Source organism: Amphiprion ocellaris, chromosome 4 (assembly GCF_022539595.1).
Source record: "Amphiprion ocellaris isolate individual 3 ecotype Okinawa chromosome 4, ASM2253959v1, whole genome shotgun sequence".
Lineage (NCBI taxonomy): Eukaryota > Metazoa > Chordata > Actinopteri > Pomacentridae > Amphiprion > Amphiprion ocellaris.
In genome coordinates this window covers 22,769,570-22,881,300 of record NC_072769.1, presented here as the reverse complement: position 1 = coordinate 22,881,300, position 111,731 = coordinate 22,769,570, and the positions used below count along the sequence as shown (strand labels likewise).

Genomic DNA, 111,731 nt, shown 5'->3' with positions numbered 1-111,731 from the left:
TTTGGGAGCTGGAAGCATAAACACCAGTGATCTGTGGCGTGCTGCAGAGTGTCTTTTATTATTTGGTGGCCTGAAACTTTTAACTGCAGTCTGACACTCGTATATAATTTAATAATTATAGGGAGCTTTAAGGCTGATTATAAATAATGTAATTTATTCATCTTTCATTTGTTAGCAAACCTTTAGCCTGCAGTAGTTTTCTGATATTAACAGACACTCAGTTGCCAATAAATCAGGCACAGCTGCCTAAAACTAACGCTATCAACAGTCATGTAATGTGTTGCTTTAGGTCTTTGTTTAAGGTCATTCAGCTCCTTAAAATAATAATTTTATCCCCTTCAATCTGAAGCTTCATTTAAATTTTAGACAAACAAATTGCCAACCAGTTGACGAACATAGTGAACCATTGAGAGGAACTGGAAGCTTCAAGTGTTTTGTTTTTAAAAATGTCTCGTTTGTCCAGAGATCTTCAGTTTACTGTCACAGAGGAGGAAAGAAACCAAAAAATATTCACATTTAAGGAGCTAAAATCACAGAATTTAGACTGTTATTATCTTTATTAAAAGTATTCTCAAACTACAAGAAACATAATTTACTCAGGATGATCAAAAATATTAAGAATATCCAGAGAACTGGGGTTTTTAAGTAGAAAACATACTGGAAGAGCTTTTAGAGCAGAAATGATGCCCTGGGGCTGCAGGTTTTATGGTTTCTGCATCAACATCAGACTTTATTTTAGGCTTTATTATTTGTCTTTTACCTGTAAAGTGTCTTTGAGTGCCCAGAAAAGCACTATATAAACAAAATTCTTAATGTTGTTATTATTATTATTAATCTGCTATAATGATTTAAATACCTTTTTATAAACTGCCCATCATGAGTTGAACAATGTTATGGGAGTGCAGTACTGAGACTGATTAACCTTTTAGGATGTCCTTTAATGCCTGTGTTTAGTTTTGTTGATTTTATCATCATGTTTCAATCTTTCTAATGTGTTTTTCTAGATTATATTTTCATTCGTTTTCTATTGGGCTCTCCTAACAGGTGGCGCCCTGCAGCATCTCCGCTGGACAAACGGCGTCCGGTCGGGTTTTAAAAGCTGCCTATTTACTGTCTCGTTGGTATGAATGAAACCAGAAGTGTTGCGGTGCGCCCCCCGCGGCCAGAACCCAAAGGTCAGGGAGGGGTCGCCGCCGTCACCAGCACAGAGATGGGAAACTATTATTGGAGCTATTGTGGAGTGGCTATAACTCATGTGAAAGGAAGTCGTCTTGTTGTGTACATGTGTGTGTATCTGCATGTTCTAATGGCAGCACGTTTACACAAATCTATCTATAGACTCCATGTTGTTTATGATTGATTGTGCTGCAATGGCACTTTAAAATCCCATGTATCCTCACTGCTGCAGAGTGAAATACACAGAATAATGAGCTGAGACACCCGATGATGATAGATAACTTAGATTTCCTCTTTCAGACTGTTTTTCTTGATTAATTATGAACATTACAAGCTTTAAATCTCCATGATTTAACGAGAAAAATAAGCATCCAACTCAACAGCAGTAAGAAATCTGCTTATAGAAAATATAATGATTTTATGTGAGTGTTTACATGTGTGCATGCAAGTGTGTGTCCCTGTGCTCTGATGCGGCCTTGTGACCTTCCAGGAAGTAAACAGCGTTTCAGAGGGATGAACTCAGGCTGTTGCTCTCTCCCCGTGTGGCGTCGCCGTCAAAATGACAATCTGTTATTAGGACAGACCGCGTGGCTCCTCCATCACACGCCAACGCTGTAAATAAAAAGCTTCCAGAGCCGAGCTTTGGGCCCAGGCGCCGTGGTTTTTGGACAAGAACTGCCTTCCTCCCGTGATGTTTAGGGACAGTAAACTGCACATAAAAAATAAGGGGAATTTGGGGCCAGCGTGTCTCGCATAAACACACACATACATGTGATGTTATGCACAGATGCACTGCAGACACACACACACACTCACAGCTTCAGCTTTGTCAGCACAGAAGACTTCAAGGTCTCTGAGGCGAAACAAGACACTCACCGCCAACTCCTGTGATAAACTGACACCAACTCTGCTCTCCTTAAACTCTAACTGGTCCTAATTTGTAGTTCCCATTATTACTTTAAAACACTCATGCGGGTTCAACCAAAAAAGCACACATATTTGCTGTTTGTTAGCCAAGGAATGGAAGCTGTTAGCCCAGGAATGGTAGTGACAACCTTGGAGATGCTAGGGACCAGCCACAGAAGGCCAGTTGTTAGCTTTACAATTCCAGTTGCTAGTCTAGGGATGCTAGTTACTAGCCTAGTAATTGTGGGATTGTCTGAATTACAGATAGTGAAGAGTTTGTTATTAGACAAAGTTTGACACTATTACAGATCATGTACAGTCCAGAGTGTAAGTTTTCTCCTACTTTTCAAAGACTGAATGCCTCATGAAGACAAATTAAGACAGATTTCAGTCAAACAGGCCAGACCCATGACCCCAAAATCCATCCTGACACATTTGCTACCTTTAGGAACTTTGCAATATAGAATTCCAAATAAACTGACTTCTCTTTTTCTGTTAATTAGTCTTTACATTTGATTTCTTGTTTTAAGAGTTTATTCAGTGAATAATACAATACATTTTGTGTAGAAATAATGTAACTTGACTTGACTTTGATGTCTATAAAATGCATTGCTTGAGTTTTTTTAATACTTTAAATTTCAGGAATTTAATGTTCAATCTTTTTTAGTGTATGACATCTTTAAATTCTGCTTTGAAGAACCTGTTGGTTCTTCTGCACTGAAAACTGAGTCGCCCTCTAGTGGAGAGAAGCCACAGAACCTGCTGATTCTGGAGGAGATGTTTGGTGTTGCTGTATCTCAGTGTTGAATGCCAAGTTTAGGAGACACACACGTACACACTCAGTCCAGTTCCCATCAGCTGCTGGGTGAGGCTTCGTCAGTTACTCTAAGAAAGTGGCCCTGAAGACCCAAAAATAGGGGCTGACTGTTCCCAGACTTCACCCACTGACAGCAGCCGGCTGGTGAGACAACAATGAGGCTGTTGGTCAGCTGAGGGAGGACCCTGACCGTTGGACTGATCGGGGATACAAGCCTGCATCTGCAGAGCATGGCTGTATGTTCAGGGAATAACTGGTATCTGGTTTGGTTGCACTGCACCGATAACATGACTTAACTGTCAACACTTCACTGTTGACGTAGAACTGAAGAAACCACGTCCCAGAAAACAGGAGCCTTTATAGGAGAGGTGAAGTTTAAACCATAAAGCCTCGTGATGCAGTAGGGATGGACAGCAATGAAGCAGCAGCAGGAACGGAGGAAAAAGAACAAGATAAAATACACTACCATTCAAAAGTTTGGGGTCAGTTAGAAATTTCCTTATTTTTTAGAGAAAAGCAGTTTTTTCAATGAAGATGTCATTAAATGAATCAGAAATACAGTCTAGATCAGGGGTGTCAAACTTATGTTAGTTCAGGGCCACATTCAGCCCAATTTGATCTCAAGTGACCAGTAAAATCAGCATAATAACCCATAAAGAACTTCAGCTCCAATTTTTTCCTTTGTTTTAGCGCAAAAAAATGAACGTTTAGGGAATTATCTTTTTTTTCAAAGCATCATGAACAACCAGAAATTTAAGAAAAATAAGTTACAACTCACAGGTCGCCTATAAAGACACAAAACATTTAGTCACAGGTAGCTGGAACTGAACGATATAGTATTTTACTTTATGATCAAAACAACAAAGAACAACAAAAACAAGACACAAAGTGACAAAAAAATGGACAAGCGAGACAAAAAACAGTGAATAAAGCAAAACACAAAATGATTTTTAAAAAAAAGAAAAAATACAAGTGAGATGGAAAGGAAACAAAATGACAAAAACATAAGACAAATGACAAAAGTCAGACAAAAAACAACAAAACCAGAACAAAATATGACAAAAGCGAGACAAAAGAACAATGAACAATGTAGTATTTTACTTTATGATGAAAACAACTTGTAATGGTCTAGAAATTATTTTAAATTAATAGCTTTACAAATTTACAATTGGGAGTTAATGTAATGTAATGTTAATGTAATCTGTAATTTTTACAATTTACAGAGTCATCCCACAGGCCGGACTGGACCCTCTGGAGGGCCGGTTTTGGCCCGTGGGGCCACATGTTTGACACCCTTGATCTAGACCTTGTTAATGTGGTAAATGAGTATTCTAGCTGGAAACAGCTGATTTTTAATGGAATATCTACATAGAGGTACAGAGGAACATTTCCAGCAACCATCACTCCTGTGTTCTAATGCTACATTGTGTTAGCTAATGGTGTTGAAAGGCTAATTGATGATTAGAAAACCCTTGTGCAGTTATGTTAGCACATGAATAAAAGTGTGTTTTCATGGAAAACATGAAATTGTCTGGTTGACCCCGAACCTTTGAACAGTAGTGTACAAAGAAGAAGACATTAAATTTCCCTGACCAAGCTGTCCTTACCTGTCAGGAGTTTCAAACTGGCAACCTTCAATTAACTTTTTTTTTTTTTTTTTTTTAACCTACGCTCAAGCACCCTCTGCCTCCATCCAGGTAACAACCCATCTCTGTCTTGTCTCCTCTTTCCATCTCGTCTCCTCTTTACTGCCGGGCTGAGGCCTGATGACAGGACAGGCCTCTGGTCAAACAAACAGCAGACACGCTGCTGCTAAAGGCTGTCAGTCAACAGTCTCCGCCCACTTTAACCTCTGACCTTGTGCACCACCACCACCACCATTACCACCTCCTATTCCTCCTCGCAGTCCCAGGTCTTGTTTGTTGATGTGTACGCAGCGACACGGATCACTTCCTGTCAGAGATCGCCCAGACTCAACACAGACAAGAAGGCAGAGGGACTGCAGAGTGTTTAACTACTGAGACATACAACACACACACAAACTGCAGCCCACACTTTTCGTAAGGTCCTGATCCCGGCTTAGCAGTGTAAATTACTGTGCTGACAAGTTGTTGTGCGCACATGTTTGACAGAAGAGGAAATGAGACCTGTAGCTTGCTGACAAACCACACTCCATTAACTGTCAATGGCAAACCATATCCACAGACAGTCCAGGAGGTGATGATCAAACAGGCTTCCAGGGACACTCAGAGGCCCGTGGAGTTTGAGACGTGCCCTTAAAAACATGTTGCTACTAATGTGTCAGTATTATTTACTGTTCACCTTTGGCAGTATCAGTTCAATAGTTTTTAGAAATATATTGCAGAAATTTTAGATTTTGGAAAGTAGAGAGATTAGAAGAATTAAGGGGCAACAAAGATCAGAAGTTTTAGCAAAAGATTCTTAACTGGACCCAGCAGTTGATACTAAATATAACTTAGCTCAGCTTAGTCTAGCTTAATGTAGCGTAACGTAACATAACATAACGGAACTGAATGAAATGGAATGAAACGAAACAGAATGGGGCTGCACAGTAGCGTAGTGGTTAGCACTGTCACCTTGCAGCTAGAAGATCCCCGGTTTGCGTCCCCACCTTCCTGGGATCTTTCTGCATGGAGTTTGCATGTTCTCCCTGTGCATGTGTGGATTTTCTTCAGGTTCCTCCCACAGGCCAAAAACATGCTGAGGGTAATTGGTAACTCTAAATTATCTGCAGGTGTGAATGTGAGTGTGATTGTTTGTCTGTATATGTAGCCCTGTGATAGACTGTTACCTGTCCAGGTGTCTCCTGCCTTCACCCTAAGTCAGCTGGGATAAACTCCAACCCCTCCGCAACCCTAATGAGGATTAAGCGGTGTATAGATAATGGACGGAAACAGAATGGAGCATAACAAAACTTAATTTAACTTCACTCAACATGACTTCATTTAACCCAACTTTCCTCAACTCAGCTTGACTCAACATACACTACCATTCAACATTTTGGGGTCACCCAGACAATTTCATGTTTTCTGTGAAAGACACACTTTTATTCATGTGCTAACATAATTGTTAAAGGGTTTTCTAATCATCAATTAGCCTTTTGACACCATTAGCTAACACAATGTAGCATTAGAACACAGGAGTGATGGTTGCTGGAAATGTTCCTCTGTACCTCTATGTAGATATTCCATTAAAAATCAGCTGTTTCCAGCTAGAATAGTCATTTACCACATTAACAATGTCTAGACTGGATTTCTCATTCATTTAATGTTTTCTTCATTGAAAAAAAATGCTTTTCTTTCAAAAGTAAGGACATTTCTAAGTGACCCCAAACTTTTAAACAGTAGTTTAACTTTATCTGCCCCATTCTATACAGTGAAAACAACATCAATGTCATGAACACCAATATATCATCACTTTTTAAGTCAATACAGCATTTTTTTTCAGCAAACCACTGCTTATTCACTCATTTGCAGTATTTAAATAACACGGTAATTCATTAAAGTTGTATTTATGTGCACTTCATTAGTATGAGTCCAGATGTCACCCTGGTTTTGCTGTATTTGATTTCTTCTGACTCTTGAGGGGAAACTATATCTGCTTAGCTGTTCTCACCAAGAAGTGCAGAGTAAGTAGTGCACAGTGGCCTTTTCAAGCTTTTGTCTTGAAATCCGTTGAGATGAGAATCCCAAAAAGACCTGTTGAGCTGAGGGGAATGCAGATTCACATCATCAGAGTGACACATTTTAGATTCTATTGTCATGTCATTCTGCAATTTAGCCCCAGGACTCTGTTACCCACCACATGGAGTAAGTGGCTGTGTGCTACACTCTAATGGAGGTCTGCAAACCCAACCAGTTAGGCCTCATCTTTAGAGTCTTTTATCTTGTCAAACCAGTTTGAAAATGCTTTAAATAAATCCTGCAGCGGCAGACCTTTACATATAAATGGACATCTTTTACATTCAAGCCAAACGAGTTCACGCAGTACTGATTGAACCTATCAGCAGCAGGTACATGTCTTTGTTTCCGTGATCCAGGTTTAAATGGTAAGAATTTTAGCGATGAATGGTTTGTTTGAGCTGAAGAGGAAACGAACCATAACAATGGAAGCAGAGTAGCTAGGAGCATGGTGGAAAACCCGGGTAGTGTTCAAGAAAGGTTTCTAATGTTCGACATAAAAAAGGAACTTATTGGGGAGGTATATGTCATAAAGCATATATGAGGGGGTTATAAACAAAATAGTCTAACCCACAAAAAATCCAAACCTAGTTTTATAGAATTTCTGAAATATTTTATGGTCTAGATTTTAGTGTCAAAATGGTCTAACCCACAACCTGAATATAGCGTTACACTGGGATGTTAGACCGTTCTGTAAAACACAAAACTTTGAACCCATTTTTCTCAAAAAATGCAGAAAGTGGATTAGACCACCCTGCTTCCAAACCCTTCATATTATCAGTGTCTGTGTAAATACTTGCACTGCCAGAAGGGGTTTAAAGAGTAAGGATTTACTGACTTGGTTCACTGCTGTCTCAGTGGTACCCTTTTAGCCCTCCTATTCCCTTCCCATTTACTAACATCTTTTATCCTTGTGGAGAGACAATAGCTGACTCTGGAGAGTTTGACCAAAAGGACCTGAAAATTGTTGACCCAGAATTTGGACAAACTGATATAAAAATTGTCCACAATCAGTGAACATGTGTCAAAAGGGACTCATAGCCTGCCTAGAATTAATAAACATGTGTCCAGAATGAGTCAGAAATGGATGATAATGACTCAAGTTTTGTCCAGAATAATTGAATTCATCCAGGATGACGAGAAATTTGTCCAACATTAATACAAAAAAATGTCCAAAATGGTGAAGAAATGACCAAAAAAGTCATTCAAACCTCGCTGTTTCCTTTGGACTGTTAGCCTCGGTTAGCAGGTCTTTATGCTAAGCTAAGCTAACGTGATGCTAGAGCTTCATATTTACCTCCAGAAAATTATTATAATTAAAATTGTTCCCCAAGTTTATGTGTCAAGTACTTTATGTCTTTTTATTGACCACGTAAGTCGCCCTTTCAATAAAACAACCCCCACCCACTCCCCTTATGCATCCAGAATAACAGAAATTTCACAAAAAAATCTCACTAACTGATCTAAAATTGGAAACAGTTATCTTTTGGGTGTTTTAATGGCTTTATATTATTTCAAAGTACATATTTTTGTTTTCTATAATATATAATGAAAAACTATTTCTGTTATTAAGAACAGTAACATGTATTAATTCCAGGGTCAATTTGACATTAAACATTGAATGGGTTCTAATGGACCCCAAAGATAATAGGACGGTTTAAAAAAACATCCACTACAACCGATCTCTAGCCAATTGTGAAGTAGGTCTGACATCAAGGGGCAATGGTGAGTCCTTAATGACTTCGCTCTTAATGACTTCTCTCTTGTCCTGGGTGATGCAAAACTCGCAAGCTTGCTCTGCATTCTAAGTCTTTTTACTTTCGTATGTCCTGCAGCCGCCCTTAAAAAGACCACACAGTAAGAATACAGTTGGTGAATACTAATTCCTCTTAATATCGCACCTTAAAACTTTGACAGCTCAGATTTTACCCTTTCGTTTGTACTTTTTCTGGCACACTCTAACGCTGTGGGTCCTGGAACACATCCTTAGTTAGGGAAGTGACACAAAAAAGTAATAATATTATATAATGTAAGGGTAATTTTAACTCTATTTATATAGCACCCTGAAGAACAGCATTCACAAAGTGTTTTGACAGTCAAAACATGATCAAGCAAGACATGAGGCAACAAGGCAGAGCAGTCTATTAAAATAAATAGTAAAAATGATAGTAAGTTAAATGAATAATTAGCTAGATTAGCATGCGTATCAAACAAGGGAACTAGGCAGTTTAAAAATTAAAGAATAAGATGGAGGGTTAAAGTTAAAAAAAACTGAAAAATTACAGAATTAGAGATGACATCACACCAAAGAACCAGGCAGATAAAATTAAAACAAGAGTATAAACTAAACAGGACATAATACAGAATAAAACAATAAAACTAAATAAAGATGAAAGTAAACTATAAAAGTGGGTTTTCAGAAGTGATTTAAAAGAAGTTATTGACTCCAGTGTCTGCATTAGGAGATGATTAACTTCATATAACTGCATCTTGGTCCTAATGTTCCACTTATTCTATATATTAGGTTAGTATTAAAAACAGTGAAGAACCACAAGTCAACTGAGTCACACTGACAGTTTTCTCTTGTCCTCCTCATGCAAACTAAGTCGAAGCATTTTAACTGGAGACGGAGCATCTGTCTTTACATGTAGATGTGCTTGTTTGTACTCCAGAGCGTGTCATCTGTCTTTATGGGGATCTCTGCATGCGTTTGCTTATGTGCAGTGCGTTTGTTATTGTGAATATCTAAATGCATTCTTGTGTGTTCCTTCACATGTGCATCTGAGCTTGTTTAAGTGTGTGTTTGTGTGTGAGCATGAGGAGGCAGATTGTAACACTAAGCAGCTGTCAGAGCAGCGCTGGCTATCGTCTTCCCCGGGGGGTCGGCCTGTCAACTCGTCCCACTGACGGCTCTCCTCTCTCAGCCTCGCCTCGGCTGGCCCGGGGCTGGTTAAGGTGTGTCTATGTGTGTGTGCTCCTGCTAAGGCTTTGGCAAATCTGATAATTACTGACCTGACAATGAATCCCCATGACCCCTCCTCCCCCCACTAACCAACCACTGACTCCTCCGTACCAGACCTCCCCTACAGCTGCCAAACAGCCTCCACAGACTCACAGCTTAATGCAGACGTACAGTGGAGGAAGCACATGAAAGGCCACTGTAGAGGCCTTCTTAACTTTTCCATACACATGTATACACACACACACACACACACACACACACACACACACACCCTGAGAGTTCCCCCCAACTGCCCCCCATTCCTCAGATGTTTCCCACATGAAACACGTACAGGAATGAAAACATGTGGAGCCTGAAAAAAGTTGGAGCGTGTTGCCGGAGGGCTGGGAACAGTGTGACGGTCACCATGCAGGTGCTTTGGCCCCTGCCTGCCCTCGTTAAAGTCACAGCATCACAGGGCCTTGGTGCAGGATAACAGGTGTTGACTGAGAACCTGCAACTGTAGCGGCTTTTGTTTTTCCAGCTGGAGGAAATCAGATTATCTAACTGATGCCTTTCACTAATTAAGGAACCGCTTGTGACGCATGGGTTTTTTTCTTCTACTTTCTTCTTTGGACGAAAGAAATGTATTTTTGAGGCCCTAAAAATACTTGAAAATGCGTGAAAATTTGCAAAAAATTGCTATTTTAAGGGGAATAGACACGTATGTGACAAAATGGTTTATTGGCGCCCCCTGCAATATTATGAAAATTAAGCCCCTGAACCACGTTTCACCTAGAGCTACGAAATTTGGCACATATCTGTAACACATCAGGATGCAGAGAAAAGCCTCTTGCATGAATACCCAAAACCCAACAGGAAGTCGGCCATTTTGAATTATGTGTCATATTTTGGACGGTTTTGGACCAATTTTTGCACATTTTCAAAAGCTATAAACTCAAACAAAGTAACCTTGACAGAGCTCAGATGTACACCTGGGTGATTAAAAGTTATCAAAATGCCCCAAAAAGTCTGAGATCGTGGAAATGGCGGACCCTGGAATTTCGATGTTTCGCCATGAAACAGGAAGTGCTGGATAACTGCCCTGTACATGCTCCAATCTGTTTGAAACGTTACATGTTTTATCAGACTCCAGACCTGATGACATACATAGGTCGATATACATTCACAGTGATAGTGCCACCTGATGGACAGTTCATCAAAAAAGCCATAGGCTGAAATACACTCTCACACCTAGTGGACATGTTTGGGTTTGCTGACCAGCAAGGATGTGAGGACTCAATCAACGCTGCTTGCAGCTTTAATTATTATTATTAGTCTTCCTCCACATATTAAATACAGTATAACTACACTATCAGTCAAAAAATTTGGACACACCTTCTCATTCAGTGCTTTTGATTTATTTGTATTATTTTCTAAATTGTAGATTAATACCAAAGATTAACACTATTCAATTTACAACATAATGCTATATGAATTCTTTCATAGTTTTGATGTCTTCAGTATTAATCTACAATGTATAAAATAATTAAATAAAAACCAATGAATGAGGAGGTGTGTCCAAACTTTTGATTGGTAGTGTATTTATCAGCCCCACCTATTTAACTTGATATATAACCTGCTATTCATGCATAATTTTTGGAATGTTTTGAATGTACTTTGGAGCCTCTCTGTTAGAGGATTGCAACTCCTTATGTGCAATACCGTTCAAAACGTTTGGAGTCACTTAGAAATGTCCTTATTTTTGAAAGAAAAGCAGATTTTTTTTCAATGAAGATAACATTAAATTAATCAGAAATCCAGTTTAGACATTGTTAATGTGGTAAATGACTATTCTAGCTGGAAACGGCTGATTTTTAATGGAATATCTACATAGGGGTACAGAGGAACATTTCCAGCAACCATCACTCCTGTGTTCTAATGCTACATTGTGTTAGTTAATGGTGTTGAAAGGCTAATTGATGATTAGAAAACCTTTGTGCAGTTATGTTAGCACATGAATAAAAGTGAGAGATTTCATGGGAAACATGAAATTGTCTGGGTGACCCCAAACTTTTGAATGATAATGTATGAATTGCTTTACATTTTGTGAGTTAGAATCACTGTGTGTCCTATTTATTTATCAATCTTTTTAATGCTCACGTTTTTTTTTTTTTTAATATCACATTGATTGCACTATGGGGGCTACACAGTGGCTTGGTGGTTAGCACCGTCGCCTTGCAGCTAGAAGATCCCCACTTTACATCCCCGCCTTCCTGGGATCTTTCTGCATGGAGTTTGCATGTTCTCCCTGTGCATGTGTGGGTTTTCTCCAGGTTCTCCGGCTTCCTCCCACAGTCCAAAAACATGCTGAGGTTAGTTGGTGATTCTGAATTGTCTGAAGGTGTGAATGTGAGTGTGATTGTTTGATAGACTGGTGACCTGTCCAGGATGTCCCCTGCCTTCACCCTAAGCCATCTGGGATAGACTCCAGCCCCTAATGAGGATTAAGCAGTGTATAGATAGTGGATGGATGTTTGTACTATCAAGTACTAGTGAGAAATAGCATTTCGTTTCAGTCTGTGTATTTTTGTAAATACCATGACAATAAAGGAATCTATCTATCTATCTATCTATCTATCTATCTATCTATCTATCTATCTATCTATCTATCTATCTATCTATCTATCTATCTATCTATCTATCTATCTATCTATCTATCTATCTATCTATCTATCTATCTATCTATCTAAAATATTAGCAATTTGTTTTTGTTTTTGTGTACGTTCTGTACAAACATTCAGGGTTGCAGGTGATGACGCTTGCACTTGGTGATCCTTTGACTTTACTCTCTGCATCCTTGACCTGCATGATGTAAATTTAATCATCGTTCAAGTTCACAAAATCTATGCAGGCAGCCCAGAGTTTGCGTCTGTGTGGTGATTCTGCTACAAGTGCAATAGTCCACATGCTTGACGGAGCTCTTTATGTCCAGAATACAGACATATGACCTACTATGCATGTACGAAACAGAATTCACAGCTGTCTGCAGATGTTTGTGTGCACGTCTGCAAGGGAATAGAACAGAGCATTAACATGGCTGTATAATGTTGAGGCCGATTCGTGCTTTGCTTGTCGTTGGGTCTGAAAGGGTCACTTAAACTTTGCCTTTTATTCAAGTCCATGAGGTTCTGTCCAGACCCCTCCGTGAAAAGTGACTGTTTTGAGGAGAGGCTGCTGTGTGAGGAGAATAGCAGTTTTCCACACCCACATACTCTTAAATTAATCATTAGAAGTGTTGTAATTAGAGTCGCAGCAGGATTTTGGAGGTGCTTTGATTTGTACATCAATCAGCTGCCCAAACACAGTGGGAAGTTCTAAATTTACCAGAAACCCTGCGCTATGTACGTCTGCTGACCTTGATGCACAGGAATAATCACACGGACACGGGAACATTAATTAATTAACTAAGTTCCTGACATTAAAACGATGTCAGATCACCAGTCACCAGGGATGATTAGCCAACAGTAGTGAAAAATTCAAACGACCTAGCGAGTGCTACAGCTAATATTGACTTTTAGACAGACACCACATTTTTTTTAGCTGGTTAGTTATTAAGTAATTGTATTAGTTGACAATTAACAGAATTTACCAGAAATGTAGGCCAGGGGTGAATGAATAGCTCTTTATATCACTCTGTGTATATGTAAATCATTAGAAAAAAACAAAAAGATTTTTTTCAGTCAAAAAATTACATCAAAATACCCCAAAAATCCTTTCTTTTGATTTCTTCAGACTAAGAAAGGGATATGAATAGAATTTAAGACCATCCAAGAAAAGCCCTGGCATTATTACTAACTATATCTAGTGGTCAGGAGGGCTTTTTTTACTGGGGGGATTTTTTCCTTTGGGGGCATCTTACGTCAGTTTACCCATCTTTGTTGTATATAATTTATATTCTAGCATAAAGTGATATGTATGTGCATCTCTTGTCTGTGCTGAGGGGTGTGGAAACTGTGAATTGGCCTTTGTCTTTGTTGTTTGCTTAGTTTTTTCTATTCTTTCTACTGTTAGAATTGTCTCTGTGAAACAGGGGTGTCAAACATGTGGCATGTGGGCCAAAACCGGCCCTCCAGAGGGTCCAATCCGGCCTGTGAGACGACTTTGTAAAGTGTAAAAATTACAGAGAAGACATTAACTGCAGATTGTCAATTTGCAAAAATTTAAAATAATTCCTAGACCATGACAAGTTGTTTTGATTATAAAGTAAATTATTATATTATAAAGTTTATTCGTTGTTTTTTGTCATTTTGTCTCTTTTTTTTGTCTCGCTTGTGTCGTTTGTCTATTTGCTGTTGCTAATCTTTTGTCTCATTTTTTGTCATTTTTTTTCTCGCTTTTGTCCTTTTGTGTTTCCGTTTTTGTCTCGCTTGTGTTGTTTGTCCATTTTTTTTGCCGCTTCATGTCTCGTTTTTGTAATATTTTGTCTTGTTTTTGTTTCCTTTTTGTCTTTTTTTTGTCTGACTGTTGTCATTTTGATCACAAAGTAAAATAGTACGTTGTTCAGTTCCAGATACCTGTGACTAAATGTGCTGTTCCTTTGTAGATCCTCAGTGATCTGGAAGTTGTAATGTGTAAATGCTAAACTGAAGCATAATGTTTTTGAATTTGAACTTATTTTTCTTAATAAATTTCAGGTTATTCATGATGTTTTGTAATAAGATAATTCCTTAAATATGGACTTTTTTGCACTAAAACAAAGGAAGAATTTGGAATTGTTGTTATTTATAGGTTGCTATGCTGTGATTTTACTGGTCCAGCCCACTTGAGATCAGACTGGGCTGATTGTGGCCCCTGAACTAAAATGAGTTTGACACCCTGCTTCGGTAAAATTTCAAAAAGAAGATTTTTACAGCACGCTACTTCTATTTTTTTCCTAAAAATAGTAAGTATCCCACTACTTCTTTTACCACGTGTGATTAAAGCAGAAAGAGAAAGATGGATATTGATTGTTTTCTAAGGAACATGGTTTGTGATTGTAAAGTAAACTTGACTCAACCAGCAAGTATCACTTGGCACAAACCTGACTGAGATTCCAACTTGTCCTATCAACATTTGGTCTGCAGGTCAATCCCACTCTGCCTCTCACTGCAGTCAAACATCCCTCTTGTTTTTTTTTCTTACATCCCTTGAAAACTATGTTTAGAAGGCCTCTGTCAGCCCTGCAGCCTGCCCTGCAGTGAGCAGGAGAGCAAATGTCCATCATGTCGACAAATTGACTCAATCAGCTTCATCCAGGAGCATTAGCCCTTCGCTCCTTTGAAATCCAACACTGTTGATGGTTCACCGGAGTGTTTTTGGAGAGGCAGCGGAAAAAGAAAAAGAGGAGAAGAGGAGGCCTCATCATCTCTGGTAATGACAGAGTGAGAAGTGGGTTTTCTACTGCTGTCCTCGTTAAAACCATTTTGAGTCGTACACATGAAAAAGAGAAGTTTACCGTTGCTGAATATGGTTGGACATGTTAGAATTGGAGTTTGGTTTGTGGATTTCACAAATGAAAAAAGAAGTAGTTGCTTGTGTGTGTCAAACACTTCAAATCACCAGGACTTTACACGAGCTGAAAGTGGAGGAAATACAGAAATGAAGTTGAGGCCGTTCATCACATGATTCATGTCTAACAGGAGAAAAGGACAAAGAGGTAGAGAAAAGAGAAAAACACATCTGGATGTCTCTACAAAGTTTAATAGTAAAGACTAGGAGACACAGTTTGTGTGTGTGCAAAGATAAATGCTATTATCATTATTATTATTATTATTATTATTATTATTATTATTATTATTATTATTATTATTATTATTATTATTATTATTATTATTATTATTATTATTATTATTATTATTATTATTATTATTATTATTATCGTATGAGTTAAAAATGTCAGTTTCAGTATGCTGTGATGAAAAGTTATAGGACATAATTAAGTACACAGTAAAAATTTGAGGGCTATATATAGCATTGTATTGTATTTTTGCAAGTCAGACAGTTTGAAACTTGTAATCTGCTCAACCCTGTCTTACACATCTGTCTCCTACAATAAATGTGAGCAAAATTCATTTTTCTTGGCAAATGATTAAAACATTTAATTCACCACAATATAAGTAACAGCAGACAATTGTCACTATAGTATGATATAATTATTATATTATATTATATTATATTATATTATATTATATTATATTATATTATATTATATTATATTATATTATATTATATTATATTATATTATATTATATTATATTATATTATATTATATTATACTATATTATATTATATTATATTATATTATATTATATTATATTATATTATATTATATTATATTATATTTAATAACTGGCAGTGAGCATGCTGGTTCAGCTTGAGAACGGGTATATAAACTAATGTCTAACCTGTCAGTGTGATAAAGTACAGTGGGCCGACATGTAAAAACTTCAGTTATGTGTTTTGATGCTGTAGTAAACTGTAAAACCAGGGAGACTTTTAGATTTTGAATGCATGTGAAACTAGCAGAGAGCCTGCAGTAATCGTGACTCTGCACATTCCTCTGAACAGCCACACTGACATCTGGTGGCAGAAGTCCAGCTCTTCCAGTCTGTGGTTCAGTTTTGACACATTGCAATCAGATAGTCATCAGTTCTTCACTCAGACACTCTGATAACATTCTGAGCTTATCTGAAGCTCTCGCTGCTTATCTCTGAATGTTTATGTGGATTATTATATATATATATATATATATATATATATATATATATATATATATATATATATATATATATATATGTATGTATGTATGTATGTATGTATGTATGTATGTATGTATGTATGTATATATATATAGATAGATAGATAGATAGATAGATAGATAGATAGATAGATAGATAGATAGATAGATAGATAGATAGATAGATAGATAGATAGATAGATAGATAGATAGATAGATATAGATAGATAGATAGATAGATAGATAGATTAAGACTGCCAAGCAGCATGAGTTGAACACTTACGTATTCTAAAAGTGTTCAGCTTCAGTCAAATGTAATTCTATACAAAATATTAAAGTAGGTGTACATAGTTACTGTTCTCTGTTCTGAATCACAAAATTTGAGGTATTTTGTCGTTTGGTATTATTATTTGCAGATATTTCTAGTTATGTTAAAAATTAATATTTTTGTATACAAAACCCATTAACAGCTTGTAAAAAATATTTAAATTTTTCATGCAAAATTGAATAAATTGATAGAAATTGTTATTTCCTTTTGTACAAATTGTTTTCATATACACTACCGTTGAAAAGTTTGGGGTCATCCAGACAATTTCATGTTTTCCATGAAAACTCACACTTTCATATAATAATAATTTATCCCTATTGGAATTAGTCATTTACTGCAGGGCTAGCTTAGACAAAACTGAAATGAAGAGCTCCACTTCAGCCAACAACAACGGCAAAATCCTGCCTTTATGCTGATATGTCATAATCATCTAAACTGATAGCTACCAAATTCTAGGGGAGATTTTTTCCTGCATTGCACGTTTACTTTTAAAAAATAAATTCTGTAATTCATAAAAAATTACAATAAATATTAAAAAGTCGAAATATGAAAAAATACTAAATAAATAAACACTATAAATATAAAAACTTAAATAAAAACACAATTAAACGTTGTTGTTTTTAATACTGCGCTGTCGTTGGTTGTTTCTTGGGCACCCTCGGTGTAACGCGTCTTCCTATTGGCCACCGGGCTGACGCCTGTTTTCTGTCAGTCCGGAACCAGCGGGGTGAAGGTGAACCCGGTCCGTCTCTCTCTGCCCATCGCTGGAAACACCCGCTCCCTGTCTCTTCCTCCTGCGCCGCACCGGGATCACCCGCTTATCCGTGAGCCATGTCCGTTTTCAGCGATGTCCCGCAGGCCCCGCCCGTAGCGGTCTTCAAGCTGACCGCCGACTTCAGGGAGGACAGCCACCCGCAGAAGGTGAATCTGGGAGTCGGAGGTAAGAGACAGGAGCTATCGGCTAATGGTAAAGCTAAAGCTAGGTTAGCCTACAGTGGCTATAGGCTAGTCCAGCAGAAACTTCTACCGCCGCCTGTGTTTGCTGTCATCATCTAGCTATCCAGCCTTGTGTATTCGAGCGGTTACGGTGCTCTTCTATCCCACATTAGCAACTCTTTGATTTGACCTTCGAGTTAGCACTGAAGCTAACAAACCGGAGCCTATATTAGCTCGCTTCTGTGCCAACAGTAAACCCACTCCAGTGAGCTCAGATGAACATTACACCTGCTACGTCTCTACCACTGGATGAATTTAACTTCAGAGCCTTGTGTCGTGACTGCTCTCACCTGCCATGAACCCTTCTGTTAAAGAGACCACATGATGTTTATGATTTGTCCAAGTCGCTCATCTGTGTCCTTGAACGCACCATAGTCACTTTATTTAGTGATCTGTGTTGTCATTTTTAACTTGAAGAGGGAACAGTTTATCTTTAATCTCACCAATCCTGCTTGTTTGGAAGCTGACAGCTCATTTTGTGACTATTGATGGGGATAATATCATCTGTGTTTGCTGCATATACTCCTCTGAATCTATCATTAGTGTTGTTAATGTGGTATGACAGCTTTTTCATGGATACAACTGTACAACCACATGTCAGATGACTATTCAGTATTGTTGACTGCAGAGCCCTTAATTATTTTAAGGACCTCTGGTGTAGGTTCAGTGGAATCATGCCCACCAGACTGAACGTAACTGGGCTTGCTGTGGTCATGAAAGAAACTAAAAACTACAGGGTAAAAACTATGACTTATTAAAATCCTGAAGGAGAAGGCATGTTTCCCTATTTGTGGTCTGACTTACTGGATGCACCCTGCCGGTAAAGACCTGCTATTAGGTGTGCATTTTGCAGCGGTCTCCTCCACTTCTGATATCTTTGTGTTACCATTTTCATAATCCCCTTCACTGTGGAAAACGACAACAACAACAACCTCCAAGCAGCAACCGACCATATTGAAAATTTTGAGATTTGGACAGGATTTGGATCATGCAGTAAAGCAGCCCTGCTGGATTTTTTTTCAGTAACTTAGCTATTTTAAGCTCAATTTTCACCTCACACTGCATGAAAATGATCCATCAACAGAATTCCTCTGCATCTAGGGCTGCAGCTATCGATTATTTTAGTAACCCAGTATTCTATCGATTATTCTGGAGATTAATCAAGTAATCAGATTCCGCACTTGGCGTTGCAGCATTAAAAGAGGAAGTACAATGGTATTGTACATATATAGCATAGTACAGGGGTATTCTACTAAAACTCAAAGCCATGGGTACCCACATGTATTTAGTTGGTGATGCAGAAATCCCATAAATATGTTTTTATGTTTGGTTCGTTTAAACTGCTGCTTCTACAGCTGATAGAAAACAAATAAGAAAACTGATCAGTTTATTAGTATTTATTACAGAGAATATTCAATCTTTAACTTTAGTTTCACTTTGGTTTGGTTCAAATTAAAGTGATTTCCTTCATTATGAGACAGTGTCAGACCTGCATGCACTTCAGTACAATATCATGTTTGAATATGTGAAGTTTGGTAGTTTTATTGTGCAGCTGTCTGTTATCAATAATCAGCTGCATTGATCGGAAAAATAAATACATTAACGCACGTTTAACAGTTTTCTACCAGCATTCCTCTCATTCCGTCATAAATGTTTATGTTCCTCATTTGTTCTCCATTAAACAACCTGTTTGCGATTGTTCATTTTGTGCAGAAAACGAGTCAAATGATCGTTAAACGCTCCCGTTTGTGTGACAAGTTTGAAGCAGAAAATCTGAGTTAACAAAGAAAGTTGAAAACCACTTTCACACCTGTTAATTCTGAAGTTTTAGTTTTTGTTGACTCACACAAAAAGTCTGATTGTATCAAACTGTCTTCATAGTTCAGCTCCGATCTGATAAATGCTGTTAACACTAGAAAAACTGCACCGATTATAACAGAAGCATCCGGTCAAATTTAATTTATAATAGATCCTGGTCCGTCACGGATGAAGTCTGGATCCAGACTAGTTAGTGACCTGGCGTCAAGTATGTAGTGGATTAAACGAAGCCTCCATTCAGAGAATTTTGCCTCGAGGAGTATTTAGTAATCAAATTAATCAAATAACTTGAGGAATCATTTCAGCCCTAAATGTCAGTGTTGTATTAACTGAAAAACTCCTGCTACCAAGTCAGTGTGTTGAGTTAGTCCAGTTCAGCTAAAAGAAGACAAGTCTAATAAGCCTACAGATTTAGTCAGCTCAATCAATAATGACATACTCTATTAGGTTTTGTTAAAAGTTAGATGTCTGTACAGGTGAGCAACCCACACAAGAATTAAAATTCTAAATGCCTTCAAGCATTTATTATTGTGTAAATCTGGAAAGAAACATCATCTTTTCAGTTAACAGGCTGTTTGTACTGCGGTGACAGAAATGCCTTTAATTCTTTTTTTAAGTTTTACTTCTTCATCTTCCTTTTCATTGTTTAGGTGATCTGACCACTGCCTACTGGGTTATTAAAGTTCACCTTGTCTCGTGAACCTTTCAGCCCATTGCCAAAACATACCTACAATACGTGCGCAAAACCAGTTTACCCAGAAAATATTAGCAGTTAAGAAACCAATTTTGAAAGCTTCGCCTACAGTGTTCGTACACAGCCAGCAGGGATAGCTTTAGCTTTAAGATGTCTGTTTTATTGGGCATTCATGAGTACGTACTTACTGAGTGAGGTTCATTCTTGTTGTATGTTGAACTAGAAACAAACAGGTCAGTTACCAGCAAACATTAGTTACCTGCATGCCTCAACTGTTAAATATCCTACACTGGAATTGTTCTTTCTTCACTCCTTAACCATTTAGCAAACACACTAAATTGTTTCAAGTGATAGTAAGTGTTCGTCCAGAAGATCCACTGAATCCAAACCACCAAATGTACTTGTCTGACCTTTACAGTCAGTTTGCCCTTTGATTCATGGTGACCGTCTGTAGCTGCAGTGAAGGCCTGATATTTGATACAGCTCTGCTCAGGTTCCAGAGCAGCATTAGTGAGTTCTTAAGAAGTCAGATATGTGTGACATTTTAGCTTAGCCTGGCTGCTAATGGAACCTTCAGTGAGTGTCGGTTATTACATGTGATTAAATTCCAGTTTTGTTCCTCACTTTATTGTTTCTCTTCAGTGTTACTCTTTCAGGCTGTGAGGTTGTATTGTTGCCGCTGGTTCATTACGGCATACCCTGAAATAAACCTCAAATACTTGAGCCATTAGAGATGGTGCCTAGCATGGGTCAACATGAACATATACACTATGAAAAATGTAGCAAATTGAGGTCCAAAAACAGTAGCATAGTGGGATTTTTTTCCTATTGTGTCAGTAGTAAAGCCAATATTTCTCTCTCTCGGTATATTGGAAAAAGGAGCTTGTATGTTTTGCATGAAGTGAAATCCAGATGTGAGTAATATTCTGTGTTGCTTTAGTCTCTGCTTTAGTCTGTGGCTGCTTGAATAAATGTCATCTTGCTTTGTGTCCCTTCCAGCTTACCGTACTGACGACTGCCAGCCCTGGGTGCTGCCGGTGGTGAAGAAGGTGGAGCGGCTGATTGTGGAGGACGAAAGCCTGAACCACGAATACCTGCCAATCCTCGGCCTGCCGGAGTTCCGCTCTGCGTCCTCCAAGGTCGCCCTGGGAGACGACAGCGCCGCCATCAAGGACAACAGGGTGAGACGAACGCACACAGAGTTATATGCAAAAGTTTGGTGAACAAAAAGCATGTTTTGTTGATTTTCTTTTTTTTAACAAGTGAAAACAGGTAAATGCCACCCTGTGCTGCAAGCACATCCAACATTTGTTCAATGTTATTTTACTTTTTGTCTCATTAATTTAAAAACAATGTATTTTCAAAATGTGCAAAAGTTTAGATCCTTCACTTATCAAGTCTCAAAGCTGCTCCTCCAAGCAACAGACCAAGACTACATCCGTGCTGAAATGTTTTCACTGTTCAACAAAAAAGGCCTTTGCTTATACTCTGATTACATGTGTTCTCTTACTGCTGATACTCTGATTACATGTGTTCTCTTACTGGCCATTAAAGCTGCGATATGTTTGATAAATGAGCCTTTTTGTCTTCTTAATAAGGCTCAAGTCCTTGTGTGCAAGTACACAATACTATGGTACGTTCTTTATTTGTTCACAATTACAGCTTTTCTCAGCTGAAAATGCTGCCTTTGCAGAGTAATCTCATCTGTTTTTGAAGTACATTTGGATTGACAAACAAATGAGTTTTTGTCCTTCCATGTGTCATCTGTTGGTTAAAATGTGAAATTTGTAAACAAAACCTAGTATTTCCTGTAGTTTGGCTGTTTTTAAATGGCACACTTTTATACCCACAATGCATTTCATAATGCAATGAGGATCATACTTAGCTGATGAGCATCATAAAATCAATCGGAGACTAAAAATGAAAAGCTTTTATTTAATATTTTTCATGTCAGCTGTAGGTTGTGTTATTTCACCTGTTAAATCATGGTCCAGCTACTTCAGCAGAACATTTCTCTGCAACTTTTCACGTGTATCCTTGCCAGTGTTCCCTGAATAGTTCTCAACAGAACTCGGTTAAATACTGCATTTCAGATATTTAATGGTACCAGGGTGGGTATTCGTACCTCGGACTGAATAATAAGACAATGTGTTTTTGTGAGGGGCCTTTTATGGCCCTTAAAGAACCGATTCAAGTGTGCTAAATGTTTATTTCTTGTCTTTTCTGCCGTTTTTATTTCTTATGTAAATAAGGTGTGTAGGCATCTATGCTTAGTATGTTTTATAGACAGATTAAATAAATGGCGTGATTACATAGATTAGATTGATTGATTCATCTTCCATATTACAGGCCTGATTCTCCTCATCTCTCTTTACTCCTGCTTCACTGCTGCTGTTTTGTGTCTCAGGTTGGAGGTGTCCAGGCTCTGGGGGGGACGGGAGCATTGAGGATCGGGGCAGAGTTTCTGCGACGGTGGTACAACGGCGTCAACAACACAGCCACACCTGTATACGTCTCAGCACCCACCTGGGGTTAGTAAACAGCTGAGAGCTGCTGCATTATGGGAACAAAGTTAGCAGAAACATTCTAAGTCTTTGCTGCAGCCTTAAAATAAACTGTAATGTTCTGTTCTCCCACAGTTTTTTAATCTGGTAGTTGAAAGGTTTTGGCTGTTTCAGGATGAAGCAGATGGTGTTGGTAATGACTGTTGTTCAGATTTATTAAACATCAGCTGAGTGATGTTCCTCTTTCTGCCAGAAAACCACAATGCTGTGTTTGCTGATGCTGGCTTCAAAGATATCCGCCCCTACCACTACTGGGATGCTGCTAAGAGGGGTCTGGACTTCACCGGATTCCAGGATGACCTGGAGGTGAGGAGAGACTAATGTTAGTGAGTGCAAGTTTGCTCATGTGAGACTGAATCTTCCCCGGGTGGTGCAGCCTGTAAGAAACTGTAAAACTCAGATAGCTGCTGGAATTCTGTGGCTGTAACAGGAGTGTTGTTGGAGCCTGTTTTGTTACTGAATCCTGATCAGTCCTGGGACTTTTGTAGTTTTTAATCCTGTTTTCCTCACACATGAGTGATGTTTGTCACATGCTGCTGATTAACAGCCTCACACAGCTGCCAAAATCCTGTTGTGTAACTGCATTTTCAAGTTAATTAATGACCTTTGAAGGTAGAGCTTTTCATTTTATGTTAAATCAAAAAAAATTTACAGCACATTGACCATTTGTATATCATATTTTCTTCAAGGATTCAGTGTTTTTCCTGAACATTATTCTTTGTCAGCCCTCCCAGACCTTTAGAAGAAAGCAGTAAGACGGTCAGACTGTTGTTTAGTTACAAGGACCCAAAAGGCAATGAAGAAAGGGGGAAGAAAAAGATCAGATCATGATAATTAAAAGTGATGAAAGATTGTTTGGAAGCATGCCTCAGTCCTTTATGATGTTCTCTCTCTCCACAGAAAGCTCCAGAACACTCCATCTTTGTCCTTCATGCCTGTGCACACAACCCTACCGGCACCGACCCGACCCAGGAGGAGTGGAAGAAGATCGCAGAGATCATGAAGGTAAACGGGTGGTGTCAGCAGATTCATTTGTGGCCAGAGAGGGAAATGTTTTTCAACTGAACTCTATTTTGAGGGTATTCTTTTATTATTCTGCCAAGTATGTGGTGCCTCGGCAGAGTCTGTCAGTCTTTTAGCAACATTACTCAAAAACAGAATAACTGATTTGGATGAAATTTCAGGGAAGGTCAGACATGGACCAAGTGATTATATTTTGGCAGTGATGCGGCTTATAGTCTGGATCCGCAGATTTCTTAAAGATTTCTGTATCATTGGGAGATAGCGGCACAGCGTCACTGTAATGGTACGTGTCCACAGGATCCGTCACTTTCCTGCATCCCTTTCATTGTCTATGTGAAATGCACCGCATTGTATGCTGGTTCCGTTGCAGCGTGGTTCTAGCTGCGATCCGGTGCGTCTCCTCAGAGCTCATTTGCATAAAGTAGACTTCTGTCTTATGCAAATTTGGTGTGGCGAATGGAGGTCTAACACATCATGAGACTTTTGTCAAACATCTAAACTAGCCGTCGTTGAACTAAAACGAGGACAGATTCAGCTACTGCACAGGTTATTCTTCACCTCAAATGCTTTCAGAAATACTTTCCGCTGAACAGTTTTTTTTTTTTTTTTTTTGGATAATAAAAGAGAAAGTTTGCAACTGAGCCGCCATGTTGGTCTGATGCATCTGCCGGTCTGAAGCTGAAGGCGTTGTCATGTGACCACGTAGTGGCCCGCTAGTGACCCGCCCACCAAGCAGGCCATATTCAGATGTGACATGTTTACATGCAAGAAAAATGGATCCAGTGGACACGTACCGTAACTATGACAACAGGCGAACACGACATCGCTGTCTGCTGATGATCACATGATGTCTATCCTACTATAAATCCACCACTGTGGACTTATCAGGACTTATCTGTCGGAAATCATACAAGGAACAATTAATTAAATTGTGGGGGTGTTTCTGAGTCCCATCAATTCCCACTGCTTGCTACATATTTAGGTCACACGATTCGGTATCCATACATAATGTACACATGCATAACACACACCGGTGCTCAGCACAAGGTCATTTTTTATTAAAGGTTTCATCCGTTGGAAATGATACGACTGAGCAGCCTTGGCGGAGTATTGTGCTCTCTGAGTGCTTTTCTTGTTTTTTCTCATTTGTTTATCTTTATCTACTGTTTTTCTCTTTTTCTTCTCTAGAGGAGGAATCTGTTTGTGTTCTTCGACTCCGCTTATCAGGGTTTTGCCTCCGGCAGTCTGGATAAAGACGCCTGGGCCATCCGGTTCTTTGTCTCAGAGGGCTTCGAGCTCTTTGTAGCTCAGTCCTTCTCCAAAAACTTTGGCCTGTACAGTGAGTACACATGATGCACTACATATTTATATAGTCCTGTGGAAGTGAACCCATTTTATTCACACAGTAGGTTGCAATGCTTTTAGTGTTGATGTGAACTGTTTTCTCTTGTCAGATGAGAGAGTGGGGAACCTGACAGTGGTAGCCCAGGACAGCGAGAACCTGACCCGAATCCTTTCCCAGATGGAGAAGATTGTCAGGACAACCTGGTCCAACCCACCTTCTCAGGGAGCACGCATTGTCAGCAAGACCCTCAACTGCCCCGAGCTGTTTGCAGAATGGTACGCTGTCAACAGTCAGCAGCTCTGGCTCCACATAACTGTCACAAAAATGATTCTGCATTGGAGTGAATAAACCAGACGGCATGTTGTATTTCTGACAATGTCATATGGGGGAATGAACAGTCTTGGCGGAGTACTGCTCTCTCTGAGTGCGTTTCTTGTTAGCTAGGGAGACGATTTGAAAGTCTCATTATACTACTCATTATTTCTGGAGCTTTTAGCTGTTTATTACAGTCTTTGTCAGCTGATCTTTATTCTAATTTCCTGTCTTGTGCTCTTCCCCTCTGTCACTCTGTAGGAAGGCTAATGTAAAGACCATGGCAGACCGGGTCCTGCTGATGAGGGATCAGTTGAAGTCCAAGCTGCAAGCTCTGGGCACCCCAGGGACCTGGGACCACATCACTCAGCAGATTGGGATGTTCAGCTTCACCGGCCTGAACCGTGAGTGGAAAACACACAGAAAACATACAAGCACATCCAGCTACTCTCAGGGAAATACTGGGATTATCAATTTGTTTTCATAATCTCTGTCAGTTATGACAATATCGTACTGACAGAAGTAACTTTGGACTTCAAGAAAGAAGCCAACTTGAATACGAAGTATTATTTAAGAGTGAGTGTGATTGTTTGTCTCTATATGTAGCTCTTTGATAGATTGGTGACCTGTTCAGGGAGTCCCCTGCCTTCACCCTAATGGTACGTGTCCACTGGATTCGTTTTTCCCATATGTAAATGCGCAGCATCTGAATATGGCCTGCTTTGTGGGCGGGGTCACTAGGACTGGACCCGAATATCGGAATATTCAGTCCAGACAGTGGTATCTGGATATTGATTTTGAGATCCGAATATCCCCCCCTCCCCGTCGGATGATGTTGCGCGATTGGTGCTCGCCCATCGTGTCCCCCGTCGGACGTTACTATAGGAACCGATCCTAATATCCCCCCCCGTCGGATGTTACGGAGCAGACCGAATATTCGGATATTCATCATTAATAGGGCCCGAATATCCGGAGGGCAGAAACTGCGACTCGGGCCAGCCCTACTGGTCACATGAAAGTGCTTTCAGCTTCAGTCCAGTAGATGCATCAGACCAACATGGCGGCTCGGTCGCAAACTTTCTCTTTTATTCCGAAAAAACACTTCCACGAAAAGTATGTCTGAAAGCATTTGAGGCGAGAAACAACTGGTGCAGTTGCTGAATCTGTGCTCGTTTTAGCTCAAGGACGGCTAGTTTAGACGTCTGACGGAAGTTTTGCGATGCATCGGATCGCTGCACTCTGCATCGAATTTGCACAAAGTAGAAGTCGGGTCTACTTTATGAAAATGAGCTGCGGGGAGAGGCACTGGATCACAGCTAGACACAGGCTGCAACAAAACCAGCATGCAACGCAATGCGTTTCACACAGACAATGAATGGGTTGCAGGAAATTGACGGATCTAGTGGACATGTACCCTAAGTCAGATGGGATAGACTCCCGCCCCCCCGACCCTGATGAGGATTAAGCGGCGTACAGATAATGGATGGATGGATATAATGGACTATTTCATAAATGAAGTTTGCTCACTGAAATGTAAAGGAAAGCTCCAGAAAATGCAGGTTAATGGATAGATCTGTTCTTCTCCTGCACACTTCATGACCGACACTGTGTTGTCGTTTGTGCTGCAGCCAAACAGGTGGAGTTCATGATCAAAGAGAAACACGTGTACCTGATGGCCAGCGGTCGCATCAACATGTGCGGTCTGACCTCCAAGAACATCGACTATGTCGCTCAGTCCATCCACGATGCCGTCACCACAATCCAGTAAAGGCTGCTCCTGTCCACCCGCTTCCCTCCTCCTGTATGCCACAGGAAGTACCATCATGTCTGCCCCCCCCCCTCCCCCCCGTGCCCCGCCTCTGCTTATCCTGTCCTCTGATTGGTTAAACAGCTGCAGGGATTTTGCAGTTGAACCAATGGGAGGACAGGTGTGTTTCTGTTCTCAAATGAAGGTATAAACATGTGGGAGGTGCAATGCTTTTTGAAAGACTTGAATGCACACAGCCAGGCCTCGCTGCTGGCAGAGCTCCATAACCTGATGTGTACAAGTTAAAATGTCTTTTATCCAGGTCCCATCATTTGTGAACTGACCAATTTTATCTCAACCAAATCATTTCTGGTTTTAAAATTCACATTTCAGATTTTAGGAAATGTTAGACGGGAGGATTCTGAATGAAATTATTATGCTTCCTCAACTATCGTAGTGTTGAACAAAAGGCAGTGCAGGTAAACTGATGTAAATAGATGTAATCACTATTAGAGGTCCTACTATTTCCATGCGTACTGATTTGCAGCTTCATTTCAGGTCTTTGACAAATCACTACAATAGATCAGGATTACAACCAACAATTAGCTGGTACCGTAATCTGTGTCACACTGTATGTTATTGTTGAGTTTATGACTACTAAAAGGCACAACTCAAGACATTTGTTGTGTTAAAGCCTAACGAAGGGCATTAAGAGTTCAACGGTTATCTTCTCTGTCGTGACCAGGTAATTGGTCACTCACTGGTGATGTTTTAAGTGTTGCCTTGTCAAATGTGTTGCAGCCTACAAGATTATAGAGCTAGTTTAGCCACCAAGCTAACAAATTCACTCTGTGTGCCATCAGTGAACAAAAATCACCTCTCCTATGTGTTATTTTCTCACCCTACAGTGCCCTTATTGTGTTACACAAAGCCTCTGTGAAGTCGGTTGCTGTAAGGAGCCTTTCTGATCAGACCTCAGAGCCTGTTGTTTGCCACACTGCCCATTCAGTGGTGTCGTTTGTAACGGTACACAACGATACGTGTGCTCATACTGAAATAAATTATAAACCACAGCAACTGTGTTTTTTTTTCTCTCTTTCTCTTAACTCTCCATGAAGCAGCACAATTTTGCAAATGTTTACATTTCTAAAGGCAGTAGATACAGAATTTGGCAAAAAGATCTGCAATTGTACATTTGAAAGTTGATTTTCTTTATTTTGAGCTCATAAAGACCAGAGAGCTCCTTCTCTGTCACTAACCATCTGACTAGCTGACTAGCTGAAAGCTGCGGTTTATATTGAGTTCAACTACAACAGTTAAAGCAGCTTAAAGTCCTTTTTGGTCATTGATTCATCCCCTCGAAGCTCAAACTTACATATTTAGACAGGTTTTTCTTCATTGTAAGAAAATAAAAGATGTAACTCTGCACATCTCTGAACCCAGCTCTCCTCACCTGTAGTTCGAGCACACCAGCTCACCTACAGCTCTGCTAAAACATTGTAAAGCGACTCTGCACAGTGGCACGTTGTAATATTGGAGTAATTTAGTCACATGTTTGAACCAGGGCTGCACAGTGACGTGGTGGTTAGTTCTGTCGCCTTGCAGCAAGAAGATCCCCGGTTTGCATCCCGGCCTGGACTTGGGGTCTTTCTGCATGGAGTTTGCATGTTCTCACTGTGCATGTGTGGATTTTCTCCAGGTTCTCCAGCTTCCTCTCACAGTCCAAAAACATGCTGAGGTTAAATGGTGATTCTAAATTGTCCGTAGGTATGAATGTGAGTGTGATTGTTTGTCTCTATATGTAGCCCTGTGATAGACTGGTGACCTGTCCAGGTGTCTCCTGCCTTCACCCTCAGTCAGCTGGGATAGACTCCAGCCCCCCGTCCCCCTAATGAGGATTAAGCGGTGTATAGATGATGGATGGATGGAAACAGAATGGAACATAACAAAACCTAATTTAACTTCACTCAATGTAACTTCATTTAACCCAACTTTCCTCTACTCAGCTTAACTTTTTTGCCCCATTAGATGCAGTGAAAACAACTTCAGTGTCATGAACACCAATCTATCATCACTTTTTAAGTCAGTACAGTGTTTTTTTTTTCCCAGCAAACCGCTGCTTATTTACTCATTTGCAGTATTTAAATAACACGGTAATCCATTGGAGTTGTGTTTATTTGCACTTCATTAATATGAGTCCAGATGTCACCCTGGTTTTGCCATGTTTGATCTCTTCTGACTCTTGAGGGGAAACTATATCTGCTTAGCTGTGCTCACCAACTAGTGCACAGCGGCTTCTTCAAGGCTTTGAAGCTTTTTGTTTGAACCAGAAACTGAAACCGAAGCAGAATAATGAATAATGGTGATGGTTCCTTATGTTTGTTGCCTTTGAATCTGTTAGCAGTATACTACAGTACAAAGGTGCTTTGGCTGCCTTTTTTCTAGAGTACAAAAACACCATATGGCCATGTTAATAACACGGAAAAAACATAATATTTGCTAGAGGGGATATTAAGCCACAGTGCTTGAGCTGAATCACAGCTAAACAGCAGCAGAACCAAGTGTCATCATGTAGCACAGAGGGAGTGGGCATGTTAGTGTGATCTGCAGTGTCTCCACTGAGTGAACAATTAATCATTACAATGTGGACTGGTGATGTGTCTTTCCTGCAGGTGCAGCACCTTGTAGGGGTGAATTAATTAACAGCTGTGTTACATTTGTCAGATAATCAGTAACTTCTGGCATCACAGTTCTTTGAGGGATGAATGACTCCTTCAGACTAAACCACAAGGGAAGATTAATCTGCATCTTCTCAGGACACAGGTACGGATATTGTGACTTTGACCAGATAGCAGGTTTAAATTTTAAATGGCAGCTAAGCCACTCGGAGGCAGAAAAACGTAGCTGAGAATAAAAAAATAACAATAGCAGTTATATTTTTCTTTTTTTCTTCACTACAACCCCAGATTTAATTTAAACCATTTTTTCTCTCACACTCCATATTATGTGTTTAGATGTTCAATACTTTTCCTGCATTTTTTCTATGACTTCTGTGATATTTTTTCTTTATAGCTTAGCTCCAGCTGCATATCCAAAAAAAAAAAAAAAAAAAAAATGCTCAGACAACCATTTACCTACATCAACATATCAATGTGTATCATGGATCTGTTAGGACCTCAGATTAAAACAAAGAAAGACTTTCATAACTGATTGTACTGGGATGAATGAGTGTCTTCTCCTGTTGCAATCATTAGACACTGTGTGGACGCTGGATATTCACACACTGTGGGCCTTTACTGAAAATACGACGTGAGTTCAACTTACAGATGACTAGGTGGACAATATTTTGTATTTTTGTCTATAAATCCAGCGAACACGCCAAAGCCAGCAATGTGTTTGTGGTGCTTTACTGATTTTTGGAAAACAAGGGAGTTCTACAAGATGGTTAAAGTGTGTCAGGGTTGATTACCAAGTGTTTAAAGTGCTCAGATTTCTCTTTTTTGAAGGTAAATGTGCAGAATTGTCAGCAAAATTTACTCTAAAAGTTAAAATACTCATTTGGAAATGTCCCTTTTACATGCTCTATTTTGAAGCTCATCAAAAGTGTTGGTCCTCAAAGTAAATACTGACTAGAATGATCACATAAATATAGTAAAAACTGCAAAATACTTTCCAAAGTACTTGTTAGTGGGATTAATTCATTGGGGAAAATGTAGAATGATGACAGTAGACTGTTCAGTTCGTTGTGGAATTTTGTATTTCTGTATATTTTGATGCAAAATACCATCACATAGTCGCGTTCTATTTTACAAGTACTACGTTGTCATACTTCCAGAAACACTTTGTTCATACATCTCTGCTGCACAGGTCTGTCCATTACAAAACACAGCAAAACAAACTTTCACTGAGCACCAGACAGCAGAAAAAGTGAAAATACAGAAGTGATAAAGAGACATCCTGATGTCCCCAAAGCTAGAATAGATCCAGAGCAGGAAAGAGATATGAATCAAACCTAGAAACTGAACACAAATGTCCTCCAGCAGAACCTCACAGGACGGCTCTGATTGGCCGACGCTCCAATGCAGCAGAGTGACTCAGCAGGTTGGATGTGTTGCAGCCAGGAGGGATGCTTCCTCTCTCCCTCGCCACTCGTTACATTAGCCAATGAGCAGAGTTCAAAAGCACCCCTCCCACATGTTCATCCTCAGCAGCCTCATGTGTCTGACAGCCAATGTGACAGGATGAGGCTGTTAATGCTGAAATTTATTAACAATGAGATCTTTAAAGTTGATGATTGTCATTGAAAATTGCATCTAAACTGTTTCCCTTCATAAGACACACCTATCCAGACATGCTGAGACCTTTAAAACTTCAAATAACAAGCGACACAGCAGGTTAATTCTATTAGGATGCAAAAAGACCTCGATGATTTTGACTGTTTTTCCTAACAAGGCCAGAACAGGCTTCTCTATCAGTCAGACATTTAACCTCAGTGGGTTTCTCTTCTCTCTCATCACTCCCTGAATCCCCCCTTTCCTCCTCTTCCTCCTCGGTGCTGCAGTGGCACAAACCTGATCCTGAGACAGAGCCACGCCCGTCCATCCCATCCCCTCATGCAGACAAACACAGAAACTACAGGTTCAGAGACAGCTCTGCACAGGCCTGATGGATTTAGGGCACAAATTTAGGAACGGCAGAGTCTGTCAGTTCAGCAGCAGCTGCAATCGAGACCTCCGAGTTTTTAGAATTGGATCAACATCCTGCACATAGAGAGTGACAGATTATACAGTGGTGGAAAAGAGTTTTCTAACACCCCATGCATTTGTGAAATATTGCATTAAGAATCACTCTTAGGTCTTCAAGTGCAATTTCTTTAAGTACAGTCACAGCCAAAATATTAAACAAATCCTAAAAAAACATTAAAAACTTAAAATTGATTGGTTCCATAAAAATGCATAATAAATTTTAAGTATTGGGTCATTTTGGTGGGGAACATGGCAGCCAGGATTAGAGCTCTACTGCCGCTAATGGCAGAACTACTAAATATTAATTTGATGATGTGATGATTTGTTTATTTTCTGTTCAGTTTTGAACATATTCTCTGTTATTTGTTGACTTTGATACCGACAATGTTGAGAACATTTTTCCACCACTGTAAGTCAAACCACAGCAGCTTACAGGGAGCACTGGTGGTCCAGTGATATGACTTTTTCCAGAAGGTCTATGGCATCAGCTGCTTTCAATATTGCTCTTATACAAAAGGTGGGTAGTGAAATTTAAATCACTATCATTACATCATATTACATAAAATCGTATTATGTTAGACAACATTCAAAATCTCCACAAAATAACCCTTAAGGTCACATTCAGCTCCATGCAGACAGGAGGCAAAGGATATACATATTGCAAACAGTAATCAGCAACACTGGATTCACTTTCTAACTCCCATTCTCTCCCATTTTTGTAGAGATAAAAAAGAAGCTTAAATAATACAAAATGTGGTATGAGTACAGATCAATTAATTATTGTTAGAAGTAGAGTAGAACCACATCATCTGCATACATGTTGATATATTGAGTCTGGAAATCTAAAGAGGTTAAGTTACATGATGTAAATGGTGCTGATTTCATAAACCCAATATTATACATCATGTCATATAAGGGAGAAGAGATCCTGCAGCCAGAAGCTCACTTTAATTTCACCTCCACTAAATAAATCAAAAACCAAAATAATGAGATTCATTTATAATTGAAAATGTATCCAATAAGGAACATGCAGCTCAAGTGATTATTATTTAAAGAGGTTTGGTGGAAACAAATCGTGGGAGGAATTATTCTGAGGTGAAATGAAAGCTGGACCTCCAGTTTTTAAAATCTGTATGCAGACAGTGAGCTCCAGCCAAAGACTGATATTCTTTCCAAATGTAAACAAAGGAAATAATAGTGATATTAAATTTTTATGAGATATAAAAGGCTAATCGGTTCATACTTGTGGAAATAAAACAAACTGAGCAGAATTCCTGGATAAATACTGAGAATTCAATATTTATCCAGTATCAGTAATTCAGTAAGCAACAGAATGATTCAAACTAGACACAAAAATAATAATAATGAAGCAACATGTGGCAGAAAGTAATATGATAATCAACCACAGAGACGCTATTCTCGTTCTGTGATTGTGAATGAATCCAGTGATCGAACCTCATTACAGAGCTGTTCAGAGACACACCAAGTTAAGAGAACAGTTCAAACATTTCACTTTCTTGCCAGTAGATACAGCTCTTGTGTTAGCAAAGCTGACCATAAACTATCATACATATCTCCACAATACCGTTCAAAAGTTTGGGGTCACTTAGAAATGTCCTTATTTTTGAAAGAAATGCAGTTTTGTTCAATGAAGATAGCATTAAATGAATCATAAATCCAGTCTAGACATTGTTAATGTGGTAAATGACTATTCTAGCTGGAAACAGCTGATTTTTAATGGAATATCTACATAGGGGTACAGAGGAACATTTCCAGCAATCATCGCTCCTGTGTTCTAATGTAACTTTGTGTGTTGAAAGGCTAATTGATGATTAGAATACCATTGTGCAGTTATGTTAGCACATGAATAAAAGTGTGAATTTTCATGGAAGACATGAAATTGTCTGGGTGACCCCAAACTTTTGAACGGTAGTGTAATTGTTCCTTTGATGTGTCTGCAGTTCACATTTGACAGATTTCTGGAAATAAACATATGGAGACACACAAACAGGAGGCACACAGCTCTGAATATAATAACCTCATTAAACTCAGAAAGTTTACTCCACAACCAAAAACACCTGGTCAACAGTTGAAGCTGTTATTCTTCCAAAAACCCAGATACTAATTAGCTTTTAAGGACGTGGCTATGAGCATGTCTCACCGGGTTAGAAGCACACTGTTGTTGAAAATATTTCCACTCTGTTGTTGCATTATTTCCCAGCATGTCCACATATTTTTGGCCATATTTTGTACTTGAGCGAGAAATGTGTCCATCTGCATTTTGAAGAAATCTGTAAAAGGCATTCAAAGCCAATCTAAATATGAAATATTTGTTTGTTGATCTTAAAAACAACATAAAAATATCATGTTTCTACATTACAGACTACAGATCTAACTAGAAAAGCACTCAGAGAGCAGTATTCCACCAAGGCTGCTCATTCTCCATATGGCATTGTCAGAAATGCAGCATTTTTTTTTTTTTTTAAGATATGCAGCGTTTGTTTATGACCTAAATACAGTTGCAGGAAAAAGTATGTGAACCCTTTGGGATTACTTGGATTTCTGCATAAATTGGTCATAAAATGTGTTCTAGCCTCAACCTGATTAAGATGCTGTGGCATCTTAATCGCACAATTCACACCAGACATCCCAAGAACACTGCTGAACTGAAACAGTTTTGTAAAGAGGAATGATCCAAAATTCCTCCGGACCGTTGTGCATGTCTGATCTGCAACTACAGGAAACGTTTGGTTGAGATTATTGCTTCCAAAGGAGGGTCAACCAGTTATTAAATCCAAAAGTTCCCATACTATTTCCACCCTGCACTGCGAATGTTTACATGGTGTGTTCAATAAAAACATAAAAACAGAATTTTGCGTGCGGTATTAGTTTAAACAGACTGTTTGTCTATTGCTGTGACTTGAACACATTTTATGACCAATTTATGCAGAAATCCAAGTAATCCCAAAGGGTTCACATACTTTTTCTTGTAACTGTATATAGTGGGCGATGGGAATTGATGGAACAATTTAATCAATTATTCCTTGTATAGAATCCAATGAATAAGTCCTGATAAGTCCGCAGTGGTCGATTTGTAGTAGGATCGTAATCATGTGATCGTCAGCAGGCAGCTGACGTAGTGTTCACTTGTTGTCATAGTTACAGTGACACCGTGCTGCTATCTCACAATGATACAGAAATCTTTAACAAATCCATGGATTCAGACTATAAGCTGCATCACTGCCAAAATCTAATCACTTGGTCCTTGTGTCATTTCTGACTTCCAGATGTTGGTTTGACAGACGGACAAACCAACGCCTATCGTCACATAACTCTGCCCTGTTCCTTGACAGAGTGATTAGTATTTGCCAAGTACTAATCAGGCAACACAAATGGAGCGGTGTACCTTGTGAGGGATTTGTCCTGTGCATTTTGGAGCAGTACGTACAAAGCAGCACATCTTTGGCGTCTTCCTTCTGTTTCCTGTGTGTCGTCATTCCCTGTAGCTCCATTGGAGACGTGATCACATGTAAGTACTGTATAAAAAACTCTTATTTGTGTTCTACAAATGTTTTACATTCACAGTCATTCCTTTATATATGAGCAGTGATGATGAGAAACTACAGTCAAATGCACATTGCTTTTTTTTTTTTCTTTTTTAGCTAAAATGTGTTTATAGTGTTTTTGCAGTTGTGAATCTAAGCCAAAGAGGGAGAGCCATAAGGAAGCATAGAAAAGGTTGGTTTAATGCATATTGCCAAAGCCGCTCCTTGTGTTTTCTGGTGAATTCGTGTCCTCCGTCCACATGTGCAGCCCATTCGTGGTAGCGGCTCCACTTCATGGCCATGTGGAGCGTGTTTTCAGATAAAACTCTGATAGTTCTGCAACCACAATGTCTTTACAAACAGCTTAAAGAACCATCAGACGATGGAGTGTTCAGGTCCGTTTCTCACTCTTTGCTAGGTTTGCACCAGCGGCTGCTCTGAAATGTCCTCGGGTGTCTTCTCTCCTTCGCGAGATTTTTTCCTCTTCTTGTGACCTGAAGGAAAAGAGACAGTTACATGAAAATTTAACCGTTTTTCCATCCGGGCCTCATTCTTGTTACTAATCATAGATCATGACAACTGAACAACTTGTGCTGTGGAGAAACAGCCTCATGCATGCAGTTACCCACAATATATGAGTCATTCCAGAACTGGAGGATATTTTATGTCCCATAATTCATCCATCCATCCATTATCTATACACCACTTAATCCTCATGATGGTCGTGGGGGGCTGGAGTCTATCCCAGCTGACTCAGGTGAAGGCAGGGGACACTCTAGACAGGTCACCAGTCTGTCGCAGGGCTACATACAAAGACAAACAATCACTCACACATTCACACCTACGGGCAATTTAGAATAATCAATTAACCTCAGCATATTTTTGGACTGTGGGAGGAAGCCAGAGTACCTGGAGAAAACCCACGCATGCACAGGGAGAACATGCAAACTCCATGCAGAAAGATCCCGGGAAAGCCGGGATGTGAACCAGGGATCTTCTCGCTGCAAGGCGAAAGTGCTAACCACTACACCACTGTGCAGGTGAGAAAACAAAGCAGATAAACCCGCTGATAAACTCATCTGAGCCACTTTTAGTTGTCAGCTTTACAGAGCGACCTGCAGGCTTTATTTCACTCTCAGTCTGTTCAAACTGCCCTGCCTTGTGTGTTGAAGAGGTTAAGGTATTTTAGTCCAAACAATTATACAAATTGTGTCTTTTTTTCTTCTACTGTTCTCTTACTATTCTCCGAAAAAGATGAATTCAGAGACCTAAGAAATTTGCATAGAAATCAATTTTCTTATTGTGGAAAGCAGAATCATATATTAATTTTACCATTATGTGTGGGTTTGAGATGCGTAAATATAGAAAAGAGTTTTTGTTTTTCCTTCTCAGCTGAAGAGGCTCCACAGCGCACTCAGTTACACAAACCCAACACACACTCTTGTGTTACTCATCTCTCAACTGTTTTTCATTCCAGAGTGGAATTAACCCTTTAAGACCTTTCATTGTGCAAGTCTGCCAGGACATATTCTTGTCTCGTTTATATATATATTTGGTATATGCATTTTATTGTGTATTTTTACAAATCCATCACTGCAACGAAAAAGCGCTCTGAGACCTGGTGAATGTGTGAAATGATAGTGTAACTCTCCAGATTTTATATGCAAAAAGAATGATCAATCTATCTCATCTGGTTTCAAATCTACTGCCAATCAAAAATGAATATGCAAATCAGTGCTACGCTGGACTCTATAGGGTTAATACAATTTAGTGGCAAAGAGGAAAATCCATTTAGGACTGCTGATATAAAACTACGGTTGTTTGTGTGAAGTTTCATTTTTAGCAAAATCCTCGGCAGTTTATGTTCGGAGTGGCTCTTTAAGAAACTGCAGGAGAATGCAAAGTAGTTCTAAACACTAATGTATGTTTAAGTAGGAAGCTGAGTGTGTAGAATGTGTGTAGTATGTGTGTGTACAGTGTGTGTGTAGTATGTGTGTGGGTGTAGTGTGTGCATGCGGTTGAGTTTGCATGTGAATCAAATCCAACAAGGAGGAGACAGAAGCATAGAAAAGGTTGGTGAATAGGTGGCTCTGTGTGTGTGTGTGCGTGTGTGTGTGTGTGTGTGTGTGTGTGTGCGTGCGTGTGTGTGTGAGACTAACTGAGTTTGAGCAGCAGTTTCTTGCCCAGTGTGTCCTCTGAACCACTCAGCGACAGGCTGCTGATGAAAGGAGACGTGTCCGTTTCTATGGGAACGGAGGCCATGTCTGAGAGAGAGAGAGAGAGAGATGTGATGCTGTTAGTGATGAACAGATCTGGTCTCTGCTGGAAGAGGAGCTAAAGTCCTATAGCATGACTTCAAGATTCAAGACCTTTATTTATCACAAACACAATTATACACAGTTTGATATGCAGTAACATGGACTGAGCACCTGTTCCAGACCCAAACAATAAGAGTAATAAGAATAAAGAATAAAGAAAAAAACTAAATATATATACACTGCCGTTCAAAAGTGTGGGGTCACCCAGACAATTTCTTGTTTTCCATGAAAATTAGCTCTACATTAGTTAAAGTTGCTCTATATTAGTTAAATTTATTGTTATCTTCATTGAAAAAAACGGCTTTTCTTTCAAAAATAAGGACATTTCTAAAGTTGCTCTATAATAGTGAAAGTTTCTCTAAATGAGTTAAAGTTGACCTACGAACATGAAAAGCATTTTCTTAAAAACCACCCTACAATAAGGCAATAATTATTTGATTGTATTTTTCATGAAATATTCTTTGACTCTGACATGGAGACCGCTTCCTCTCCCAGTCTTTGTCACCAGTGGGATTTCAGATCACAGTTTTGAACATAAATGGAGTGAAACTGACCAGCGTGGGCCTCCGTCTCAGATCTGTCCTCTCTGATGTAGGGAATCTCATCCATCCGGAGAAACACTGAATCACTGGGACTCTTTTGGCCGTCCGACTTACTGCCTGCAGACACAGAAACACATCAAAACAGTTCATTTACTACATCTGAGGTGAAATGTTTTATTAATTAGCTGATAAACTTGTTGTAACTTTGGACTCTTTGACTTTAAGCACTCTCTAGTAGCCTTTAGATCTTTTCTTTTTTCCCAAATGAAGGAACCCAATAACTTGTGGTTCAACCCTAAAACTAAAGCCTTTGGACATGAGCCAGCATGCCGTAAGTAATTTGTCAGATAAACAAAGCTTTCAGACATCTCTATCATCCCATCATGTCATTGATATTCCATCAGTACTCTCTCTGTCGGTCTTTTTATGTCTCCTCCGACTGTTCCTCTTTTGGCTAGCTGAGGTAATTGAACTCCATTCATCCTAAAAATTATACCTCAATGGATTTTTTAAATTAAAGAAGCAGCTTTGTTTGTTGGGAACAGATAGTCTGTTGGGTCATTCCAGAATTGGAGGACATTTGAGCTGCAAAAATTTGAAAAATAAACCTTCTATTTTACAGTTTTCTGCTCCCTATTCATCAATAATAGGTAATAAATTATCAAAGGCTTGATTGGCTCAGCTTACACATCAATGGTACCATTTTTATTCCATGTTTTATTTGTTGTTTGCTAACCCTACTCTAATCACAGTAACAGGGTTGTTAATCCATGCTAATGTTAGCTTTTTCTCAGGAGTAGAAACTAGATATTTAGCTGTTACTGCTGACCAAGAGGACAAACTGACTGATGGAAAACAGTCAAAAGAATTAGTCTGATCCTGGTAATATGAGGTAGAGTGAGACATTCAATCAAAGCTGACAATGTGATGAAAACATGAAAAATAGAAGAGAGGACATAGCTTTGCTCTACACATTGTTTTGGACAACTGTTTGATGATGTAAATAACAATAACAGGACACAAAATGACAAAAATTAGACAAAAAAGGACAGAAAATGAGAAAAACAAGACACAAAAGACAAAAATGTCATCAACAGGTTTGCATGCATGTTGTGGGACACACGTTCCATCCATAATTATTATTATTTAAAATATTATGTTCATTAAAAAAATGTTCCCACAATTACAAGAGGCATCAATGAAAAAATAATACCAAAAAAAGATTTAAATTTCATTTTAACTGTTTTATTTGAGATTCAATTTGGTCATCAGGGGGGTGGGACAAGAGAAAAATGACATTTTAGGAGGAACTCCAGACTTATTGGTATTTTAAAAAAACATTTTCAAACATTCTTTTCTTCTATTTTTTTTAAAAATTTGGTCTCAGGACAAGTAAATTTACACAACAAATGCATGTTTTGGTATTTTGTACGTGGATTATTTGAAATTTGATGGGTGGGGCGTAAAATGTCCTCCACTTCTGGAAGGACCCTGTTACTGACGTCAGTCTGAACTGTAAACTGATTCCTCCACTCGTCGTTCAGACTCTCTGTAGCTGAGGATACTTACGGACAATGCGGTTCTTCTCGTTCAGCAGAGAGGTGCTGTGCGGGACGCTGGACTGCTGTCCTCGGGTTCGGGCCGAGCTGGGCCGGCTGGGCTCCCTGGGTGGGGGCATGAGGGTGGTGGTGGTGGTGTGGTGTGGGGGCATCAGTGTGGCCGGAGGCTCTGGGGTCGGACTGTTTCCTTCTGTCAGACGAGTGTCGGCATCAGGAGTCTGAGGAGAGCTGTCCATCCGGGTGGCTGTCACTGCGTTCTGGTAGTGGCTGCGGGTGATCTGACACACAGGAGCAGAGCATTGAAGAGCAAATCAAAGCTATTTTTGGAGGATTTCTCTCAAACAAGACTTACTGTGCAGCTGTCGGTCACATGTACTGATCAGGTGTAATAGTATGACCACCTGCCTCACATTGTGTTATGCTGCTAAAACTCCTCTGACCCAGTGGGGCATGGACTCAGAACCTCTGAGGATGTCCTGTGGATTCTGTGGGTCCTGTGAGTTGCAGGGAGGGACCTGGATAAAGCTGATCCTGGCACATCCCACAGATGCTCAGTAAGATTAGGATCTGAGGAGTGTGGAACCCGGATGAACACCTTAGCCCTGGGCCACTCCTGAGCAGTTTTTGTGGTGTGTCGGGGTGCATTGTCCTGCTGACGGTGGAAACTGGCATCAAGAGCTGCTGTTGCCATGGGGGTTGCTTGACCTGCAGTGCAGTGCTACTTGGTAACTCTAAACTGTCTGTAGGTGTGAATGTGAGTGTGATTGTTTGTCTCTATATGTAGCCCTGTGGTAGACTGGTGACCTGTCCAGGTGTTTCCTGCCTTCACCCTGAGTCAGCTGGGATAAACTCCAGCCCCCCATGACCCTAATGAGGATTAATCAGTGTACACACTTCCGTTCAGAGTTTGGGGTCACCCAGAGAATTTCATGTTTTCCATGAAAACTCACACTTTTATTCATGTGTTAACATAATTGCACAAGGGTTTTCTAATCATCAATTAGCCTTTCAACACCATTAGCTAACACAATGTAGCATTAGAACACAGGAGTGATGGTTGCTGGAAATGTTCCTCTGTACCTCTATGTAGATATTGCATTAAAAATCAGCCGTTAGCAGCTAGAATAGTCATTTACCACATTAACAATGTCTAGACTGGATTTCTGATTCATTTAATGTTATCTTCATTGAAAAAAAACTGCTTTTATTTAAAAAATGAGGACATTTCTAAGTGACCCTAAACTTTTGAATGGCAGTGTTGATGATGGATGGATGGAAATTTTGTCCTTTGTCCTACAACACATGATGCAAGGACAGAGCCTAAAGAAAAGTTTCCAGCCAGGCTGGAAGTTCTGTAAAGAACATTCAGGTCATGTTCTGCTCTCATTGTGGTCTGCTTTATTTTTGTCTTGCTTGCAGTGAGGCAAAAATAGAGGAGCATGTAAAAGGTACAGTCAGCAGTACATACCCAAAGTGCCTTTTATCAACTACAGTCAAGGGTCAGATGACAAGCCAGTTTCATCAACTGCTTTTGTGTTTTTTGTAGGATGAAGTTTTATATTAAAATTACAGTTGTTCTGAGCTAACACCAGTCTTAGACTGAATGTTTGTTTTCTAACCGCTGTCATGCAAGTGTCCTCATAAGAAAGCACATGTTGTGGACAGATGCTCTACAAAAAAAGCCATACCTTCTCGCTGAGAAGTTAACAGCTCACCTCCACCAGGACCATCAGCTCATCATATGGATTATTGATCTTCTCACCAATCGGCCACAGAAGGTGCTTGTTAACAACTTTTACTCAGATGTCCTCCACACTTCTGCTGTGTCTTATCATCTCTGCTCTACATCCTCTACACCAATGACTCAGTCTAACTGTCATCTGGTGAAGTTTTCTGACAACACAGTCTTGCTTGAAGTGAGCATAACCAAGACAAAGGAGCTCATTGTGACATGGTCTAGTAAGCAGAGACAACTGGCAGAGGATGTCACCACCATCATCCAGGGTGAGCTGGTAGAAGAGTACAGGTACCTGGGTACAATCTTTGACAGCTTCCTGAAGTTTTCCTCCAATACTGAGTAAATCCTTAGGAAATGTCTCCAGTGCCAGTATCTACCGAGGAAGCTGAGACCATTTGGGGTTAACAAGGACATTCTCATCACTTTCCACCACTCCTTCATTGAGAGTGTGCTCACATTCTCATTTACCTGCTGGCTTAATTCCATCAACCAGCAAAATGAGACACGCCTAAACACCCTCACAAAGTCCTGCTCCAGAATTATTGGACATCCTGTTAGAGCTCTATCTGTCCTCTGTGAACAGCAGACAACCAAAGCTGCCTTCAGGATCCTTCAAGACCCCTTAAACATCTCACATCACGTGTTTGAATGGCTTCCTTCAGGTCACAGACTTGTTTGCATGTTTGGATGCATGTTCGTTTCCGTTCTGTGTGCTGCTCTTTGTGCTTCTTAATTGCCCCTCGGGGATAAATAAAGTGTTTTGAATTGAAATGAATTGAACTGAAAAGTGTGTTAGAACATACGGTATGACTGCATGACGTTGTCTTTCAGTACCTTGATGATCTGCAGGTGTGTGAGCTGTCTGACAGAGTAGTCCGGCAGGTAGACGTTCCCCCCTCCGTTCAGTTGGCTCATGCTTCCTCCATACAGCATGGACTCAGAGCGGTCCAAACCACTGCTGCGAGACGGGGATCTGTGGACTGAGGCAGAGACAGGCATGTTCACAAGAACAGACAAGAACCAGTAATGTCAATCAAGTCCTGGATGGGATGCCACTTCATTTAGCCCTGTTTAATCTAGATGTTGCAGCTGAAAGCTTTCATTCATTTCAGTCTCTTCACTTGATGGATGCTGCTTTCATTAGGCTGCTACAGCTGTGCTCATAAGTTGTACATGTTGGATATGACCTCAGATCCTTCAAATAGTTTAATGTGTTCAGAGGAATTTGCTGTGACTGAAGATTTGCTAATTCACAAATTGCTCTCTGTGTTCACAAGATTTTACTCACAAACAGTGATTTGACTGGAAAAGTTGCAGATTTTTCTAGTTTTTGTCCCTGTTGTGTATCTATTTACAATTAATTTAAAAGCACTTTATACTTCTCTAGTGATTTGTCTAAATGCTCAAGTTTTTCCTCTATATTTATGTTTAGTTTTAGGGCCACTGTAAGCTTAAAAATATGGATATTTTGCGACATTATGTCCATTCAAAGGCTAAATTAAGATTATATTTTACGTTTAGGGTGAAGATAAAAATCAAGAGCAGTTTAATGTACCATATTCAGGTTAAAGCAACAGTTAGATATGTAGTTTGACATGAAGTGGAGAGGAGGAAGGTTTGGTTTTAGACACTAGGCAGCAATGTCGTAAGACTATAAATAACAGGTGTATTTATGCTTGTGTAATTGTACCTGTTGGCATGATAGCAGGAACCCCAAAGTAAGAAAAAGCTCCATTCTCAAACTTCAGTGCCTCCTTACCAAACTCCACCTCAACTCGACCCTGAAAAACACAGCATGACCAGCCACTGAGCAACACGTGTTATTGCAACTTCTTCGACGTTGAGATCATGGCTACAGCTAAATATTGTCCAAATTAAAGTTCTTTCAGGTACCTGCAGCACCAGGATGAAGTAGTCCACTGGTTTGTTACGTTGGAACAGGAAGTGTTGCGCCGCTCGCTTGTTCCTCTCATCAAACTTGAGCTCCTGAACCACACTGGGGTGTTTGATGAGCCTCAGCAGGATCTTCTCTGAGATGTGAGCCAGTTTGAAGGGCTCCACCTCTGACGGTAAAACACACACTTTAATTCAAAGATGTTGTTGTGATGGTGTTAAAATCAAGAAGCTTGTGAAGGTACTTTAAGAACTAGGCAGCTGCTCTTTCAAACGTCTTTTAATTTTTAAGCTCATTGGTGAATAAAAGCATAATTTTCCATTTGGAGACATTTGGTGGTTGAGAGTGAAGGAATTATGGAATAACATCTAAAGAAAGACCTACATATGCTCTTATGGGTTTTTATGCAGAGTCAGCTGAACTAAAAAAACAAATGTAGTTTCATAAATGATAAAACGACATCTAAATCAGGGGTGTCAAACATATGGCTTGCAGGCCAAAACCTTCCCTCCAGAGGGTCCAATCTGGCCCGTGGGACAAATTTGTAAAGTGTAAAAGTTACAGAGAAGATAATTGCAAATTTTACATTTGGAAAACTATGAATTTAAAATAATTTCTAAACCATGACAAGTTGTTTTAATCATAAAGTAAAATACTTGATTGCTCATTGTTCTTTTGTCATTTTGTGTCTAATTTTTGTAATATTTTGTCCTGTTTTTGTTGTTTTTTGTCTGACTTGTGTCATTTGTCTCGTGTTTTTGTCGTTTTGTTTCTTCGTTTTGTCATGTTGTGTTTCCTTCTTTGTCTTGCTTGTTTTTTCGTCTAATTTTTGTCACTTTGTTTTTTGCTTTATTCTTTGTTTTTTGTCTCGTTTCGTGTCTTTCTCTGTCTCTCTTGTGTCGTTTGTCCATATTTTTTTTGTTGCTATGTCTCTCGTTTTTGTAATATATTATCTTGTTTTTGTTGTTTTTTTGGCTTTTTTTGTCTGACTTTTGTCATTTTGATCATAAAATAAAATACTATATTAATCAGCTTCAGATACCTGTGATTAAATGTTTTGTGTCTTTGTGGACACTGTGATCTGGAAGTTGAAATGTGTAAATGATAAAGTGAGGCATAATGTTGTTGAAATTGAACTTGGGTTTTTTGTTGTTCATAATATTTAGTAAAAAAGATAATTCCTTAAATGTGAACATTTTCAGAACGTCTTTTTTGCACTAAAGCAAAGGAAAAATTTGGAGTTGTGGTTATTTATAGGTTATTATGCTGTGATTTTACTGGTCCGTTCCACTGATCAAATTGGGCTGAATGTGGAACCTGAATTAAAATGAGTTTGACACCCCTAGTCTTAGGTTCCTACAGTGGAAGAGGCCTTTAAGAAGACTTTTCACTTCTCTTATGATTATCACAGTAAACCCAGGTTTTAACCATTACCTCAACTTGAACCAGAACCTAAAATCTAACTAACTGTGAAGATGTTTATTGCATAAAGTCCAGAAACATAAGGTGCTACCTGTGGAGAGGAAGCGGTGTGTCGCCAGGAGCAGCTGAGGGGAAATCTTTACTTTCATCTCATTCTCTGACAGTTTGAAGATGGAGAAGTCCTGCTGCTTTCGCTCGTGGTGAGAAACGCGTCGCTTCGTACGGTTATCAGCTGAGGAAAACAGCAACACACACAAAATGAGTGCGATTCAATAATACAGCTGATCAAATGTGTGTGTGTGTGTGTTTGCATTTCATACTGTAAAGGTCTGTCTCATCCAGGATCTCTGATTTGATGATCTCCTCGATGACGTCCTCCAGAGTGACGATGCCCATCACCTCGTAGAAAGGATCGCCTTCGCCCTCGTTGTTCACACGCTGCACGATGGCGAGGTGGGACTTCCCTGGAGGAAACGGTGAGCAGAGTGATGCAGTTAACAGCAGACACATGAGTAGGAAAAGTGCAGGTTTGTTGTTTGCATCATAAAGATACAGTTTAATTAACCAAGTGAAATGAGATCAAGTTCATTTATTGAAAATTATATAATTGCACTGCCCATCCAAAACAAAGTTGCACACTCTAATATTTCATTGGACCGTCTGTAGCTCTGAGAATGACACAGTCATCGTTTCAATGAGCTTCTGCAATGTCACAGCATTTATTTCTGTCCAGAGTGGCATTAACTCTCCACTAAGATCTTATATTGATGATGGGAGAGTCAGACCGTTGCACAAAATCTTCTCCAGAACATCCCAAAGATTCTCAGTGGGGCTGAGGTCTGGACTCTGTTGAGGACAATCCATGTGTGAAAATGACGTCTCATGCTCCCTGATCCACTCATTCACAATGTGAGCCCCATGAATCCTGGCATCATCATCTTGGAACATGTCCATGTCATCAGGGAAGAAAAACTCCATTGATGGAAAGACCTGGTCATTCAGTATATTCAGGTAGTCAGCTGACCTCATTCTTTGGGAACATAATGTTGCTGAATCTGACCAACCCCAGATCATAACCCTAAACCCCCACAGGCTGGTAGACACTAGACATGATGAGTGCATCACTTCATCCTCCTCTCTTCTTACCCTGATGCCCCCATCACTTTGGAACAGGATAAATCTGGACTCATCAGACCACATGACCTTCTTCCATTGCTCCAGAGAGAATTCTCATTCATCGTGTTTCAAGCAGTCTTAGCATTTATGTGTTTGTTGTGGATGTTCATGTAACAGAGACAGTGAAAATGCTTCTTATTGTGCAGCATAAATAGTTCAATACTGTTAACATGGCATAGATGTGTGATTGTGTTTCCTTTTACAGTTGGTTTGCCACCAATAATAGAAAATACTTGATCAGTAATAAAACAAGCTGAATTCTGTATTTGGATTTTACTGGAACATCGAAAGGCTGCACAGTGGTGTAGTGGTTAGCACTTTCGCCTTGCAGCAAGAAGGTCCCTGGTTCGTGTCCCGGCTTTCCCGGGATCTTTCTGCATGGAGTTTGCATGTTCTCCCTGTGCATGCGTGGGTTTTCTCCGGGTACTCCGGCTTCCTCCCACAGTCCAAAAACATGCTGAGGTTAATTGATCATTCTAAATTGCCCGTAGGTGTGAATGTGAGAGTGCTTGTTTGTCTTTGTATGTAGCCCTACGACAGACTGGTGACCTGTCTAGGGTGTCCCCTGCCTTCACCTGAGTCAGCTGGGATAGACTCCAGCCCCCCCCCGCGACCCTAGTGAGGATTAAGCGGTGTATAGATAATGGATGGATGGATGGATGGAACATCGAAGTGATTCATCACAGTCCTCAGTGTAGCAGCAACTTTAAATAAAACAGCAGGTGGTTGCTGTAAAAGCATTTAAATTTCTTTGTTTACCCTCTAATTCTCAATAAAACCCGAGTACACAATGGCTGGGTTTTGTCAGATAAGACAGCTAGATGTTAGATTTGAATAATGCTTCTTTCACTGGCATGTATTTACCGTGTGACTCACTGAGTGGGAGTGGAGCTTTGTGTTCAGATGTTCAGTAAGTGGAGTGGGTGGACCAGCAGGGAGGATTTAATACAAAAGAAAAACACAATCCATAACATGAATACACTCATATGCAGAGTCTGCAGCACTTCTGCTGTGTTTACTTTCAGGATGATGAGTGTGTGCTGCCAGGGCGAAAATCTTGGGGTGTTTCCAAACATAAATGGAATAATTAATAATCCATGCACTGCTGGCTGAAAAACCTGTTCAGAGGCAGATATTACTGAAGAGGAAAATAAAAGAAAACAGAGAAGTTTTTAGCTGGGCTGACAGACATGGGATTAAACAGGATTTAGGACTTATTCAATCCAAGATGGATCGATCTGGAAACAAAACAAAAGTAAGCAGAAGGTTGTGTGTGTGCGAGTTATCCCTAAAGCCAAAATGTGTCCTACAGTAACCTATGAGACGCTGCACTGCAGACAGCAGCAGATGTAAGCTGCGTCACTTATCCAGCCATTACATAATTCACACTGTCAGAAAATGTGTTTAGGCACATACTCAGATACACGAACAAATACACAATGTACACCAGAAGTGAGCAATATCATTTAAATGTCTAATGGTTCTAAAGTGCATCACCTCCCAGGGGGGCTGGAGTTTATCCCAGCTGACTTATGGTGAAGGCAGGAGACACACTGAACAGGTCACCAGTCTATCACAGGGATACATATACAGACAAATAATCACACTCACATTCACACCTATGGACAATTTAGAGATACCAGTTAACCTCAGCATGTTTATGGATAGTTGGAGGAAGCCGGAGAACCCGGAGAAAACCCACACATGCACAGGGAGAACATGCAAACTCCATGCAGAAAGATCCTGGGAAAGCCAGGATATGAACTAGGGATCTTCTAGCTGCAAGGCAACAGTGCAGCCCCCAAAAAGATATCTCTCTCCAATTTTAGGTCAGTGAGTGAGGATTTTATTGTGCTCTGCAAATTTCTGGTATTCTGGATGTATGAGGGAGGTGGGTTCAGTTCAGGCCAGCTTCAGTCGTTGCCGACTAAGCGGAAGAAGATCAGCTAGGTTTTATAGATGGTGGTAGACAGGCGTCTCTGCCGTCTCTTCAATTTCTCTAGATTTGCTGCTTTGTCACATTTGACTCCCTTGTGTAGTTTGGAGCGCCAAACTGCTCAGTCAGTGCAGGTGGACATCCATGATGAAGGCTCCATGTTGAAGTCTTTAAGGTCCCTCTTCAGAACGTCCCTCTACCTGAGACGAAGTCTGCCAACAGGCCTCATACCCTCTTTCAGAACACTGAAGGATCTGTTGAGGCAGGCAGGATTTAGGCATTCTGTGTACGTGCCCAGACCACTGGAGACGGTTGAATTTCAGTTGTGGTGACAAGGGATGGGAATTGGTGATATCAAATAGAGTCTCATTTGTCATTTTGTCTTTCCATGTCACACCAAGGACAGCTCTCAGATTCCTTGTGTGAAAGGCATTCAGTCGGTCTTCTTGAAGTCGGTATGTTGTCCATGCTGCAGATCCATACATCAGTACACTCACCACACATGCTTCATAGACTCTCACCTTAGTTTTTATAGTAAGATGTCTGTTTCTCCACACACGCTTCTCCAATTTACCAAACATGCTCGCAGCTCTGCCCAGTCTTACTGAGAGTTCTCTATCTCTCAGCAAGACTGGCCAGAGTGGGTGGGGGTTGTTTATTGAAAGGGCTAGTTAGTAGTCAACAAAAAGACCTGAAGTACTTGACACATAAACTTGAGGAACACTTTTAATTATAATAACTGTCTGAAGGGTTAAATTGCTGGAGTCAAACTGACCCCAAGGATAAAAGATGTTGGTAAATTTGAAGGTAATAGGAGGGTTATTGCAGCCTCATATCACCACAGTCCCACCTCCATGGTTCACTGGGTCTATGCTTTGACTATGGTAGTCAAAACGATGTTGCAGCTCTGATTAGTGGTACTACGGCTCATTCTATACTTTCTGTTTACTGCTGCAGCTGATTTGTAGCTGATCTTCCTCCTTTTCCATCATGAAGTCACTCAGTTAGATTCATCAGCTCCTCTGGAAATTCTTTTCTATGTGGAGCCATGATGTAGACATGCAGATAAGCTCAGCCCATTGATCCACTTATCTCATTATCACAACTTGACTTCCTTCACTTTCAATACAGCCGTTGTAGAGAATTTGTTGTTGATTGTTCATACAAGGAAATATTTTATTGGCAATTTTGAAGAAGTGACACAATTTTGAATCATTTAATATTGCACAACAATGTATTCACCTCTATACTTCACACATGCATTCACTGCACACACACATTCAGACACACACACTTCTGCAGAAACAGAGTGAATCCTTGTTTGTAGCTCCTGGCAGCAAACCAACTTCCTCCATGAGATTCTTTCTCTGCTTCTACACCCTCTGCCTGCCAAATACTACCTCGCAGCGCTGACACACAAACACTCACAGACTCACACAAATGCACAGGATTCTGGCAGCGCTGCATTCAGCTAAATAGGTCAGACAAACATGCAGAGCAGACTGAGAGCGCTATGTGCTGTATGTTTAAAACAGTTTGTCAGATTTCAGAAATACAACCACGTTTGGTATTTCACCATTAGCTAACACAATGTAGCATTAGAACACAGGAGTGATGGTTGCTGGAAATGCTCCTCTGTACCTCTATGTAGATATTCCATTAAAATCAGCCGTTTGCAGCTAGAACAGTCATTTACCACATTAACATTGTCTGGACTGGATTTATGATTAATTTAATGTTATCTTCATTGAAAAAAAATTTATTTTCTTTCAAAATGAGGACATTTCTAAGTGACTCCAAACTTTTGAACGGTAGTGTATGTCATCTTTTATTAATGGGGAGCCGTTTAAATGAATTTAAATAACTGGCTAAAGGAGTGAGTCCTAGTGGAATGCTGTGCACTTTGTTGAAAAAAGTGCTCTCTTAACATGAATTGAATTATATTTATTGAATTATACTGTCATTCTACTGTAAAATATCCAGCCCATAATGGTTAATTTACTCCCCCCACATCCTTTCCCCTCCTTCCCTCCAGGGAAGCAGAATATAAAATATTCAGTGTGCTATTTTTCCAGTTTGTCTCCCTACCATCTGTTCTGTGTATTTATGCTTTTTTCTTTATAGATTTCAGCTCTTTTTCTGCGTCATGGAAGTTTTGGACTGAAGCATCATTAACAGTTGATGTAAATGTTCCAGTTCCAGTTTAAGGTAAATCTCTGTTGATGAGCATCAGTTTACAAATTAATTGGTGGCTATGTTTTTTAATTTTTTGGGTTCACATTAGAGAGCCTGTAAGTGTAAAACTTTTTTCTCGATATCTCAAAATGTGAGAATTTTGGTGAACTTGATGTCTATTCAGCTGAGGATGGGGAGCTATAGGGATGCTGGAGATTCACTCAGCTCAGTCACAGTTTAAACTGTTTCTATAGGACACGTTGCTTGCAGGAAGCTAGTAATGAATAAATCAGTAGTGAGTAAACTTTAGTCAAGCTCCATGAAAATACACTACCATTCAAAAGTTTGGGGTCAGTTAGAAATGTCTTTTTCTTTGGAAAGAAAAATCTTTTTTTTCTATGATGATAACATTAAATGAATCAGAAATCCAGTCTAGACATTGTTATTGTGGTAAATGACTATTCTAGCTGGAAACGGCTGATTTTTAATGGAATATCTACATAGAGGTACAGAGGAACATTTCCAGCAACCATCACTCCTGTGTTCTAATGCTACATTGTGTTAGCTAATGGTGTTGAAAGGCTAATTGATGATTAGAAAACCCTTGTGCAGTTATGTTAGTACATGAATGAAAGTGTGAGTTTTCATGGAAAACATGAAATTACCTGGGTGACCCCAAACTTTTGAATGATAGTGTAAGTTAATGGTTGTGTCAAACAGAAGTCTCAACACTGACATTCATTTGGACACCTTAATTTTTAACGTATTGCTGTTTTCTGTTTCTCTTGTTTGACCACATACAGTCTATGGTTTGTGGTTTCTTGCAGAGTGAAACAGAGTCTCGTCAGGATCTGTGTTCAGCTTCCAGTCTGTCTACACGACGTCATGCCTGGCACTGAGGAGGTTCCCTGGACCAACATGCTGCTGCTGCCGTGGTTGTTCACAGCAGGGAAGGTGTTACTTGGTCGATTTTATTTTTGCCAGACACAGTGTTTAGCATTCAGGCCAAAGAATGGCTCTGTGGGCTCAGCAGGCCAGCAGCCTCCATGCTACAGCTCTACAGTGTCTTAAAATTCACTCACATCAGGGCATTTTGTAAGACCATAATGCATTTATTTTAAAAACAGGAAAGATTTGTGTTTTAGTGCAACGTGAGCTTGTGAACAGATAAACAACTCTGCACTGCATTTTAGGCTTTGGTGATATCCAGGTATTACTGTATGGTGGAGTATTTAGAAATAAAAATACTCCTTCCTCTGGTTTACCTTAATAGATGCCCTAGAGAGGTGGTGTATTGTATTGCACAGCACGTGTCACCAGAGGTCAGTATCTAATGCTGGAACCGACATCTTGGCTGAGAAAGATGGCAACTATGCCTCAGGACTAGCAAAAAAGAAAAATACCTCTGCCCCTGTTTGAGAGCATTTTGGTTTCAGCCAACGCAGACGAAGCCCATTCTGAACAATATGTGTTAATCAGCCACCCAAAACTGACCCACAACACCAACTGAAGGAATCCTAACCATAGCTGTGACATTAATATTTTTTATTTTGGACATGGTGGCTTAGTGGATAAGGCTTTGGGCTTAGGTTCAACCCCAGCACCACCAAACTGCCACTGCTGGGTCCCTGAGCAAGGCAGACGTTTTACAAATTCATGCCGTGTTCCTTGTCCCTGTTTTTAAGATTATTCCACTACCTGTTTTAAATCTATTACATGTGAATATTGAACTGAAGCAGGAATTTAAAAAGACTGTACTACAAAACAAATCACATTATCTGTCAAAAAACTGCATTGAGATATTTTCCCTCAATCACTAAGGCCTACTTTTAGTGATTATCTTACATCAGGTCAGATAAGAGAACAGATGATATCAGATTTATTTAGTTGTCAGGCTAATATTTTAATATTAAACATAAAGTTGTGCTAATTGTTTTTCTACAGCAAGACTTTGTGCTGGTTAAACACAGCGGCTTGGTGGTTAGTACTGTCGCCTTGCAGCTAGAATATCCCCGGTTCATGGAGTTTGCATGTTCTCCCTGTACATGTGTGGGTTTTCTCCAGGTTCCCCAACTTCCTCCCACAGTCAAAAACATGCTGAGGTTAATTGGTAGCTCTAAAATTGTCTGTAGGTGTGAATGTGAGTGTGATTGTTTGTCTCTATATATGGGTCATTCCAAAATTGGAGGACATTTTATGTCCCACCCATAAAATATCAAATATTCCATGTACAAAATACTGAAACATGCAGTTGTTGTGTAAATTTACTGGTCCTGAGACCAAATCTAAAAAAAACTAGGAGAAAAGAATGTTTGAAAATATTTTTAAAATACCAAATAAGTCTGGAGTTCCCCCCAAAAAATGAAAATGAAAATGAAATTTAAATCTCCCTTTTTTTCCTCCATTGATGTCTCTTGTAATTGTGGGAAATATTTTAAATAACTGTTATGCATGGAACATGTGTCCCACAACAACCCTGCTAGCAAAACCTTTTTAGCTGGTAGAAGAAGAAAAAAGGGACTCACATGAAACGCTGGAATTAACATCATCAAACATTTTTCCAAAACAATGGATAGAGCAAAGCTATGTCCTCTCTTCTATTTTTCATATTTTCATAACATTCTCAGCCTTCATTGAATGTCTCACTCTACCTCATATTATCAGGATCAGACTAATTCTTTTGACTGTTTTCCATCAGTCAGTTTTTTTAACATTAGCATGATTAGCAACCCTGTTACTGTGATTAGAGTAGGGTTAGCAAACAACAAGTAAAACATGGAATAAAAATGGTACCATTGATGTGTAAGCTGAGCCAATCAAGCCTTTGATAGTTTATTACCTATTATTGATGAATATGTAGCAGACACTCTGAACTGTAAAAGAGGAAGTTTAATTTTCAAACATTTTGAAGCCCAAATGTCCTCCAGTTCTGGAATGACCCTTATGTAGCCCTGTGATAAACTGGTGACCTGTCCAGGGTGTCTTCTGTCTTCACCCTAAGCCAGCTGGGATAGACTCCAGCCCCCCTCGACCCTAATGACGTTTAATTAGTGTATAGATGATGAGTGGATGGATGTTCTTGCCATTGCTGCTCTACACCTGACATCAGTTTCACACCTCCAGTCTGATGTCATCCATGAACTGAGATGCTTTAAATGGTGAATCTGCTTCAGTATTTCTGTACTTACTGCTGATATTAAATTGATTTTATGTGCATATGGTCATAAAGTGGTTTCTACGAGCTGTAGAGGATGAACACAGATATGATTGTTGTGTCACGTTGCCACAAAGAGATCTAGATGAGATTATCCACACAACCAGAGGATTATAAACAAGGTCTTTCCCTCTGTGTTGCTCTCTCTCTCTCTCTCTCTCTTCCTGCTCTTTTTCCTCTCTCTGTAGCAACACTTTCAGGCACTGCGGCAGAAAAATGCAGCCCTTCACTTTCAGTTCAGTGAGACTCCTGCAGCATCTGATGCTGACACAGAGGGCTCCAGGGGGAAAAAAACAAACAGCTATACAGGGTGTTGATATTAAAAATGTCAAACTGTGTTTTATCTTCGGCATGGAGCTTAGAGACACAAGACGGCAGAATATGTTTGGGTATTTTTTGCTACTGTGAAGGTGAAATCAGTCTGGCTCCTGACTTCCAGTAGCATAAAACTCTTGGATGTGTTTCTAAAATTTGAACTGCTGTGCAATGCTTTCAAATGTGACTGTGATGAATAATCATTTGTGATTTTTTTTTAAGCTAATAACTAACTGTCTTTCACTATTTTAGTCTGAGTGGCATATTCGTCAATTTAAAAAAAAAAGTTTTATTAGTAATCTGCAGTTGGTGGCACAAGATGGCGTGCAATGTGTTGCTGGAATAGTTGGCTACTTAACGGTTTATTCAGTGTTGTTTATGTAATTGGGGGCTAAATGTTGTTGGCTTGGATGGCTGATTAAACATTTCACCAGAGTATGCAGTAAATTACAGTCTTTGCATGGAAAGAAGAGTGAAAGTTGAGCTTCTGGTGATGGAAGTCATTGTAGCATGTATGATAAGTGCCCTTTTTCCTTTTAGCAAATTCATTTGTTATTGTTGGCTGATGGTGGTGCGTTTGATGGCTGTGCTTTTATAGCACCTAATGTGTTTGATGCATTTTGAGGTTTGGATGGAGGATGAAAGTGTTTCTCTCTTTAGCCACAGCAGCCTTCTTTTGAGGGAGAATCACAACCTGAACTTGACTGTCTGTATTCTTCTGTTTTATTTCTGTAAATGATACAAACAGGAGACAAATAAGCTGCGAACACACACTACTGTTCAAAAGTTTGGGGTCATTTAGACAATTTCATGTTTTCCATGAAAGCTCACACTTTTATTCATGTGCTAACATAACTGCACAAGGGTTTTCTAATCATCAATTAACCTTTCAACACCATTAGCTAACACAATGTAGCATTAGAACACAGGAGTGATGGTTGCTGGAAATGGGCAACCATCACTGCTTTTCTTTCAAAAAATAAGAACATTTCTAAGTGACCCCAAACTTTTGAACAGTAGTGTATACGGACAGAATAAGCAATAAAGACATTTCAGAATTGCCAAACACAAGTTATACACTATTGAACAAAATGAGGAAACGGCAAGCAACATTTTTTGGACGCATCATAACGAAAGAGACGCTAGAATATATCGTCACAAGTGGAAAAATAAATGTGAAGAGATGCCGAGGCAGAGAGAGAATGAAAATGATGGACAGACTGGCATCATGGCTCCACATGGAACAGTCAAAAAGCAAAACATCGGAATAGATGGAGAGAAATGATCGCCTACGCTGAATAGCATCACTGATTGATTGAAGTACAGAGATCAAACCGGTTGGCAGGTTTAGAAAATCTTACCAGCCTTGGATTAGTAAAATGTTTTAAAAGTAATGTCACTGCTACATAAAACATGTTAAAAACAATGTTTAAAATACTGTATGACTATCTACAGCAGTGAGCAGAAATGTAAATAAAAGAGCTGTCAGATGTCTCCTGGTCAAGGTGTCCTGCTCTGCTCCCTCCTCCCTCACTTCCTGTCCTCACTACAAACAGAGAAAACCAGAAAGTGCTGACAGTGCAGGTCCCTGAGCTTGTAGGAAGGCAGTGATAAACAGCGAGGTCTGTGATTGGCCACTTCACACCCCACCCATTTAAAGCTTTACAATAAAGCAGTTAGGCCAGCTGACCATGCAGGAGGGAACTCTGGTCTGCTGCAGCAGCACTGCAGACTGGGTTTAACCTGTTATTGGTGCAGACTGCATGACTCCTCTCAGCTCCAAAGATACGCATCGCCTAAAGTATTACATCACTTCAATATTAAATACAGAGGAGCCCCAGTGGAGCAGGAGGAGGTTTAAGTACTGTTCTGAAACACAGCTCAGCTGTCTGTTTGGATGTATTCGGCCAGTGCAGAGACTGAAACCAGCAGCTTTTACAGCACAGTTCATCCTTTTCAACAAATTGTCTGGGTGACCCCAAGCTTTTGAACAGTAGTGTATATACATTTGTCAGGTGTCCGAATGTAAAGGCCACTCTGCATCCTGCACTGTCACCTGGAATCACCCCAGACTTACAAGTTGCCATAGTAACTAGCCACACATTAGATGTGTTTCACCACTAACTCAGAGAGAAGTCCAATCTAAATTCCCTGCTGCAAAATACTGGATCACATTCAGAACTGTAGCTGATAAAAGCATTAGACAGAAGTATGAAATACTATAAACTGCAGAGAAAAGTTTCACTGGAGCCTAACATGGAAGCATGAATCAGTATATGGAAAGGTTTAGGTACGTTTAAGACATTAATCCCTGTTGCAGAGGTTCTCCACCAACATCTTAATTTGTGTGAATGACCTTGGGTTGGTTCTGCTGTCTGTAGTCATAATTCAGGTATTTACTAAATATATTAGAGAACAAAATAAGTTCGATGATTGCATATAAACATGATCTAATATCCTGAACTGCACTTCTTCTCACCCCAGATTTGTGGCCCCTCCTCACCTTTCTTGAACTCCTCCAGCATGGCGTCCAGCTTGGTGTCGTTGAAGACGCAGTGCAGCGGGTGTTTGTAGAACTGGGTGATGGTCTTCAGCGGTGTGCAGTCGTCCGGGTCCACGAAAGCCAGGTCCTTGACGAACAGGATGTCCACGATGTTGGACCTCTCGTTCTCAAACACCGGTATCCTCGTGTATCCGCTCTGCATGATCTCAGACATGGTGTTGAAGTCCAGCACCACGTCCGAGGCCAGCATGAAGCAGTCGGTGAGCGGCGTCAGGACGTCCTCCACGGTTTTGGTTCGCAGCTCCAGCGCTCCCTGGATGATGTTGAGCTCCTCTTTGACCAGATCGTGGTACGGGTCGGTGACGCGCAGCATCTCCAGGAGCTTCTCTCTGGTGTAGAAGTTTGAGATCTCCTGGTTGAGGATGAGGTCCAGCAGCTTGCTGATGGGGTAGGAGATGGGGAAGGAGAGCACCATCAGCAGCCGCGTCACCCAGATGGTTTTGGAAGCGATGGCCAGACCGTGGCGCGACGCCACCGAGTGAGGAAGGATCTCCCCGATGAAGAAGATGCCGAAGGCGCAGATGACCGTAGAGAGCCAGGTCATGCCCAGGATCTGGCACATCCACACGGCCAGAGAGGCGTTGATGATCGCGTTCCCCAGCAGTAAAGTGCACAGGACGTAGTTTCCATGCCGACGCACGGACTCGATTTTCCGCGCGTAGTTCTGCTCCGTGTCGGTGCCGCTGTTCTGGAGAACCTGCAGCTCCACTGGGTCCAGGGCCAGCAGGCTCAGGTTGAGTCCGCTGAACAGAGCTGACAGCCCGAGCAGGAGGACTGACACCAACACCTGCAGCCAGAGCTCCGGCACCGCTGAGCGCTCAGTCACGGCCACCCAGAAATCCCTGGTCCGGTAATGTTCCCATTTGGATCCATCGAAGGCGCACATGGAGTAGTATTTGATCTTCTCCCCCCTCCGCAGGTCTTTGGCCAACAGTTCCACCAGCACCGAGTTCTGACTGGAAGCAGACTTGAAAGAGCCTAAAACCTCGATGTCGGACGTCCTGGCGTTCTTGTCCATGCACATATTCCGCTTCGGGTGAACTTGTCCCTCTCTGCCGGGAGTTGGCTCCTCGATGAAGGCGATCCAGGGCGCGGCATTATTGGCGCGTTTCCCCGCGGTGCGGTTGAGCCTCTGCGGGGAGGTGGAGTAGTAGACCCGCAACATGAAGCGGGTTCCCTCGGTGGCTTTCAGCACCCCGTCCTCCACGGACAGCTCCGCCCCGGTCTCCTCCGGCCGAAAGCCGAGCAGACCGAGCGCCGGAGCGGGAAGCAGCGAGACGAAGAGCAGCAGGCGGAGCGGAGAGAGCGGAGCCCGGGGAGACAGCGGGGCTCCGCTTCGGTACCGCGCGGCCGCATCCTCCGCAGCCATGATGCGGTGTGAGAGGCTCAGTCCAGGGAGCCCGGGTCACGTGGTGCTGCGTGGTTCCGCTCCATGTGGGGAAGGAGGGACCGTAGGACCCGTTAACGGCGCTGGTGAGGATTCTGCTTAACCGGCAGAGAGACGCGCCTCCAACACGCCGTGACGTAACTTTCTAATAATAGCCTCGAGCTGTGATGATCAGCGACACTGCTGAGAGTTTAGATTGTTTACTGCTCAGACTGAGTCGTTTCTTTAATCACAATACATCACTGTAAACGATCCCAGGTGTGTTTTTTTTTTGGTGGGGGGGGGGAGCACAAGACACATCAGCTGCATGTGCAAATATACACAATATATACAGGGTGCTAAAATAGGGTGCAAGAAATGTACTAGTAATGTGCAAACTGCAAACAGTGCAGATGGATTGTCATGGATGTTGAAGTCTAACAGTCTTGTCTCTGCCGTTGGGATGTTCCGGGTCCTGTGGTGTTGTACAGCTGTTTCTGTAATAGACTGTGTTTTATCATATTACACAGTAAATAGAAAAAAAGCATCACAATGATTATCCTATAACAGGCTGTTAAATAGCCACTTTATAGTGCATTGCTATCACTAATGCCGCAAAATGTCCACAATCAGTTGTAGTCTTCACCTTATTCCTCCAGTAGAGGTGGATAAACTGTCGACACTGGCTGTCTAATCTTCACTGCTATCAAAACACATGCATTCTGAGAGGTATGTTAGTTTAATTAATGGTTTCATCAGTGCTTGATGAATTAAAATGAGACCATTTTTAGGTTGCAGAGTCCTCCTAAGTCTTTAAGAAAAGATTAAAAACCCAGTTCTTCACTGAACACCTTTGCTTGACAGACTGCAAAAAAATACACTACCGTTCCAAAGTTTGGGGTCACTCAGACAATTTCATGTTTTCCATGAAAATTCACACTTTTATTCATGTGCTAACATAACTGCACAAGGGTTTTCTAATCATCAGTTAGCCTTTCAACACCATTAGCTAACACAATGTAGCATTAGAACACAGGAGTGATGGTTGCTGGAAATGTTCCTCTGTACCCCTATGGAGATATTCTATTAAAAATCAGCCGTTTCCAGCTAGAACAGTCCTTTACCATGTTAACAATGTCATCTTCATTGAAAAAGACTGCTTTTCTTTCAGAAATAATGACATTTCTAACTGACCCCAAACTTTTGAACAGTGGTGTATAATTTTGGGAGTGTTTTAGTTTCTTATCTGAAAGAAGAGTCTAAGTAGTTATTGAGATCACACATGTAGTTCCAAACCCCTCACTGTCAGTGGTTTACTGAATTACAGGATCAGTCTTATTCAGAGTTTATGTGTTATTGTATTTAAGTCCTTTGGTCTGATAATATCCAGCTAATCTCATTCTGATGCTATTGTATCAACAAGATGGAAAGAGTATTTGAGACTGACCTTGAGTTTCAGACTGGAAAAGCTGTATTCTTTGTACTTTTTTCCATCAGTAAGTTTGTCCTCTTGGTCAGCAGTAGAAGGTAAATATCTAGCTTCTACTGCTGAGAAAAAGCTAACATTAGCATGGATTAGCAACCCTGTTACTGTGATTAGACTAGGGTTAGCAAACAACAAATAAAACATGGAATAAAAATAGTACCATTGGTGTGTAAGCTGAGCCAATCAAGCCTTTGATAGTTTATTACCTATTATTGATGAATATGGAGCAGAAAACTGTGAAAGAGAAGGTGCATTTTTCAAAAATTTTGAAGCCCAAATGTCCTCCAATTCTGGAATGATCCATTTATTGTCAGTTGTAAAAGAGCAAACAGAAACATTTCAACCTGACTGAGCAGAGAAGAGAGATTCTGGACTGATTCATTAAACTGTAGGTTTTTACCCTCCATCCATCAAAGCCAAGTAAAAGCTACAAACTGCAGAAAGCTGCTGTGATTTCCATGAAGTAAATATAACTAACGTTTCTTCCACACGGTGGCAGCAGTGTAAAGGCTATCAGAACCATCACATCCACACTATATGTCAGTAGAACATCTGGTAACTGCAGTAAGTTCATCAGACAGTAGATGGCAGTCTTAGCTCAGAGCATTTATGCATGTCAGTTTGTTCAGCAATGTATCAACTGGCATCAGAGCCATGCTTGTCTAGTCTGGTGTCTGCAACTCATCAAATTACCGGTCATAACCTCATTGTGACTGGATAACCAGAAACCAATTAGTAACGAAGCATTATTGAAGTCCCAGGTTTTTATTGGTAAAAATATATCCTGTCCATTCCAGTGGGTGCAGGTCTGAAGGGGTTAAAAAATCTGTAGGTGTGTGAATATTTAAGTGTAGTTTCTGTAACTTTTTAATCAGTTGTTAGGCAGATGTGACTGAAAATGGTCAACCGATCTTAATATATCATATTATTGGACATACGCTGCTGTCCAAAGGTTTGGGGTCATTTAGAAATGTCCTTATTTTTGAAAGCTTGCTGTAGTTCTTGTAGGACCATTTCCCCTCAACAACCGGGAGGAAATGGTCCTACAGCAAGGAGAGGAAAAAAAACTGCATTTTACAAGTTGTAGAATAACCAATTTGTGTTTTGGGATGCATGGAGAAAGGTAAACCTTCCACAAATCACTGTCTAATTATTGGTACACACATTTCATTCAAACAAAATTAAATGAAGAGCAGCATCACAAAAACACCTCACAAGTTCAAGGGATGTATATGAAGCACTTAAATGAAGGAAGGACATGACAGATTTAAAAAAAAATCCATTTATGTTATGTATACTACCTTACAAAAGTTTGGGATCACTTAAAAATGTCCTTATTTATGAAAGAAAAGCAATTTCTCCAATGAAGATAACATTAAATGAATCAGAAATCCAGTCTAGACATTGTTAATGTGGTAAATGACTATTCTAGATGGAAATGGCTGATTTTTAATGGAGTATCTACATAGAGGTACAGAGGAACATTTCCAGCAACCATCACTCCTGTGTTCTAATGCTACATTGTGTTAGCTAATGGTGCTGAAAGGCTAATTGATGATTAGAAAACCCTTGTGCAGTTATATTAGCACAGGAATAAAAGTGTGAGTTTTCATGGAAAACATGAAATTGCCTGGTGACCCCCAACTTTTGAATGGTAGTGTATTATTTAAGCCACAGTCACAAGTCTTTATAAAAGGAGAAACCACTCAGCAGAGGTGTATGAAATGTTTTTACTGTCTTTAACACAGAGCTGGACAGGTGGTTTGGATGACAACAGCAGTATTTGGTTGGAATTCGAACCAGCGGGAGCCTCCAGTTTGCGTTCACACTGAAGCTTGCTTGTGACTGATGAGCCCTTATTGATTCTGGGCGGAGCTCTGGATGTGTGGCAATTTCTACCATGTCTGGAGAAGTCGCTGTGAACTAAGTGTGTGTCGATTATTTTAAAAGTTCCAGGTGAACGAATGTTTCAGTCATGCGGATACTTGGCTAAAGTTAACAGGAAAACCATCTTTTACGCACAGCGCAGCGCAATACGTGACCAATTTAAACCCCCGAGTGGTTTCAAGTAAAGTTGTTCATAAATGATTATTTCTGGTCAATATTTGAAGAAGCAGGTTAGTGATTAACTGTCCGCGGTTGCAGCAGCTGCACAGACTCCCAGCAGCTCCGTCACTGACCATTTCAGCATGCAGTGCGTCCGGGTCTGGAGCTCCCTGAGCCGGGCAGCTCACCGGGCAGCTTACCGGGCAGCGTGGACACGAACCCAGAGCCACGCAGCAGCGGCCAGGCTGGATCTCAGCGGGATCTATCCGCCCATCGCCACTCCCTTCACCGCCATGGAGGACGTGGACTATCAGAAACTGGAGGAAAACCTGCACAGATATGCCAAGATACCGTTTAAAGGTCAGAGCTCATGAGCGAACAGAAGTGAAAACTGCTGGGTGGCAGGCCAGCATGATACCAGCAGTGGGAGAGCTTTAAACAGGCAGGGAAGATATAGACAGATAAAGTCTAAAAGCATCCACAGAAATACTTCGTTTACATTAGTCTTGAGAAACCGCTGGAGAGTTTTTTTTTTCTCCCCCTTTGGCAAAACGTTTCCTCGGTTGGGTCTGTTGTCAGTTTAGGGATCATCACACAGGACAAAGTTCAGGACGGAGGGAAAAACGCAAACTCACACTGTGGTGGTTTGTCCTCCCCTGGTGGTCATTTAGTGCTACTACCTCCATGGTTTGAATGCAGTCCTACTGCTACTACTTCATCTATTTAACCCTCCTGTTGTCTTTGTTTATGGGCACCAAAAATATTGTTTCTTTGTCTGAAAAAAAATCAAAAAATTCAGCAAAAGAATTCCCCAAATTTCTGAAAATTTGCAAAACCTTCAGGAAGAAAATTCCAACAATTCCTTAAGTTTCCCTTAAAAGTTTTATTTTAATTTTAAAAAAATGCCCCAAATTTGGCAAGAAAATTCTTGTAAATATTTTCAAAAGATGGGTAAAAATCTTCCCCAAAAATCCTAAAAATATCTAAAGTGATTACAAATATATCAGTAAAACTTCTAATATTTTCTTTAAGAAACATTCACAAAAAAGTCAACCAAAATCCAGCGAATTTCGCTGGATTTTGGTTGATTTTTATGTGAATGTTCTGAAGAGACATTTTTAACATTTCTTTTTTTCCACCAAAAAATGTTCAACAATTTCCCAAAAATGTTGAAAATGTGGACATCAGAAGTTTCACTGTGAAAATATCTTTTTTCCCACATTTTCAAACTTTAAAACGGGTCAATTTTGACCCGCAGGACGACACCAGGGTTAAAAGAGTCACTCTGTCACTACTGACTTCCTCCCGCTGCTGCTTATATAATTACTAACTTGTACACAGCTCAGGCTAGTAATGATTATATTGTGTACACTCCCAATAAAAGTCTTAAGACCGGCTGAAAAGTTGAAAGAATTTGCATTTTGCACTGTTGGGTCTTAAGAAGGTTCTAAGTAGAGCTTCCAACTGCAAAAAGAAGAAATGAGAGCGAGAGAGAAAAAAATGTGAGCAGGTAATTTATTAAAAACTGCATTTAAACACAAACAGGCTTTAGTCAGCTGATCAAAAGTTTAAGACCACAGCCTTTAAAAACAATAAATGAATCAGAGATTCAGTCTAGACCAGGGGTGTCAAACATGCAGCCCGTGGTCCAAAACCGGCCCTCCAGAGGGTCCAATCCGGCTGAAAGGATAACTTTGTAAAAATTACAGAGAAGACATTAACTGCAGATTGTAAATTTGTAAAGTTATAAATTTTAAATAATTTCTAGACCATGACAAGTTGTTTTGATCATAAAGTAAAATACTAGATCGTTCATTGTTCTTTTCTCGTTTTGTGTCTTTTTGTCATATTTTGTCTTGTTTTTGTTGTTTTTTGTCTGACTTCTGTTGTTTTTTTTCATGTTTTTGTCTTTTTGTTTCTCATTTTGTGTTTCCTTTTTGTCTCACTTGTCTTTTTTGTCTTATTTTTGTCATTTTGTGTTTCACTTTAATTATTGTGTCTCGTGTTTGTCGTTTCTCCATTTTTTGTCGCTTTGTGTCTCGATTTTGTAATATTTTGTCTTGTTTTTGTTGTTTTTTGTCTGGCTTTTGTCGTTTGTCTCATGTTTTTGTCATCTTGTGTTTCCTTTTTGTCTCAGTTGTCTTTTTTACCTTATTTTTCTCATTTTGTGTTTTGCTTTATTCGTTGTTTTGAGCATAGTTTTTGTTGTTTTGTTTCTTTTTTGTCTTGTCCTGTTTTTGTCAATTTTTGGTAACTTTTTTTGTCTCTTTTGTTTTGTTTCGCGTCATCTGTCTTATTTTTTTGTCATTTTGTTTCTCACTTTTGTCATTTTGTGTCTCATTTTTGTAATATTTTGTCTTGTTTTTCTTGTTTTTTTTTGTCTGACTTTTGTCGTTTTGATCATAAAGTAAAATATTATATCATTCAGTTTCAGATACCTGTGACTAAATGTTTTGTTCCTTTGTAGGCACTCTGTTATCTATAAGTTGTAATGTGTAAATGATAAACTGAAGCATAATGTTGTTGAAATTGAATTTATTTTTCTTAAGAAATTCCAGGTTGTTCATAAGGTTTTGTAAAAAGATAATTCCTGAAATGTGAACATCTTCAGAATGTACCTTTTGGAGTCGTGGTTATTTATAGATTATTATATGCTGTGATTTTACTGGTAACTTGAGATCAAATCAGGCTGAATGGGGCCACTGGACTAAAATTTTGACACCCCTGGCTTATCCTGTACATTAGGTTCCATTCTCAGCATCAGCATTGTTGTGGATGGATGACCGAGTATCCACAGGGCTGATAAATGTCAGGTTTTGGAGCACAGTAGGTCAGGCACAAACTGACAATAAGTCATGAGGTGAAGATCACATGACCCTGTTCACAGAGGCAATAAAAGTGAAGTGTTTGTGTGTTGCAGGTCTGGTGGTTCAGGGCTCCAACGGCGAGTATCCCTACCTGACGGAGGAGGAGCGGGTGGAGGTGGTGAGGACGGTCAGAAGATCTCTGCCGACGGGAAAGCTGCTGATGGCCGGATCAGGCTGTGAATGTAAGCCCGAGTGATGTATGGATCTCTACATGAACTTTGTTGAACTTAAACGTGGTGCAGCGAGTTACCAAACTCTATTCCATCTGCAGAGTCTCTCTCAGTCTTTAAGAAAAGACTAGAGACCCAGCTCAGAAAATAAAATAATAATTCCTCTTTCCTCCTGCACTGCCTGTATGCACCAAAGTTGATTATCACACTTGAACTTGTTTTATGGTTCTTTTCCAGGTTGTTTTCTCCTCACTAGATCCTTGCTGGTGTTGTATCTACTCTCAGATGTACAACGCTTTAGATAAAAACTAAATGAAACTGTAGAAGTTCAGGGTTCAGTGGTAAATGTCCATCATTCCAGTATTGGAGGACATCTGGGCTTCAAAATGTTTGAAAAATGAACCTTCTCTTTTACAGTTTTCTGCTCCATATTCATCAATAATAGGTAATAAACTATCAAAGGCTTGATTGGCTCAGCTTACATATCAATGGTACCATTTTTATTCCATGTTTTATTTGTTGTTTGCTAACCCTACTCTAATCACAGTAACAGGGTTGTTAATCCATGCTAATGTTAGCTTTTTCTCAGGAGTAGAAACTAGATTTTTAGCTGTTACTGCTGACCAAGAGGACAAACTGACTGATGGAAAACAGTCAAAAGAATTAGTCTGATCCTGATAATATGAGGTAGAGTGAAACATTCAATCAAGGATGACAATGTTATGAAAATATGGAAAACAGAAGAGAGGACATAACTTTATTCTACACATTCTTTTGGAAAACTGTTTGATGATGTTAATTCCAGCGTTTCATGTGATTCACTGTTTTCTTCTTCTTCTACCAGCTATAAAAGGTTATGCTAACAGGGTTGTTGTGGGACACACGTTCCATGTATAATAATTATTATTTAAAATATTATGTTGATTTTACAATTGTTCACACAATTACAAGATACATCAATAGAAAAATATAATACCAAAAAAAGGAGATTTTAATTTAGTTTTCACTGTTTTATTTGAGATTCAGTTTGGTCATCAGGGGGTGAGACAAGAGAAAAATGGTATTTTTGTGGGAACTCCAGACTTATTTGGTATTTCAAGAAATATCTTCAAACATTTTTTTCTCCTAGTTTTTCTACATTTTGTCTCAGGACAAGTAAATTTACACAACAACTGCATGTTTTAGTATTTTGTGCATGGATTGTTTGAAATCTGACAGTAAAATGTCCTCCAGTTCTGGAATGACCCACAAAGTAATGATATATGGCTTCATGCTGTGTTAAAATGTTTAACTTTAAATATTTTTTCTTCTTTTAATTCCACACCGCCAAAACAATCACCGACATGCAGGTTAAACTCTTCACAGAAAATCGTCCAAACATGCATTTATCTTCTTTAAGGTTTGCCTAAAATCCTATGATGATTGCTAAAATTGGAATTTCTAATCTTTTACATTGAAAACCATCAAAATGATTTGAAAACTCATTGAACTAACTTCTCTGGAATGCGGTTCTTTGTTTTTGCATTTAACGCAGATTTTTAGTCACAAAAGGATGAAAACATTTAAATGGTGTGTATTCCCTGAAACTGCTTTAATTCATTTTATTCAGAGCTGCTTGCATTTGAATAATTAACAGGTAAAGATTTCCTTGGTGACGCCGACGTTTGCCTGAGGAGCGCTGAAAGCTCTAAATGACCTCCTCACATCTTTCCAATATGGATTTTCGTGGCCTTGATTTGAAGCTTGTTATAGAGCCGCGGTGTCATTGAGTTTTATGGGCTGATAATTGAAGTCAAATGGAGTCTGTAAGAGTTTTACTGGCTGTTCAGTTCTATGGTGGATAAAGACCATTCAGAGAGAGGAGAGGTGCACATTCATTCTCTGTACATTTCCTCCACTTCTCTCTTCTTCCTCCGTTCACCACGGATGTATAAACCTCCTGGGTTTGTACTTCATCCAATTATTTCACTTACTGAGTGTATAGTAGATTCAAGAAACCTTCCAGGGACATGGGTGCATTTGTTCCATGAATATTTTCATGCCCACATGACCTTCTTTTTAATAATCGCTAGAAATTGGTTTCTAATCCAGGCCCATCGCCTTTGTCTCATTGACATTCAGTTTGTCTGTTTGTCCTGCTCGGCATACACACTGTGTTTAAAGACTGAGGGTTAGATTGTCGAGAAAACACAGAGGCCTTGCATGTGTGTTTATGTATGCAGTGAGTGTTTACTTACAAAACAAGATGTTGTATAGAACTGCACAGGTCACGAACAGTCGCAGCAAATGCAAAATGAAAACATTTCCAACATTTAGAGTCCTGTTTGTCAATGAGGCTGTTTCCTGTTTCTACTCAGCCACCGGAGCCACAGTCCAGCTCACAGAGAAGATGGCGGCAGCTGGAGCCGACGCCGTCCTCGTGGTAACGCCCTGCTTCTACAAGGGCAAGATGGACAGCTGCGCTATGATCCATCACTTCTCCAAGGTCAGCTGAGAGCGCACAGACACACACACACACACCTTTGTATTTACGTACTAATGACATAATCACCATTGACCAAATCCTCACACAAACCTTTACCCAGACCTTCTCCTGACCTTCACCCTAAAACCTCAAACCAAGTTTAACCCCGAAACAACTCTTTGAAGAGATTTTCTCAGACATACACACAGACAATTTCATGTTTTCCATGAAAACTCCCACTTTTATCCATGTGCTAACATAATTACACAAGGGTTTTCTAATCATCAATTAGCCTTTCAACACCATTAGCTAACACAATGTAGCATTAGAACACAGGAGTGATGGTTGCTGGAAATGTTCCTCTGTACCTCTATGGAGATATTCCATTAAAAATCAGCCGCTTCCAGCTAGAATAGTCATTTACCACATTAACAATGTCTGGACTGGATTTCTGATTCATTTAATGTTATCTTCATAGAAAAAAAGTCTTTTCTTTCAAAAACAAGGACATTTCTAAGTGACTGCAAACCTTTGAACGGTAGTGTACATGAATTAAATTTGCTCCGTATTAGTTAAACCTGCTCTAAATGAGTTAAAGTTGTTCTCCATTAGTTGAAGTTACTCTGTATTAAAGTTGATATTATTAGTTAAAGTTGCTCTAAAATTAGTTAAAATTGCTCGATATTAAAGTTGCTCTATATTAGTTAAAGTTGATATTATGAGTTAAAGTTGCTCTAAAATGAGTTAAAGTTGCTCTACATTAGTTAAAGTTGCTCTATATTATTTAAAGTCTCTCTAAAATGAGTTAAAATTGCTTGATATTAAAGTTGATCCATATTAGCCAAAGTTGCTATTATGAGTTAAAGTTGCTCTAAAATCAGTTAAAGTTGCTCTACATTAGCTAAAATTCCTCTATATTATTTAAAGTTGCTCTATATTAGTTGAACTTGCTCTAAAATCAGTTAAAGTTGAACTACGTACAGGAGTACACACACTGTCAAATTGCAATTACTGTCAACCTAAATTTCATCACATGTTGTAGACAAACTGAGGTTGTTTTTTTTTAAATTTATTGTGAAGCTGGTGGATAGAAAGATGCAGAAACATCAGCAGCAGTGGTTCCTACAGCAATCTGGTGAGGACAGGTCAAGGGTGCCGCAGGAGTTCTTTTCATTTTACTGCATCTTTCATATTGGAATGTATCCAAGCAACAGCATCAGCATGTAAATCAGCGTTTAAAAAGCCTGGTAAATATGCAGAACTGCATGGACGGATGCCATGGGAGAAATCACTAAGAGCTGCTGTAAAACAACACCTCTCCACCTATAGAATGAAGCATTTCTATATGGTGAAAGCATGGGACACCCAACAGATTTTTTTGTGTGTGTTTGTTGCCTGCAGGTGGCCGACAGCAGCCCGGTGCCGGTGGTTCTGTACAGCGTTCCGGCCAACACGGGGCTGGAGCTGCCGCTGGACGCCGTGCTGCAGCTTTCTCAGCACCCAAACATCCTGGGCATCAAAGACAGCGGAGGAGACGTAAGAAACACTTTCATTTTTACCTGGAATCCGTGGAGAAATCTTGATCACCTGTTAAGCAGCTACTCTGGTGTTAGGCGACCTGATAGAGCTGCAGGTCTTCATGTAATAGAAACTCATCTTAGTTCAGGGGCCACATTCAGCCCATTTTAATCTCAAGTGACCAGTAAAATCACAGCATAATAACCTGTAAATAATCACAACTGCAGATTGTTCCTTTGTTTTTGTGCAAACACATTCAATGAACTGTCTTTCTACAAAACATCATGAACAACCTGAATATAAATTCCATCAATATGATGCTTCAGTTTATCATTTACACATTACAACTTCCAGATCAGAGTGTCTACTAAGAAACAAAACATTTAGTCACAGGTATCTGGAACTGAACCATATAGTATTTTACTTTATGATCAAAATGACAAAAGTCAGAAAAAAAGACAAAAAAACAACAAAAAAAGGACAAAATGTTACAAAAACGAGACACAAAGTGGCAAAAGAGAAACAAAATGACAAAAAAATGAGAAAGACGACACGAAACAAAACAAAAAATGAGACAAATGACACAAAAAACAAAAAAGAGACAAAACAGTTACAAAAACAAGACAAAAAATGACATGAAAAGAAACAAAATGACAAAAAATAACACAAGCAAGATAAAAAAACTGAACGACAAAAACTATGCTCAAAACAACGAATAAAGCAAAACACAAAATGAGAATAATAACAAGTGAGAATAATAACAAATGACAAAAGTCAGATAAAAAAACAACAAAAACTAGACAAAATATTACAAAAATGAGACACAAAGCAACAAAAAAAATTGACAACACAAGCGAGACAAAAAACAGCAAATAAAGTGACACACAAAACGACAAAACCAAGAAACAAAATGACAAAAACAAACGAACAAAAACCGGCCCTCCAGAGGGTCCAATCCAGCCTGTGGGACAACGTTGTAAAGTGTAAAAATTACAGAGAAGACATTAACTGCAAATTTGTAAAACTATAAATTTAAAATAATTTGTAGACCATGACAAGTTGTTTTGAAGTAAAATATTAGATTGTTCATAGTTCTGTCATTTTGTTTCTTGCTTTTGTCATTTTTGGTCTGTTTTGTGTCATTTGTTTAAATCTTTGTCTCCTTTTTGTCATTAGTCCATTTTTTTGTTGCTTGGTAAATTTTTTGTCTATTTTTTGTTTTGTTTCGTGTCGTCTGTCTCGTTTTTTTGTCATTTTTTGTCTCATTTTGTATTGAAGTATCATTCAGTTCCAGATACCTTTGACTAAATGTTTTTTGTCTTTATAGACACTCTGTGATCTGGAAGTTCTAATGTGTAAATGATAAACTGAGGCATAATGTTGTTGAAATTGATCTTATTTTTCTTCAGAAATTCCAGGTTGTTCATAATGTTTTGTAAAAAAAAAATTCCATAAATGTGAACATTTTCAGAATGTACTTTTTTGCACTAAAACAAACAAGCAAACAAACAAACAAACAAAAAAATACATATATAGTTTTATTTATATATTTATATATATATATTGTTTTTTCCAAAAATAAGATGATGTAAAAAGACAGTGAAGCTAACACTTTTTATTTCAAAGCTAGCTATGTTAGTATTTTTGTAATGCTCAATAATCACCATTTTTCAGTTGATTTTCAGTAATAACAAAGTGTTTGCTGTTGAGGAACCTAAAAATAAATCCCGCCGGGTCGATGACAGGGTTACATGTGTCAACGACAAGGACAATCAGCGCTTGTCGAGCTCTTTAATACCTTTTTGTCTGTGTGGGAAGCATTTGCTGGAAGTTGCAAATGGGTTTCTGATTTGGGAAATAACATGTTTGTCCACTTGCTGGGAGACGGGAGCGTGGGCGTAGTTCAAGTACGGAGCAGCCCTGCTCAGCTGTAGGCGTGATGAGGACAAACACAGAAAACAAGGGGTGAGGGGTCAGTTTGAGGAAAGCAGACAAGTTGCAGAAAGATGATTTCAAACACCAGAGGCGAACAGATTTCCCACATCAGCCAGCTCCTGCTATTTGGGAGATGACTCCACCAGAACGGTCTTCTTTTCAGCACAGATGGTTTAAGGTGGAATTGAATTTTGGTATTTTCCGGCCAGTGAGTAGAGGACACGTTTTCCAGCAGACTGGCCTATTATTGAACAATCACCTCTGATTGGTTTACAATTGCATGCACTCAAATGGAAAAACTCTGTTTTCTTTTCGCTGCCTCGTGTCTGCAGAATCTTGGTGAAACTTTTTCTTGCAACTACCTTGTTGAAGTGTTCTGCAAATAACTTATTAATTGTATCTTCATGACACAGAAAAAAGTTTCAGCTTCTCCAGAAAGGTCAGCGCAACAGCCAAGCCATCAAACTATCGTTATTTTATTATTTTTATATATATATATATATATATATATATATATATATATATATATATATATATATATATATATATATATATATATATATATATATGTACATCGATCAGTCAGCACATCAAACCCCTGACAAGTGAACTGAATAACATTGATTATCTCGCTACAGTGACACCTGTCAAGTGATGGGATATATTAGGCAGCAAGTGAACAGTCTGTTCTTGAAGTTGGCGTGTTAGAAGCAGGAGAAATAGGCAGCATGACAACGTGAGCGCCTTTAACAAGAACTAAACTGTAATGCTGCACTCACTGGTCACTTTATTAGCTTACACCATGCCAGTAAAATATTGGATCCCCTTTTACCTTCAAAAATGCTGTAATATTTTACGTACACTACCGCTGAAAAGTTTGGTCACACTTTCTCATTTAATAGTTTTTCTTTGTTTTCATGACTATTATCCTCAGCAGCAGAGGAGACTCTTGGGCTTCCTTTCCTGGGGTGGTCCTCATGTGAGCCAGTTTCATCGCTTTAGTGCTTGATGGTTTTTGAGACTGCACTTGGGAATACATTGAAAGTTTTTGCAATTTTCCAGACTGACTGACCTTCAGTTCTTAATGATGGACTGTTGTTTCTCTTTACTTAGCTGATTGGTTCTTGCCATAATATGGATTCTAACAGTTGTCAAATAGGGCTGTCAACTGTGTACCAACCTGACTTCTGCACAACACAACTGATGGTCCCAACCCCATTAAGAAGACAAGATATTCCACAAATGAACCCTGACAAGGCACATTGTGAAGTGAAAACCATTTCAGATGACTACCTCATGAAGCTCATGGAGAGAATGTTAAGAGTGTGCAAAGCAGTAATCAAAGCAAAGGGTGGCTGCTTTGAAGGATCTAAAATATAAAACATATTTTGACTTATTTCACACTTTTTGTTTACTACATAATTCCATATGTGTTCATTCATAGTTTTGATGCCTTCAGTGAGAATCTACAGTGTAAATAGTCATGAAAATAAAGAAAAAACATTAAATGAGAAGGTGTATCCAAACTTTTGACTGGTAGTGTATGTCTTGTATGTAAATCTTAAGTTGCAAAGTAAACAATACCAAGAATGTTCATCACATCTCTAGTGTGTGTCTAAGTGTTAATGTTGATGATTGAAAAGTACAGTGATCCCATTGAAATGTAGAAGTACAGCAGCAAAATTATCTTCACGTAGGATTTGCCTGAGTAAATGAGTAAATACCGTCATTGGAGCATGCTGGGAAATGAATAATGCTTTTCTTTCAAGTGGAAGTCAGTAAAATTTCAGTCGTTCCTTTAACCCTTAGATGCATCAGTGACCTGAAAAAATGACCTGGTGAGGTCGTTTTCTTACAATGTCTTTATAATGCAAAGTTTTTATCATTTCATATTCCAACTATTCCTCAAAAAACCACGTTTCTGATATCATTTCATTTAAATTTTTAAGTTCTCTTTTCTACTTTTAAAGAAATTGTAATATTTGTATTACTACCCAAAGTTCTTTATCACTGATAATATCATACAAGATGGAGAGCAGCAACAGCTGGAGGAAAAGAGTGGAAACATGTTAACAAAATGGATTTAGACATTCTTCTATTGCTGTTCTGTGTAATATTCTTCTTTTTCAATAATCAAAGTCTGTTATAAAGTGAAAAATAAACATATTTCAAACATGAAATCATTCTTGTATGAACAAAAATATAATGCCAACAATAATACAGACTTAACCAAAATAACAAAGATGGTATAAAAACACATTGACTCTTATATGGGTCATTTTTGTATTTGAGTGTAGTGTCCAGTCACTCGTGCATCAAAGGGTTAATAACTGTGCTACAGTGGTAGTGTAAGATTACTTACCATAAATGTAGTGTCTGTCAAGTGTGTGAACTTTTTACTTTAAACCACAAAATGTGAGGTTTATGTAGCAGAAACCAGCTGTCATGTAAAGACAATGGAGCAATGATCACAATCACTGTGTTGGACTCTGAGCTTCTCTTTTCGTCTCTCGTTTACCTCATTGATGTGCGTTAGTTTCATTCCAGCTCAGTGTGAAACTCTGCTGCTGCGAATCCTGCTTGAGACATTTGTTGTTCTTTGCTCTTTCCTCATTACCTCCATTCTGAACTCTCTGAAAGAGGAAAACAACAAAGAAATATTCCAGCAAGGCACCCTTCTCATCTGCTTTTATTATTCCTGTCATGTAGTTAAGGTTTTTGTTGGTTTAACAATTCTCCCCGCAGGAATTATTAAGGTTTCATTTCATCTCCTCTAATCTGATTCCTCCTACGCTGTGGGTGTTCTTACTTCTTCCTCCTTCTGCATGTGCAAGATGTGTGAATTCACAGAGCGCTATGAAGAGGCAGCGTCGCTTTGCACAGTCGCTAAGTTCAACCTTTCTCTTCAGTCCAAACAATTATCCACTCCAGAGTAATTACAACAACAATACTATTATTTATCCCTGCAAGAGAGCTGGGAGCTTTTATATTTGTATCTTAAAAGCTCACATCAGGAGAAGGCCATGAACACTTAAATACGACACCATGAGACTCAAACAAATGCTGCTACTTTGTTCATCACAAAAACTATACCAGATCACAAATTTAATGAATTGAAAGTTATTGCATCCACAGTCACAAGATGTGCTGTCAGAGTTCATAACATTTTAAAAAAACTGAAGAATTACCAGTGTTACAACTGCAGTATTTCTCGAGACAAAGGATTGACATCGCAGTAATCTGTCAACATTAAAGACATCAACACCCCAACCTGAGTATAGAAATGGGTCAGATAGTTCTGACACCTTTAAATTAAAATAACTAGAAATGAACATAAAGCATGTATGAATCTCCAGGGAAGCACAATTGTTGGTTTAAAGATGAAATATTAGGGTCCAAGCACCAAATTGCAAATTTGAAGGCCTTAAAAATACTCAAAAAAAGAGGAATTCTACATGTGTGCCAACATAGCTCAATAGCGCCACTTGGAAAACTTCAACCACAAACTACGGCCAGTACATGTCACCTACAGCTATGAAATTTGTAGACATATGTAACTGATCAGGATGCACAAAAATGTAATTGACAACCATACCTAAAACACAACAGAAAATCGCCTGTTTTGAATTATGTCATATTTTAGACGATTTTGGACCAATTTTTGCACATTTTCAAAACCTATAAACTCAAACAAGGTAACCCCGACTCTACACTGCTTGCAGCTTTAGTTGTAAAATTATTTCCATAGTTGTGCCTAATTAGTCAGTGTCAAGTCAAGTTTACTTTATTGTCTCCTGTGGGAGAAATTTGTCTTACACAAGGCAAAATCAAGCTGCACTACAACACAATATAACAGAACACAAACACATGCTACTAAAAAAAAAACAACAACATAAAAATACATGACAAATAATAAGTTAAAACAAGAAAAGCACTCAGAGAGTGCAGTACTCTGCCAAGGCTGTTCATTCCCCCTTATGGCATTGTCAGAAATGCAGCATATTTTTCTGTAGAAATGCAGCATTTTATTATTATAGATGATCAGAAAGCATGTCACTATAGAATGTGGCCATTTAATATAGATGTACCCACAAACAAAATGACCTTGTGCTGAGCACAGGCGTGTGTTATGCATGTGTACGTTATGTACAGATACTGAATCGCGTGACCTAAATATGTGTAAATTACTCTTATAAAGGTCTGTTGATCAGTTCATCACTTTTTTCAAGGCTTTGTTTTGCTACTGTTAAAATAACCGTTTCCTCCATTTTAAAGACGTATTTTTAATGCTACAGGCTTTTATTCTTGGCACCATTCCTCTGGCAGAGGAAATGTTTATCTAAGAAGCGGTTTCTTGACATGAAGAAGAAGCTGCCAAAAAGTCAGAAAATTCACGTAAGGATGGAAGGAGAACTCAGAAACACCCCCACAATTTAATCAATTGTTTCTTGTATCATTTCTGACGGATAAGTCCTGATATGTCAGTAGTAGGATCACAATCATGTGATCGTCAGCAGGCAGTTGATGTAGCGTCCTTTTTTTGTCATGGTTACATCTGACAATGGCAAATCCTTAACAAATCCATGGATCCAGACTATAAGCTGCATCACTGACAAAATCTAATCACTTGGTCCTTGTGTCTGACCTTCCCTGAAAATTTCATCCAAATCCGTTGGTCCATTTTTGAGTGATGTTGCTAAGAGATGGTCAGCTTCACAGACAGACCGCTGATCGTCACATAACTCCACCGCGTTCCCTGGCAGAGTAATAAGTTAAAATAATATAAAAATAAAAATAAAAAAAAAAACACACATACCCCCATACATACCTGTCACACATCCCCACTCACACAACACTCAATTACCTCCTTTTGGTAGCTGCAGCTAACTGCTCATTAATGAGCTTTATTGAGAGAGGGAGGGGATAAAAGAGTTTTTTTTAAATGGTTGAGCCTACACAGCAGGACCTCCTGCCTGAATTCAACAGCTTGTACTCTGTGAACAGGACATGTGATGGATCAGCAAGGGTATTGTTTGCTTGCCTGATGATGGCTTGTATAAATAAGTCTTGTGGCTATGAATCTGTGTTTTCGACTTGACTGTGAGAACCCCAAACCAGCAGGTGGATCCCGTACCTCAGTATGGATTCAGTGGTAGCACAGTAAAAGATTAACATTATTTCTCTGCAGACGCCAAAAAGCCTGAGTCATCTGAGGAACTGGAGACACTTATGGATTCTGGCACAAACACTTGCCACCTATTTGTCAATGTGCACACCAAGGTACTTAAAAGAGGTGACCTGTTTCATGTTGCTACCATGTACGGACACCGGACTATGGTTACCTACTGATTTGGGGTCTAGCAGCTTCTCAACAGTTTTTTTCGTGTTAATCTGCATTTTGTTGTTGTTACACCAATCAACAAATTCATCTACAGCAGTTTTATGACTGTTTGGATTATTGGTAAGCAAACTGAGAATAACAGTATCATCAGAGAACTTAATGATGAACTGATTTGGCTGAGTGTTGACACAGTCGTTGGTGTACAGAGTGAAGAGGAAGGGTGAACTGACACAACTCTGAGGGACCCCTGGGCTACTTACCGCTGTGCTAGAGAGGACAGAGTTAAATTTCACATGCTGTGAACGATGTGAAAGAAAGGAATAACAGCTGTATTGAAAAACCAAAAGATTCTGAGGCAAGCCTGAAAAGTCATTTGAAGAAATCAGTACATCCGATGGAACCTGCTAACTTACTTACATGTCTTGACAAGATTCAGACTTTGAAACGGTGCCAACAGAGATAAAGGTGATATACTCAAACAAATTACAAATTAAATTGACATTTTAGGGTCTTTTTTTTTTTTTAAATCAAATGAATAAAATGACAGATTGTCCATCTTGCTGATGCCAGATTGGATTAGGATCTGGGGAGTTTAGGGGCTGGGTTTGGTTTTTTGTTGTGTTCATTTCTGAGCGTTTTTATGGGGTACTGGGGCACAATGTCCCAGCAATGGACAATATTTACCTCAAATGGGCCAAAATATCTCCACAGAGATGTGAAAGACTCATTGACAGCTCTAGAAAATGCTTGATTTCAGTTGTTGCTGCTGTGGATGGCGCAACCAGTTATTAGGTTTAGGGGGCAATTGCTTTTTCACACAGGACGTTCGTTTACTTGCTATAATGAGGAATCCTGAGTCCCAGTTATCCTTTAAGAATATTTAATATGCATTGGAGAATTGAAGCGTGTACATGGACCTTCTTGGTTTGGAAAACCACAGTTCTCTGTGACTAATACACAAGAGAGTTGCTGTAGCCAACTTCCCCAAAAATGATGCCTAACTTAGCATTACACAGAGTTTTGTATGAGAACGTGCTTCTATCTGATTGGTCTATAGTTGGGGGAATCCGTGGTTTAAACTTGAACCCCCTTAAACATCTTCTGTCTTCAGCCAGTCCCCACCATCTTCACCCTGAAGGACGATGTGTGAATGTAGAGGTGTTTCTACTGTGTTGTGAGGACTGAATGTGGTGTGTATGTGGGTACCTGATAACGCAGAAGGGAGGTGGATGTGTTGTCTTGTTCATGTGCAGTGTTCTCTGTTTTTCCTGTCAAAGTTGTTGTGGAGCCTCGCAGGGAAGCAGAAGCTTGAACCTTTATAATGTTCTGTTAATTTGTAGCTGTCACACATTAGTAGTGGTTAAATACTCAGTTATTCAGCTTCTGTTATGCAGTCAGTTATATTCCTTCATCTCATAGTTAATTTCACATGCAACACCCAATATTTACAGCATTAAAACTATTATTAAAATATTATTCCTAGCAAAGGCTTGAAATATTTTTGTCTCACTCAAACCACAGAATTCAGATTTTCCAGTTTTGTACCCATATGGCACATAGTGTTAATCTTTGAGCAGCAAAAGTAAAGTGTATAGTTGAGTGATTTTTTTTTTTTTTGAGTTATATAATATTGTAAGATCCCAATCTTCCAAAGAGTGGAGCAGAACCCCCTCCCACTCATCTGTATAATTCATAGGGGGTTATGCTCATAGCCTCAAGTTTTACCCTGCATGCTAAAAACAATAATGAGACTTTAAAAAAATAGAAATACAAGCTAATGAGTGTTTCTGTCACTGGGGCAGGCAGTAGTCTTGCTACGATGTTGTTTTTCCCACCAGGGAGTTGTATTTGAATAGCCAGAACACTCAAGCTTTCAGGAGACCAGCAGGAGCTCCTGTAACTCGATTGAGTGACTGATCAATTACAGCCCTGCGTGTTTGAAATGACTGATATGGGGAAACTGACTGACAGTTGGTGGTTAAAAATAGACCCTCCTTGGAAACACTGATAGAGGCTGAAACGGGAGGCTGCGGGTTTTCCCTGCGGAGCTTTCAGCTTCATGTGCAGAGCAGCCGTGGAGTCGTCTCATGCTCTCTTTGAACATTTCAGGTTTATTTGGATTCTGAGCTTCATATCTGGATTGACAAAAGAGAATTAAAAGAGGCAAAACAAAATAGCGAGCTCATCAGTTATTCATGAGCCTCCACTCCTTGTCTTTTGAAGTTGATTCCTCTTTTTTTTATTCTCACTTGGGACTTGTCTGTTTCTTCTCTCTTCCCTCCCCTCCTCCTTCTTCTTCTGTTTTGGATCTTGAACGATCCCCTCCTCCCAAAACCTCCTCCATGTGAAGACACGATGCTTGTCTCAATTTGAGCGATTTGTTTACCCTGTGAGATGTTGGGTTTGTCGTCGTCTCTGATGACAGCCTCCCCTGGGATTAAAAATACTTTCCCAGATATTAGTCCTGACGGCAGGGAAGAGTGACGGAAATGAAAAATTCCTGACTTTCTTCTCTGTTTCTTTTTTGCACTTTCCTCAGATCACACGGATCGGCCTGATTGTTCACAAAACCAAGACGCAGGATTTCCAGGTTTTAGCCGGCTCCGCAGGATTCCTAATGGCTGCCTATTGTGTTGGTAAGAAGCTCTAAAAACGGGGCTAACAGTGCTGCTGTATGAGCAGAACCAAAGTGAATAAGTTCACCATGCTACTTTTTTTTTTGTATATTTTCCATTTTGGTAGCTTGTCAGAAACAAGGAAGCCCATCCATTCATCCATTATCTATACGATGCTGAATCTTCAGTAGGGTCACCAGTGTATCACCGGGATACATGCAGAGACAAACACTCACATTCACACCTACAGACAATTTAGAGGTACCAATTAACCTCAGCGTGTTTTTGGACTGTGGAAGGAAGCCAGAAAACCCCTGCATGGACAGGGAGAACATGCAAACTCCATACAGAAAGATCGCAGGGAAGGCAGGGACACGAATCCGATGCTAATGCATGAACAGTAAATATCCAGAATCTCTTTTTACTGCTTCCTATGCAGTAAACTATGACATTCCCATGTAGTGAATGAGCTGAGAAGTGCGAAGAACCATTTTGGATCCATCTGATTCCAAAACTAAATATTCAATTCGCCTTTTCATAGACGACATTAGGTAATTTATGGATTTTTCACAGCTTAGATCAGCATTGAAGGGTCAACGTGACAGTCGAGACACTTAAATAAATGCTCATAAAAAAGCAATGGTTTATTTTCCATCTCAATAGTCTTCACTGACTTCCGGAAGTTAAGATTAAAGCTCCATGCGCTCTTCATTTCGAGGATCAATGGTCATTTTGAAGCCTTTGAGCTTCATCCTATATTTCTTAAAACATGGATGGAGCATTTCACTTGTAACAGCACTTAATTTACCTAGTTATTATTTTCTTACCATTGAAATCGTACTTGAAGTAGCTTTTTAATTCAGTCAAGTTTTGTTCATGGAGCTTTTTCACAGCAGAAACTTTCAGAAAAGTTCATTGTAGTTGATAACATTAATCACGGCTGTGTTGAAGCAGGTCTGTGGCCTTTGTGATGTGGATATTTGCTCACAGATGGAACTACCAGGACACTTAAATGGACCTGAGCCATCATTAATCATCAAATATTAATTAAACCTGCGATCCTGCAGCCCGCAGCAAGGAAGCACTAACCAGATATTAAAATAAAGCCTTACATTCTGGGGTCACTTCCTGCTGTGGTCTCAGATTTCGCACTCTCTGGAGGGTCACTGTCCACCGAATGTGCAAAATATCATGGATTATCCTGATATTGAGGTGAACAGAACTCATGTTCTAAACAGACTGTCATAGAAAGAATCCATACTTAAGTTATGTTGAACATTTTTCAAACAGAGCTCCCAGGTTATGCTTTCATTTCACTACAAAATTAATGAGCAAAAGCATGGAAATGACTTGATCTGGTAAATCCATCAAAGAGAACAATTAGTAAACTATTTTGCTTCAGTTCTGTCTTGATTGTGATGCAGCTGATAAGACTGCACTTTTCTGTTCTCCCTGTGGGTGTAGCTGCATAGCTATGCATTCACACCTCTAATAGAGGTTTTTACTCTCTCCTCTGGAAACAAAAAGGAAGCCGTGAAAATGGTGCAGGGTGAAACTGAATCAGTAATAGTTATTAGGAGTCATCCCACAAAGGATTAAGTCCAACGTTATTGTGTGAATTAGAAAACTGGACTAGAAACTAATTCTCAAATTAGTTAGAGTGGTCAGAACCACAGCATCATCAATGAAAAATCAACATCAAGTAACTAATCTAGCAAACATAACTCAAGAATAAAAGTAAGACATAAAGGTATGTTGATGTTTTTTGATGCAATTCAATCCCACAAATGAAAAATTTGCCTTATGAGGGATTTACAGTCTTTCTAACAATTGACACCCCCAATCCTCAGACGCACAGGCTTGATAAGAAAAAGTTCATATACACTACCAGTCAAAAGTTTGGATACACCTTCTCATTTGATGGTTTTTCTTTATTTTCGTGACTATTTACATTGTAGATTCTCACTGAAAGCATCACAACCATGAATGAACACATATGGAATTATGTAATAAAAAAGTGTGAAATAAATCAAAACATGTTTTATATTTTAGATTCTTCAAAAAAGCCACCTTTTGCTTTGATTCCTGCTTTGCACACTCTTACCATTCTCTCCATGAGCTTCATGATGTAGTCACCTGAAATGGTTTTCATTTCACAGGTGTGTCTTGTCAAGGTTCATTTGTGGAATCTCTTGCCTTCTTAATGGGGTTGGGACCATCAGTTGTGTTGTGCTGTATGCCGGCTGTATGCTGTGATAAAATGGCAGATTATCAACAGAAACTGGTCTTCTGTGTTTCTATATTAGGCAACAAGATATGATTTTATTCATATTGTTTGTAAAATAGGTTCTGACTCTCACTTCTTTCTTCATAGGTGAGTGTCTTGACTTTCACCTTCCATAACAGTCTCTGAAAGACAAACTCAGACAGCTCAGTGGCATCATGCTACATTTCCAGCCCCATGCAGCAGACATAGTTAGCACACCGTCAGATGATTAAGTGTAATTTTTGAAGCTAAAGCCATATTTCTCAGACTCACAGTTTTTAAATACAGATACAGCAGGTCCTCGGTTTACGACGTCCTTGACCTACAGCGTTTCATGGTTATGTCACCATCTCCTATAAATGTATTAGAAAGTCTTGCTCCATCATTCCAACGTATGGCGTTTGCGACAAAACTAATTTTGCGCAGGCACTAGTTGGAGAGCGTAGCGGATGAATACGTCATCACACAGCGCTATACAAGGAAGACAGCTTTGTTTACTTTCGCTGGTTGTACGCCATATTGGATTGTGCTACATGTGTTGTTTTTTTTTAGAAACTGTTTCCAATTCATTATGGCTCCCAGAGTCTTCTTCGAAGAAAAGGAAAGTCATCTCCATGGAAGTGAAATTAGATCTAATAAAACGTAGGTGAAGCTGAAGTTTTTTCTGAGAAAACTGGAGAACAATTAATCAAATTATTGATCTTCAGGAGGTGATCAGTTGAGTTGTGATAAATAATGAAGAAAAAATAGAAACATTAAGATCTCAGGACACAAAAACCATCAAAGTAAAATGTGAGTTTAGCTGGAAAAACACCTGAACTGATGACAGGAGCATAAAGGACTACTTTAAGGACTACTATGTACCCCACTGTAGTTATCTGCCTCTAGCATTCAAGCCAGCAACCTCTGAGAAATTTTGCTTCTTATTTGTGTTTTGTGCCACTGGTGCACAAGAAACAGCCAGATTTTAATTACAGTCCAGCCTCATCAGCCTGTCCAGCTTCACTGTTGTGTATTTTCAGCAATTTAGTGGACTTTTCTCATCCTGTGGGGAACCATGTAATCGTTAATTTGAAGTTACAGTAAATTATGAAACATGAGCAATCTTCCACCACAGCAATATGAAGTGGTGTCTTCTACCTGCTTGGTATGTCGGTCACGTACGGCGTACTGTAAGCTTGGATTAGATAACACGTCTGGGAATAGGCATCAGTATGATGCTCAAGAACCTAATGAGTCATGTTCTCCCACTGCCAGCCCTGTCAAACTCACTGTCTCACACACACACACACACACACACACACACACACACACACACACACATACATAGATACACACACACACACACACACACACAGCTCTCTGATCTTTGATCCCTCACATGTTCTCATCACCATAACTAAAATATACAAGTAATTGGTCTTGTGTGTGTGTGTGTGTGTGTGTGTGTGTGTGTGTGTGTGTGTGTGTGTGTGTGTGTGTGTGTGTGTGTGTGTGTGTGTGTGTGTGAGAGAGAGAGACAGCCAGTGCACGGTAACACACACTGATTGATATGATAATGTGTTCATGCTGGGAGTGTGTCTCCAAGTTTTGATGTCCAAATTCTTGCTTTCAGCAGCCCCCACAATGATTCTGAGCTGGGCAGCCTGTCTGCTTGTCAGTCAGAACCTCGCAGAGTTTTGAGCTTTGATGAGAATCTGCAGACTTCATCTTTGCCAGTTTTGCAGAGTTGTTAAAGAGAAGGTCTCCGATTCAAGCTAAAGTCTCTGCTGTTTGATTTTAACTGAGTAAACTGCACCTTGTTTAGAGGCTGTGCATGCTTTTGCATAAACATGTTACGGTAACTGCTGGTGATGTTAGCATCTTTGCTGTCAACACTGTTGCCAACATTCAGTTTATTTGATACAGAGTGTCCCTAAAGTCTGGACACATGGGAAATCTCATTAACTATAATTTTTTTGCCTCCACAGATTAAATATGGCTTTGTTGGAAGAAGAAAGAGTTGAACTGGTACTTCTCAGAGGACGTGAAGGATGAACATCTCGAGAGACAGGGTTAGGGTTAGGGAAGTGATTTTTGGGGGGGCTAGCATGAATTTTAGCAATGACCAAGTTTCTTCTGATACATTTGGTCATCCAGAACGGTGTTTGTCCATGACACTGCCCATTTCTTTAAACTTTTTAACCACCCTCACCACTGTGGAACAGCCAAGTGGAATCCTTCTTGGATGACGTGCATGATATTTGGTACTTCACAGTGGATGTGAAGGATGGACATATCGAAAGATAGCAAATGAATTTAAGGATCCCTCTTGGCTTTTCCACGGTGGCGAAGGTGGTTAAAAAGTTCAAAGAAATGGGCAGTGTCATGGACAAACGGACGACCAAATGTATCAACCAAAACTAAAGGATTGGTCATTGCTAAAATTCATGCTAACCCCAAAAAATTGCTTCCCTAACCCTAATCCTGTCTTTAGATATGTTCATCCTGCACATCCACTGAAAAATTCGAAATCATGACCTTCATTGTTTAAACCTTCTCAGTTTAACAAACAGTGATGTGCTTAAAGTTGAGAGCAAAACGTTCCAGATACTTTTTGGAATGAAAGCTCAAAAAAGAATATATCAGTAGAGGGGAGCATTAATGGATGAGGGCAAAACCAATGGTTACAGTTCAGTACTACATAACCTGCTGTTGAAGCTTTCTGCAAGCATGCGTTATGCGCTATCTGCAAAATAATTGTTTAACTTGCTGCTGCAGCACGTGCTAGTTTAGATAATAATCACCATTAATATTTTTCATTTTTCCAGAAACGCTCTGCCATTTACCCCTTGTTAGCTGCTGTCAGTAATAATTGACAACAGTTGTATGACATGATAAACAAGAAAGACAGCACTCAGAGAGCAAAGGCTATTCATTCCCCCATATGGCATTGTCAGAAAGGCAATTTTTTTTTTTAAATGTAGCATTTGTTTATTAGCTATTGATGATCAGAAATCACGGCAACATAGAATGTGTCCATTTAATATAGATGTACCCACAAACAAAATGACCTTGTGCTGAGCACAGGCGTGTGTACGTTATGTACGGATACCGGATCGCGTGACCTAAATATGTAGCGGGCAATGGGAATTGATGGGACTCAGAAACACCCACACAGTTTAATCAATTGTTCCTTGTATCATTTCCGACAGATCAGTCCTGATAAGCCACAGGCAGTGGATTTGTAGTAGGATCACACTTATGTGATCAGTCAGCAGGCAGCTGATGTAGTGTTCACTTGTTGTCATAGTTACAGTGACACTGTGCCTGCTATCTCACAATGATATAGAAATCTTTAACAAATCCGTGGCTCCAGACTATAAGCTGCATCACTGCCAAAATCTAATCACCTGGTCCTTGTATAATTTCAGACCTTCTCTGAAAATTTCATCTAAATCTGTTATTCCATTTTTGAGTAGTGCTGCTAACAGACAGACAGACAGACAGACCAACGCTGATTGTGACATAACTCCACTGCATTCCTTGGTGGAGTAATAGTGTCAGTGATTGTAGCAAATACTGAGTTTTTATTACATTTGTTAATTTGTAATGTTTAGTGAAGACTTTTAAGGAATTGTTTTGTGCCTTCAGATGTTTAGAGGATCTAACAACAGGTCAGACAGGTGAACTTCTCTTCACCTCAGATGGGTTAGCTGTCACACACCGTATCAGGCAGTTTTTTTGTTAATGTTGGTAAAATCAGATTATCTTCACACAATGGCAGAATTTTTAGTGTTTAGGAAATGACGAATAAACAAAGCTGTTAGTTATTTGGATGTGGTGATAAGCTGCTGTTAGTTTGGATTAAGTGTTGTGTTCATTAATGTGTTGTTGTGCTTTATGCCACTGAATGTACTATCCAGTCTCACATGTAGTCAGTACTGCGTGCAGCTCTCTCCATCTCTGTAGTGGGTATGTCTGAATGAAACCGTGAGGTACATTATTGTAACAGTGACCTTAACAGATTGATAAAGCAGCAATGCTATGTATCATATGTCTGAAAAGGCTAAATACACATTAAGAGTGAACAATTAAACATAAAACATCAAACTATTGCATAATCATAGTCAGCTGGCAGCGTAGATTTGTTGATTTTTTTGAATAGCAGTGGTGCAAGTGGAATGCAGTTTGTTGTGGGCATCCATACAGAACTCAGGAGAAGGACATGCAGAGGTGGAATATAGAGACGAGCGAAAAGAGACCAACAGAGACTGATAGAAGAGGAGATGTAAGGTGCATCTCCTTTCGATTATCATAGACAATGTGATATCGCTGGACAACGCCACGGCAGAGCAGACGGCCGCGGTGAGGAATCCAATTCTGTGAGCGGCTCTGGCGTATTTCAAAAAGTCATGGCTACAGGAATTACTGCAGATCCCGTCATTACCATTGTTAGCTTTCAGATGGTTTGGGCCAACAGAAATAAATCTGAGTGACGCAGAGAGAGGATGGAGGGCTTGCTGATTTAATTAACAACAAATGGTGCCACTCTGGTCACATTACTGTGAAGAGTGTAGCAGGGTGAAATCTGCACTACAGACCCAGAGAGTCCTCATTAGACGTCTTGGTTGTTGTTCACATCCGTCCCTCTGTTACCACAGTGACCATGTATGAGACTCCAGTCCGTGCATCCCAGTTGCTTTCTTGTACTCATCTATGATTTTACAACTTCCAGTGTCTTGAGCAGCTGTTCACTGAGCAATTTTATGACACAATTCTGATTCTGATTATTGGGCAGAGAAACTTTTGTTCTACTCTGTTTTGGTTTCAGCTTGAGATACGCACTTAATCAATCAATCAATCAATCAATCAAGTGCCATTCCATTCAGCGTAGGTGATCATTTCTCTCCATCTAATCCGATCTTTTGCTTTCTGAATTGTGACTGTTGATCATTCCATGTGGAGCCATGATGTCAGTCCGTCCATCATTTCGTCATCTCTTCCCATTCATTTTTCAAGTTGTGACGATATATTCCAGGGTCTCTTTCCTTATGTGTCCAAAAAATGTTGTTTGCCGTTTTGTAATTTTGTTCAACAGCGTACAGTTTGTGTTTAGTAATTTAAAAACACCTTCATAGCTTATTCTGTCTGTATGAGATACACGTAGTGTGTAAAACCACATATTGTTAATGTTCCAAGTTTCACATCCGTACATCAGAAATGATAGGATGTAACAGCTGAGAGTCCTCATACGAATGCTAATTGCTATTTTCTTATTCATCAGTATATTTTTTCATTTTCATAAATGCTGTTTGTGCCATCGCTACTCTACATCTGATGTCTGTTTCACACCTCCCATCCTATGAACCGAGATCTTTGAAATGATGAACCTATTTCAGTATTTCTTGGTCTAATTCTATGTTAAAGGTTGGGATGATATTGTTACTCCGCCAAGGAGATGGAGCCTCGGCGGAGTTACGTGACAGTGTGAGTCGGCGTTGGTTTGTCTGTCTGTCTGTCTGTCTGTCTGTTAGCAACATGGACAACCGGATTTGGATGAAATTGTCAGAAATGACACAAGGACCAAGTGATTAGATTTTGGCAGTGATGCGGCTTATAGTCTGGATCCACAGATTTGTTAAAGATTTCTGTATCATTGCGAGATTGTTACTTTGTCACTGTAACTATGACAACAAGTGAACACTACGTCAGCTGCCTGCTAACGATCACAAATTCACTGCTGCGGACTTACCGAGACCGTCAGAAATGATATAAGGAACAACTGATTAAATTGCGGGGGTGTTTCTGAGTCCCATCAATTCCCGCCGCCTGCTACATATTTAGTCACATGATTCGATATCCGTTTATAAAGTACACATGCATAACACACACCTGTGATCAGTGTAAGGTCATTTTTTATTAAAGATTTCAGCCGTCAGAAATGATACAATGATTGAGCAGCCTTGGCGGAGTACTGCGCTCTCTGAGTGCTTTTCTTGTTTTACTTCTGTTTTCTTTTTGTTTAAAGACAGACTGAGTTTTTGGCTCTCTGTATTCATTATGGATGCTATGGTTTGCATGTTTCTCTAACTGCTCACTATCAGCACTGTGTCATCCTCATAACGTATGATATTTATGTTATATCCTCTGGCAGATACTTCCGGTAAACCTTGTATTTTCCTCATGATGTTTTCACTGTACAAGGAGAACAGGTCAGTTGGCAGCACACATCCCTGTCTGAGTCCTCGTCTTATTGGTTGTTCTTCACCAATTCCACACTCAATCAAGTGTGTACAAATGCACAGTCATCTGAAAAATCTAACAATCAAAAACAGATATTGCATTTTTTTAGACAGCCTATCTGCAAAAATCTCAGTGCTTTTATGTCTGACCTGGAGTTTCTCTGTTCACGAGCTGTCACTGGCGTCGCAGTGAGGAGGCTGGGCTGCTTGTCTGTCAGTCAGCAGCGCCTGTAAGCTGCTGTCAACTCCGTGATCTGAGTGGTGGCAGGCCACAGAAACATAAATCAGACAGAAAGTCCACCCATCAGCAACCAACAGCAACAACTCTGAGATCGCAGACGGAGGCTGTCTCTCTGCTTTTCTTCTCCGACAGACACAGACAATGAGATGTCACACTGAAAAGCCATGATATGTGGGAAAATGGATGTGTATCTAGTTCTGTAAATAAAAAAAAAAATAACACAGACATCTTACAAAGCGCTGCTGCCTACTGATCTGACAGCAGAGAAAAGAGGAGGATGGAGAAAGGGAAGGCTGGACCGCTGTCTCTAAAATGACGTTTGTGTGTCTTTGTATTGACAATTGAAATGCAAAACCAGGACAGTGATGGATGGTTTTATTTAAAGACAACATGCTGTATGATCAGCATAAAATCGGCAAGGAAATAGACCACCGTCTTTCCTTGGTACAAATACTGAGTGCTAGGTGGAATGATTGCACACAGATAACCGAACCTACAGGATTTCTCAAATCACCTGCTTTAGCGTCTTCAAATAAGAATGTTCAAACTTGGCTGTGAGTACAACAAACCCCCTGAATTGTTTAGCGAAACCTCTACTTCAGTCAACAGAAATCCTGAAAGATGACTTTAGTATTTTAAACCTTTTATCCGTAGCTGCCCATTTTTTTGGGCTTGTGGCCCTTAAAAACACACTTGGCCTTACTGTGAGTTTGAGCTGTGAGTTGACCAACCATGTAAGAATTTCCTCTCAGATGGTTTAAAGGTTGGTAGGCTGGGGTTATTTAGCTTCAAAATTCCATACCAACCTTTCAGCATAAAATATTTCAAGTAATCTGAAAGGAAACTAGACCTCTGAACCTCCTCCTGGCTTCACTTTCAGGCTTAGAAAATGCAACCGGTGATGGGAGATTTCAGCCAATCACAGGTCTTTTCACTCAGACCAGATGAGGTGTATAAATGGCAACAAACTGCACAGTGGCAGTAGGATGGCTTAAACGGCTTGAATCCTGGCACCAATGAAGGTTGACTTTCAGTTACACTGTGTTTGTGTCAGTAAGTTTGGAGTGATATGTTAAATGTTCTCAGAGTTGCATTCCTACGGCCCAACACGTCGATTTTCGCCGTGAGTCGGGACTCCAGTGAAAATGTAAACAAAGCCGTGCATCACAGTATTGATCAGTTCTTCAGGAAAATGAGAGTACATTTATCACTATGTCTTGTTCGCAAAAGTACATCAGATTACTAATAAACACATGTCAAAGCACGAAAATTTCCCACTAGAAAAAACACAGTCAACAGAACTGTGTTTTGTTCATATTATATTATACTGCTGTCATCGTAACGACCTAATATAGTGATAATTCATGTAGAAGTTGCACAAAACTCTAAGAAAAGTCTCTTCCAAATCAAGGCTGATGTCTAAAATGTGAGGTCCCAAAAGGATTAATATGCCCATATTAGAAATATACTTTCTTGGTTACATTAGAACAACCATTTTGAAACTCCAGAACTCTGGATGAGCATACCTAGCAAAACTGTTGTTTTACCTGCTCGATCATTTCTGAAAGTTCAACAAAAATAACTTTTGAAAAAAAATTTGTGATCAAGTATTTCATATTAAGGAGTATTCTATATGTTGTTGTGCCATGCAGCTACATATGGTTGACAAAATGTCACCAGTTGACTTCTGAATTATGTGTCTTCAAAAATGGGACTTCTCATGATGTCTTTAATTTTTTTTCATATTACAACTTTCCTATAATCAGAGGATATTTTATCTATATTTCCAATATTTTGAATTCTGATTTAATGGTGTGATTATAAATAGAAGTGCCAATTTCAGTGTTTTATCTTTAAAAGTTTTTGAGATATTCTCATTCAACATAGCCTCGAATTCCAATGTGAAAAAAGTGCTTAAAGTGCAGAGACAGTCTAAAAGTTCTTTCTTAAAATATGCATGTTTAGTAAACACAGAGAATGTTCTGGAAACGATGGTGACTGGGACATATTTAATAGAATGCTTAAAACATGAAGCTTGTTTCCTTGCCAACGGTCTTTCCCAGCATATTCTTTCTTTGTTGTGTGATCAAGGTCAACAAAAACATTGCATTTAACAAAAAAGTTCCTATCATTCTTTTCTCGTCTTTTCTGGAGACAAGTGGTATTGCAAGAAACTTTAAGCTCAAAATGTCCAAAACATATCACATTGTTTGATTCACTGAAGAAAGAAAATGTTTCCGTTTTCCCGCTGATTCTTGAACTGCCTCTGGTCGATGCTGTGTGTCTCTAGGTGCTGTGGGTGGGGTGTGTGCGCTGGCTAACGTTCTGGGCCGGGAGCTGTGTGAGCTGGAGCGTCTGTGTGTGTCCGGGCGTTGGGAGGAAGCCAGAGTCCTGCAGCAGCGCTTCATCGAGCCCAACGCCGCCGTGAGTACCATCTGCTGCACGCTTTTATCCACCAAACAACCCATCCTCAGACTCCCACAATCCAGTGCCAGACTGGAGGTTTAGTCACATTTCTACAGAAGCCTGAAATACTGTCACTCATTAAACTCAGTGGGCCTAGAAAGAAACCCAGATTATTAGGGTCCGAGCGCCGAAGGGGTTTCTTTTTCTTTTTTCTACGGGCTTTTGAATTTGACTTTTCAAGGCCTAAAAATGCTTGAAAATGTGTGAAAATTTGCACACCGGACCAGCGAAAAATTTTATATTTTAGTGGAATTGCACATGTTTGTCCCAAAATGGCTCAACAGTGCCAAGAACTACGACCAGTAAGTGTCACCTCCAGCTATGAAACTAGAGATGTGACGTTGGTGAACGAGTCAGTCGTTTGAACGGCTCTTTTAAGTGAACGATGAGAACCGGTTTGCAGTTCCAGGCCGTTCGTATGTGCAAATTGCTCACGCTTTCTTCACGTGTCACCTGTATGCCCCAGGAGTCTGAGCTGTCCACGCTGTCTTCACATGAATGACAAATGACATCTCTGAGTTTGAGTTGTCCACAACACGCTCCATTCATGTGAACGCAGCTCTATATGCAGCTAACTTCGGAGTGTGAGCGCCGCCCAAATCCGACTGACAGAAGTCTGGAGCCACATTTACGCTTTATCAGGGAGAAGGAGATATTAGCGATGGAAATAAACAAAAAGGGGCCAGAGCCAAAGGAAATGTAACAGCATTTGGTTGGATGCACTTTTCTGGGGACGACATGCAACATAAAGCACAATGCAATATAGTCCGGGTCAACAAACAACTTACATCCATATATATATATATATATATATATATATATATATATATATATATATATATATATATATATATATATATATATATATATATATATATATATATATATATATATATATACATACATACATACATACATACATACATACATATATATATATATATATATATATATATATATATATATATATATATACACTATATTGCCAAAAGTATTCGCTCACCTGCCTTGACTCGCATATGAACGTAAGTGACATCCCATTCCTAATCCATAGGGTTCAATATGACCTCGGTCCACCCTTTGCAGCTTTAACAGCTTCAACTCTTCTGGGAAGGCTGTCCACAAGGTTTAGGAGTGTGTTTATGGGAATTTTTGACCATTCTTCCAGAAGTGCATTTGTGAGGTCACACACTGATGTTGGACCAGAAGGTCTGGCTCTCAGTCTCCGCTCTAATTCATCCCAAAGGTGTTCTATTGGGTTGAGGTCAGGACTCTGTTCAGGCCAGTCAAATTCATCCACACCAGACTCTGTCATCCATGTCTTTATGGACCTTGCTTTGTGCACTGGTGCACAGTCATGTTGGAAGAGGAAGGGGCCAGCTCCAAACTGTTCCCACAAAGTTGGGAGCATGGAATTGTCCAAAATGTCTTGGTATGCTGAAGCATTCAGAGTTCCTTTCACTGGAACTAAGGGGTCAAGCCCAGCTCCTGAAAAACAAGCCCACACCATAATCCCCCCTCCACCAAACTTTACACTTGGCACAATGCAGTCCGACAAGTATGGTTCTCCTGGCAACCACCAAACCCAGACTCGTCCATCAGATTGCCAGATGGAGAAGCACGATTGGTCACTCCAGAGAAGGTGTCTCCACTGCTCTAGAGTCCAGTGGCGGCATGCTTTACACCACTGCATCCCACGCTTTGCATTGCACTTGGTGATGTATGGCTTGGATGCAGCTGCTCGGCCATGGAAACCCCTTCCATGAAGCTCTCTGCTGAAGCACTGTTCTTGAGCTAATCTGAAGGCCACATGAAGTTTGAAGGTCTGTAGCGATTGACTCTGCAGAAAGTTGAAGACCTCTTGGCACTAAGTGCCTCAGCATCCACTGACCCCGCTCCGTCAGTTTACGTGACCTACCACTTGGTGGCTGAGTTGCTGTCGTTCCCACACACTTCCACTTTCTTATAATACAGCTGACAGTTGACCTGTGGAATATTTAGGAGCGAGGAAATGTCACGACTGGATTTGTGGCACAGGTGGCATCCTATCACAGTTCCACGCTGGAATTCACTGAGCTCCTGAGAGCGACCCATTCTTTCACAAATGTTTGTAAAAGCAGTCTGCATGCCTAGGTGCTTGATTTTATACACCTGTGGCCATGGAAAGTGATTGGAACACCTGATTCTGATTATTTGGATGGGTGAGCAAATACTTTTGGCAATATAGTGTATATGCATACATGGCATACATACTGCATATACAGGTTGGGGCATAAGTTTCTATACATAGGAAAAATAAACCTTTTTGTTGGACAACCGTTTTTATTTACATCGTGTGCTCTATACGATTACCATTGTTTCGAAAACACATAATACGTGTTTTCCACTGTTGGTAAACTTGCATGAACATAGTTGAAGTTCTGCTTGTAATGGCATTGGTGATACGTTCCTTGAGATGATTTATGTCTCGTATCTTCACCTGATACACCATGGCTTTCAAGTGCCCCCAAAGATAGCATCAAACGCATCTTCTAGGATCTTCTAGGGTATCTGAAACATAACAAAATATACATTATACATTTTCCTCTGTATGGAAACTTATGGCCCACCCTTTACATATATATATATATATATATGTGTGTGTGTGTGTATATATATATATATATATATATATATATATATATATATGTGTGTGTGTGTGTATATATATATATATATATATATATATATATATATATATATATATATATATATATATATATATATATATATGAGAGTGGGTAGATGTATTTCTTTAGTAGAAAATAGTTTTATCTTTCATCTTGTGGATCCTGTAAATCCTGGAAAGAGCAAGTTGAGAATAAAATGAAAGTTTTCTACAAGTAAAAAAAAAGTGTGTTTTGATATTGAGCCCTGAGTTAACTTCTGCAGTATGAAACTGAAACAGACAGCGAAGATTTGTGTTGAGCGACACCTTGGAGTTAAATGTCAGAGTTTATGCTGCACGTAGCTCAGTTGTTCTGAGCCCGGGTGAGTTGCTGTGAGTGTGCTTCGGGCTACAAACGTGTCCGTTAAGGTGTGTTAAATGTCACTGAACTACCAGCATCAATCTACCACAGCACCACCTACGCACACGCCGCGTCCTGGAGACCCAACATCACGCTGGAGCAGATGTAGTTCAGCAGCCGGTTATCAATCACAAATACAGTGTGTGTCTGAATTTAACTGTCATTATTCACGAGGCTGCGAATGCACGGAGCAGTTTATGTTGGGGATGCGGGAGATTGATTGGACCTCTGTGTTGCTAGGTAACCAGGAAGTTGGGAGTTCCCGCCCTCAAACAGGCGATGGAGTGGTTTGGTTTCCATGGTGGCGCCTGTCGATCACCTCTTCAGCCGCTCACGGAGGCCGAGACTCAGCAGCTGAGGCAGGACTTCTCCTCCAACGGCTGGCTGTGAGGAGTCTATCCGTCTGTCTGTCTGTCTGTCTGTCTGTCTGTCTGTCTGTCTGTCTGTCTGTCTGTCTGTCTGTCTGTCCATCTGTCCTTCCTCACTACATCAAGAAACCTTTTAGCTGTTCAGTCGTTTGATCGGTCGGTGTGATTATGGCACGGAGGGGGAAACACAGTAAGAGAGTGTTGCTGCTTCTTGACAATATGAAAGCTTTGTTCCATTTGAGTCAAATTTACACGTCAGTTTGTTTCACTTGTTGCTAATGGCATTTATCGGGCTAAAGGCAACGCAGCGATGCAGTGTGCATAGGGGTGTCCATCTCTACCTTAAGAGGCAATCCAATCCGAGTCTAGATAGATGGGTTACGATACGATTCACTAACGATACATTTTAATACATTATGATGCGATTCGATGCAGCTTGAATCTATTTGTGTGGTGAAAAAAAATTAAAGAGAAATAAATCAGGTCAGAACAATGTCATTGTGTTTATTTTTCGAATACACTCAGACAAGACAGACTGTTGTTTTATTTATTTTGAGAAAATATTACCATTAACCCCTTCAATCCAATCCACCACTCTCAACGACACTGTACTTTAGTCCTTGGCAATGAAACGAGCTCTAGATGCCGTGATTATCTTGGACCTCGCAGAGTTGTGGCTAAGTTGGTAGAAGTTTTTAGATCCATTGTCTTTATCTTGCGTGTTCTTGCTCACGCTAGCTTTGCTAGCACTAGCATCCACAGATCCCGTGTGGCCTGCATCGGTGTCTCCGTGCCGTCTTAACAGGTGAGTGCTCAGATTACAGGGTTGGGTCATAAGTTTCTATACATAAAAAAAATAAACATTTTATGTTGGACAACCATTTTTATTTATATAATGTCCTCTATATGATTACCATTGTTTCAAAAACACATATTAATATGTGTTTTCCACTGTTGATGAACTTGCATTAGCACAGTTGGAGTTCTGCTTGTAATGGCGTTGGTGATACGTTCCTTGAGATGATTTATGTCTCGTATCTTCACTTGATACATCACGGCCTTCAAGTGTCCCCAAAGATAGTGTCAAAAGCATCTTCTAGGGTATCTGAAACATAAAAAAAATATACATTATACATTTTCCTATGTATGGAAACTTATGGCCAACCCTGTAGTCGTGCCACCGCTCTACTTAATCGCAGCTTTCCATACAAATGACCAGTCTTTTATCCAACTTTCCATCCTTCTTCAAAAATCCAAAAGCTATCCATGCTTTAAATTTCAGATTTGAAGGTGCATTGTAAACTGTGCCGGTGCTGTTGGCCGTGCTGTTGTGTTGTTGTTGCTAGCAAACACGTTAAGCGAACGTTTCTCTCATAATATGTCACAGTGGGAGTCTTGCGAGACTGGAGCGGCCATATTTAGAAGCAGAGCTCCAATCAACTGATTCACAACTTCACAATCGGACATTGACCGCTCCACAGTAGATATAGATTGAACCAGAGGCCCCCGGATCCATGTGTTCATATCTCTAAAGTTAAGATCGATTTCCGGTTCGTATCGGTGAATCGTGCACCCTTAAAATGCAGCAAAATTTATTGTTTCATTGACATCCCAGGAAGCCACAGCTCCTTCCCCTGTTTCCTGCATTCACTTTCCTGGAACTTCACATTAGAAATCAATCAACTTATTTGCTGTATTTAAAGCAGGAACTTTTCCAATTGCAATACTGATGTGAACAGAAACATGGAACGACGCACAGACAATGTTGTGAAATCCCTGCAACTGTGGTCTTAAAAGTACGTAGGTGCAAACACATTCCTGAGTTCTTTGTCTCAGACGGAGACAAGGCTGAGTAAATATGAAGCCGATTTAAGACGAGGCCAAGACCTTCAAAAATATTACAATGCTACCAGCAGTACCGATGTCCGCTGGCAAGCTCTCACTGAATAATGTCAGAACCTACAAGGTCGCTGAGAAATACAAACGTCTGAATAGGAAGCAGAAGGTCTACAACCTTTGTAACAATAAGTGTCACGTCTCGCTTGCATGCATTGTGCAGATAAGAAAAATGAATTGTAAAGAAATGACGATATGTTCTTTAAATCAACCTATGTTTAATTTAATACTGATATTGCTGTGAGGTAGACAGAACAGATAGATGTGACTGTATGTTGTATTTCTGATGAATGTAAAGAGTAATATTGAAGTAAGTAGTAGTTGTTTTTCAAATAATAAATAACAGCAATAGTATTCTTTTATTTTATCCATATCAAGTGCTGTTATCTGCACAGTGGAGTGGTGGTTAGCACCGTTGCCTTGCAGCTAGAAGATCCCCAGTTCATGTCCTGGCCTTCCTGGGATCTTTCTGCATGGAGTTTGCATGTTCTCCCTGTGCACTCGTGGGTTTTCTCCAGGTTCTCCAGCTTCCTCCCACAGTCCAAAAACATGCTGAGGTTAACTGGTGATTCTAAATTGTCTGCAGGTGTGAATATGAGTGTGTTTGTCTCTATATGTAGTCCTGTGATAGACTGGTGACCTGTCCAGGGTGTCTCCTGCCTTCACCCTCAGTCAGCTGGGATAAACTCTAGCCCCCCATGACCCTAATGAGGATGTGTAAATAATGGATCGATGGAAGTGCCATTATTTTGTAATAACTATGCTGATATTTTTGTATGTTTGCTCTTCCTAAAATCTAACCATGATCCAAAATCCAAAACTCTAAATCAGGGTTTTTTCAGGACAAACTGTCATTTAAGCGGCACAGACACATTCTAAAAAACTCCTTTCAGTGAAACCCAGATTTTTTTAAAAAACTTGTGAACATTTCTATATAGTGTTTTGTAAATTCAAGAAGATGTATCATGAGTGAAATACACTACTGTGACAAAGTTCAGACAATTTCATGTTTTCCATGAAAACTCACACTTTTATTCATGTGCTAAAATAATTGCTCAAGGGTTTTCTAATCATCAATGAGCCTTTCAACACCATTAGCTAACACAATGTAGCATTAGAACACAGGAGTGATGGTTGCTGGAAATGTTCCTCTGTACCTCTATGGAGATATTCCATTAAAAATTTCCAGCTAGAATAGTCATTTACACATTAACAATGTCTAGGCTGGATTTCTGATTTATTTGATGTTGTCTTCATTGAAAGAAACTGCTTTTCTTTCAAAAATAAGGACATTTCTAAGTGAGCCCAAACTTTTGAACGGTACTGTAATCATTCAGTGCCTGTGGTGTCTGACACCATGAGTTGGCAGCAGATCTTTGGAATTTGCAAGACAGGCCAACACTTTTGGCTCTGTGTCGTGTTCCTTAAGAGCAGTGGGCAGTACTTAACAACTCATCATCTCCATGAGTGACTGATCAATAGAAAAGTCAAATGGAGACATCCATCCATCCATTATCACTACTTAATCCTCATTAGGGTCATGGGGGGCTGGAGTCTATCCCAGCTGATTGAGGGTGAAGGTAGGAGACACCTGGACAGGTCACCAGTCTATCACAGGGCTACACATAGAGACAAACAATCACACTCACATTCACACCTATGGACAATTTAGAGTTACCAATTAACCTCAGCATGTTTTTGGACTGTGGGAGGAAGCCAACGTGCACAGGGAGAACATGCAAACTCCATGCAGAAAGATCCCGGAAAGGCTGGGATGCGAACCGAGGATCTTCTAGCTGCAGTATTAACCACTGAGCCACTGTGCAGCCTTCAAATAGAGACACTGTAGATGTTTTTAGTCGGGCTTTGACTTCAATGCGTTGATTTCGATGAATTAATTACAGAAGAAAATAACGCATTTAATGGCACCTTTCTCTGTTCCCTCATTTCTGGCACACCGGTAAAACTGATGCACACTCCAGGCCAGTAGGTGGCGATAATGAACCTAAAGTCTGTTTTCCAGCGTGAAGAAGATACACAGGACGCATTGGGTGACGTCAGCACACGAGATAGTTTGGTGATGGAAGACAAGACCGCATTGAGCTTGTTGGGAGGAAACAATCTTCCTGATGGCAGCTTGGATAAAAGCCTGGTTGTGTGCAAATTGTGCAACAAAGAGTTGTCTGATCACCGCAGCTAATGGTATCACCCCAATGTAAAACACGTTGCTGTTAGCACCAGAGCTAACGTTAGCTACGACCATCCTGGTACCAGCTAATGGTGTAGCCATCCCATAATAGATCACTTTTCAATACACTGAAAGTTCTTGAGTTTACAAAAAGTCTTAAAATGTTGAACATAATTTCTATAATTGTACTTTGAGTTTGCAGTAATCTGTGAATGTAGCAGACAGATGAAAAATGCAGATAAATAGAAATGAAACGTAAACAGTTTTGTTGTTTAAGTTCATGTAAATGTCTAATCATCCATTCAGTCGTCAACCAAATTTTACTACGTCTCACTACTAATTTTAGGAAGATTTCAGATCAGCCATAGTTCAGGCGGAGGCTGAACTGCAGGTCACACTCCCAGTTTGCAGCAGAAAGCCAGAGCAATATTTGATGTGAAAAAGTTAAAAGCCATAATTACAGTTATTAAAGCGAGTAGTAGGTAGCCATGGCAATGAGAGCCTTTGGCTTTTTCACTTGGCAGTTTCTTTGCTTTTATCTTACCATGAGTCCAATTAGCACCTTCCTTAGCAGGAGATATTTTCAGAAAGGCTTAGTGGATCCTAATGAAAGCATATGTTGTGTTTTCTGTCGTTCCTAAGTGACGAGGACACGTCACAGAGGGAAGTGTTGAAATCACCAGTTTTAAGCAAAGCGCTGCTTATGACAGGTTCAGTTTATGAAGACGGTTCATGTCAGATGTTTTTTTTTCTCTAACATTAATAATCCCCTTAATGTTTAATATTCCATGATTTAAGAAACACGTAACATGTAATAATTACTACGTTAATGGCCTAACATTAAAATAAATCTTTTGAAAATGTATTAACTGCAGTCAAAAATACAATAATACATAAATAAGACTGTATTTCTTCTCTTATATATCAGATAGCCTAGAACTAGACAGAAGATGACTGTTCCTTTAGTATTATGAAGCTCTACAAGGCTGCTGGATGCAAAACAGAGTCGAAACTTTCACATAAAACAGTTATTTGTTGAGGACAGCCGATGGATAAAAGACTGGATTCTTCTCAGTAATGTACAAAGTTAAAGACATTTACTGGAAGAAATGTCAATTTTATATTGATATTTTCCCCTTAGTTCATTATGTACATAATATTTTTCAGTGTTTTGGAGTTAAGTGCCATTATAGTGCCAGTCCAGTTATTTAAATACAGTATAAAGTGAGGACTGAATCATTATTCCTTGAGAAATGTTTTTTAAAAAATCCAGCAAATTCATTTGACAGTGCAACATCCAACAGAGATGCTGTATGTTTACATATCTAGGCAAATAGACAGTATTCTAAATAAAGATTCTGTTCAACCACGCTTCATTTTTCTGACAGCAATGCTTCAGGCACATTTCTGAAAGACTAAATAAAACTAGATGAGAAGAACTATAAAATTAGCCTCTCCTACTGTGTCTGTAATCTGTGACACTGGGTGCTGATATTGTTCTAATTATTATAGTAAAGCCCTGACACCAAACAAAGCTGTGTGGAAACCAGTTAATGTTCCTCAACATCCCTGAGTGTGAAGGCTGTGGTTGGACCATTGTGTATCACTGTGAATACAAGCTGTGAGGGCCTAAATTACTGTAAAATTGCCATTTAAAGTACAATCAGTGTGCAGGGAAACAAATTCCATTGTCGCTGAATGTTTAACACATGTTGTGAGAGCCCAGTTATATTTAAAATATTTCTTCATTAAAAAAAAAAAAAACATTAAAACATACAATCCAGATAATATCACGTTTCTTTCTAAAGAAACATCATCCTGCTGCAAATTGGTGGTATATATGTCATTTTTAGGAGACGGTATGCAGAAACATGCAGCCTCTTACCCTAGAAATGTATTTAAAAGCTCATAAGGGTCATTCCAGAATTTGGAGGACATTTTGGCTTCAAATTTAAAAAAAAATAAACCTTCTCTTTTACAGTTTTCTGCTCCATATTCATCAATAATAAGTAATAAACTATCAAAGGCTTGATTGGCTCAGCTTACACATCAATGGTACCATTTTTATTCCTTGTTTTATTTGTTGTTTGCTAACCCTACTCTAATCACAGAAACAGGGTTGCTAATCCATGCTAATGTTAGCTTTTTCTCAGCAGTAGAAGCTAGATATTTAGCTAGATGTTACTGCTGACCAAGAGGACAAACTGACTGATGGAAAACAGTCAGAAGAATTAATCTGATCCTGATAATATGAGGTAGAGTGAAACATTCAATCAAGGCTGAGAATGTTATGAAAATATGAAAAATAAAAGAGAAGACATAGTTTGGCTCTACCCATTCTTTTGGAAAACTGTTTGATGATGTTGATGACAAAAACAAGACATAAAACGACAAAAACAAGACATAAAACAATAAAAACAAGGCATAAAATGACAAAAACAAGACACAACAATAAAAATGAGTCACAAAACAACAAAAACGACATAAAAATGACAAAAACGACACAAAATGACAAAAACAAGACAAAAAATGACAAAAATAAGACAAAACGACAAATGCAAGACATAAAATAAAATGAGACACAAAAATGACATAAAAATGGCAAAAACAAGACAAAAAAGGCCAAAAAAGACATAAAATGAGAAAAACAAGAAAGAAAGTGACAAAAACAAGACACAAAACAACAAAAACAAGACAAAATGACAAAAACAAGACATAAAACGACAAAAACAAGAAATAAAATGACAAAAACGACACAAAATGACAAAAACAAGAAATAAAATGGCAATAACAAGACATAAAACAACAAAAGAAGACACAAAATGACAAAAACAAGACATAAAATAACAAAAATAAGACACAAAACGACAAATATGAGACATAAAATGACAAAAATACACAAAATGACATATACAAGTAACAAAACAAAAAAAACAAGACACAAAACAACAAAAATGACATAAAAATGACATAAACAAGACATAAATTGACAAAAACAAGACATAAAATAACAAAAACAAGACACAAAATGACAAAAAGAAGACACAAAACGACAAAAACGAGACAGAAAATGACAAAAACGAGACAGAAACAGAATACACGGAACAACCTGAATGTTACTTTGAAGTGTATTGACACCTTGAGTCCACACTATTTTTCATTGACTTTCTTTAGTCACTAACTGTCTGGGCAGGTCCTGTAAGAGCGGCTTCATCTCAGCGCCGACAAACAGAACTGTTCATGAAAAGAGATGAAAAAGTTCGCTGGAGCTGCAGGGTTGCTGGTGCTTCTCTTGTGGTTTCCAGTGACCCCCTTTATGGAATCGGCTCACATCAAACATCCTGGTTAGCAGGGCTCTGGAGTCGTTCTACAAAATAAAAAGATCTGTATTTTAAAGATCACAACCATTTAAACCTCCATCTTGTGGAGTTTGAAAAGCCTTCAAGGTCCAAGTTTATGTTAATTAACCCGTCAAGGATTTACGGAGCCCCTATGGTGGCATGGTAAAAAAAATAATAAATCATGGCCACAATATAGCTATAGCGTGCTCACGAAATACTAATTCGTTCACACGAAATACTAATTCGTTCGCACGAAATACTAATTTGTGACCACGAAGTAGGTATAATGTGCGAACGAAATACTACCTAATACTATTAATATCATTCCTGGACAGCTGAGTAAGCAAATCGAGCGCACCTTCTCTAGGGTCTAAGGTGGAGGCATTAGAGGAGCAAAAGCGACACGATGGACAGGGACAGTGTGATAGAATTTTATCTTAGGCTGGGAATGAGCGACAAAGACATTCTGAAAAGCCTGGCATTGCAAGGGACCATCATTACTGAGAGACATTTAAACAGGATATTGAGAGTAGGGTTGCCTCCCGTCCCTTAAAATACGGAAACGTCCTTTATTTGACAATTAATCGTTGCGTCCCGTATTGAATCAATACGGGACGCAAGTTGTTCCGTATTTTCATAACTGCCCCATACACGTCTGTCACACACTCATCAAAACTGCATAATGAATGAAATAAAACACAGGCAATATTAAGGGCAGCCAATTTCATCTTCGTAGGACCCATGTAGCGAGGACCCGATGCCAGGTCCAGTGGACAGACTTCAGACGTCTCTGTGTGTCCGGTCCTGTCCGGTCCTGTCTCTGGTTGCCAGGTTACAGACGCTGCTGCACCCGCACGTTTAAAAATGTCTACACCTGAAACTCCACCACGTCTAAAGAAGCAAAAACGTTTGCAAATGTACAGACTGGAGTGGGAAGAGTGGAACCCCTGGCAATGGGTACAAGACAAACTGTGTTTTCTGTTGCTCATGGACTGGCTGAAGTAAGGCAGCATCAGGAGACAAACATGGAGGAAATATGAGAACAGAGAGAACCCAACCAGCAGGTCACAGTTTATCATCATCTAATCATCTCCTGAAGTCCATATGGTAAGAGACATCATGATGAGATCAGCTAGATTTCCTACAGTATATGGCTGTGAATTTACCAGAGGATGCTTATAATAATGCTGATGTGGCCGTACACTCTACGCTATTTTAGTGACTCAGTAAATGCCTAAGTTGGTTATTGTTTTTTTTATGCTTTTTAGTTTTTAATAAACATTTATTTAATAGCCTATATGTAATCAAACATGCCCTTTGCCTAAAAAGAATAATATTTCATTGCACAAGTAAAAGTATAGTAATTTTTAAAACTGTTCAAATTATTATATGTTGCTAAAAAACAAAAAAAAGCAAACAAAAAACACATCATAGTAATATGTCAATTAAAAAAGCCTATAGTATAGCATGTTGCTCTTAAAACATCATAGTATAGCATGTCGCTCTAAAATTGTCATAGTTTAGCATGTTGCTCTTAAAACATCATACTATAGCATGTCACTCAGAAAACGTCATAGTATAGCATGTCGTTCTAAAAACGTCTTAGTATAGCCTGTCGCTCCAAAAACATCAGAGTATAGTCTTTCGTCCAACAAATGTCATGGTATAGCCTTTGGTCTAAAAACATCATAGTATAGCATGTCATCCAAAAAACGTCATCGTATAGTATGTCTCTCTAAAAACGTCATAGTATAGCATGTCGCTCTAAAACCATCATAATGTAGCCTTTAGTCCACAAAACGTTGTTTTGTCCCGGCTGTCTGAAGTAAGTGAGGAGCAACACCAAAACAGTCCAAACGCTGGTTTCCAGAGGGTTAGACGAGTATTTATTTGAAAGAGGAAGTTTACAACAACACAACATGTGAGGGGGTTAAAAGCAAATGGGTGTTAGTAAAATAAATAAACAGAACTAAAAGTGAACTTCATGTTGACATTGATGGGCATTCCAACCAGGAACAAAGTAAAAGATCATCAATACAAAAAAAAACCTCTTCCTGTTCACCTCTTAAAACCCAAAAACACACCGCAGTAGCACCCTAAACTAAAACTACCAATGGGTTTCCTGTTTTCCTTTCTGAACAATTCAAAGGTCCCTCTCTATCTCCCCACACATCCACCAACCACTGGAACACATCTCCAAAGTTCTGCCGGGCCAGCTCAGCTTCCCCTCAGAAGAAGTGGCGCCACCTGCCAGATGAAGGAGCCTTTTGAGAGGCAGCTGGCATCGTGATTGGACTGTACTTTGGTCTGTTCCAATCCAGCTTCAGCTCCAGAGACGGCAGGCGGGACGAGTCAACGGAGGCCGGGTGGACGAAGGCTTGCAGCTGAGTACAATACAGAAAACAACAGAGGAGGAGTGCAGTGGCTCAGGGCCAGAACAAACACAGTAGCATCGTATGTCTCTGAGCAAACATCATAGTATAGCCTTTGGTATGAAAAAAATGCCATCATATACATCGTATATTGTACAAATAACAAGTCAAAGGAAAGAGACATACATTGTAGAATTGTAGTAATTGTGGGCTGACTGATTTACTGATAATCAGTATTTTATTTTTTACTGATTGATGGTAATAAATCAATTTAAAAATGGCGCTACTTTGGCTCTGGACCTTAATCTACCTGTGGTCGCTCTGTCTTCTGGAGTGATTTGATTGGTTATACATCACCAATAAAACTCCTTTAACTTAACATCTGTAAACAAAACAAAAATGTATCGATAAAGTTTTCTGTTAGAGTTTGTGTTCTTCTAAGTTTAACTCCAAGATTTTAAATACTTTAATTTACTGCAAATGAATATCTACTCCAAATGTTTCACGAATAATCATTATCAGCCTTAAAAACCCACAAAACACCCCTCTATACTCGACCACACTTAGTACAGTCCGGTTCCCCCTTCTATAAATCTGCTTGGAATCTTCCACTTCCTGTTTGTCAAAGTGGCCTTCTACCTGGACAGGTTTTGTTGGAGCTCATGCAACAAACATTTTGGGTAACTGCACTTTAATATGGATGGATGACACTGAATTAGAGTCTGTTTTCATGAGACTGAGTTAAGATGTGTAGCTCTGTCATTAAATAGGAAATTATTTCTCAGAATTCACAGAGAAAAGTCTGAAATGTTTGCTAGGTTAGCGTCCCACATGTTCTTTGGCTCAGCTAAAGCTAACTCTCTCCAACTTCTGGATCTCTTGAGTTGCTTGTTGTTAAAATATCTTGCTAGATTTGCTGAAGCTCAGAAAGTCTGAGATGTTTGTTCAAAATAAGCTGAACTGTCCTCTTTTGTTTGAACTTTCCCTAAACTTAGGAGTTAATGACAGAGCAGCACATCCAGACTCAGTTTCATTTATGTAGAGATTAAACTTCAGTGTCATTCATTGATGTTAAAGTGCAGTTTTTCAAATGTTTATTGCACATGCTCCCGACCAAACCAGTCCCAGTGGAAGATGATGTGAAGAGAAAGCTCCAGAGGATGAATATCACACATTTACATTTTTAAATAAATGTCCTTAAATTAGACATTGTCACACAAAAGTTGGATTTCCCTTTAATGACATTCAAATCTTTGTTGAGTGTTTTGTTGATGTTGGTTTCTAAATGTTTTTTGACACTCGGTCCCAAAGATTAAAACCTTTTACAGCTTGCAAGCTGCAACAATTCACACATTATCAATTATCTTTCTGACTAAACTAAGATTTAGAAAAAAAAGTGAAAAACTGCCTGATTCCTGCATCATGAATGTAAATCTTTTTGGTTTTTATGACAGTAAACTGAATATATTTGGGTTTGACATTTTATAAACCAAAACAAGAAATGAATTAGTGGAGAAAACACTCAACAGATTAATGGACAAAGAAAATGTGTTTTCCAACATATATGGCTGAATTACTCCAACATTACAAGATACATACAATTTGAATTCAATTTTATTTATATAACGCCAATTACAGGTCAAATCATCTCAAGACGCTTTATTTTTACATTTTTTTGTCATATTTAAAATATGACAAAGTAAGAAATTTAAACCTCTTGACTAATCCAATTTATTATTTGGTTTTTAAGAGACTAATCGACAACGAAAATAACTTTCTCCACTAAAACTAATAAACATGAGGTCAAATAGAAGGAACAGTTTTAAATACTGCAGTCCCACGACGACAAGAATAAAGTTTGTCAACAAAAACTAAATCTGCTGGTGGATTCCATTAAAGTCCTAATAAATGATCACAAAGTGTGATACTAAAGGTTTGTGGTGCTAAAAATGTCAAAGTAAAGATATCAAGTTGAACATCTGGATGGAGGTTGATAAAAGTTGACCTCCCTTCATTTCTCTGGAGTTGACTCCATGGATTTTATGGATGGTGGTTAAAGACCTGCTCTTCTAGTCGTCTTCCTTCTAGTCACTGTAAAAAGTCAGTCCATCCTGACCGACTTCAACACCTCTTCATGACAACTTGTTCTACCTCCAACCTCGTGGAAACTCCAGAAACTCGGGAAAACCCATGGAGACTCGAAGAACTCGTGGAGACTCGAAGAACTCGTCGGGCGGGGGAAGGTGTGGTGGGTGGTGGGGGGAGGTGGGGGAGTAGAGGGGGGAGGCCACCACCCACCTCCCCGCCTACTCTCCGCCCTGACTCCACCCAGACTCCGCCTTGGCTCCACCCATGTGGTCACTTCAGAAACTACGATGCCATAGGGACGACGAATTTATTTCATTTTATCTGATCTGTAGCTCAGTGAGTTAAGGATTTGCCTATGGAGCTGCAGGTCGCTGGTTCAAGACCAGACCCTTCTTAAACTTTATCAAAATTCTGACAAAGACAAACAAAGAAAATTGCCGGTGGTGGGTCTCGATCCTGCGACCTTCCACTCCGCAGTCTCTCTTCTTATCCCCCTGAGCTATTCGCTCAGATACTAAATCTTCTGGTTTTTGCGCATTTATCATCTATTTTTCGTCATTTTCGAGTTTTTTTTTTTTTTTTTTAACTCGAGTCTCGACTCGACTGTTTTTCTCAGTGGGTTGGACTTCAGCCTTTGTGCTGGAGGGTTGAACCCTCAGTTCCAAGACTTTCCAAAGCCTCCAGACCCTCCGAGTCCTCAGGACCTGAACTTTCACATAGTCTGAGGGCTGAAATTTCTAAGTCCCACAGTAGTTCTCTGATAGATTTAACTTTCAGACAGTCCAAGGACTGATATCTTCTACGTTCTTGAGTAGTTCTCTGTTAGTTTGAACCTTTCGACAGTCTGAGGACTGAAATCTTAGAAGTTCTTGAGTAGTTCTCTGTTAGTTTGAACCTTTCGACAGTCTGAGGGCTGAAATTTTAAAAGTTTCTCAGTACTTCTCTGTTAGTTTGAACTTTCTGGTTAACAGAAGCCTTAAAACTTGTGACCATGAGCCTTGATTTCACATTTAGACCATACATCTGAGTTCTTCTAGGACCTTGACCTGTGGATTTTTAGAAATCCTAAACAAAATTTGATTCTCTTCACTGAACAGTAAAGTTTGTGGAGATCAGAAGGTAACATTAGTTTAATCAATGCCTTGAACTACTAGTAGACTTTATCTGGAAAGCAGTTTTCTGAAAGGAGTTCTTAGTAAATCTGTCCACAATCAAACCAAGAACATAGAAAGAGGAAATGTTTGAAGAAACAACTTGATGTTTTCATTTCAGACTAGAAAACACTTTAAGAGCTTTATCTGTTTTTGCTCATTTTGATCCTTTTATTGTCTCTTCTGTTTAATTTGATCTTCTAAAGTTTAACTGGTGTCTTTTCAAATGTTTTGTCTTTAGTTTGATTCTTCTTAAACGTTTAGTTTTGCTCTTTTCTCACCTTTTATTCTTTTCTAATGTCTGATTTGATTTAGAAATGTTTTGTCTTTTTAGTGTTTAGTTGTTGTTTCAAATGTTTTTTCGGCATGTTTGTGAATTTTTTTTCTTTCCCAATATTTAATTTTTTGCTTAAATCTTTGTTAAATGTTTTACCACCTTTTAATGTTTAATTTTCTTTTTAAATGATTCATTGTATTTTCAGTTTAATTCCTATTTGAAGTTTTATTGTGTTTAAGATTTAATTTTCTAATAAGACATTGAATTTTTGAATTAAATGTTTTGTCTTTTTAAAGGTTTAATAATCTAATTAAATGTTTTGTATTTTTTTAAATGTTTAATATAATTCTTGTTTAAAAAGTATTATTTTTTAAATGTGTGATTATCTGAAGTATTTTCTCTGTAATTTTCAATAAATAAGTATTTCATACTTAAATGTTTTGTATCGTGTTTGATTATCTAATTCAATATTTTGTCTGTTTAATAAAATGAAACATTAAATACAATTAGATGATATTAAACAGACAAAATATTGAATTAGATAATCAAACACGATACAAAACATGTATGAAATTAAACAAAATTTTTAAAATAACATTATTGAAAATTACAGAGAAAATACTTCAGATAATCACACATTAAAAAAATAATACTTTTTAAACAAGAATTATATTAAACATTTAAAAAATACTTTAAACATTTTTTTTAAGTTTTATTGTATTACATTTTTTTCCTTTGATTTAATCGCTTTTTGTTATGTAGTTTATTTCTTTAATCTTCTTTTTCTGTCAAGATTTTAACCCCAACCTTAAAAATTAAATAAACCCTTAAATCACAATGAAAATACTTCTGTTGTCACAATCATGAGTTAGTCAATTATTCAGTTTATCAATTCAACTTTATTTGTTTAGCACCTTTTACACAGATGACAAAACTAAACAAGCAAAGAGAAAAAAAACTATGCTGAAACTATGATTAAAACTCAAAAACATTTAAAAAAAAAGATTTAACATAGTAATAAAATATGTTGTGTTCAGGGGATGGAGGGAGTTTATTGAAGTCTTTTTGGGCTCACATGGGAAATCATTTAAAATATAAACTTGATATTCAGTCTAAGGAAACTGGAAACTGCAGAGCGACAGAAGAACCAACAATATCTCCTGTTTTCTCCTTTAATGAGTCGACTCTTCTTGTGCTTTCAGACCAAAGAACTACAGACTCTTCACAACCTGCTCAAACTCTTGGTACAGGACCTCACCACACGGGTCAAGAAGGTTTCCGTCTCATTTCTACTCTGAAGCTCACCTTCTCCTGCTCAAACTGCTGACGAATGTTTCTGCTGCTCTAAAGTCTGGTCTCCAGAACTTCCTAAAAACTCTCAAAGTCTCTTCTGCTGCAGGTTGCTTTATAGAACTGTTGCAGAAAACCTCACTAAACCACATGGAGGTGCCTCAAGATAGTCGTCCAAATGAAACCGTACAAAAACCAAACTAGCATAACCCAAACACTAAAGTCTCCTGCAGCCTACCAGAGAACCTCTGAGAACAGAGAATCAGGACAGGAACTCTTACCTTCTGGACAACCAACGTTGGTTCACAAACAAGAATACAGAATGTGTCTGACCAAAAACCTCTGAAGACTCACTACAGCCAAGATAAAGACACAACTCAGCTGCACCAAATCCACTAATCAATGCACACAGTAGCACCATGTGTTAACTGTGGCTGAAGAACCACATTTACCAAGACAACTATCCAGTACAAAGCCCTAAAACACACCAAGAAACACATTAAAGCCTATTTTACTGCTGGAAGCTGCAAGCCAACACCTAAAGAACAAATTAAAGCAACGGAGCCAAACCCGGTTCAGTGGTGAAGACAAGCAGAGGAAATGTTTGACTGGAGCTAAATAGAGCAGGAAGACACTGAGCTGCTCAGGTGTTCCTGATAACACCAAGCAGCCACCTGGACAGCCAATAGGAACACAGCTTACTGGGAGTCCAGAGGGCTGGGTTAGTGAGGGAAATTTAGTTTAAAGTTGAGGCAGAAAGTTAATAAAGAAAGCTGAAAACCACCTTCTGATACCTGAAATCTCTGAGTTTTCACACAAAGAACACCTGAACATGTCAAACTGGTTCCATAGTAGAACCATCATTGTAAAAACATCATAGTATGGTGTGTTGCTCAAAAAACATTAGGACCCGGCTGTTTAGGGTCGCTGAGGAGCAACACAAAAACAGGACAAATGCTGGTTTCCAGGGGGTTAGGCAGCTATTTATTTGAAAGAGTAAGTTTACAACACAACATGTGAGCAGAAAAATCACAAAGTCTGTCTTTAGTTCAGCTGAAAATATTAGTTTTTGTCTTTTTTATTGACCAAACTTTTCAGGAAGTAGATGAAGAATAATTAAAGCTCTCATGTAGAAGTCCAACTTATTTTGGATCCTTGTGGAGAGTTTAATCTTAGAGTTTGTACAGCTGTTGAGTTTTCAGAGTCACATGGATTGTTCGGACATTTAATAACCGAGTCCTGAAATAAAATTACAGTTGTGGATTTCTGTCATTTAGTCTGTCATTTAGGGTTTCTTTGAAAAAAAAATCATCATGAATTTTGCCGCAAAAAAACGCCATCGTATACTATGTCGAAAAAAAAAATGCGATTTTTCAACATGTTGTAAAAACATGCCATATGATGAAATAATGTAAAGGAGGCCGTGAAAAACACTATGGTAAGGTTTTCTTTGAATAAAAAGTCATCGTGAATTTTGGCACAAAAAAACGCCATAGCATACTATGTTGAAAGAAAAATGCAATTTTTCAACATGTTGTAAAAACGTGCCATATGATGAAATAATGTAAAGAAGGGCGTGAAAAACACTCCAGGAAGGTTTTCTGTGCAAAAAAAATCATCATGAATTTTGGCGCCAAAAAAACGCCTTACTATACTATGTCGAAAAAAAACGAGATTTTTCGAACATGTTGTAAAAACGTGCCATATGATGAAATAATGTAAAGAAGGGCGTGAAAAACACTCCAGGAAGGTTTTCTGTGCAAAAAAAATCATCATGAATTTTGGCGCCAAAAAAACGCCTTACTATACTATGTCGAAAAAAAACGAAATTTTTCGACCATGTTGTAAAAACGTGCCATATGATGAAATAATGTAAAGAAGGGCGTGAAAAACACTCCAGGAAGGTTTTCTGTGCAAAAAAAATCATCATGAATTTTGGCGCCAAAAAAACGCCTTACTATACTATGTCAAAAAAAAACGAGATTTTTCGAACATGTTGTAAAAACGTGCCATATGATGAAATAATGTAAAGAAGGGCATGAAAAACACTCCAGGAAGGTTTTCTGTGCAAAAAAAAATCATCATGAATTTTGGCGCCAAAAAAAAGCCTTACTATACTATGTCAAAAAAAAAACGAAATTTTTCAACCATGTTGTAAAAACGTGCCATATGATGAAATAATGTACAGGAGGGCGTGAAAAACACTCCAGGAAGGTTTTCTGTGCAAAAAAAATCATCATGAATTTTGGTGCCAAAAAAACGCCTTACTATACTATGTCGAAAAAAAACGAAATTTTTCGACCATGTTGTAAAAACGTGCCATATGATGAAATAATGTACAGGAGGGCGTGAAAAACACTCCAGGAAGGTTTTCTGTGCAAAAAAAATCATCATGAATTTTGGTGCCAAAAAAAAGCCTTACTATACTATGTTGAAAAAAAACTAGATTTTTCGAACATGTTGTAAAAACGTGCCATATGATGAAATAATGTAAAGAAGGGCGTGAAAAACACTCCAGGAAGGTTTTCTGTGCAAAAAAAAATCATCATGAATTTTGGCGCCAAAAAAACGCCTTACTATACTATGTCGAAAAAAACCGAGATTTTTCGAACATGTTGTAAAAACGTGCCATATGATGAAATAATGTACAGGAGGGTGTGAAAAACACTCCAGGAAGGTTTTCATCATGAATTTTGGCGCCAAAAAAACGCGCCAAATGTCATTTTTCAACACTAAATCTTATTGAAAAATATGTTTTACTTAAGTCCACCTGTTTCAGCCATCTCTACCCCTCATTAGGTACCAACATTAGGTACAAAAAAAGTTCAGTAGATGTCACTGTGTTTTGAAATAGCATGCAGAGCAAGTTAGTCTGCTCACAGGAAGTTAGTACGAGCAAAATCACTCCTCACGTGAGGCCTCTGTTTGCTGTGATTTTCAAAAGTAAAGTAATATTTTTGACATATTATGGTGCCTAAGGAGTTGCTGAACACAAATGTGTCATTTGGAATGTAAAAAAAAAAGGAAGATTTAAAAGGGTAAAATAATTTTTCTCAACCGTTTGGTAGAGGTCAATATTTTAAAAATTGCTGGGTCTCTTCATAAAAAAAACCATTGATTCTTGTTATTAGTAAATAGTAAATTATTTCTCAGAATTCACAGAGAAAAGTCTGAAATATTTGCTAGGTTAGCGTCCCACATGTTCTTTGGCTCAGCTAAAGCTAACTCTCTCCAACTTGTGGATCTCTTGAGTTGCTTGTTGTTAAAATATCTTGCTAGAGGTGCTGAAGCTCAGAAAGTCTGAGATGTTTGTTCAAAATAAGCTCATTCTCAAGTCTGATCTGAACTGTCCTCTTTTGTTTGAACTTTCCCTAAACTTAGGAGTTAATGACAGAGCAGCACATCCAGACTCAGTTTCATTTATGTAGAGATTAAACTTCAGTGTCATTCATTGATGTTAAAGTGCAGTTTTTCAAATGTTTGTTGCACATGCTCCCGACCAAACCAGTCCCAGTGGAAGATGATGTGAAGAGAAAGCTCCAGAGGATGAATATCACACATTTACATTTTTAAATAAATGTCCTTAAATTAGACATTGTCATACAAAAATTGGATTTCCCTTTAATGACGTTCAAATCTTTGTTGAGTGTTTTGTTGATGTTGGTTTCTAAATGTTTTTTGACACTTGGTCCCAAAGATTAAAACCTTTTACAGGTTGCAAGCTGCAACAATTCACACATTATCAATTATCTTTCTGACTAAACTAAGATTTAGAAAAAAAAGTGAAAAACTGCCCGATTCCTGCATCATGAATGTAAATCTTTTTGGTTTTTATGACAGTAAACTGAATATATTTGGGTTTGACATTTTATAAACCAAAACAAGAAATGAATTAGTGGAGAAAACACTCAACAGATTAATGGACAAAGAAAATGTGTTTTCCAACATATATGGCTGAATTACTCCAACATTACAAGATACATACAATTTGAATTCAATTTTTTTTATATAACGCCAGTTAAAGGTCAAATTGTCTCAAGAAACTTTATATATTTTGTCATATTTAAAATATGACAAAGTAAGAAATTTAAACCTCTTGACTAATCCAATTTATTATTTGGTTTTTAAGAGACTAATCGACAACTAAAATAAGTTTCTCCACTAAAACTAATAAACATGAGGTCAAATAGAAGGAACAGTTTTAAATACTGCAGTCCCACGACGACAAGAATAAAGTTTGTCAACAAAAACTAAATCTGCTGGTGGATTCCATTAAAGTCCTAATGAATGATAATAAAGTGTGATACTAAAGGTTTGTGGTGCTAAAAATGTCAAAGTAAAGATATCAAGTTGAACATCTGGATGGAGGTTGATAAAAGCTGACCTCCGTTGATTTCTC

General features: G+C 39.2%; 3 protein-coding genes and 2 long non-coding RNA genes across 5 annotated transcripts; 4 read left to right on the top strand and 1 right to left on the bottom strand.

Moving 5' to 3' along the window:
* Positions 1-17,356: 17,356 nt before the first annotated feature.
* On the top strand, positions 17,357-28,219 carry LOC111580410 (aspartate aminotransferase, cytoplasmic-like). Its single transcript, XM_023288143.3, has 9 exons — positions 17,357-17,587; positions 21,155-21,336; positions 22,563-22,686; positions 22,913-23,025; positions 23,620-23,724; positions 24,931-25,081; positions 25,197-25,362; positions 25,661-25,803; positions 27,028-28,219. Exons 1-9 carry the CDS (start codon positions 17,479-17,481, stop codon positions 27,165-27,167), a joined length of 1,233 nt encoding a protein of 410 aa, XP_023143911.1. The 5' UTR covers positions 17,357-17,478; the 3' UTR covers positions 27,168-28,219.
* A 2,666-nt stretch (positions 28,220-30,885) lies between these two features.
* LOC111580396 (metal transporter CNNM1-like) lies at positions 30,886-57,859 on the bottom strand. Its single transcript, XM_023288125.3, has 10 exons — positions 56,229-57,859; positions 45,230-45,373; positions 45,001-45,141; positions 43,487-43,656; positions 43,284-43,374; positions 42,428-42,573; positions 39,866-40,133; positions 38,309-38,413; positions 37,596-37,700; positions 30,886-35,930 (listed from the first exon to the last, which is right to left on the bottom strand). The coding sequence occupies exons 1-10, from the start codon at positions 57,655-57,657 to the stop codon at positions 35,851-35,853; spliced, it is 2,679 nt and encodes an 892-aa protein (XP_023143893.1). The 5' UTR covers positions 57,658-57,859; the 3' UTR covers positions 30,886-35,850.
* LOC118471471 (uncharacterized) lies at positions 45,249-57,927 on the top strand. Its single transcript, XR_008601305.1, has 3 exons — positions 45,249-45,385; positions 50,146-50,229; positions 51,024-57,927. It is a non-coding gene; the product is annotated as an uncharacterized LOC118471471 (long non-coding RNA).
* A 3,115-nt stretch (positions 57,928-61,042) lies between these two features.
* Positions 61,043-93,222, top strand: hoga1 (4-hydroxy-2-oxoglutarate aldolase 1). Its single transcript, XM_023288144.3, has 7 exons — positions 61,043-61,546; positions 64,107-64,235; positions 66,581-66,708; positions 68,089-68,223; positions 78,021-78,117; positions 89,118-89,251; positions 92,602-93,222. Exons 1-7 carry the CDS (start codon positions 61,330-61,332, stop codon positions 92,749-92,751), a joined length of 990 nt encoding a protein of 329 aa, XP_023143912.1. The 5' UTR covers positions 61,043-61,329; the 3' UTR covers positions 92,752-93,222.
* Positions 93,223-95,274: 2,052 nt separating this feature from the next.
* LOC129348673 (uncharacterized) lies at positions 95,275-102,812 on the top strand. The gene is made up of 2 exons (XR_008601298.1): positions 95,275-101,261; positions 102,304-102,812. It is a non-coding gene; the product is annotated as an uncharacterized LOC129348673 (long non-coding RNA).
* The last annotated feature ends 8,919 nt before the right edge of the window (positions 102,813-111,731 follow it).

Excerpts from the sequence above, each read along its gene's own strand:
- LOC111580410 (XM_023288143.3), top strand. The coding sequence starts at position 17,479 with ATGTCCGTTTTCAGCGATGTCCCGCAGGCCCCGCCCGTAGCGGTCTTC. Across the intron at positions 22,687-22,912 it reads CGTCTCAGCACCCACCTGGG|AAAACCACAATGCTGTGTTT; the intron begins GTTAGTAAACAG and ends TCTTTCTGCCAG. Across the intron at positions 25,804-27,027 it reads CAGCTTCACCGGCCTGAACC|CCAAACAGGTGGAGTTCATG; the intron begins GTGAGTGGAAAA and ends TTTGTGCTGCAG.
- hoga1 (XM_023288144.3), top strand. The coding sequence starts at position 61,330 with ATGCAGTGCGTCCGGGTCTGGAGCTCCCTGAGCCGGGCAGCTCACCGG. Across the intron at positions 64,236-66,580 it reads GGCCGGATCAGGCTGTGAAT|CCACCGGAGCCACAGTCCAG; the intron begins GTAAGCCCGAGT and ends GTTTCTACTCAG. Across the intron at positions 66,709-68,088 it reads TGATCCATCACTTCTCCAAG|GTGGCCGACAGCAGCCCGGT; the intron begins GTCAGCTGAGAG and ends TGTTGCCTGCAG.
- LOC111580396 (XM_023288125.3), bottom strand. The coding sequence starts at position 57,657 with ATGGCTGCGGAGGATGCGGCCGCGCGGTACCGAAGCGGAGCCCCGCTG. Across the intron at positions 45,142-45,229 it reads GGATGAGACAGACCTTTACA|CTGATAACCGTACGAAGCGA; the intron begins GTATGAAATGCA and ends TGTTTTCCTCAG. Across the intron at positions 38,414-39,865 it reads CGAGAAGAACCGCATTGTCC|GCAGTAAGTCGGACGGCCAA; the intron begins GTAAGTATCCTC and ends CTGTGTCTGCAG.